Genomic DNA, 119,405 nt, shown 5'->3' with positions numbered 1-119,405 from the left:
AGGGAAATCCGAACGAAAGAAACAAGAATTTATATTGTAGTTTCCATAGGGACCATGGTCACAGTACCGAGCAGTGCAATAACCTCCGAGACGAAATAGAGGGGCTCATCCGTCGCGGATACTTAAGAAACTTTGTACAACACAACAATAATAGCAATAAAGCGGATCGGTCAGGCGAGCACGAAAAGGACGCCCCTGAAACTAGCAGCAGGCCTGTCGAACCGATGCAGCGACAGCCTCCGGCAGAGAGGCCAATTCGGGGAACCATCCATGTAATTGTGGGAGGTTCGGTGGTAGCGGGGTGTACATCGGCGGCAGCCCGGACTTCAGTTCGTGAAGCGGTCCTCGAGGAATGGAACCCTCCAAAAAGGCCAAAGACCGAGGAGCCAATCCTCTTCACAGAAGACGACGCGCGAGGAGTTCGCTACCCTCACGATGACGCGCTTGTCATTAAACTAAGGATCAACGACTTCAAGGTTAGGCGCGTACTTGTAGATTCGGGCAGCTCGGCGGACATCCTCTTCAAATCGGCGTTTGATCGGCTACAGCTGCCGAGGAGCGAACTAAGGCCCGCAAGCACTCCCCTGGTAGGCTTCAGCGGAGAGGAAGTCAGGCCCCTTGGAAAAATAACGGTGCCTGTGGAAGTCGGCACGTGGCCTTGTGCGGTTAGACTCAACCACGATTTCCTGGTGGTCGCGACCCACTCCCCATACAATGCCATAATAGGGCGGCCAATCACGCATATTCTGCGGGCGGTGGTCTCCACCTACCATTTGGCCATGAAGTTCCCTACGGACTTCGGTGTGGGGGTGGTGCGGGGCGACCAGCTCGAGTCCCGCAAGTGCTACGCTGCCGCCCTAAAGGGAAAGACCAAGGCGGCCAGCGACCTCGATCTGGAGCGGCCCGCGGAACAAGGCGAAGAACGAGCCTCGCCCACAGAAGAAACAGTCGCGATCCCAACCTCGCCTACGGACCCAGCTCGCGCACTCCAGATCGGTGCTTCCATCAAAGAACCCCTACGGACCGAACTGGTAAGTTTTTTACTCCAAAATTTAGATATTTTTGCATGGTCCGCGGCCGATATGCCCGGTATTGACCCTAGTCTTATAACTCACAAACTTAACATTGACCCTTTAGTCAGACCCATTAGACAAAAGAAACGGAACTTAGCCCAGAGCGCTGGAAAGCGGTCGACGAGGAAGTCGAGAAGCTCCTCGCGGCAGACTTCATAAGGGAAGTCCATTACCCGAGCTGGATGGCCAACCCTGTACTGGTGAAAAAGGCGAACGGCAAGTGGTGCATGTGCGTCGACTACACCAACCTGAACCGAGCTTGCCCGAAAGACTGCTTCCCCCTTCCTAGGATCGACCGCCTAGTGGACGCGACCTCGAGACATGAATTGCTAAGCTTTCTGGATGCCTACTCAGGCTACAACCAAATCCGGATGGACCAGTCCGACGAGGAAAAAACCAGCTTCATAACCGAGTTCGGTCTATACTGTTACAAGGTCATGCCCTTCGGGTTAAAAAATGCTAGGGCGACCTTCCAAAGACTTGTAAATAGGCTGTTTCGGCCCCTGATCGGCACAAAGATAGAGTGCTATGTAGACGACATGGTCGTCAAAACACGGTTTTCACGAGAAATAATAAAAGACTTGGACTCTGTATTCCAAATCCTACGTCAGTTTAGCATGAAGTTGAACCCCAACAAATGTGTCTTTGGCGTCACCTCGGGCAAATTCCTAGGCTACGTTGTCAATCGGCGCGGCATTGAGGCCAACCCAGACAAGATAAAAGCCATCCTAGATATGAGACCACCTCGGAAAGTAAAAGAAGTTCAGAGGCTAAACGGCCGCATAGCCGCTCTAAGTCGCTTCATGTCCAAGTCGGCAGATCGCTGCCTACCCTTCTTCAAAGCAATCAAAGGCAAAGGGTTCGAATGGACCCAAGACTGCCAGCTCGCGTTTGACGAGCTAAAAGGTTACCTCGCCAGTGTGTCAACCTTAGCTCGGCCCGAGGAAGGTGAAATCTTAGAACTGTACCTCTCGGCTAGCGACGAGGTGGTCAGTTCGGTACTAGTAAAGGAGACAGACCGGGTCCAACGACCCATATATTATGTTAGTAAAATCTTGTAGGGAGCAGAGACAAGGTACCCGCAGATAGAAAAGCTAGCGTACGCACTGGTGATAGCAGCACGGAAACTCCGCCCATACTTCCAAGCTCACACAGTCATCGTCCTGACCGACAAACCTCTGAAACAAGTACTACTCAAACCCGAGGTTTCTGGCTGACTGACGAAGTGGGCCATCGAACTCAGCGAGTACGATCTCCAGTACAAGCCAAGAACTGCCATCAAGGCCCAAGCCTTGGCAGATTTTACCGCAGAATGCACGTTTTGCCTCGAAGCCTGGAAGCCGGTCGAGCCCGAGATCCCCAGTTCGGGCGAACTCGGAGCTCCCAAACCAAACGAGTCCGAACCCCGTGAAGTTGCAGCCAGCGTATGCACTGGTGGTAGTAGCACGGAAACTCCGCCCGTACTTCCAGGCTCACACCGTCATCGTCCTGATCGACAAACCTCTGAGACAAGTTTTACACAAACCCGAGGTTTCCGGCCGGCTGACGAAGTGGACCATCGAACTCAGCGAGTACGACCTCCAGTACAAGCCAAGAACTGCCATCAAGGCCGAAGCCTTGGCATATTTTATCGCAGAATGCACGTTTAGCCTTGAAGCCCCTGAGCCGGTCAAGCCCGAGATCCCCAGTTCGGGCGAACTCGGAGCTCCCAAGCCAAACGAGTCCGAACCCCGTGAAGTAGCAGCCAGTGTGGCCTCCCTCCTAGTTAGACCAAGCGTGAACTGGGATGAGGAGCCCTGGATCCTTCACGTAGATGGCTCCTCGAACCAACAAGGCAGCGGGGCTGGAATAGTGCTACGCGGCCTGAGCGGAACAAAACTGGAATACGCACTACGCTTTGAGTTCGTGGCATCCAACAACGAGGTGGAGTACGAGGCGCTGATAGCCGGGCTAAACCTGGCGCACAAGGTTGGAGCAAAGCACATGGTTATCTGTAGTGATTCCCAGCTCGTAGTCAACCAAGTTATGGGCGAATACGAAGCGCACGAGCTCACAATGATTGCATATTTGGCAAAAGTAAAGGAGGCTCTGTTCAACTTCCAGTCACACTTCATCAAGCAAATCCCGAGGTCAGAGAATGCTGAGGCCGATGCCCTGTCCCGACTAGCTAGCACGAGCCACAACGCTAGGAGAACCGTGTACGTAGAGGACTTACCTCGGCCCAGCATTCTCGGTGGGGCAGAAGAGGTCTCTCCCGTCACTGAAGCAGAGCCGAGCTGGATCGACCCACTCGCGAGCTTCCTGCTAGACGGAACCCTCCCCGCGGACCGCAACGCAGCCAAGAGGGTGCAGCGCCAGGCAGCCAAATACGTCATGATAGACGAACGGTTGTACCGACGATCCTACACGCTCCCCTACCTGCGATGCTTGCGCCCAGCCGAAGCCGAGCTGGTACTCCGCGACACCCATGAAGGCTTGTGTGGCGGACACTTGGGGGGCAGAGCCCTCGCCCAAAAGGTACTTCGACAAGGATACTACTGGCCAACGATGAAGACAGAGGCAATCGAGCTCGTCAAAAAATGCGACAAGTGTCAGAAGCATGCCAGCATCCACCATCAGCCCTCTGCCGACCTCAAATACCTCACCAGCCCATGGCCCTTCGCCCAATGGGGCATCGACCTCCTGGGGCCATTCCCACCAGCGACAGGCGGGAGAAAATTCCTAGTGGTGGCAGTAGATTACTTCACAAAGTGGATAGAAGCTGAACCCCTGGCAATAGTTACAGCCCGAAACATACAGAACTTCTTTTGGAAGAACATCGTATGTCGCTTCGGGCTACCTCGGGTACGGATCTCCGACAACAGCAAACAGTTCGAAGATATCAAGTTCCAAGAATGGTGCCAAAGTATGGGAATTAGTCAGAACTTCACGTCGGTCGCACACCCGCAGGCAAACAGCCAAACAGAAGTAATGAACAGAGCCATCCTCCGCGGACTGAAAGCACGATTAGACCAAGCCAAAGGTTTGTGGGCAGACGAACTACCAAGTGTTCTATGGGCTCACCGAACCACGAAAAAAACCGCCACAGGAGAGACCCCCTTTAACCTCACCTATGGCACCGAGGCGGTGATCTCGGCAGAAATCGAAGTGCCTACGTTGCGACTAGAAGCGTACGACGAACAGACAAACGAGGACGAGTTACGCACCAACCTCGACCTATTGGATGAAGTGAGAGACCTCGCGCACATCCGAACTGCGGCCTACCAACAAAAGGTAGCTCGGTATTATAACGCGCGAGTAAAGAAGAGGAACTTCCGCGTCGGTGACCTGGTTCTCCGTAAGGTCATGGTGCCTGAACCCGGCGTAGGGAAACTTGGACCAAACTGGGAAGGACCCTACAGAGTAATGAAAGCACTCGGTGGGGGAGCATACGAGCTCGGAACCCTAGAAGGAAAACAAGTACCCCGAGCGTGGAACGTCGTCAACTTAAGAAGATACTACCTATAAACCACCAAGGCGAGCACCCCGAAGCCTAGGTAGAAAACGAACTAAAGGACCGAAATAGTCAGTTCGGCAAAAAACGCAGCTCGAAGACGACCAGAAAAACAGCTATTTCATTTGTGTCAGAAAGCGAACTGAAGGACCGAAATGGTTAGCTCGGCAAAGAACGCAGCTCGAAGACAACCAGCACTTAAACAAAAAGCCATTTCATTTTAGATAAAGGTGTACATTCAAAAAAAAAGCCATTTTACAAGCCAGGGGCTACTTCATCATTATCAGAAGTCACTTCGACTACACCCGAAGGACCTGCCTCCCCCTCGGAGTCCGGTTCGGCATCCGCAGCATTAGCCATCTCTTGAGTAATGCGCGAAGTGGATATGGCGCTGGTATCAAGGTCGGGGTACGTATTCCAGATCATCCACCGGCTTAGCTTGAAACCCCTCCTGTAGGAGTCCACCATCAGATCATCGAAATCCAGCGAAGCAATATAATCACTGACAGCTTTCTTCTTTGCGTCTTCGATGCCTTGAGAGAAGATCTGAGTCCTCTCCCTGATATCCTCCTGAAGATACTCGACCTGGTGCTCCAGGTCCAGCTTTAATTCCACCATGTGCTTCACCACCACCCCCATGGCCTCGGCATCTCTCTGAGACCTCGCCTGCCTAGACCACGCAAGGCGAGCAGCAGCCTCAGCAGCACGAGCATTCTCCTCGGCAGTTCGAGCAGCCTCCTCGGCAGCTCGCGCCTGCCTCGAGCATCTCTCCACCTGGTTCGCCAAGGTGTGAATGGAAGAGTTCACCTATCAAAGGAAAACGGGATCAAAGGAACGAATAGAAGAATAAAAGCCGAACTCTAAAGAAGGAAGCACTTACCACCATGGCATGAGTAACAGCACGGCAAGCCACTTGGTGCAGAGGGAGCTCGGTCCACGCCGCAACTTCCTCGGGAAACATCGCCTCCTTACTCCGTTGAAGAGCATGAACAGGCGACAGCACGCTCCTAAAGTCCCCCGGGGCCTCTGAGCCCGACGGCCCAGCTCGCGCATGGGCAGACTCGGAGTAAGCGGGAGCCCCTGTATGAGTGGTTTCGGCATAAGGAGCCCCCGCTGGCTCCTGCATAGGAAGAACCATCTCGGGCTCCTCCGCCGGATAGTCCGGCACCTCGGGCTCCGCACCCTGGGATGGTTCGGCGCGAGCTCGCTTAGCCACCCGTTTCCTCCTCTTCATGCCCTGGAACAAGTGCCCACCTCGGGTCCCCCGAGAGTCCATCGTACCTGCGAAAAGGAGTTCGGCATCAGTAAGACACGTAAAAGAAGAGCAAGACAGGATCACTAGGGAAAGAACCTACCCGAACTCAGGCCCGCAGCAATAAGCTTGGCCTCCGTCAGATACCATTGACAATCCAGCCCAAGCCGCGCCCATTGTCGGAGGCCCTTCGCTGTCTCCTTATCAAGTGTGACGCCGGAGTCGGTCTGAAACGGCCACCCCAGCCGGTCTGAAACGGCCACCCCAGCGCACTCCGCACCCCGAAATAGTCCCGCTTCCACGCCGAGACCTTATTAGGGAGTCCGTGTAAGAGCTTGAAGCCTGGGCGAGGGGACAGGTAGTATGCCCGCCTACGCCCAGTAAGGGGACCCGCTTGCTTTTTCAGCATTAAAATGGAGGAGAAAATCTCCAGATCCAAAGGAAAGTTCTCGTCACAAAACAAAGAGATCGTCCCCACTAAGTTCCTGATGGAGTTTGGGTGAAGCTGGCCGACCGTCACATCGAAGTGGTTTAGAACCTCGACAAGAAGAGGGTGAAAGGGCAGTCGCAGCCCCGCAGCAAGCTGTTCCCTGAAAATCACGATCTCGTCAGGACCGTGTTCCCAAGGGAAGCTACCCGTAGGGATGAAGTAGGCGTGCTCCCCGGGCAAGTCGTAATAGTCTATGAGGGATTGAAGTCCCTCAGGCATCATAGTCGAAGGACCGAACTGATCTAAAACCCGGCCGCGACGGGAGGTGGACGCCGACCTACCCGAAGCACCTCGGCCTGTAGGTTCAACCCATTCCTCAGGACCTACATCAGGCTCACTTGAACAACCAGGGGACGCAAATCGATTGGTAGAACCTACATCAGACCCGCTTGAACAGTCTGAACCCTCCGAACTAGACATCAGAAAATAGAGCGGGATTCCAAAAGCACTCACCCGGGAAGAAGACTGAAGAAGACCGCGAAAGCTCGAAAAGGCAAGGAACCTGGGACGCGAGCTGAAGAGCCTGGACGCGAGCTGGAACTTAGGCGCGAGCTCAAGAGGTAACAACAGTAGCAAGGACGCCCCCCCCCGTGCGCGCTATTTATATCCACCGCGGCCGGAAAGTGACGACCCAGATCGAAGCCAATCCAACGGCCCACAACCGCGCTAAACCGCACGTCTTCCGAAGCCAATCAGCGCACGTCTTTCCGAAACTGACGAGACGTCGCGCACGTCCTGTCAGAGGACAGGTGTCAGCACACGTCTTCCCGAAACTGACGGGGCGTCGGCGCACGTCTCCTCGCAATAAAAGCGTCTGCAGCGCAACTCTCGAACGACTGCCGTCACGTCTCCCAAACGCGCGCCTTTTTTTTGAAAATCAAATTAAAGCGAGCGCGCTCAGCACGGACCAAAACCCTCCTGCTACCTTACAAACTCCCCACGTCAAGACGGGACCCTTGTCGTAGGGAGTGGGGGGCAATTGATGAAGGGGAATTTGGCCCGACCTCGCAATTACCCGACACGTGGCAGAAACAAGCAACTCAGGACAGTAAAGCGCCCGAAGCAAACACCGAAAGCAAAGTCCAAGCTCATTACTAAGCCCGAACTCCAGACCACCCTACTAGGAGCCCGAGCTCCCCACCAAGGGCCCGAGCTCCCCACCAGGAGTCCAAGCTCCCTATTAAGAGCCCGAGCTCCCCACCAAGAGCCCGAGCTCCCCACCAAGAGCCCGAGCTCCCTACCAAGAGCCCGAGCTCCCTATTAGGAACTCGAGCTTCCTACTGAGAACCCGAGCTCCTTGCAAGGAGCACAAACTATATTGGGCCCCAAGCCTCGCAAAACTGTGACCCGAGCTGGCCCGTGGCGGCTCGGAACACTCCCCAAACCGAACTGAAGATATCTCGCTCACTCCGACACAGCCTCCAAAACACTAGGCTGATCAAACGTACCTGACGCCAAGGACGTCCGTATCCAAGGACGACGCACCTGACTAATTTGGGATCTGACGCCTGACAGCTGCACTTCAAACGGCCTCCTGCTACCGCCACCTGCCACCGTCGTTACTAGCCGTAGAGACGGCTCCGACAAAGGAACAGTGGCGGTTCTGGCCGGCCAAAGGAAATGACATCCGAACTGGCAGGGGTTCAGAAGTAATCATGCCCGATCTGACAGAAGCCTGGAAGTGAGTGCGCGAGGTGGTTATAAAAGGCTCCTACCCCCCAGAAACGAGGTAGGAAAACTTTGCGCTATCTGGTTTATCTTGCCTTTGAAGGATTCTAACTTGAGCTTCGGAGCCCTTACGCTGGGTTCTCCCCGGAGCTTCTCTTCTCCTTCCGTTTCAGGTCCCTGTTACTCAATTCAGAGGCAAGATCGTTGACAGCTAAGATCGGCCAGATTGTGCATCATCAGAAACCATTTTCCTATTTAAGTGGTGGGTCAATGGTTCAACCTTTTAGGTCAAATGGATCAACCCATGATATCATAAATAAATAATAAAAATTTAAAAAAAATAGATACACAAAAATTATTAAAAACATAAAAAAAATGTAAAAAAAAAAGCATTTGGGTGCATCTCTAATATTATGTATAGGTCATATTATATAATTAAAGCATGTTGTCATAATTATATAATAAAAACACAAAAGTTAGATAGAATTAAAAAATATAGAGAAGACAAAAAAATTGTCTATAATTTCTTTTCACATTTTTTATTTTATATATTTATTATATTAAACAAAAATAAATATGATAAACTATAAGTATTTTTTTATTAGCAATGAAAATGAAACATAAAATCTAAATCCACCATCACACCATGCTTTAATTACTTATCATTTTCAAGTGGTTCTAATAAGGATGTTGGAATTATTAATGTTATCTAAAATTGCCATATGCAATGTACATGCATATTTAATAGTATGAATGTATGTGTGTGTGTGTGCATGTGTGTATAAATTTTTATTTTCAATTTTATTTTATAAACAATTATATACATCAAAATTTATTTCGAATAAAAATTTAAGTTTTTCTCAATTATTGTCTATATTGTTAATTTATTTTAATTTTTACATTCTCATTTTCATTTTTCTAAAAAAATGGGCCACCTACGGCCCAACACAGCATGAGCCCACTTGCCACATATCTGTAGGGGTGTCAACGATGTTCGAAAATCCAATTTCCAATTCAAGATTCGATACAATCGGTCGAATTTGGATATCCTATTCTTACCGAATAGCTAATCATATTCAAATTCGGATATAACCTTATTTGATTCAATAAATATTCGAATTCAATTGGTTATATAATATATAAAAATTTTAAATGTTTTATATTATTTATATATAATAATTAAATTATATAAATAGTTTATATATTTATATACTTTATATAAATAAAATATTTATTTTATATATTTATTAATTACCTAAAATAATTAATTAGTCGAATTCGAATTGAATCGAATATTTAATCAAATTCGAATTCGAATATTAATTTTCAATATCCATCGGGTATCGCATCAAATTTGAAGATCAAACTTTTTAATCAAATTTGAATTCGGATATTACCTGATCCTATTTACACCCCTATATATCGGCTCAAACATTTGAAAAGATATTGAAGCGTAGAACTGAGCGAATTTGATAGCGACTACACACCTCGACCCGCAATCAAAGCCCAGTCCTTGGCTAACTTCATCACAGAGTGTACCTTCATTACACAGGACCCGACCCCAGAGCCGTAGATATGGACTCTCCATGTGGATGGTTCATCGAACAAACAAGGCAGCGGAGCCGGCCTCATCCTTGTTGGCCCAAACAACATAGTACTGGAGCATGCCCTCATATTTGAGTTTCAGGCTTCCAACAATGAAGTCGAGTATGAACCCCTCATCGATGGACTTCGACTTGCCCTAGACCACAGAGCCCGGAGAATAGAGGCGTTCAGCGACTCTCAATTGGTTGTCAATCAGATCCACGGCCAGTTCGAGACAAGGACACCTACAATGGAAAGCTACCTACAAAAGGTGCAGGAACTCATCCAAAGGCTCGAGTAGTTCAACATACAGTAGATCCCTCGAGCCAAAAACATCTGAGCCGACACACTATCAAAGCTAGCTAGTTCTCCGAAGATCGACCTAGATTCCAGGGTGCGGATTGACACTATGGCCCAATCGAGCATCACATCCATGGCCCTCCTCGTACTTCCAATACAGAATGGCCCATCCTAGATGGATCTGATCACTCAGTACCTCCGGGATGGCACACTCCCAGAAGATCGAACAGAAGCCAAGAAACTCTAGCACAGATCAGCTTTACCGATGCTCACATACTCCCCCATACCTGAAGTGTCTTCCCCCTTCCGAGGTTGACTATGTCCTCAGGGAAATACACAAAGGTATCTACGGAGACCACCCCGACGCTTGTACCCTAGCACACAAGGCACTTTGACAAGGATACTTCTGGCTAACCATGAAGCAGGATGCAGCCCATCTCGTGCGAAAGTGTGACAGTTGTCAGCGGCACTCCAACCTTCACCATAAACCAGTAGTTCCCTTGAAGCCGATCACCATCCCGTGGCCGTTTGCACAGTGGGGCATGGACATCCTCAGTCCCTTCCCTACCGCGGTGGCCCAAAAGAAGTTCCTCTTGGTGGTAGTGGACTACTTCACCAAATGGGTGGAAACCGAGGCACTAGCACGCATTATTGAGCACAATGCCCAAAACTTTTTTTGGCAAGGTATTGTTTGCCGGTTCGGTATTCCATAGGTCCTCATCACAGATAATGAGATGCAAATCACTGATTGAAAGTTTGAAGCCCTCTACACTGACCTGAAGATCGACCACTGCACCACCTCTATACACCAACCTCAGAGCAATGTGTAGACCGAAGTGACCAACCGAACCTTATTGCACGGCCTAAAAACCAGAGTTGACCAGGCAAGGGGAAGGTGGGTCAAGAAGTTGTCGAGCATACACTGGGCATACAAGACTACTCCGCGGACGGCGACTGGAGAGACACCCGTCAGCCTGACCTATGGGGCCGAAGCCATGGTACTCGTGGAGATAAGCTCACCAACTCTCCAGACTGAACTTTACAACGAAGAGCAAAACGATGATGACCTCCACGCAGAGTTAGACCTAGTGGAAGAAGTGCGGGACCAAGCACATATCAGGATGACAGCACAGCAACAGAGGATGGCCAAATACTACGACTCAAAAGTTTGAAGACGGGAGTTCAAAACTGGTGACCTCGTCCTCCACAAAGTCATAGTGCCCACGCCAAGAGAAGGCAAGCTTGGACTGAACTAGGAAGGGCTATACAGAATCACTGGAGTGCACTCATCGGCCGCTCGAAGCTCAACCAACTGGGCCTTCATCTTCAGGTACTCGACGTGCTCTTTCTCATACATACTCCGTAGCTGCCAAAGATGGTCAAGCAAAGCGATCGCCAAGCATGCAATCTATGAACAAGGAGAGACACATCAACACGAAGAAACTCGACTTAGTCAAACAACAGAAGCAAGCCCGAACTTACCTTTGCTGCGACCCGGATGAGGGAACATTTCAAAGTGCCACTCCTAGTTTGCCCAGAACCCCCTCTGTCTCGAGCCCGTCTTCACAGCGGACCATCCACCGCGGCATGTGGATAGTCGATCTTCTACCTCTGGCTTCCATCCACGGAGAAGGGGGAACAACAGCCCAGTAAGCCTCCTCCGGGTCCACCACCACCATGTCCTCATCGTCCCCCCGCTGACAGGCCCTCTTCTGTTGTCAGGACGCCCTCTGCAAAGACCTTGGCAGCGGAACTACCTCCTGGCGCGACTGGAGCCGTGCACAAGCCCGGTTCCACCTCAACTGACTTTCCTTCATTCTACGGACAATCTCTTCTTCACTCGCCATCTCCATACATGCACCAAGGAATCGCGTCAGAACAAGCATAAGCTAAAAAATAAGATTAGACAAACAAACCAAAGAAACAAGACAGACCGGCCACCTTACGCATCAATCCGATAAGAATCAACATCTTGAAACATGTGTTCACCATCACATCGATCTCACCAATCATGTTCAGGGTTGATCTCTCCTCCCAGGTAAGCTTGTGCCACTTAGGCTGCGACACCTTTGTCCTCGGCTTCTGCAACACGGTTGGGAAAGGCAGGCCCCCGGGACAACGCACAAAGAAAAACCCTTCCTTCCAGTGCTTCAGTAAGGATGGAGCCTCAGCCAACACCTTGATATTCTTCCTGGCCGAGAAATAGTAGTAACCTTGCTAGTGATGCTTCAGTTGGAGAAGGTAATTTACCATACCTAGGGTCAGCTCGACATCATAGACGAAGTAGTATGAAATAAGGCCAAGCAAAGATCTAAAGGAGTTTGGCATCAGCTGTACTGGCAACACCCGATACCATTCGAATACCCTGGCTACCTCTTTGGGCAAAGGGAACCTCAACCCGACTTCCAAGCTTCTCTCATACACACACACCTCGCCTGGCCGAGCATCCGTTGGCCTCTCGCCGGCCTATAGACACCTCATCTAAAACTCCTTGGGAATGTCATACAGGGCTCGGATCCAAGCCATGTCCCCGAGAGTCAAGCTGCAAGGGGTGATCCCGAACCGATGACCAGCCCGCGTAGGAAGTTCTACCTCCATGCTCGAAGGACCAACCCTAGCCTCCTCAACCTCGGCGGGTCTTCCCGACTCTACCCCCTCAAATTCCCCGGCCTCAGACTCATAATTAGAACCACTAGAACTAGAAGAAGAACCAAAAGAAGAAGAAGAAGAAGAAGAAGAATGGGAAGATGTGGAAGACATCTTACCGAACTTGAAGCCATGGAATTAGAGTAGAAACTGAGCAATGCCAACAACCCCTCGCCGAGCTCCCTAAGTAGTCTCTCTCCCAAATGACATAGGATAAATGCCCTTCCTCCTATTTTTATAACCTCCAAAGGCACAAATTGAAGCCAGATCAATGACGGAGATCAAGCGCTGCTCTGACGAAGCCTGGGAAGACTAATCGGCGCGACTGTCACCGCACGTGTGAATCCTCGGGAATCGAAGCGACATTCTTGACAAGCAACGATACAAGCATTAACTACACCGGTTTGCCCTGAAGCACCGGTCCAACCAAATCTACAAACATCCTCGGTCTGCCCAAGGGCACCGGTCCAACCAAGCCCTTTGACCTCCTCGACGAACCCGACGTCGAACTTGATACACCTCGGTCTCCGACCAAAGATCCCGCGCTGCACCCCGACCAGGCACTCCTCCCTTCAACTTCGGAATTGGAGGAGTGGTGTTCGGATTCCAATTTCGAGTTTAAGTTTCTCAGTTGAAGAACGAAGAGCCCTTCCACAATGTAGCACAGCCAAGCATCAGAGAAGCCTGGACTCCGAAGACCAACTAAAAGCTCCTCGGCGCCTAACCGAAGTAAACAACCACACAGTGCCTCAGCCGAGCACTCCTCTCCTCGACTCCAGTACTGGGGGAGTGGTTTGGATTCCAAAATTATAATTCTTGTAGTTCCATAGCCGTCGATCAAAAAACTCCTTAGCCGCATCCCGCATTACACGGACACCAAGCTCTAACAAGCACCGAGGAATACTAAGTGGACCAAACGCTCAACCAAGACTTCAACTTTGAGTTCCTCAGCCAAGAAATAAAGCGCCCTGCCGCACTACACCTCGGATGAGCACTTCATTCCTCAACTTCAGAACTAGGGGAGTGGTGTTCGGGTCATAGTTGAGCTGGCCTTAAATGCCACATGGCCACCCATTCATCACCAAGTCAGCATGGCCACGTCGGCATCGCCCGACCAGCTCCATGGCATACACCGACTCTGCAGCCATGACTGCGCTACGCCATCTTTGTAGCCCCCCACCTTATCCTCTCAGCCACGCCAGACCCCTGTCACACGGATAAGCACGACCAAGGACAGGAGGCGGGATGAGGACAACTCCCTTGGGGATTAGGACTCTATCCCAAAAACCTAGGCGATTAACCTCATCCCAGCAACCCCGAAAGTCTAATCCGACCAGGACATGGACCTTTGGATATAAAAGGGTATCTCCCGCTCAAGGTAAGGGATTTCGACTTCTAGCACCCATATTGTCACTTTGCTCAGACCAGCATCCTCATTTCTCGGCCCGACTATCCACTACCTTCTACTAACTTGAGCATCAGAGCATCTACCCAGGGATAACTCCTCGGGCCTCTGACATCCTTTTCTTGATCACAGGTCTTGAGGCGCGGTTCTGTCCTTCCACCTCGGCTCCACCCTATTGGCAAGGACTATCTGACTACAACCTCGGTTTGTACACCACCTCGGATCGAACAACATCAGAAATCAAAGAAGTGAAGGTGGGCAGAATGGATGCCTCCTCAAGTCACACCACCTCGATGGAGACCGCTTTCACTAAATAAATCACCTAAGAGTTTCTCATTTCGAACTTCAAGGCTCCTTACCTAGAGACATATGATGGCATGACTGACCTAAAGAACCACTTAAAAGCTTTCGAGCTATGATGCTATTGCATGGGTTTTTATGATGCCCTGTTATGCCAAGCTTTCCAGGCCACATGGTTATCCAAATTGCCCCCTCTCGCTTCATTAGTTCATGGGATCAATTTGTAAACCTCTGCCTTTATCACATTGTCAATTGATGATGTTGCCAAAAGATGTCAACAATCATGATGTTGACCAAACAAAAGTTGGATGAGCCACTCTAGGATTACATTTAGAGCTTCAATGTCAATGCCTTTGAAGCCAAGGAGTTTGATAAAGCCATGGCAGTAGTGACAGTCACCAACAGTTTGAATTCTTCCTTTAGTTTTTCCTTAGCTAAGGAACCACCTCGTACCATGGTTGAGCTCTTGTCTTACGCTAAAAAGTATATAAATGTTGAAGAGGCCCAAGCTAGCAAGCAAGTTGTGGAGGAAGGTAGGAAGAAGAAGTAGGGAGTGCAAATGGATCGAATCATATCCAATCTTATTTTGGTAATTATCCCCCTTTTTGGATTTCTAGATTGGATTGGATAAATACTATCCAATTAAAAAGTATATCAAATTCGGTTTACTCCTCTTGATTTGAAAGAATCTAATGGATTTCTAGATCGGATTGGATAAATATGACCCAATTAAAAAGCATATCGAATTCGGATCACCCCTATTGATATGAAAGAATCTAATTCGGATTCGGATATACCTTCATACGTATTCAATTTGTTCTGTTTGCATCCCTAACTTAGAGGAAGGACAGGATGAGTTAAGGCTTGGAAACTCACAATCCAAGATAAATCATCCAAGTAGGTACCACCCTCGTATGAAGCCTACACTCTATTGAACACCTCCCGAAGCCACATCTTTATGCAGTTTGGGAAGCAAAACTTTGTACAATGGCCTACAAAAAATGAAGAAAAACCCAACGAAGGGAAACTACGACAAGTATTGTAAATACCACCAAGGTATCAGCCATGACATGAATGAGTGCCAAGAACATAAAAATAAGATAGAAGCTCTAATAAAAAAAGGTACTTGAAAGACTTCGTTTGGAAGGATAAAAAATCCGGATTGACCTCAAAGCAACCTGACCTCATAACCAATAGGCTCCTAGTTGAGGTCATTAATGTAATATCTAGTGGCCTACTAATAAGCAGAGAAAGCTCTTTGTAGGGGTGTTCATGGTTCGGTTAACCAAATCATGGGCCTTTTTTGTAACCGACCTGGTACTACTGGCTTTTGGAAAACCAATAATTGAAACCAAACAAAAACCAATTGGTTAACTAGTTGATTGGTTCGGTTAACCATCGATTCAGTTCGTTAGTTTTTTATTTTTTAATTTTTTTAATATATATTATAAATATATATATATATATATATATATATGTAATAAAAATTTATAAATATATATTGATGAGGGCAGATTTTCCCTCCATTGACATCATGACACATGGCATATCAAAACAGTTGGACTACATCCCAACATCACCTAGGCAACACACTTGCCTTAGCCAAAATGGGGTCCCAACTGGTGACTAGGGTTGTTCATAAGAAGATCCAACCCGACCAACCCGGATTGACCCAACCCAAGTCGGCTGGATTTTTTTCAGCACCGGATGGTTTTAGGTTATAAAAAATCATAAACCGATGATTCGGTTCGGTTTCGATTTTCATGTGTGAAAATTGAAACCAACCCGAACCGAACGACTTAGTAGTTAGTTCCTAGTTAGTAGTTACAACCTACTTAGTTACACTATATATCTCTCATCTCTATAGTGTAAGTGGACACCAGTTGGCAAATAGTACTCTCAAACTCAACTCCCTCCACAACTGGATCCATGGATGGGTCACAAAACATTAAGGAAATGTTGGTTTCCTTTGAGAATGTAGAGCCAGAAAGGAACACTTGAACAACAACTAAGTCACCACTAAGTAGAGCCGAAACTGACCCAAACCGACTCAAACCAATCAGGTCGGTTTTGCTTAACACAGGGTCGATTTTGGTTTCAATTTCAGGTAACCTGACCAGGTCAGGTCGGTTGGAAAAACATCAGTAAACCGACCCAAGCCGACCCATGAACAGCCCTACTGGTGACCTGCCTCTGCCGCTGACCTGGCGACCTACCTCTGCTGCCGACCTGGCGACCTACCTCTGCCATTGTAGGCCTTATCCTCATCCCGCTCGAATCGGAGGGAAATAGTAAGCCTTATTAACTAGCACATTATCCTCATTCCAAAGCAGAACGGACCCCTACGTCGTGGGTCGAGGATTCCGGGAGTGTTTCGTGAGACCCACAACAACCCAGCTATATAAGGGCATCAGCCCTTGAGACCGAGGTAGATGTGCAATTTAGTTCTTGCAGCTCTCCAGATCTCTCACATTTAGCTATCTTAAAAATCTCTAATTCGCTAACTTAAGTATCAGAGTGCCCTCCCCAGGTAAAGCAACCGGGCACTATGACACTGTTTCCTCGCAGGTCGCATCAGAGCCACCTCTCCAGCTTGTCACTATTCAATTAGGCATCAGAGCCATCTCTCTAGCTTGTCACCACTCAGTTAGGCATTAGAATCACCTCTCTAGCTCGTCATCATTCATCTAGGCATTAGAGCCACCTCTCTAACTCGTCACCATTCAACTAGGCATCAGAGCCACTTCTTCACCTCTCCAGCTCGTCACCATTCAACTAGGCGTCTAAACCACTTTCTAGGTAGGAACCATTCAGCTAGGCATCCAAGCCACATTCTAAGTAGGGATTATTCAGCTAGGCATCTGAGTCACTAGCCAGTCGGGAACTGCCAAACACGCATCATCATATATAAAATATTATATTTTAAATAATAAATAATATGTATACCTATCGGTTCGGTTAACTACCGGTTTTCTATATTGGTTAATCGAAACTGAACTAGTACCTTTGATTTTTTAAAAACACCGAACCGACCAATTTGGTTAACCAATTTTTTGGTTTGGTTTCAATTAGTTCAATTTTTCGGTTTTTTTTGCTCACCCCGCGAGAAAGGCAAAGAGTTCACTCTTAAGAATGTCGGATCAACCTCAGCCTCTCATTTTGAACTGGGTTGCCAATGCCTATTCAATGGCAGAGTTCACTCTTATGAAAAAAAAATGTCGGATTCAGAGTGAATCTCAAAGATACGTCATCGAAAAGTACAAAACTTTTGAAAAACAAGGTATCATTGATTGTGAATTGATTGGACCATTCATAACAGGAGCAATTTTCAATTGGACGATCCAACAACCCATTGGCATTGGGAACATCTCCCCAAATTGCACGGAGGGGACGGGGCGTCGGGCGCGCTCTGTGATAATTGATAAAGCCCATCCAAACTCGAACTCGGGGGGCGCGGGGGGATGGGATGCCCCACCTTGCAGTTGCAGTTGGCATCAGTGGACTAGTGGAGGAGGAACGTGATTGTGATACAATGCAAAGCAGGTGTACTGTATTATAGGGATTTTGATAAAAAAAAAAGGAAATCATAAAACGTTTTAAAGGTGAGTCAAAGTGAGACTTTTCTTCGTAACAATGGGAAGAGCGTCACATTCACTTTTTCTATCACATATGTACGACGTGTTTCCCATTTTAGCTAACATTTGCCTTCATCCCCCTTCTTTTTCTTGCTGTCTTTGTGAAATCATTTCACTCAACCCTTTAACAAATTGTATCGTTTACATCACACGTGTTACATTTTTAGATTTTACTAAAAAGAGAAAAAAAACAGCACACGTGTCACCCAATTTCTATTTTCCAAAAGGATAAAAAAGTACCCATTTCTATTCAAGTCACGGCTCTAGTAGTCAAAAGCCACCAACTGCTGGCGGCCTTTTTTGACTCTAGACCTCATTCTTAACCCGACCCGGACTCCAAAACTGAAAACCCTAGTCCAATGGTTCATTCCCTCGCTGCAAAAGTCAATAACTTTTAATCAAATAAATAAATAATACATACCTCCACTTCCTTAAATATAACCACAAATTTGAACTGTAATCACCAATTCACCCCTTCCCCAATCCATTGAAATTGGTGAAGAAAAAGAGTTTTGGCCTTGTGGAAACTCACCAGGATTCAGCAATGGTGACTGGTGAGGAAGCAGCAATCCATCTGTGCTGTGCTCAGTCGTCGGTCCACAGACAATCAAAGTGGCAATTTAGTAATTTAACTAAAAACAACCAAGAAAAAAACAGAGTTCTTGAGACTCAGCTCTGGCCTCTGGATTCAGTAGTGGGAAGAAATCAGCAATCCATCTGTATTCTGTCATTCTGTGCTCTGTTTGGTCTACAAACAAGCATAGTGGCAATTTGGTAATTTAACTCAAATTAACCACGGAAGCTCAGGCTCTAACATATATTTTCCAAATCTGTGATATCTCTCTCTCTCTCTCTCTCTCTCTCTCTGTCTATGCTTTGTTCTCTGCTTGTAACTTGCCCCAAGAGCACTGGTACGCGAAATCTCTATACTTTCAGGTATTTTCCGATTCATGATTTCCTTTCTTTTCTTTCTGTGCTAATAATTTTGAATTTTTAGTATTGAAATAGAGCTTTGATGATCCAATTATTAGGCCAAGGAGCTCGAAGAAACTAGCAATGGCGCCTCCGATCCTGTCCTTAGCTCTGCCATCCGAGACGGGTCGAGTTCTCAGCATTCAATCTCATACTGTTCAGGTATATTTCTTTTGTAATGTTTCTGATTTCGTTATCCACTTATCCTCTCTCTCTCTCTCTTATCGTTGTTTTCTTTGTGTATTATGGCCTTTCTGGGCCAGTTGAAAGGATTTCAACACAAAGATTTGAATATTGCTCTTATTCCATCAAGTTAATGTGCTCTATAATCGCAAGTAGTTTGACAAATCTTTGCTGGATGTTTCGCCATATTCAAGATGGGGTCTGGAAGGTGGTAAAGATAGCGTTGCTTGATAATTACAAATGAAGCATAAATGATTACTTGAATCATTCTTAAACTCCACCTGTTGGACATATTTCAGTAATGGCTATATTATAGTCCATGCGAGAAAATTCAAAATTGCAGTGACCAAAAGTTGTAAAATTCTGACCTTATCCAGTTTTCACCGTGGTTTTGATGAGGAATGAACGAGCTGTTGTTCCTCGATGAATGTGTTATTTATGTTGACCATTTTTGTATCAAATAATGTTATACGGTTTATTAATGCCTGATATTTTTCTGCTTTTTCTTAGGGATATGTTGGAAACAAAGCAGCTGTCTTTCCTCTTCAACTGCTGGGATATGACGTGGACCCAATTAACTCAGTGCAGTTCTCTAATCACACAGGCAAGCTGCTTTATATACGGTGCGAGCTTATCTGTCAATCTGTATAAGTTCATGGCTGCATGCAATTGTAGTCTGGATGTAAGGCAGGAAATTTTCTTAACAAATATGGGATTGTGCAGGATACCCGACGTTTAAAGGCCAGGTTTTAAATGGACAGCAACTGTGGGATTTAATAGAAGGTCTTGAAGCAAATGATTTATTATACTATACTCATCTACTTACAGGTATGAATGGCTTTATGTGTTGCTTGCATTAATGGTAATTCATGGCTTTGAGTATTTTGTTTTCCTTCTTATTTTTGGGATAGTAAATTCTTTTGAAACATCAGAAGCGGAAGGTTTGTCAAATTCTTCAAAATAGTGAATTATGCTTGTGGTAAACCAGGGAGGGGTTATTCATCAAAAAAAAAAAAAAAACCAGGGAGGGGTTGCCAAAACCAAGAGCTCGTACTTGTGCACAGGACTTACATACAAAGTTAGGCCCTATAACCCAAAAGCTTAAGCTATTAGGTTGTGGGTCAATCTTGTGTTTCTTGCCTCTCTTATCCCTTTCCAATGTGGAACACCATCCACTAACACATGAATCCCAACAATCTCCCTCTTTTTTTTTTGAGAGAAGTTAACTGATTTCATTAAAAGAAAGAGGGGTACACAAGAAGGTGTACAAATACAAAACAGGGGCCAGACCCTTGAGAATTACACAAGGAAAATTATCACAATACAAGGTCTCCAGAATGACACCTATTTTTGCCAAACCATCTATGATGGCATTTAGCTCCCTTGGAATCCAGTATAGAGAAACATTCGTATGAACCAATAGGTCCCTTGCCTCTGTTAAAAAGTGACTTAAGCCTCCATGGTCCAGCCTCCTATTGTCCTAACCATTTTATAGTATTTGCTGAGTCACCTTCAATGGAGAACTTCTGAATACCTAGTTTGCTGATTAGGCGAATCCCTGTAAGAGCTGCTAACACTTCTGCCTTTGTGGAGTCATCTATCCAAATCGGACCATTGTATACCCAAGTGCTTCCATCAAAGCCTAGAGCCCAAGTTCCTTCCCTTCTTAATGAGGGAACACTGGGGGGAGTGGGGGGCGAATTGGAATAGAAGGGGAGGGGATCAGAAAGTTATGCACATTCCTATTAAGGTCGTTGACATTGATTCCTATGAACTCCTCTGAGCTGGAAGTCCACAAATTGCAGTGATAAGTGATGTGGTTGATCAGCTCACCCTTAGATTTTACCTTATTTTCAAGCAGTCGATTGTTCCTTTCCTCCCAAATTCCCCAGAGCATAGCATGAAGTACTATCAGCCAGTAAGCCTTACCTCTCTTGCTCAGACCTCTTCCCAACTATAGCCAACTAGCTGTAGGAAGAAGTTCCAGATGTTGCTGGTTACCTGGCAGTGTATGAAGAGGTGGTCAGTTGTCTCTCCCTCACGGAGGCAGAGGATACATACGTGAGGGGAGATAAAAAGAATTCCAAGGTTTTTCTTCTATAGTATCTCACAAGTGTTTACTCGATGCAGACAAGCCTCCCAAACAAAGAAACTCAATCTTGAGGGGACAAACTTGCACCAGATCTTCTTGAAAGGGAAGTCACAGTCTCTGTTTCCTGCAACCAGAGCTTCGAAGAAGGACTTGGACGAGAACTCACCTCTGGGGTGGAGTTTCCAGACTCGGGAGTCTTGGGAGTTTGGAGAAATGTAGACTTCTCTAAGAGAGAGGATGAGGTCAGTTATCTCACTGATCTCTGGTTCCCTTAAGGCTCTTATGAGGCTCAAGTTTATGTTGCTTCCATTGGGAGAATTGGGGAGGCACTGAGAGATGGTTGCATCTTTGTTTTGGGTAAGGTTGTAGAACCTAGGATAAGAATCTGCTAATGTGGAATTACTCCACCACAGATCCGTCCAGAACTTTATTCTCGTTCCATTACCCACCCTAAATCTTATGAAAGAAAGAAAGAGGTTGTGAATGGAAGTGATGCCTTTCCAGGGATTTGAGGAAGCTGATCGGTTTGAGCGAAAATTGCAGTTCCAACCGTTTGCATTTAACCCATACTTATTGGTGATGATGGCTACCCAAAGGGAGTTAGATTCAATGGGGAATCTCCAAAGGGAGTTAGATTCTTCTCTTTTAGGTGTCCAATTCCCAGTCCTCTAGCCTCTTTTGGTTTGCAGACTTGATTCCAATTTACTAGATGCCTTTTTCTAACACCTCCACCTTCCCATAGGAAATCTCTTTGAAGTTTCTCGATCTGTGATCTGATTTTGGCAGGAATCTGAAACACTGAAAGGAAATAGACGTGCATGTTTGCAAGGGAAGCCTTAATGAGGGTAAGTCTACCCCCTTTTGAGAGATAACAACTTTTCCAAGTAGCTAACTTCTTTTCACATTTTTCCATCATTGGCTCCCAAAAATTTGGATTTTTTGGATTCCTGCCTAGGGGCATGCCCAAATAAGATAAGGGGAGATTTTCCACTCGACAACTCAGAGTTTCCTTGAAATTTTCTAGGAGGGAATCTTCAATTTGGTTTATAGCTGCTAGGCTACTCTTTGAGTAATTTACCTTCAACCCAGAGACTAAATCAAAACATTGAAGCACTTTTCACATTTAAAATATTCTCCAAATTGGCTTCCAAGAACAGGATGGCATCATCTGCAAATAGGAGATGGGAGACCTTTATGGCATCTTTTCCTACCTCAAAACCTTTGATTAAGTTAAGGTTTTTGGCTTTCTCCATGAGCTGGCTAAAGACACCCATTACCAAAGTGAAGAGGAAAGGGGAGAGAGGACAGCCCTGCCGGAGACCCCTACTAGCTTTAAAGTAGCTTTTGGGCTCTCCATTGATCATGATCGAGAACCAGGTTGAACTTATACATCCTTTCATCCAGTGCAGCCATTTCGTTCCAAAATGCCTCAACTGAAGAGCTTGGAGAAGGCAGTCCCAATCTACTTTGTCGTAAGATTTTTCAAGATCTAGTTTCACAAGGAGTCCCGTCCTTCCACTCTTCTTTCTATCTTCGATAACTTCGTTTGCAATTAGGATGCTGTCTACAATCTGCCTTCCTTTCACGAATGCAAACTGATTTTGAGAAACCATCTCTTTTAGGACTTCTCTAAGTCTTTTTGCCAACACCTTTGCCAGAATTTTGTACACACTCCCTATAAGGCTTATTAGTCTGTAGTGTTTCACTTCCAAAACACCATTTTTCTTAGGGATGAGGCAAATAAAAGTAGAATTAATTCCTTTGTTTACAACCGCCGTGGAGCAGAAGTCCTTAAAGACCTCTAGAAGATCCATTCTTACAACTTTCCAATAGATCTAAAAGAAGAAGATTGGGAAACCATTAGGCCCAGGGTCTCTATCTCCATCCATATCGAAGATTGCTTTTCTTATTTCTTGCTCCTCAAATTCCCTTTCAGCCAAATTTTCTTATCTTCTGCTAGAATTGGCCCTTCCCAACTTCTTAAATTAGTCTTCCTAAGATTTTCCTTTGAATAAAGATTTTTGAAGTGGTTTAGAAATGCCTCTGTGATTTCTTCTGCATCTTCCACCTCCCTCTGATCCACCTTAATTTTTGAGATGAGATTTTTTCTGCGCCTACCCGATGCATAGCTGTGGAAGAATTTTGAGTTGTTATCTCCTTCCTTTAGTTATCTGATCCTTGACCTCTGCCTCCAAAAGATTTGTTCTTTTTTTATTACCTTTTCCAAAGAACTCCTTAGACCATCTCTCCTACTTCTTCTTTCTCCGTCCAGAACTCCTAATTGCTCCTTTTTATCTAAATCTTCCAGCTCCAGAAGGATGGCATTTTTTTCCTTTGCAAACGATTTGAACTCTTCTCTCCCCAAGGATCTCAACTTTCTTTTCAGGAATATCAGCTTTTGCAACAGTCTGTACCCAGCCCAGCCTTTGACTCTACACTGCTTCCACCAGGAAGCTACATTTTTGTGGAAATCTTTATGAAGAGTCCACATTTTCTCCAGTCTAAATGGGGGTTTACCTTTCAAGACCAGGTTTGTTCTTAGGACTAAAGGCCAGTGGTCTGAAGTGCAACGAGGTCTAATTTCTTGGAGAAGATTTGGGAACTTTTTTGCCCAATCTGAAGTTACCAGAAACCTGTCTAGTCTGTAGCTTGTTGGGTTCTCTTGTAGATTTGACCAAGTGAATTGGCCATTATGGAGAGGAAGGTCACACAGATTGTGTCTTGAGATAAATTTGGAGAATTCCCTCATGCTTCTAGTTGCTGTTCTTCTGTTGGAGTTTTCTTGAGAGAACCTTGTTACATTAAAGTCGCCTCCTAATACCCAAGGGATTTCATCAAACTCATGTAGAGCGTCCAATTCTTCCTAGAGTCTTTGCCTATTTGAAGGAGTATTTGGTCCATATACTCCAGTCAAAATCCAGCTGAAACCATCATTCTTATTGGTAAAAAGTACAGAGATTGAGAACTCTCCTCTATCAATTTCAATACCCGAAACCTCATCTTCATTCCAAGCTAGGATAATTCCCCTTGAGGAGCCTAAAGAAGGAAGAATAGCCCATTTCTTTCCATGGATTCCCCAAATTGCTCTCAGAAGCTTCCTGTCTACTTCTTATTTTTATGTTCCTTGGAGGATGACTATATCTAGTTTTTCTCTTCTCAATGTGCCTTTTACCAAACTTCTTTTTATTTGGCCTCCCAACCCTCTAACATTCCAACTCAATAGTTTCATTAAGCTCTGATCACTAATTTTCCCTTGTCCACCCTAGGCCCTGTTGTTTTTTGATCTGTCAATCCCCATTAAAGTCTCTTTAGCTCCCTTTTAGAGTTCTTCTTGCCACTTTTCACAAACTCAATGTTTTGGGTTCCTTATTTCCCCTTTTTTGGAGCCTGATTGTGTGAAGTTCCCTTTTCTTCACTTATCCCCAATTTTCAAGCCGTCTCAAAGACTCCTCTTTCCAGATTAATATCCCTTCTGCCTGTCCGAACTATGTTGCCCTTTGTCAGACCTTTCTTGGTAGCTTTGGCTAATGCTCGGTTGGGATAGATCTCCATTCAAACCTGGAAGACAGAGAGGGGAAGTAGGGTGAGATCCAAGATTAGAAGAAGAAAAAGAAAAGTTTACAGGCAAAGGAGAGGAGGGAGAAGGGGAAACTCTGGTGTAGGAGTGTGAGTCTCGTCCTCGATCTCTTTCTAGGCTTGCTGGCTCACAGTCTATTCCATACTCAGGGTTTACAAGAAGTGTCTATTCGATTATTTCTACACTTCCCCAAGCTTCCTTTCCAGAGAAAAGATCTTTTGCCCTTGAGAACACCACCTCCTTGGGGTCTGGTTCGATCTCTGTCGCATAAGAGCTTGAATCTTCAGCTGTGTTGGTGTCGTCTGCCTTGAAGAGAGAGGAGGAGCTTAAACTGTCTGGTGATGGAGGCCTGTAAATTTTTCTGTTGTGTCTTCTCGAGCTAGGGGCTCGGTTAAGGAGTTTGGGGTCTCAAGTGGACTTGGGCCGTAGGGGACTTCTTTCAAGTCTGTCGGATGGGCTTTTGAGAAATTTCGGTCCAAGTCTTTAAACTGTTTTGGGTCCCTTAACTTGAGAGAACTGTTGGGAGGGTGGCCCACTTTTTGATGAAAATTTGAAAATTGAACGGGGTTGCCGAGGGCGGCTTGGCCCGCCTTGCTTTTTCAGCTCCTCTTTTTAATGGGCCTAAAAGTATTTCTTTTGGGAAAAAGTCTAGGCTTCTCCAAAGGGCCTGCCTTTGACGATTTCCTTCCTTCGGATTTATGAAAGATTGCAGAAATGGCTCTTGAACCTGCCAGGAGCTTCAGGTCCTATTACGTGTGAGTCCCTTGTCAACTATTCCCCCCCCCCAAACCACAGTTGCTAACTCGTAACTAAGTTTCACATGCACCATACCAATAGCCTTTTTGCTCATGACTATAGAAATCCCACTCAACTGCTAACTACTAACAGAGAGTTATCACCATCAACCATGGGTGGATCAGGTGATGGGAATCACCGACCACTCACCTATCTGAGCACACTCAACCATGGGGAATGGGGAAGCCATGGGAGTCACCAACCGTTCTTGAAAACCACTCACCAACTGCTCTCACCAATCGTTTAACCATGGGGAATTGGCAAAGCCATGTGAGTCACTTCATGCATCCATCAAAACATGCACCCAATTGAACTGTTAGATTTGATACACTTCTTGGGGGAATTAGGGAAGAGTTTCCAAAACCAGGAGCTCGGGCTTGGATAGATGCGTTGGACACCACCTTATCCACGGGAGTCATCCACCATTCTAGAAAACACTCACCAAGTGCTTGACCATGGGGAACCAATAGAGCCATGGGAGTCATCGCATGCATTTGTCAAAGTTTGCACCCAAGTGAACCCTTAGCTTTGAGACCACTTGTTGGGGGAACTAGGGAGGAGTTGCCAAAAGTGATAGCTTGTAGACGTGTGTTGGACTTACAAGAGTTGGACACCACCTCTAACCCAAAAGCTTAAGCTATTAGGTTGCAAGCCAATCTTGTATGTAAGTCCCTTGCCTCTCTTATCCCTTTCCAATATGTGACACTATCTACTAATATGTGATTCCCAAAAAAAATAAACATAATATACATGTGACCCATCACAGAAATGCATGCTTATGTTATATATTGATAGAAGTAATGAAATTGACTTAAATCAGAGTGGCTAATTGGGTTACAATTTGGAGATCTTCAAAGGCAACCCATTTAATTTCATTATTAATAATTGTAATATTATATTGTGATCTAAACTCCACCAGGAAGATCTGTTTATTGGTTTTCCATCCCTGTAAGAATGCTATTAGGCATAACTTCCACCATGCGCATTATGAAATTCTGGTCTCAAAAGGTTGTAGGTGCATTCAAGCTTGGTTAAAGTTTGAGATTTAATACCCTGGTTATAATATTCTGGTAGTAGAGGGTGATTGATGATTCATATTTGGTGACTTGTTCGTCGAGTGAAAAATCTGGTGGTCCATTGAGGCTGAGCTATTATTTTTTAGGAGTTCCATGCCAAAGCCTCTACCTTGAAATCTGCCTTAGCCTCTACCTTGAACATCTGGTTCTGTTTGGTGCCTAGGTCAGTTTGATTGCTGATGTCTAGTGTATTGTATAATCTCATTGCCAGCTTAGTGTTTATGTTGTTTGGTAGTTTGGCTTGTGTTGTTGTGGGCCATAGAATCATGTGCTGCCCTCTCCTTCAGGCAAGGTCCTTTATTCCCTTTGTATTCCTTGTCCTCTTCTGTAATAGGCTTTTGTTTTTTTGTATGAAAGGATATGTATGTTATATTATATGATGCAAGTTTACATGTGTTTCGAATGCTGCTACAGTAACCCGAACCAGGAAGTGAAGGAAGAAGAAGAGGAAGAAGAAGAGGAAGAAGAAGAAGGAAATAAGGGTCTGTAGAAATCTGATGGACTCCCATCCAGTCGACCCCCTTAATCTTTATTAGAGTCTAATAATCTTTTACAAAGACTAAATTGCCCATACTTAAGTGTGGGGCAGAGTACTCTAATAAAACTGCCACATAAGCAAACTACTTAACACACATAAGATGACTAAACTACCCCTATTCGGCTCACTTTAACACTCCCTCTCAAGCTGGAGAATATATGTCATATAGTCCCAGCTTGTTACATAGGTAGTTCACTTTCCCTGAGCTTAGAGCTTTTGTAAACAAATTTGCCCACTGATCATTCGAGCCCACATGTTCTGTACTTATCTCTCCAGCAAGAACCTTCTCCCTCACAAAGTGGCAATCAACCTCTATGTGCTTTGTTCTCTCATGAAAGACAGGGTTGGATGAGATATGGAGTGCAGCTTGATTGTCACGGTACAATCTCATAGGTTTATCCATGTGAAACCCAATTTCTTCTAGGAGATTCCTCAACCACACTAATTCACAGGTAGTGTGAGCCATGGCCCTATACTCGGCTTCAGCACTGCTTCTGGCCACAACCGTCTGCTTTTTACTCTTCCATATCACAAGATTTCCTCCAAGAAATGTGCAATAGCCTGTAGTAGATCTTCTGTCATTCACTGAGCCTACCCAGTCTGCATCTGTATACCCGACTACTTCAAGTTTTCCTCCTGGTTTATACAATAGCCCACGGCCTGGAGCTCCTTTCAAATACCTTACAATTCTAAGAACTGCATCCCAGTGAGGTATATGAGGGTTCTGCATGAATTGGCTCACCACACTGACTGCAAAGGAGATGTTAGGTCTCGTAATAGTCAGGTAGTTTAGCTTTTCCACTAGTCGTCTATATCTTCCAGGATCTTTAAATACTTCTCCTGTATCACTGCTCAACTTAACATTTGGTTCCATAGGATTCTCAGCCGGTTTTGCACCTAACAGTCCCGTTTCTTCCAATAGATCAAGAACATATTTCCTTTGGCACAGATTTACTCCTTGTTTTGACCTGGCAACTTCTATTCCCAAGAAATATTTTAATGTTCCAAGGTCTTTTGTTTGAAAATGATTTTGCAGAAATACCTTTAGTTTGTCAATCCCCAATTTATCACTGCCAGTGATGACAATATCATCCACATAGACCACCAATAAGATCTTCCCAGCTTCTGAGTCATAGCTGAACACAGAGTGATCAACCTGGCATTGCTTCATTCCAAAACTCTTCACCACTTCGCTGAACTTCCCGAACCAAGCACGTGGTGATTGCTTCAACCCATAAATTGCCTTCTTCAGTCTGCACACCTTACCATCCTCCCCCTGAGCAACAAACCCAGGTGGTTGCTCCATATATACCTCCTCCACCAGATCACCATGGAGGAAGGCATTTTTTATGTCAAGCTGAAACAGAGGCCAATCATACATAACTGCCAGGGAAATTAGTACACGAACAGAACCAATCTTAGCCACCGGAGAGAATGTCTCCATGTAGTCCACTCCATACAACTGTGAGTAACCTTTAGCAACAAGTCTGGCCTTCAGACGCTCTACACTACCATCTGGCAAGTGTTTCACAGTATACACCCATTTACAGCCCACAACATGCTTACCAGGTGGGAGAGTAGTAAGTTCCCACGTTTGAGTATGTTGAAGAGCAGAAAGTTCCTCCTCCATTGCCCGCCGCCACCCAGGTGAACTAAGAGCTTCTTGAACATTGTTAGGTATGGAAATAGAGGACAAAAGTGAAACAAAGTGGCGATGTGAGGTAGAAAGACGAGATAAAGAAACAAAATTGGAAATGGGATGGAGGGTAGAACTGCGTTTACCTTTCCGTAAGGCAATTGGTAGGTCAAGGTCTGAAGGTTCAGCAATAGGAGCCATGAGAGGATCCGCAGATGAGGTAGAAGCTGGAGGAGGGGCCGGTGTCGTTCGACGTGTATACACTTGTCGGATCGGTGGTCGTCCGGTGGTGATCGGCACTGGATGAAGTGATGAGTCGGCTCCAACAATAGCATCTGGAATAGGATCACTGACAGGAAGAGGAATAGGAAGTAAGGGTGGAGACAAGGGAGCTTCAAGACTCGAGAAGAAGGGTACAAACTCAAAAAAGGTGACATCAGGGCAGACATAGCATTTTTGGGTAATGGGATTATAACATTTGTACCCTTTTTGAGTCCGAGAGTAGCCAAGGAAGACACATTTAATTGAGCGTGCATCTAGCTTGTCTATTCCATGACATAGATTGTGGACAAAGCACACACAACCAAAGACACGAGGAGTTAATGGAAATGGAGATAAAGTGGGAAACAAGATAGAGAAGGGGGACCGACCATGAAGAATGAAGGAGGGCATCCGATTAATGAGAAAACATGCAGTGAGTACAACATCACTCCAAAACCGTTTAAGAACATTCATGCGGTGAAGAATAGACCGAGCAGTTTCAAGGAGCTGACGGTTCTTCCGTTCAGCTACCCCATTTTGTTGAGGGGTGAATGCACATGAGGTCTGATGAATAATGCCATGCTGTTCTAAATACTGTTGAAATGAAGTAAGAAAGTATTCACGACCATTATCTGAACGGAGAACTTTGATTGGAACACCAAATTGTGTGCGTATTTCAGCATGAAATTTTTGAAAAATGGAAAATAATTCACTTCTTTCTTTCATTAAGTAAATCCATGTCATTCTTGAACAATCATCAATAAAGGAGACAAAATACTTGTACCCATTATAAGACTCTATTTTGATTGGACCCCAAACATCTGAATGAACCAAAGAAAAAGGACTCAACATACGACTCTCAACTCTTGGACTGAAGGACACACGACGATATTTCCCAAACTGACATGACTCACATTGCAAAACTGACAAATGACTCAATGACGGAACCAATATCTTGAGAGCCTTGAGAGATGGATGTCCCAGTCGGCAATGCCATTGTAGAGGAGTAAGTGAAGTCTGAAGAGCAATTGAAGATCCACCACCGTCAAGATAATACAATCCACCAGCTTCATGCCCCCCACCAATCTTCTTCCCCGTCTTGAGATCCTGAAAAACACAAGTGGAAGGAAAGAAGGTAACAAAACAATTAAGAGCTTTGGTTATTTTACTAACAGACATAAGATTGAATGGAAACTTAGGTACATATAAAACAGATGATAAGGGCACAGAAGCCATGTCAATATTACCAACACCACAGATGGGAGATGAGGACCCATTGGCAAGAGTAACAGTTTGTGATGTGGAGGTTTCAGAAAGAGAAGAGAACACACCTGGAGACCCGGTCATATGATTTGAGGCTCCAGAGTCAATAATCCAGGGAGAGGTTTTAGATGACATGCAAGCAATAACTGAGTGGGCAAGTGTGGCAGTGGTATGCTGTGAAGTAGTTTGAAGGAACCGTTCTACTCATCACGCGGTACACTCACCATCTCCCTCCCAGAAGTAGATGTAGATGTAGAAGGAGTTCGGTCTGCCTGTTTACTGTCACTGATGTCAACTTCACCTGCTACAGCATGATTAGCCCATTTGGAGGGAGGGCCATGTAGGTCATAACAGAAATTCACTGTGTGTCCTTCCCTACCACAATGAGTACACTTCCTTGCAGAGTTATTCTTCCCTCTGCCCCGGCCTCCCTCTGAGTCACGACCTGAAGGGATGAGAGATCCATCGTATGGACGCCCAGATCTTGCGGAATAAGGGGGCGAATTTCAAAAATTTCTCTCCCTTCAACTTATTCCCTATTTAGAAAAACATATTTTTCAAGGATCAATCTTGAACCATGAACCAAACCAGATCTAAACCAAAAGGAGTAGGAGGGAGGATGTACTTGATACGGAGAAACAGTATCTCCCAATGGAGGTGTTCACTCCCAAGGAAGGATCCAAAATCTGCTCCCACTGAAGATGGCGCAGTGCAGGATGGAGCAGAATCAGCAATGTTCTTCTAAAAGAACTTGACCCTTTGCAAGAATCAACTTGATGGCTTGTGAGTACAGCTCCAATCAATCTTTTCCCAAAAGATTGGTATCAAGATCAGATCTTGATTTCTCTCAAGAACTGGAGATCGAACTGAAGGTAATGGCGGCGGCAGTAAGGAGGCGGCAAGAGAGTATTCGCAGGGTGCAGAATTCTCTCTTCTTGTGATTTCAGCACTCAAGAGGATCTGAATGTGTGTCTTCTAAAGGCTGCCGCTCTCTTCCTTCTTTTGTTAACCTAAAGGATCAACTCCTAATCACATTAGGAGCTACTTATCCAAATCATATTTGGATCAGCCTTCTCTTCAGGTGATAAGGATAAACTCTTATCTTATCTGCAGATTATATTAGCTTTCTCCTAATCTCATTAGGAGTTTTCTAGATCTGAATCACATTCAGATCTGGACTCTTTGAGTGGATAGGATCAAGACCCTATCCTATCTGCTAATCTATCTCAGAATTCGCCCCATAATTAACTACTTAAATAGCTCAGTTCGAAATGGGCTTTAGGCCCATTAAGCTTATGTACTCACTTAACCTTCCTAACTGCTGCCCAGTTGGGCTTCCTTGTATGGCGTGGGACCCAAACATTGATCTGCACATCAGCCACATGGGTTCAACCCAGCCTTTGTTACAAGGCCTGGCCGAATACACTGTTATGGACAGTGCACCCCCTGAAACCCATCTTATGGGCTCTATGGGCCTAACACTTACCCTAAGTGGTCCCTGGGCCAAGCCACCTTGTAACACCCAGGGACTATGGGTAGATGCAAGATTAGCCCATCATGTATTATCCCCAATGGTCTTACACTTAACCTCTCAGCCCATAATGATCATACATTGCTCGACAAGAGAGGACCTCTCCCTCGGCTGCAAGGAACAGTGTTGCACTCTCTACTTATATGGATCCCGGGAATTAAAACCTTCTTGCAAACATTTTAGAAACCATAATATATATACTTTTATATCTCATATAAAATATATTTTGCAAAACAAATCTCAACGGTTGAAATTGGCTGCCGGCAGTCTTGGTTTCCATCAGTGAGAGTGCATCCCCGATCATTACCTTTGTCTGACAAAGGGGCTGATCCTGTCACTATGATCACCTACTCAGACGAATTCTCGGACTGTCCCAACATACCCAGGTTTTGATCCCCGCTAAGGATCTCACTGATTGGTACATCAAAGACAACCCAATCCGACACCTAGTGCAGTATCATAATCGAGTCTAGGGGTCGGGTGTAACTTTCCAGTTTTGCCCATCAATCTCCAAGGTCCAAGGCAATACTGGAAATCTGGTCCAGTTCATAGATTCAATTAATCCTACACTGCATGTGCCTAGGGTCTCACCCTGGCAGCTGAGACAGGCCACCCCAACCGACTTGGTGGCACCACAGTGTTAGCCTTGTCAGGATAGGTCTCCCCAGACCGACCCACTGGCTGTGAACATTCTAAACTAACACGAGTCTCATTAAGTGTCCAGTTTAAGGGTATTACACATAAACATACCAAGGGAACATGAATCAAATATGCACTTTTATTCATTTACAATAAACTCATAAAGTACATCATTCTTATTGAAGCTAAGGGCATACAAAACTGTCTAATAGCGACCACCCCGACCAATAATGGAACTGCCACGGCCACCCCGGGAGGCATGTCCTCCCCCTCTTGTACTGTGTCCACCTCCTCTAGCTGTCACAAGTGCTGATCTATCAGACTGTGTGGGATTCTCTGTCTGTCCCAAAGAGATTCTACGAAGTCGTGAGAAAACTTTCTCAAGTGTAGGACGGGTGGAGCTCCCTAATATTTGGGCTCTAACTGGTTCATACTCCGGTTTCAGCCCAACCAAAAATCTTGTAACATCTAGTAGTTCCCTTTGTTGTTGCTGAACTTTAATATTTGGAGTGAGGGGATGATAGACATTGAGCTCATTCCTTATATTCTTCATGCTGGCATAGTACTCTTCTAGTGTTTTGTTTCCTTGTTGCAAATCAAAGTACTCTTGATAAAGTTGATATACTCTCGTTGTATTATCTTGTCCAGAATACAATTTCTTAGCATGTTCCCATATATCCTTAGTTGTATCAAGAAACATGAAGTTGGCACTAATTTTTGGTTCCATACCGTTCCATAGCCAAATCATGATTTGAGCATCTTCTTGTTCCCAATTATCAAACCCTGGGGAGTCAGCCGATGGTTTCTCATCTTTTATGTGCTTCACTTTCCTCTTTGCCTTGAGGAAAACTTCACAGATTTAGCCCATGGAACATAGTTCTCCCCATTCAGTTTAATTGAAGTCATCTGTACACTTAAGTAGTCAGGGGAAACCATCACACTAGGTTTCTGATCATTACAGCCATCTCCTATTGCTGCCATGGTACCTTTCATAGTTGCCTCTAACCTGAATTCTCAGCAACAAGCTGACTGCTGTTATCCAGAAATTGATGTTCCAGCACTTATAGCAACCCCTAAATACAACTGTGGATACACATGCCTTGTTCTTACTCACACTACTGCTGATTTCACAACACCATGAACCACATAAGAATCAATTTAACACTTCAGTAATCACATGTAAGCCCTCTTACAACCACTCAATAAGGATTGTGCCACACAACCACCACAGCATAGTCAAACCTGTTACACCCAGTTCAGACTAGTTTAACACTTTTAAGAGGGCACAACACAGCCACAAAAGTTCGGCTAGGTCACAGCATTACACCTTACACCACTCGGCCACTTACAGCAGCCCTAACACCACTAAACAACTTACAACAGCCCCTACACCATTCGGCTACTGTACACACAGCCCGTTCTAGGGCAACAGTGAACCTAGTTCTCTAGGTTCTGATAAGTACTAACAGCCTTTTGAAGGGTTTCTACCCAGAAATACCAGCAACACAAGAAGAAGAGATAACCAACCTTCCTTTGAGAGTCTCAACCAACCATTCACTGCTGAAGTCACTTTTCTTGATGAAGAGGAATATGCGCAGCAGAGAGAGACAAGCTGTGAGATTTCAGACCTAGGGCGAACTAGTTTTCTCCATTGACTGACCAGAAACGCAGGGATGGAGAGCCACGAACACTACTGAGGTGCTTTACCAACTGAAGTAGGTCAGGAACATGGCTCTGATACCATGTTTCGAATGCTGCTACAGTAACCCGAACCAGGAAGTGAAGGAAGAAGAAGAGGAAGAAGAAGAAGGAAATAAGGGTCTGTCGAAATCTGATGGACCCCCATCCAGTCGACCCCCTTAATCTTTATTAGAGTCTAGTAATCTTTTACAAAGACTAAATTGCCCATACCTAAGTGTGGGGCAGAGTACTCTAATAAAACTGCCACATAAGCAAACTACTTAACACACATAAGATGACTAAACTACCCCTATTCGGCTCACTTTAACAACATGTAATAGATTAGCATTTATTCATATATGTTGAGGGCCCGAGAATAGGATCTCGTCACAGGTCGGTCCACGGGGAAAACCTCTTGTTTTCCTTTGTTCCTTCCTGCTCTTGATGAACCTATCTTGGCGCCTTGGTGATTTGTTCAAGAGATCACCAACTCTCCTAACTCACTTCTTTAAATGAATATTTGATATCTTCATTCAATAATGGTGTCTCCTTAAATAGGAGATTACAAGAGTCCTAATCTTAGGGAATCCCCTTGCTGAATAGGGAGACTTCCAGTTCTATCTTGCTAAGGATAAGATAAGTTAATCCTAATCTGATAATCCACTAATAAGATAAGAGCAATAGAATAAGATAAGAACGATAAGATAAGAACAAGCAAGATGATCTAATCTAATCTGGATGAGACTGCTGTTGCCGAACTAGGTAGGATGAGAATCATTGAATCACTGTTGCTGCTGGCGGTGGGTCAGGTTCCTGCTGCTGCTGGCGGTGATGATACTTCTTCCCGAGGAATGCACCCATAACATTACTCCCCTCCTGGACTAAGAGCTTGTCCTCAAGCTCGAACTCCGGATACGTGGCTTGGAACTCTGCCAATGGGATCCAGGTGGCTTCGGCTGATGGTAAGCTACCCCATTCCACCAAGACTTCAAGAATTCCTCGATTGAAACGAGAGCGGGTGAGAGCCGTAGGCTGGGGAACAAGTTTGCCATCTTTCAAGGGTGGCAGGGAGGGGACTTGGTCCGGAGGAACACCCGTAAATGGTTTCAGCAAGGAGATGTGGAAAACATCATGAATCTGGCTGTTCTCCGGCAATTCCAGCTGGTAGGCCACATTGCCAATCCGCCGTAGAACCTTGAAGGGCCCATAGAACTTGGGGGCCAGTTTTGGGGCAGCCTTGTGGCGCAAGGAGCGTTGCCGGTAGGGCTGGAGTTTTAACCAAACAAATTGTCCTGGTTTGAACGACAGTGCTCGGTGGTGCTTGTCATAGTTGAGCTTCATGCGGAGCTGGGCCTGCTGTAAGCGAAGGTGGACATCGGCTAGGAGGGCATCGCGTTCTTGTAAGGAGTGATCAATTTCTTCCAAACGAGTAGAACTAGGCTCATAGGACAGCAAGCGAGGAGGGTCCTGACCATAAACGATGCGAAAGGGAGTCATGCCGAGGGAAGAATGGTAGGCCGTGTTGTAACAGTATTCGGCCCAAGGAAGCCAATCCACCCACCGTCGCGGTTGATCCCCTACGAAGCAACGGAGATACATCTCGATTGTGCGGTTGACCACCTCCGGCTGACCGTCGGTCTGTCGATGATAAGCTGAGGAGAAGGCCAGGGTGGTGCCGTGCAGCCGAAATAACTCATTCCAGAAGGCACTAGTGTAAAGAAGGCGAGGGCAATTGAAGTGGCACTGTACGGATGTGATAGAGGAATGAAGTGGGCATATTTAGAGAAGCGATCTACTACCACGAAGAGGACCGATTTGCCACCTACCTTGGGTAGACCCTCAATGAAGTCCATTGAGATGTCAGCCCAGATCTGTGTCGGGATCGAAAGGGGCTGAAGGAGGCCTGCCGGGTGTAGGTTTTCCCATTTATGCTATTGGCACGTGGAGCAATTCTAGACAAAATCCCGAATAGAAGTCTTCATACCTCGCCAATGAAAATTAGCTCGGATGCGGTATAGCGTTTTCTGAACGCCTTCATGGGTGGAGTTATGGATGCTGGTGAAAATCAACGGGGAGTCTGGCGGGAGATGTACCCGGCCTTTATATAGTACCAACCCGTCCTTAAACGACCAATTGGAGTCGGCAGTGCCAGACTGGATCTTCTGGACTAGGAGCGACCATTCTGGAGACTGTGGCGTTGCCTTCTTAATGTTGTCTAACAAAGAGATCCGGGGTTGGGAAATTCCCCACAGAGCCATCGCGTCTTCATCTCGCCTAGACAAGTTATCAGCTACGCGATTTGAGGATCCTGCCTTGTATTCCACCCGGAAATCGAACCCGAGCAGTTTGCTAACCCAATGTTGCTGAGGGGAAGTGGTGAGGCGTTGCTCCAACAGGTACTTGAGGCTGTAATGATCAGTTTTGACGACGAACGACCGCCCCCACAAATACGGCCTCCAGTGATGGACAGCTCGGGCTAGGCCGATTAGTTCGCGCTCATAGGCTGGAAGCTTCAGTTGCCGATCGGCCAGTCTGCGGCTGAAGAAAGCAATCGGGTGCCCTTGCTGCTGTAACACGGCCCTGATACCCAGTCCAGAGGCATCGCGCTCGACTATAAATTCGAGAGGGAAATTTGGTAATTGCAGGACTGGGGTGGAAGACAGGGCGTTTCTCAGTGTTAGAAAAGCTGTATTGGCTGCATCGTCCCACCGGAAGGAATTTTTCTTTAACAAGTTGGTTAACAGGGCAGCCAATAGTCCATAATTCTGTACAAATTTGCGGTAGTAACCCGTTAATCCGAGGAACCCGCGTAAGGCCTTGGTTGATTGAAGCTTGGGCCATTCCTTGATAACCTGAATTTTGGAACTGTCAACCGTCACACCTTGCCCATGGATGACGTGGCCGAGATAAGAACCTGTCGCTCCCCGAAGGAGCACTTGGACCGTTTGCGGAAGAGTTTGTGTTGGTGTAGGAGCTCGAAAACGGTCCGTAGGTGGTGCATATGCTCTACCCATGATTTGCTATAGACGAGGATGTCATCAAAGAATACTAAAACAAATTTGCGCAGATGGGGCTGAAATACCTTGTTCATCAATGACTGGAATGTGGATGGGGTGTTGGAGAGACCGAATGGCATGACTAAAAATTCGAAGTGGCCATGGTGGGTTTGACAGGCAGTCTTCTTCACGTCACCGAGAGCCATGCGAACCTGGAAATACCCGGACTTGAGGTCCAACTTAGAGAAGTATTGAGCACCATGCAGCTCGTCCAGCAGTTCGTCCACAACGGGCATAGGGAACTTATCCTTGATCGTCCGGCCGTTGAGCTCTCTGTAGTCAACACAGAACCTCCAAGTTCCATCCTGCTTCGCCACCAACAGAACCGACGAAGAGAAAGGGGAGTGACTCTTGCGTATGATCCCTTGTTTCAGCATCTCTGTACATTGTTTTTCTATCTCGTCCTTCTGTAGGTGAGGGTAGCGATAAGGACGGACAACGACTGGTTCTGAACCCGCCACCAAAGGAATTCGATGGTCGCATGCTCAGGGAGGAGGGAGTCCCTTGGGTTCCTGGAATATATCTGAAAACTCGGCGAGGAGTCTTTCCATGGCCGCCGGTTCTGTCTGAAGTGCATGGACCTGTGGTGTCTTCTCTTTAACCCTGCAACCATGCCACGCAACTTGCTTCCCATTTAGGTGGAATGTCATTGTGAGTGCGCTGAAGTTCCATAAAATTGGGCCTAGGGTAATTAACCATTTGACCCCAAGAACAATATCGAACCCATCCAAGGAGAGTACAAATAAATCAGCAAAAAATAGTTCAGAATTGACCTGTATCGGGACATTCTTACAAATTCCCGGACTGTGAACTCTTTCACCGTTTGCGACGGCTACCTGTAGTCGTGGCCGGAGTTCCATTGGTAGTTTTAACTGAAGGGCGGCATGTTCACTTATGAAGTTGTGTGTGCACCCTGAATCGACGAGAATGCACACCGGTGATCGCACGGAGAGAGATCTCCGGCTCGAATACGACGGGTTCTTCTTCATCCTCCTCTTGCTCATCGACTAGGAGGCAAAAAAGCCTCTTGCACCTATGTCCTGCCGAGTAGAGGTCATCGCAGTTGAAATATTGGCCTCTCGCTCGGCGTTCTGCCATTTTTGCCCTGGTCAAACACTTAATGGGTGGAGCGGCCATGTTGCTACCTGCACTTGTCACCGATCTAGAGGTGGTGGTTGTCTGAGATCTTAGTTCCCGGCTGGTTGCAGAAGAGGGGTTCGTTGTCGCTGATTTTGGGGGTGCCCATGAGTTCGGTGGACGACCCACATTGTAGGTCCCGTGGCTGAGCTGCAGCTTGCGCTCGAATGTGCGGGCTAAGTTCATGGCTGTAACCAAATTTGGGGGATTCTGCATTTCGACATCCACCCGCAGGGGTTCTGCTAACCCTGCCGTGAACATGTCCACCTGCTAGTCTGGTTGCACTGAGGATGCCCTCGCGAGGAGGGTTTGGAACTGGCGCTGGTATTCTGCTACCGTGCCAGTCTGTTTAAGGTTAATCAACTCGCCTAGGGGGTTGCTGGTCAGTGGGGGTCCAAACCTAAGAAGGCAATAGGACTTAAACTGGGGCCAACCGAGCCCAGGTTCTTCTTGTTCTAACCGATAGAACCAAAGTTGTGCTTCCTCTGTTAAGTGAAAGGCGGCTAGACTTACCTTATCCCGGTCGTCTGTCCGTTGATTCCGAAAAAACTGCTCGCACCGACTGGAATTCTAACCTGCTGTACTTGGGGATGATTGCGGCTCCTTGGCTAACGGACTGCTGTTCGCCATAAGACTCTGGCAGATCTGGTCGGCGGCCGCTAGTGGCTGTCCCCCCTTCAGTGTTCCTTTCCTTGCTAGAAAGGAATAACTCCATCAGACGCCGCAGCTCCCTTATTTCGTCTTTGATCTCACGTACTTCGGAACTGGTCTGCACGAGTTGGTGCACGAGGTCGTGGACCCTGGATGGCAGCTGCTCCAGATCTCCCATGACGCCTTGCTCTGATACCAAGTTGTTGAGGGCCCGAGAATAGGATCTCGTCACGGGTCGGTCCACGGGGAAAACCTCCTGTTTTCCCTTGTTCCTTCCTGCTCTTGATGAACCTATCTTGGCGCCTTGGTGATTTGTTCAAGAGATCACCAACTCTCCTAACTCACTTCTTTAACTGAATATTCGATATCCTCATTCAATAATGGTGTCTCCTTAAATAGGAGATTACAGGAGTCCTAATCTTAGGGAGTCTCCTTGCTGAATAGGGAGACTTCCAGTTCTATCTTGCTAAGGATAAGATAAGTTAATCCTAATATGATAATCCACTAATAAGATAAGATAAGAGCAATAGAATAAGATAAGAACAAGCAAGATGATCTAATCTAATCTGGATGAGACTGCTGTTGCCGAACTGGGTAGGATGAGAATCATTGAATCACTGCTGCTGCTGGCGGTGGGTCAGGTTCCTGCTGCTGCCGGCGGCGATGATACTTCTTCCCGAGGAATGCGTCCATAACAATATATTATTTTTTCTGCAATGGACAATGCATTCTGCTAGAATGGACTCAATTAATTCTATTATTTTAATTATATCCAATTTATAAATTCTAATAAAATATATTTTAAAATTTTCATAATAATCAACTATTTGCTATATATTTTTGAAAGATAATAAACCAATTACAATATGATAACCACAGTTTTAAGGATCTAAAATATATTAAAACCTGTAAAGAGGTGGACCTATGCTCCTCCTTTTTCTTCTATACATATGTAGCAATAAAATTTCTCACTTATCAAAGAGAGGATCTAATAAGCTTGTAATATAGTATATCCAGTACTAGAAGATTACTTTATTTTGCTATTTTATACCTTCTGTGATTAACAAGGAGAAAGACCTATCATAGTAGAAAATGCATATCCAGTGCATTGTTGTCTCTAAGTCATCAAGTAATCAAGAACAAAGTGATGATGACAAGTAAGGTATTAGTATGCCTTTTCTTGTATGAAGAAATAATATCTAATTCTGGAATTGTATCCCTATTTTATTTGGGTGTTTCAACCCTGAATCCCTGATGTGTGTATTTGCAGGTTATATTGGTTCTGTTTCCTTTCTGGACACTATATTGAAGGTTATTGATAAGCTACGATCAGTTAACCCTAAACTTGTATATGGTAAGTAAAATTCTACCTTTCAGTGCAAACTGCCTTTGAGCCTTATCTTCAACCCTAATGTTGGAATTTAGTTATCATTTTGAGTTTTGTTTATGGATTTTGTTTTATTGAGCTCATCTTTTAGTGGAACTTTTAAGTAGTTTGTCAGCTCCTTAATGGCTGAATGGCATGTTAAGTTGTTCATTGTACCCTAAATATTTTATCATATGACTATTTTATCCCCTAAAAGAGAAATCAATATGTTATTAGTTAAGCCACTACAGCCTTAATTAAAGGGCTCCCCCTAAACCATAAGTTTTTCTTCTTTTTTTTTTTGTGTGTGTGGGGGGGTCTGATTTGATTTGTTGAATGTACAGTAAAGATAAAAGGCATCTGGTGAATCTCCTACACTGAAAGAAATTGGGAATGTAATATTATCTTTAGCTGACTAATATTCCTATATGTAGAGACTGGTAATGTTGTTTTGTATAAAAGATGATCGATCCTATTTTGATTTGGATTCTAATTTCATTTTCTTTGCATTCTTTTCTTTTGTTATCAACTACTATTTTGGAAGTTTCTCTTCTTATTGATTAGAAAAGCAAACCAACTAAATATTTTTAATATTGTATTTATTTTTGTGCTTGTATTGAATTTAAGAAATATAATTGGCTGTCAGCTGCTTGTCTTGTCATCTTGTTCCTTAATAACAACACTGGAAAGCAAATAAGCACCTAACTATGTAGTTCTTTCATCTATTGGTTAGTGATAGAAGTAACTTGTTTTCTAATGATTAAAAAAAATCTTTTCTAATGATCTTGCTATAAGTTAATCTAGCACTGTGTTGGTGGTTGTATTTTTTATTAATTTGGAATCTTTGTGTCTAGTTTGTGATCCTGTGATGGGCGATGAAGGAAAGCTTTATGTTCCTCCAGACATGGTATCTGTATATCGGGAGAAGGTGAGCTCCTCCTCCCTTCTTAATTTCTTTGTTTGGATAGTAAGAGCATGAGCAGTTTAGTTGATAGGAGTATTTTTAACGGGTAAAATTTGTATTTCTGAACATTGACTTGAACGAACTAATCTTCATGTTCATAAAGAACTTGTTTTCACAAATCAGAATATCTGTACTCTCACAAATCAGAAAAACCATATACTCTGCATATGGTGATTTTTCTTCCCTATCTTCAGTTCTTTACAATGATTTATGGATTATGTAGTAGGAATTGGGAAACCATGGGACTTTTTCTCTTCTTGTGATGGTATTGCAAAGGATATGATAAATTGGAACTTGATTTTAACCTCTAAAAGATGTTGGATACCTATGGATATGCTGAAAATGATCAAAGTGTTCATGTCCACATACATACAAATATATGAAGAACCCTTGCAATAGAATCATACTTGAGCAGCTACTTTAGATATCTATATGAGAGAATAATCCACAATGTAGAAATATCATCTAGCAGGATCTATACAGCCATTACAATCATTGTTGAAGTACTATCTTTGAGACTTAAGAGTGTAACCCCTTCCATTTCCACGCAACTTTAAGGTGGCTTCATTCAAGATAGGCAAATTGTTGATCAAATTTTGGTTGCCAACAAATGCATCGAGGAAGAAAAAAGGAGATCTGGTGACAGAGGAGTTGTGTGTAAGTTGGATGTCGAGAAAGTCTATGATTTTGTGGCCAGGTCTTCTTTAATAGAGGTAATGAGGAAATGTGGATTTAGGGAGAAATGGTGCAAATGGATTGTTGGTTGTTTACAAACTTGTCATTTTTTGGTCTTGGCCAATGGTGTTGTATGGGAATTTTTCTCCACTTACAAAGGTCTTAGATGAGGGGACCCACTATCTCCTTTCCTTTTCACTCTAATAGTGGATGCGCTTAGTGGGTTGATTTCTAAAGTTAATAGGGACGCATTGTTCAGGGGTTGGGTAGTTGGGAGGAACAATATTGTGGTTACTTATCTCCAATTTGCCATCAATATAATGATCTTTTGTGATGGGAGTAATTTATGTCATACGAGGAGGTTGAGATTGCTGCTAAAGTTGTTTGAATCTTTGTCAAATTTGAGTATAAACTTCGAAAAGAGTTGTGTAGCTGGGGTAAATTTGGAGGACAGTGAATTAGGTGCAATAACGAAGACGCTAGGGTGTTCTACTAGTGTTTGGCCTATGAAATACCTAGTTCTTCGGTCTTCCTTTGGGATGCAATCCAAGGAGTGGTGATTTTTGGACCCTTGTCTTAGAAAAGTACAAGAAAAGGTTAGCAGCTTGGAAACATAACTATATTTCCTTGGGTGGAAGGATAACTTTGATCAAGTCCACTTTGACCAACCTTCCATTGTATTACCTCAGTTTTTGGGATGCTGAAAACAGTGACTAGAAAATTGGAGAAGTTAATGATGGATTTCTTGTGGGAGCTAGGGGAAGAAAAGAAAGATTATCTAGTGAATTGGGAAATGTTTTTGTAGGAGCAAGGAACAGGGTGGTTTGGGACTAGGAAGTGTTACATGTAAGAAATTAGCTTCGCTAGGCAAATTGTTGTGGAGGTTGTCCTTAGAGAATGAAAAGCTATGGCAGTGTGGTAACAAGCATACATGGTCCTTCACATATTTTCTATATATTATATAAACATATGAATATATACATATATTATATTTATAATAATCTATTTATAAATATATGATATATATTATATATTTTTATAATATTTATACTATATTATATATCATTTATTATTATAATATAATATCATACATATATTTATAATATATATTATAAATATAAAAAACCAAAAAACCGAAGAACCGAACCAGTCAAAAACCAAAACCAGTCAACCAGTTAACCAGTTGTACCGGTTCGGTTTCGGTTCGAAGAAATCAAAAAACCAGTAGGACTGGTTCAGTTTGAAAAAAATGGCCATGGTTCGGTTAACCGAACTGTGGACACCCCTAGTGGTGAGGTGCCTCTTAAAGATGCTTTTCCTTCTCTTTTTGTTTATCCATTATAAAGAAGAGCCAATCTCTAAGTTTTACTCCTTGTCTAATTGATAGCCCAGGATTTGGGCTTTAGAAGAGGTTTGAGGGAGGTTAATTATTTTCTTATTGGTGAGTTATTGCTTCTCCTAAAGTTAATTATGGTTGATTCCTCCAAGTCTGATGGAAGGATTTGCACTCCTAATTCAAAAGGTCTCTTCTCTTGTGCTTCTTTTTTTAAGAGTCTTGTGTCCCCAAATACTTTTCCATCTTTCGTGGTATGTGAATTCTGGTGTAAACTTGTTCCCCTAAAGATTGAGGCTTTTTGATGGGAGGGATTTCATGGAAAATTTAGTACTTTGGGTGCGCTGCAAAAAATTGGAAACAACCTCTCTATCCCTTCCTAGACCCCCATGTTGGCGGGAGCCTCGTACACTAGGCTGCCCTTATGTGTTGCAAAAAAGAAAAAAAAAATGTTTGTTTATCCTCATATTGGTGCATTCTCTACAAGGCAAATGGTGAAACTGGTTACCACCTACTAATCTCTTGTCCATTTGTTACTTTTATTTGGGAATGGTTCTTTTCTCTCTTTGGGTGTAGGTGGACTCTACTTACAAGCTTGACTAGTTTGTTTGAGGCTGTAATCTTCAGTTGACCAAGAAGAAGAAGAAGATTGATGTGGAGATGTACCAGGGTCGCTATGTTGTGGATAGTATGAGAGGAGAGGAATGCAAGAATCTTCAAGGAAGAAGGGAGAAGCATGGAAACAATTTTAGAGTGTATCACAACAAGGGTGATTCACTGTAAAATCTTTGGACTTGTTCTGATCTTATTCCTTTGATAACCTGAGGGGAATTGGAGGGAAAGATAAGTGGTTGCCACTTCAACAAGGAAGCAAACTTCAAAAAGATTGGGAACCACCTTAAGAAAATTTTATAAAACTAAAATTTGATGGAAACAGCTTTGGCAACCCAGGCCCCTCGGGAATTGGAGGGGTTTTTCAGGGACAGGGATGGTAGTATAATATTCTTGTACTTGGGTCCTGTTGACATGGGGGATTCAACAAGAGCTGAATTGCTTGCTATACTATTTGGAGTTAAAAAAGGAAAGAGAGATGAACCTTGGGAGGGTGGTCATTGAAGGGGACTCTCAAGTGGTGGTTGGTTGGTTGAAGGATGAGAAAGACTGCTTGGACTCATAGAGATACTATTACAAAGATCAAATGGATAATGTAGGAGATGGCAATAAAAACTCAATGGGTACCAAGGGCGGCTAATGGTTTGGCTGATGCATTAGCCAAGCAAGGGGCAAATAGGGGTGATTCATATTGGGCACAAGTGTAATCATTGTATTTCATATATCTCTGTTCCGGATCCTCTAGATCCTCATAGTGCATATTTTTCTGTTTATATAATGAAATGAAATCTTGGAGACACATGCAGGAATAGGTGATGGATAGATTTACCCTTGTATTTCTGAGGGGCAATGCTGCCCTGTCCCAACATGGCTAGGTGTAGTTTTCTAATTTTATTTTTCTTTTACCAATAAAACTTAAGATGGCCACCTTTGAAAAACCTTTCTCTTTCTCTCTCTCTCTCTCACACACACACAACTGTTATGTCATTGAAATTGAACTAAAATATGCCAGGATCTTAAGTTCAGGAACCAATATTGAAGGCTCTGCGCTTGTTTATTTATTTATTTTTGATTCTGTAACTCTTTCATTTGACATGTAAGAAAATTTGGTGTTATGATTTCACAAAAATTTTGATTCTGAACATATTTTTTTGTATAGGTTGTCCCTGTTGCTTCAATGTTGACCCCTAACCAATTTGAGGCAGAGCAGTTGACAGGACTCAGGTACTATTTATAGTTTTTTTCTCCCTTTTGAAGCATTTTGATGATGCATAACTTGTGAAAGCTGAACCACTGTAGTCGAAGTAGCAGAGAAGAGGAGAAGAAGAAGAGATGCTGAAAATGTCGAACTGTACTAGCCAGTCGACCAGTTCTTTATTTATAGATGAATATAGTACAAGGTACAAGAAATTACTGGGATGCCCCTGATTAGTGATGGGACACCCAGATGACTTAAATCATTAAACAGGATTAGGCCCATTAACACAAGCCCAGTTACAAGATAAGTTAAACATAAGAATGGGCTAATAAGAACTCTTATCAGCCGAACATCACTCTAACATTCTAACAACTTGATGTCTTGCTTTTTTCCCTAATATTTTCTTCTTTTAATTTCTCATTTTATCCTAAAAGTCTTATTGAATTCTTGTCTTATTGATACAAGTATTGAAGGATTTGAAATATAAGATTTTTTTTTATTCTTTTTGATCAATAGTCAAGTGTTTTTTATGTACAAAGATATGCATAAGAGGGGTATATATCTATTGATATTTGGCTTGGATTTGATGGATGGAAACAAAATAGATTTGATCAAAGCCCCACTGGTCTGTAAGCCTTGATTTGCAATTTTGGGTCTTCTCTACAGCTTTCAGTCTTTTCTCTATCATCTTCTTTTGATGTGTGAAACATGGTTCAACTGATTTATATCATTTATGACTGGTTTTAGATGTTTTTGTTGTGTTGGTCTGTGTTAATATGTATTTACAAGATTTTGTAAATAACCAAAACTTAATGCATTTAAAGTATGAAGTTACTGTAGATGTTGACCAACAATGATATACTAAGTCTTCCATTCAGGATCTACAGAACATTAAATTTGATGCCTACCAACATCTGTCAAGATTTTAAACCAATGAATCTTGATCTGATCATGTATCTATGTTTTTTTTTTTTTTTTTTTCCGGTTGAGTAGTTTCCTGTATATAATCATTTCACTTCTTTGTGTTTTTATCTATTTGGAATTGTTCTTATTCCTTGTCAATTATGGCTACCTATTATGTTCTCAGTCCTGGTGTTCTCCGTTGCCTTGCAATGCTTTTCATAATTCTATCTAGAGTGATGCTCTGGAATTCAAGAAATATTCTAATATCATATGATTATCTTGGTTCTTTATTATTCCATCAACTGATTTGCTGCTCTAGTTATCACTTGCTAAAGGGATCATGTATATCTACAGAATTACTTCTGAAAGAGATGGCTTGGAAGCTTGTAACATTCTTCATGCTGCTGGACCTTCAAAGGTTTTTCTACTTCCATCAATCTACTTAAGATGAAACTTGTTAGAGTTTGAGTAACTTGGATTTTTTATTGCTTACTTAAGTCATGATTTTCATTTACTAACAAAAAGGGCTATCAAATCTTATTTCTTATGGGCATTATAATTAATTATGGATGGATACATGCTACAGTACAAATTACATTTCCATTCAACCAAGTACTTCACTGTGCTAGTGAATGGCTGTTTTCAGAGTTTCATTTCCTGGTTGAAATTTTGTTGTCTAATTTCTTATGATATTCTGACTGATATTTAGGTTAGAAAAAGAGAGGTTGGATTTTCTTTTAGAAAAATTAATAAATTTATCCAACTTGACAAGGTATTGGGTCTATGAGATAAACTGATGATTTTAAGGATTTAGTTGACTCCTTTCATTTTCGGAGACAGACTTATTTGAAAACTACTACTATATGGGAAATCAGTTTTTGTGACATGCTTCATGTGCTTATTAGCAAGTTGCATTGCCACAACATTATTTTTTTATTTTTTTGTGTTTGACTTTAAGGAAACCCAAGGGTGGTGTGTCGTGTTGATGTCTGTACCCTCTACATTATTTATTTAGTTGTTAAATAGGTTTTCTTGTGGATTTCATGCTTAATGTGTTTGTAAGGAAGCTGCATTACCACAATATATTTTGTATTTGACTTAAGGAAACCCAGGGGTGGTGATTTTTCTACTTTCTACCTTATTTATTTAATTGTTAAATAGGTTTTCTTGTGGACAATCTTTTCAAAATAGGTACACAAAAGTTTATTTTTTAAGTAACCATTTCTTTACTTTTATTTTCCTTTTCATATTGCTGTCAAACAGCCAAAAGCCTTGGTGCTCCCCCTCTCTCTCTGTTGTGGGAAATAGTTAATTTCATTCCTTGTTCTGTCATCAAGGATTTCACATCTCTGTGGACTTTGGTTCTTTTTTCTCATACATAATTTAAAGAACGTATGCACCATAACGATGAATAACTTAGTCTATGAGCTGCATGTTTTGTGTAAAGAGCATTTTCGTCCAGCGAGTTAGATACTTTATTTTTTGTTATTTGTAGCAATTGCTGAATTGGGTTCATGTTTCAGGTTGTGATAACCAGTGTACATATAGAGGATAATCTTCTCCTTATTGGAAGTCATCAAAAAGCAAAGGTAGAACTTTTTGTTGAAAAAGTAACACGTACATCAAATTTTCACTTATCTTGGAAAGCCAGTTCAGAGGTGCGACATGAATATGTAGTGATAGAAGTATTTTAAACAGTTGTTCTTTTTTAGTTATCAATTGTGGGGGACTGTAATTTGATAAGGCTTTATTTTTTAGTGGTCGTGGTCACATGCAATGTGCAAATGCATCTCCCTTGATCCGTGGTGTCTGATGTCAATAACCTATAACATGGGAAGGAAGGAAATAGTGTTTTCTTATTCCCTCTTTCCAGTTCACCCTAGGGTTTGATGCTCTCTTCTGGTCTAAACTGTCAAACTTAATTTTCACTGATATTCCTTTTGGCAACCATGGTGTGGGGAACTGGGAATTTCCTCATGGTTTGCTTTGGAAGAATTGAAATGCAATACTTTGTCCTATGGACAGGTGGATTCAGAATATAGAAAAGGTTCCAGCCCTTCCATTGTCTATGTTTGCTAAAAGGACAACCAATTAAAGCCTTTATTCTGCCATTCTAGGAAAAGGAAAATGTAGTCTATACTCTTACTGAACAAGGAGTTTATTCCATCCATATGGAAAGCTACACCAAATTTTGTGGTAGTTAAACTGTTAAGTATACATCCCTTAATGGAATTAATGAAGGAATTAGTGAAGTGGAACTTAGGTTTTCGATAAGACATTCATCTCCAATTATGAGCTTTTATTTGAAAGTAAACTATAATTATCATTTGTTTAGGATACTCACTAGTCACCCATGTGGAGAATTGCTTTATCCTTGGAGCCAGGATGTGATTGCTTACCATTTTTTTTATCTTTGTTTAGGCCTTGTATTGATGTTCAATTATAATTTCCAAATCTTAAATTATGTTTTGAAAAAATTGTGTTTCAATAACCTCTAAAATTGATCCATGTTCTCTACCATGTGATTTTCTTTTATGTTAGAACATACATCCTGATATCAAAATCAGGTCAGGTTTTTATAGTTACCATAATACTATTTTAAGTTTTAACTAGGTCCATGATAATTGCAGGATCAGCCGCCTCAGCAATTCAAGATTGTGATACCCAAGATTCCTGCATATTTTACGGTATGCTATTTTTTCCTGATAAGTTATTCATTAAAGAGAAAAAGAAGAACCCAACATACAAAAGCAACAAGGTCACATAAAACACAATGATATACAAGACAACCATAAAAGGAGTCCAAAAGTTTCCAATACATCTAAAATTTTATGATCCTTCACCAATTAAGATGTTCAATACAGGACTACAGCCCAAATATCATCTGAAGTGGTAAAGAGGTAATCCCATATCCTGCACCAAAGGTCTGGACAAACCTCTGACAAAGTAGGAACTTAGAAATCCCACTAAAGGGGGTGACCAGAAGTCACCCTAGAGAAGAATAAAAATTGCGTTACATTCAACCACCAGCCAAACCAAACCATCAACTTCCAGCAAAAGACGCACTCTAACAAACTAACTCTCCTATCCAGAAAATAGGTCACAAATCCAACAAACCCAGACAACACCCACTCGGTTGAAATTTAACTTTACCAAGAAACCCAGAAAACACCCACTCGATCAAAATCAAGGTTCAAAATTTCACAATGTATTGGCTCATATAAACCAGTATGTATCGTTCCGTTAAGGGCCTGATACATGGAATGCATAGAAATCAATTGTTTTGTTTCTTTTCACCTGTATTGGGCCGATACAGGACCATATTGGACCGTTTTGGGTTTGTGTCGGCCAATACGAACCCTATATGAGCTGATACTTTAATGTATGGACAGATATGTTACAAATTAATTACTCTCCCTCTCATTAATCTTTTTCTTATTGCTAATCCTTCTAATTAATTTCTCTCCCTCTCATTAATTAGTATAATTACATTAATTACTCCCTCTCTCTCTCTCTCTCTTTAATCTTTAAGGCAAGTTCAAATTTGAATCTCAAAATTGGACTAACACCTAAGGCACATAATTTTGGGCGTAAAATCTAAAGTAGGCCATAAGAAGATTTGAACTTTGGTCACATGATTACAATGACCATGAATCTACCACTACGTCCATATCTATTTTGTTGTTCAAATTTTATCCATTTTTATCCTTAAATAAACTTATTCTTTTTAGTGGATGTTTATTGGGGTTGGGGTGATTATGGGTCAAGTCAGGCCTAAGTCTTTTATGTATAAATTATAAAAGACTTATGGTTTAGCTAATTGACCAACTCTACCCTTACTGTTTACATATTGTCTTAAAGTACCCCTAAGTTTCTTAACAATTGACTAATTACTCCCCTGACGTTAGGGTTCCGTCACAATCCGCTCACATGTCACACCACGTGACTGTTATATTTTGACAAAATGACACTAATACCCTTTCTGTTACTGGAGTTTTTATTTTTCCTTTGTTCAGAAGGATCTCGAGATGCAGAGTCCAAGAGAGGGAGGAGCACAACACCAAAGAAGAAAGTAGGACTACGGAGAGAAAAGAGCAAAATAAATAGAAAGGGTGACATCTGAACTGGAGTTTTCATGGATTTTCAAGGGCATGTGAGATGGAAAGTTCCATTTAAGCTCAGAAGTCAGAAGATAAAACACAAGAAATTTCTTCATCATATAAGAGACCACTGACAGCTCTGCCCTAAACTCCTAAAGTAATTTGCTCCAACCAAATTTAGAGGAATCTCAGATGCGAAGAAATCAGAGGAAAGTCTTTTTCTTTGATCTTTGCCTGAGAGTCTTCATTCTGTGCAGTCATGTCTGCAGAGGTGGGTGCTGCTTGCTGAAGAAAATAATATCAGGGGAATACTCACTTATGGAGGTTGATATATTCAGTACAATGTCTATGGGAATCTTTTTGAGGTCCCTACTAAGTATGTTCCGCCGATATGGCCTGTTGGAAGAGGTGCTTATGGCATTGTCTGGTATGTTATCTCCGTTCTTGTTTCATCTGTTATGCCCCTGATTGCAGAGGCTTATCTCTCTCTCCGTTTCGGCGCAACTCTCTCAGTCTCTCCCTCTCTCACTCTCAGAGGCTTCTTCTGTTGGCTTTATGGTTCAGCTCGGTTCTGTCAAGCACATCTATGGTTCAGCTGGGTTACTGGAAAATTCCCATTTCTCTCTTTCCAAAATCTGAGTTTCAGTCGGGTGCATAAAATATCATCTTAGCAAAAGATCAACAAGGGATACAAAGGGCTTTGGGAAATCAGAAATTTTTTTCTACACTTGGAGCTTAAAAGCAAAATAATTCAGATACATCTCTTCCATATGTCGCTCATTCCTTGGTGATACCTCCTATTCCTAATCTTCTCACTACTCCAACTCCAAACCCAAGAAAAACACATAAACCATGAAACTAAACCTCCCTAATTTTTCTCATCACTGTCTTGGGTAATTTATGATCATGATCAGAACCAAAGGACAATCTCATCTGAGTAAAAACAAGGGTAGAATAACCCAAAAAGAAAATAAAAAAATAAAAAAATGAACACAGATTGCAAACCCTGAAATCTGATGTCTATTCATTTGGTATTCTCTTGCTGGAGCTTCTCAGCGGCAAATCCTCATGCCCAACGATCTTCTTAATTGGGTCAAATCCTCATGCCCAACTGTTGGATGCAACTTCCGGTAGTTGTCTGATGAGTGTAGAACAAATTACAGTTTTAGAAAATTTCATCGGTTGTGTTTTATTTTGAAAATTTGAGGAATAGTGAAGGGCAAATTTGACATTTCATTTTTTCCATTAGTACTTAACGACGATGTCAATTGTCAGAAAACTTAGGGGTACTTTAAGACAATATGTAAACAGTAAGGATAGAGTTAGTCAATTAGCTAAACCATAAGGGTAGTTTAAGAAATTTGCCCTATTTTATATTAAATAACATATAATATGCATATAATGTTTTTTGATACATTATATATTTATATAATATATATAAACTTTGATCAAAATTCAACTTTACAACTCACAAAGATACCTCCAAACCCTCCTAAGACTTCTAAACCAAATCCTCTACATAGTACATACAACTGAGACCCCCTTGACATCTTAACCCTAAACTCCCAATTAAACTCAAAGACAAGACTCCCAATTACTCAGCTTCACCAGTGGTTTGAGCATGAACCTCTTTGTTTCTCTTGCAAACTTCCTTGTTTTCTTCACTTTTTTGTTGGAACAACCCAAAATAAGCCCCCTTCTGTCTAGCCAAAATTTTTGACACCTGAACTCTTCAATTGATTCTTTTTCCATCTGAGTTTTCTTATTGCATTAGGACCCAGTCTTACAATCCTTCATATTTTCATAGCATGCATTGATCCTTTTTAAATCCAGAACCATATTCTTCTCAAAAACCTGTCTTGGAGCCACCTCTCAGTCCTCATTATCACCTTCCTCCATCACTCTGGATGCTCTTAAACTAGCTTGAGCCTCCTCTATTTCTAAATTGAATTCAGTTGTATCCATCTCCTTATCTTCCTCCTGCTCCATTTCCTCCAATTCTCTAAACACTGCTCTTGCAAATTCTTCACCCCAAGAAAAAAAAAAAACAGATGCAACATTTTACTTCCAGTTCTTTATTCACTACTTTCTCAATCTCAATCTTCCTTTATTATTAATGTGTTTCATCAATTATCAGTGTTCCGAAAATTCATCTCCAACTTCATGCTCTTTCCCTTCAATCTCATTTTCATTCTCTTCATCATTCTACTGTACACTTTTATCCCAATCTCCTTGCTATCACCATCCTCAAACCCTTCTTTACCCACTGTGGTATCCAACCCTAGTCCCTTCTTTCTTTTCATCTCTACCTCATTCCCCTTCACTTTTCTAAACAGCTTTCAATTGAGCTTTTGTGGTCTTTTACCCCACTTCTAAAGCCCTGCCACTTTTTGAAACCCTACCACTTCCATCACCCTTTGAACCTCAATGTCCTTTCTTGCTTCTAAATTTTCACTTCCATTCTCCTCCATTATCCCCTCTAATCTTTCACTTTCATTCATGCTTTCCCCCCTTACCTACTTTTCTTGTTTACCACTGCCCCTGTCGTGCTAATCACTTGATAAGCACTTCTTCGGATCTTTATTTCACCAATACCTACCTTGTTGCCAACATTTTCAAGCTTCTGGCAACTTACAGGACTTAAACCTCCTGCTTTTCTGTCAATATCGCTTGATGAGATTGATCAAAAATATCGCTTGATGCATCCTCACTCTTCCGTCAATCTGGGTTATTGAATAGACCTTGTTACCATTGTTTAAAGACTCTTTTCCTATTATTTGTTACTGAAAAGTTCTGCATGCCACACTAATGTGCATATTTTGGATATTACATGTATTTCTATATTGCTAAGAGTGTTGTATGTCCATGCTCACCTTTGTCCCTAATACAAGAGATCTACAGGGCTCTTGTCTAAAGTACCTCACACATAGAGGCAATATTTTGTGTTTTTGTGACCACATCCAAAATGGTCAAATTTTATAGACCGATTTACATTTATTATATATTTCTTGGCTAAATGGTGTAGAAATTACTAAGTTAGGGGTCATTTTCTCATGTTTTACTCGTTTCTACAAGAGGAGTGCTAATCATACTCTCATGAGTGAGAGATGTATTTTAAGGTGGTATAAATACAAAACCATTCCCATGTGAAAAGACAAACAGCTTCAACATGGACAGTGTAAAAGCCTTTGAAAAATGACAACATACATTATACATCTTTCTTACCACTGCACATGCCTGGATATTCTTGTAGGGCACCGGAGATCTGACAACTGCCTTATTACTGGGATGGAGTAATGTAAGACCTCGTAGATTTTTATATTAGATTAATCTTGTCACTGAGCATCATTATCTATTCTGAGTTCATTTCTTGCTGGACTTATTTCCATTGCTTTTTGTCCTGTATAGAAATATCCTGACGACCTTGATAGAGCATCAGAGCTTGCAGTGTCAAGCTTGCAGGTATGCTTTGTGACATTGCTACTGTTGTTTTATTTTGTTAGGTTTTATCAGTTTTTTTGCTTAGACATCATCAAGAGTAGGCAGTTGACCAGCTAAGTGATCTTATATAATATGACTAATTTATATAATAAAACTTATATAATAACTTGTATGCCCCTTTTTAACATATGAAAAGGCCATTACCCATTGTTGGGAGTTGGGACCAACAGTGGATATGTCCTTTATATATTAAAATGAATTATATGGGTACGCATTTTAGTTTTAGTATGGTACGCTAGGTTAAATTTGTAATATATTCTATTTATGTTCACCTAAGTCATCTAGTTGGTCAGGCTCTTGCTTTGGAAGCCATTCTGCTCTGGCTTAAGTGAGCCCAGGTGTTTTGATAACACTGCAATCTTTATTGAGTCTCAACACCAAATATGGTTATATAACCCATGATATTTTTATATTTATTGATTGTTATGTTCATTCTTGCAGAAGCATATTCTACTTTTATGTTGTCTCGTCAGTCCATAAGTCAATACTTGATCACTAATCAATATAAACCATCAAATGTTAGCATCCTCTTTGGTGCTTATTCCTACTAGTCTACTTTCAAAGAGAGTTGTTAACAGTTAGTCAGTGACTACTTTCTATTTGCAGCCTAAGCATTATTAGTGTGTGCAGGCACTTCTACACAGAACAGTCAATGACTACAAAAGCGTGGGCTTTGATCCCCAATCAAGTAGTTTAGAGATCAGATTGATTCAGAGCAAGGATGACATTTGCAATCCACAGGTTAATTACAAGGCAGAGAAATATCATTGAATGATTGATATTTGGAGGGAAACCTATGACTGGCGATTTGTACTGCTTATGTCTAGGATCCAGATTGTGTTTCCAGTACCGACTCTGTAGTCCTTTTCTTCTTTTGACAGGATGATTGCTATTCTTGTTATTCACTCTTTTTTAATAGCCTCCATTTACAGTTGCAAGAAAACATGAGCAAAAAGTGGTTGTTAAATTCATCTATAAAACAATGTTACTAATCATCTATTTATTTTCTCCAGGCACAAGGGGAAACTTGCACTTGTAGTGTGTTATCAATGTAATAATATGAAAAACAGAAAACAACTAAATAATTAACTAATTAAAAATGAAGTTGATGATCTGGCTAATCTCCACCTTATCTAGTTCTGACAATTATCAATTTTACCATTTTCTGTTTTTTTTTTTTTTTGAACCAGATATTTATTTTTGGTTATTTGCTTTTATAGCTTGCTCTAGATTTATACCCATGTGATGATCCAGGTTTGTTAGAAGAGGATCACCCCTTCGAATGAGCATAGACAACTATGGTCGTTCAGAAGAATCATAGCAGGTTACTTCTATACTGCTCTACTTACCATGCACCTTGTAGATGTGCCAAGGATCTTCTCAGACCTCTTCTGTTTTCTGGGCCAGGATATACAAGCTAAATGCACCATTGTAATGATGCTCATACCTAGTAACTTTGCTTGTACTGCCCAACCAGAGAAATGGGCAGCTTATAGAGAATTCGCAAAAAATTGCATTTATAATCTGCATTGAGTAAATTAAGCTCAGTACGGTAGATATTTCTATTTGCACTCTTCCCAATATTTTGAGTGTACTCATAGTATGGAACCGGATGAGCTTTCTGCATTCACAATTTTGATTTACATTCTTTAAATTCCAACTTCTGATTTACCATGTGAAATTTCAGCAATTTCTTGGGTCTGGGGCTCGGGCCCATAAAAGGTACAGGATCCTAATAATCCTTGTAAAATTCATAGATCGTATATCTTCCATCCCGTTTGAGTTGAAGGAATAGGGGTCTGGAATTGGAATTGGAATGGGCCATTCTAGTTCCAACTGTTGGATTGGGCAGAATTTTTTTTTTTTTTTGATCAATAACATCAACTTCATTAAATTAAGAGAAGAGAGGGAAAAGAATACAAGGGGAGATAAAATAATTTAGCTCCCCAAAAACAGAAAAGGCAGGGAATGCAAAGAAAATTAAAAACTAGCCCAAAAAACAACCTCCCTCTTCACTCCTTGCTTGGCCAACCCATCCGCAAATGAGTTGGCACTCCTCTTCACCCAGCTGTACTGAATCTCAATGTCCCTACCCAGCCATAAGAACTATTTTTTCTCATTGTTAAAGTTCCACAAACCATTGTCATCTGTCTTCAACCAATTAACCACCACCTTCGAGTCACATTCCAAAATCAAACAACTAATATTTAGATCTTTTGCTCTTCGAATTCCTTCAAGCGCTGCAAGGATCTCAGCCCTAAGAGAGTCACTTTCTCCAATAGGGCCAGAGAATAAAGTAGTAACAATCCCTTCCTCATTCCTGAAGACTCCTCCAATCCCAGAGGGCCCTGGATTCCTTACACTACTACCATCAAAATTCAGCTTTATAAAGCTCGAGGAGGGAGGGGACCAGAACGGACAAAGAGTCCTCTTGCATCTAGCAGTGAAAGCAATCTCTTTCCAGTTTCTTAGCAAGTCATCCATAGGACAATCTGAAAACAACTCCAAAGATTTTAGCCAGTGGACCGCTCTTATGAGGATTCGATCTAACAAATCTTCCCGAGTTTTTTCCTTGTCAGAAAAGATGCGTGAGCTTCTTTCTTCCCACAAAGACTAGCAAACCGCTGCTCTAATACACCTCCACATAGTCTTCCCTCGCTTCTTAGGCCAACTGAAAAAAGAAGGAGAAAACAAACCTTGGACAGTCTCCGGAGGATACCAAGAACGCCCAAAACGGGAGAAAACCCACTCCCAAACAGATTTAGCAACCTTACAAGAGACCATGAGGTGGTAGCCAACTTCCCCATCAGCTTTACAAAGAGCACATCTATTAGGAAGTAGACAATAGTTGGGTCTCTTTCTTTGGAGTAAGTCTAAAGTGTTGATTCTTTCTAGGAAAATTTCTCAACAAAAAAACCCCACCCGAGGAGGAATAGGTCTGCTCCAAATTTCCTTAACTGGAAAGGACAACCCTAGGGGGGTAGGAGGCTAAGTTAAGGTTTCAAAGAAAGAAGCACAAGAAAAGGTACCAGAGCTAGAAAGGGTCCAAAATCTGGTGTCTTCCTTAGCAGGGTTTAGGAAGACACCCTCAAGGGAGGCTAGCAGAGCTACCAGGCTATCCAAGTCCGTATCCCTAATTGCCCTATGCAGGCCAAGGTTCCAACCAAAGCCTGAAGTGGAAGCTGAAGGGATTAAGAAAGAAGAAATGGGTTCATTTTTCAAGTCTGAAAGAGCATACAAGGAAGGAAACTTGTCTTTCAGAGGAGAATCCCCGACCCAAAGATGTTCCTAGAAATTTATTCGGTTACTAGAGTTTAGACCATACCTATCCAAGGGGAGAAAACTGGAAGCAGATTGTGGATGGATTTCCAAGGGGAAGCAGCTGAAGCCCTTGCCAAGATTCCTGGATCCCAGCCATTGTCTTCCAGCCCATGAATGCTAGCCACAATCTTAGTCCACAATTTATCCCTTTCCAAAGAGAACCTCCACAACCACTTCCCCAGAAGAGCCATGTTCCTTTTCTTGAAATTACCAATCCCAAAACCTCCTAGTGTTTTACACCTAGAGACTACCTCCCAACTCACCCTATGATATCTCTTCTCCTCTCTAGGCTCCCAGAGAAAGTTCCTTAATAATTTTTCCAAAAGATTTGAAACCTTTGAGGGGATCTTAAACACTGACAGAAAGTAAACATGAAGGTTAGCTAGGGTAGATCTAATGAGAGAGACTCTTCCACCTAAAGAAAGATAACTCCTCTTCCAGGCCGCTAGCCTCTTCTCAAACCTCTCTACTACCGGAGCCCAAAAGCTAACACTCTTACGATTATCTCTTAAAGGGAGGCCCAAATAAGTCAGGGGCCAATCCGTAATAGCACAACCTAGCTCATCTGTAGATTCCCTTAGGTCTCTTTCGTTCACATTCACTCCCGCCACACAACTCTTGTCAAAGGTTACCTTGAGGTTAGATATCTGCTCAAAAAGTTATATTGTCAACTTTAGATTCCGGATCCAACCGAGGTTCCTTCCTTCACAAAAAATGATAGTATCATCTGCAAACTGTAGAAGAGTTAAGGGAACCTCCTCCCTTCCTACTCTCCACCCTCTTATTAGATTTCTCGAGTCTGCTCTATGGATCAATCGCCCAAACACATCAACAATAAGGATGAAAAGAAAAGGGGAAAGAGGATCTCCTTGTCTTAGACCTCTCAACGCCGGAAAGAAGTCAACCACAGTCTCGTTCACCAGGATAAAATAATGCAAGTCCTAACACAGCTCCAGATCCACTTGCACCACCTGTCACCAAAACCAAAACTCCTCAACACCTCCATTAAGAAAGACCAATCAACCAAGTCGAAAGCCTTCTCCAAATCCAATTTGCAAATCACTCCCTTCTTTGACTTTCTAAAGCTCTCTAAGCTCTCATTTGCAATGAGGATCTGATCGGTGATCTCTCTTCCTTCCACAAAAGCACTTTGGTTGGGTGCAATAATAGAACGAAGCACCTTCTTTATCCTGAGAGACAACACCTTTGCAATGATTTTGTACAAGCTAGTCACCAGACTAGTAGGTCTAAAATCTTTTGGTTGAGAAGCATCTTTTTTCTTTGGGACTAAAGCAATGAAAGTTGAGTTCAAGCCCAGGTTTATTACACCCCTCCTGTGGAACTCCTCAAAAACCGATGTAAGATCATTCTCCAAAATATCCCAGTAATCCCGGTAAAAGGCATTGTGAACCCATCTGGACCCGGAGCTTTTGTCCTATCCATAGAGAATACTGTTTCCTTTACCTCCTCCATATTGAACATTTTTTCTAGCCACTCTCTCTTCTCTACACTCTCTCATTCAAAGGCCTTCTAAAAATAGATTTGAAGTGGTTTACTAGGGCCTCTGCAATTTCAGCCAGGTGAGACAAAACTACTCCATCAACTTCCAAGTTAGAGATGTAATTATTCTTTCCCCTTCCATTTGCCACTGAATGGAAAAACCTTGTGTTTCTGTCTCCCTCCTTTAGCCACTTACACCTAGATTTTTGCCTCCAACTGATTTCCTCCTTAATCAGGATGTCCTCCATCTGCCTCCTTAAAACCCATCTTAACTTCCTTTCTTCCTCTCCAAAGGGGCCTCTCTCTTCCTTTAGGTCCAAATCATCGATTTGCTCCACCAGAACTTGATTTCTCTCTTCTAATCTTCCAAACTCCAGCCTATTCCACTCCTTTAATTGAGATTTTAGGTATTGGAGTTTCTTGTGGAACCTCATTCCCTCCCAATCAACTACCGGATTAGCTTTCTCCCACCACTCTCTGATTTTCTCAATGAAACCCGGATGAGTCAACCACATATTTTCAAACTTGAAAGGGGTAGGCCCTACTCCTCTTAATTCCTCATTGACCAAAACTATTTGCTAGTGGTCTGAAGTAAGTCTAGGGAGAGCCCTAGAAGTAATATTGCCCCAATGTTCCTCCCAATCTGTTGAAAACAAAAATCTGTCCAACTTAGAGCAAATTGGCCGTGATTGGAGGTTGGACCAAGTGAAGTTATTATTTAGGAAAGGAAGTTCTTTGAGATTAAAAGAGTCCACAAATTGGTTGAACTTCCTCATACTTGTTGTCATTCTCTATTTGGGATTGTTGGTTTCCTCCATAAATCTCACTACATTAAAGTCCCCTCCCACACACCAGGGTCCATCCCAGAGGCCTCTAATGTCACTCAATTCTTCCCATAATTTCTCCCTTTGCCTATAGTCATTGGGGCCATACACATTTGTTAGTACCCATTCATATCCATCGGCCACCTGTTTGAACTTCAGGGAGACAAAGTGATCTCCAATTAGCTCCTCCATACCTAAGAGTATCTCTTCTTTCCACAGGGTCACAATCCCTCCCGAGGAACCCCACGAAGGAGCAGCCACCCACTTAATACCTCTAGAACTCCACACACTCCTTGCCCATCTGAATCAAAATCCATTCTTTTGGACTCCTGAAGCATAACCACATCCGGATTAAACTTCTTAATTACCTCTTTGATTGTTGCTCTCTTCCTAATGCTGCCCAACCCCCTCACATTCCAACTTAGGATTCTCATTGTGAACTATAAGCCTTAACCCTAACTCCTCCAAGAACTATTTAGACCATTTTCTTCTAATCCCTTTCACTTCAAACTTCTTGTCTCCCTCAGTATCTTTTTTTAATATCTCCACTTCACTCAGCCTTCTAAACTTCATCTTACTATCATCTTTATTTTTCATGTAGGCTTTTAGATCATTCGGGTTCTTCAGCTTGCACCCCAACTTTTTCACAAACTCTGCAACTGACTTTTCCCCATTAGTTTCCTCTTTCTCTAAAGAAGCACTCTCCTCACTCCTCCGAAGCTTCTTGTTCCTTCTCACATTATCTCCAACCACAACCCTGTCTATCCCCTCCAGGCTCCCTCTCTGCAAATCCTTCCTTTCCACTTCACCCAAGAGTCTAAGATTTCCCAAATTATTGTCTCTCTGCAAGTTTCCTCACCCACTTCCCCCCCTTGTAGACTTCATGTGGCTTTCAGACCAAGGGCTTCCGACTCTTGGTTGGGAAGAGAATCTGGTACAAGAGATACAGAGCGCTCATCAGTATCCAAAACTGAATTGACAGAGTTGAGGGATTTACCTGAGGTAGAGAAGTGAGGAGAGAGCAAAGGCGAAGGAGAGGTAGTCACTTTCTTTTTTGAGAAATTAGAGCACTCTGTCTCCCAGAGATGGGGGAGGAAAATCCCTGTCGCTGTGTCAACACAAAGACCCCTTTCTGTACCCAAATATGTACCTCCCTGTAAAGTACCCTTGTTCCGCTCTGAGAAGACCCGAGCTACCTCCTTTTCGGCCTCTTGCAAAGCACTAGAACTAGGGGAGGGGGGGGGGGGGCTCAACCAGTATTGGGTTAAAATCAAACACCCGCTCCTCGCCCCCTCCTCCTTTCCTTCCCCCACCGAATCCCCTAAGAACAAACAGTCCAGGCTAAAAGAATCCCTGTTCTGACCTTTAGATAGAGCTTCAACTGCCGCATTGCCTAAACTCCCACATACTTCTGAACTTTCATCATGATCAAAATCTGAACCGCAGCTCAACCAACCTTGATCAACCTCTTCTTTCTCTTCTGGTCTGCCTCTCGAATAGCGCAGGTTTGGGCGATCAGAAATGCTAAGATTTTGCGCGTTGCTGGCTGCCCGTCGGACCTAGCACAGAGGCCGGCGTCCTTCAACCTTGTTCGCTGACTTCGCCCCTCCACAATCGAGAGAGCGAGACTTAGACGATGATAGATGAAAGTTGTCATCTATCATCGCCCCATGCTTGCCCCGCCCCACGTGATGACTTAAGTTGTCACGTGGGCTTTTAAAACCGAAAGTAGGCTCACCCACTGACCCAACTGGCTCGACATTCCTTAAAGCCGGTCCGGAGAGAGACTTAGAGCACAAACGACTCTTACCCAACTTAGCCACGTCAGCATAGGACGGGCCACCCTCTTTAAACAACCCCTCTTCAAAAAAATTTGAAAAAGAAGCCTTAATAGGAAGGCTTCGAGATTAGAATCCCATTCTCATTTGTGGTGGAATGGCATTACCTCATTTGAAGGAATGGCCATTTCCCCATCCCCTCCCTTTGAAATAAAATCTAATTCCAGTTGATTCCAATTTTCATTCCCATTCCTGTTTGAATTAGACTATGAGAATAAGCCATTCCAATTTTGACCGTGAACCAAATAGATACTAAGGGGGTCAAAGTTGAATTGAGCCTATCAACGCCATCTGTGAACAGAATTTTCAAAGCATGAAGCATGGTAGACATGGCGTATAATGAGCATTCCAGACCCTACCCATCAGCAAGTCCTGTAATTCCAGATTAAAGAAGACAGTTTCGACCTATTATCTCTTACTAGTTACTAATAAGGGTTCCTGAAAATATTTACTAAATTCGTCCAATTATGGTTGAGGATGAAATGTGCTAATTAATAGTTGAGGAATTCCTTGTTGGCTAATGAATAACCAGGCTGCATTGGACAAATGGCTCCGGTTCTGTTAAATAGAGAGGGGACTTGTATTCATGTATCGGTAACCATGGGTTTCATGGTAAATGGATTTTTTCATGGGTGTGATACCTATTTCTCATGTGGATGTGGATAAGGATAAAATTCAACACAAACATTCCTTCCGTCACTGACCAGAGGAAAAACGTTTGGCCGATGCATTATTTTTTTCAAAATACCTATTTTACCCTAAGAAACAAAATTCTTTCATTTGAAAAGTCTTTCACATCATTCTTCGCCAAGTGAAATTCCTTGTTGACTTTTAAACATTGAATCTAAAGGACAAATGTGCCCTTCACTGTTGGTTAAATTTTCAAAACATGGTGAAAAATTTCAATGACCATCTATTTCTTCTTTTCTTGGTAGAAGCAAGTTTCTCATTTTCCCTTGTTTTCTGCAACCGAACTAGTGTACCATTGCTCCTTTTGTTTTTCTTCTCTTCCTCCGCTTTTTTACCCCACCCTCATTTCTTCTTTCTCCTGCTCCAATGGTGATGCAAGTATGCAACCAATATACTAGCTTACATCTTCAGAGAGACCTTATGTTGGTTGAGAGTGGAAAAAGGAATTAGATAAGTAAAATCCTGAACTCTTTTAAATGGCAATGGGTCGTAGGGACTTAAACACTCTCTGAACTTGCGGTGAGGTGGGGAAAGAAACGGGTAGCTTGCCTACTCTAGAAGAGCCCCCAGAACTGTAGCAGTCGAAGGTCTCAGATACTTTAATTTCCCTTATTCCGACAAAGGCCCTTTGAACTATCACCTGGGTTCTTCTCATGGCTATGCTGAGCCTCCCGTAAAAATTCAGAACAAACCAACTAGGTCCAAAAAAGTTGAGTACCTGTAACAAGATCGAGTAGAGCTTGCGAGAAAGTTGGATGAGTTGAAAGATCAACTTAGTAGATCCACCCAAAACCTTATGGTGGACTGGATGCGCACGTGATCCATGGTTTCCAAAGGGATTGGCTGGATCAAGTAGTAGGTCTTCTGTACAGATTTTATTACAATCTGATGCTCCTCCTCATCGATGAGCATTGGCGAGGACGGTTTTGGTGGCATTGTGTTTCTTCATCCAGAACCTTGACCAAGAGAGTCATTGCCTGCCGGAGAATGATCCAGAAGAACCCCAACTTGTGCGAAGTCCGAAGCAAGCAGTAGTCAAGCACCCATTGCCCACCGTCTGCCAACTACCAAAGTTCAATTTTGAGTCATTCATGAATATCAAAATCAAGGGCTTCCTGAGCGTTTCATTGAAGATCACATAATGTTTTCTGTGAGGAGGAGCATCGACGGGCATGGCTTTGGTGGCGTTGGGTTTCTCCATCCGGAACCTGTGAAATGGTAAAAGGGTAAAACGAGTATTTAAAAAAATAATGAATCAATTAAACGTTTTCCGTTTGAAACAGTAATCAAAGGGAGGTTTGTGTTGAATTTTCCAAAAGTTTAAGGGAGGTTTTTATTAAAGTAAAATTTGAGGGGAGACTTTTATTATTGTTAGAAACCTCAGGGGAGGGGAGGTTTTTATATTTTACCCTTTTTAGAAATGAAATTTATATGTATAAAAATGTCAATTGTTTAAATTAGTCGAACATAGATTAAATGCACGTACCGGAATAAGTGTTTACTTTTTTTTTTTTATGCCAGAAATGTCAGCTTCGATCATTCTCAACTCAAATGAGTATATAGTCATTGGTGATTGCATAATGCAAGAAATTAGGAACAGTGGACGAGGTACAAGGAAAAAGAGCCTTCTTAGCCAACAAATTGCACCACCCGGTTTCCAAATCTTTTATTGAACTGTAGTGAAGAATGAGGAATTCCAATTAGGAGAGTAGTACAGCAGTCAGCTGTTTGATACGCCAAGGAGAACTACCATAAGATCACAATTTATTTTAATATAGGGGCTGGGTGGGCCGCAACCAATGCTTAGATATGAGAGCTACTGTCACTCGTTATTAGAAGAATCACCCATGGTTTCAAACTGACAATTAAGCACCTTGTTGGCTAGCTATGGCGTGAATGTATAAAGATATATTATTGAAGATTGCATTACATCAAGCTTTACAGATTTCCCAAAAAATCGCCCATCACCTAGCAAATTTGATGGAGGCTTTCTCTTTCCTCCTAGAATCTTCAATCTCACTCCAATATATTAACCAGTCCAATTAAGCCCAGCTAGGTTTGGATTCCACTCTTAGGTTCAGAGGTGAAAGAAACCAAAGCCTTTTAACCAATGGACATTGAATGAAAAGGTAATCAATCTATGGAATAAATGTTTACATGGGTAATGACTTCACCGAAAAAATGAATGAGGGTATAGGCAAAGGAAGTTCATAGTTATTTCATCTGTATCAAATTGCATGTAAACCGGGGCGCCTTCTGATTCTTTTTATTTTTATTTTTTTCCGCTAGCTCTATTAATCTCTGTCAAGTTGCCTAGGATACTCAGAGGCCAGCGGGGAATCTGACCTACTCCCCACCATGTCTATCTGAAACAAACTTCATCAGAGATATGGGCTTATGGGATACAAGAAATATGAAATTCTCAGTTAGATTGCATTTAGGGCCCCTTCTTTTTCTGGATTTTGAGAGGGGAAAGGTTGGTAAATATGATTTTGATTTCTTTTGACCAAAAACCCTATGTTCTCTTTTCAGATTTATGTGGGGAATAGGAAAATTTTATTTTTCTGGGTAAGTGATACCCATCTCCTAGGTGGGTAAATAACATGGTATTTGGAAGTGTGGGTGCTTTTTGGGACCAATTTTCAAGAAAAAACGCTCATGCTTCCAAGACCCGTTTTTTACAAAAAAATGCTTCTGCCATGTAGGCATTGAGAAACACTATGCTGTTTGGTAAAGTGATTTTCATCACCGTTTTTCACGTATGTGCTGATAGGTAAGCACCACATAGGATACACATTAGTCAACCATTGGGGAAAACGGTTCACCGATGCATGAAACGCCAAATTTTCGAGGTATGCCCGAATTTTAATAATTGGCTGAACCAAACAATGAGATACATGGGTGTTTGTTGAAACACCTATGTGGATCTGACATGACACCATTTTTTTGAAAAACGGTCATGGTTCCAAACATCCCCTAACTTTTTTACCTTGGAGCAAAGTTGCCAACACTTGAAAGGGACAAAAATACCCCTTGTAATAATGGATTTTTATGGATAAAATGGTCATTACCTTATTTACATGAAAAATAAAAGAACATGAATAAATGCAATTACTCGAGTAAGTCTTACATGAAAAACAATTACCTGAAAAAATGTATTTACCCAAATAAATAATTTACCACAATGTGAAGAGGGCGTTAGTGGGTTCGGGGCAAATAAGGATTTTGCACAAGGTCAATCATAAGCAACTTGACATGCAATTTTTAGGTTGAATACATGCGATTCATTTAATCTTCATTATATGTTTACAATATTAACTTTTTGTTCCTTTTGTTAATTTGTAGAGATCCACATGCATATCTCGTATATTCTCTATTCCAAAATCCAAACTATGCTATCTTCAAATTCCGGTACAATTCTTAATCACAAATTATGATTAAAAATTGATTAGTGCCATCATTCATGCACTCATTACAATAAGTACCATTGAAGAGAGAGATTACAATCCCAAAAAAGAATACATAAGATTCTCATCTTAAAAAAGAATAAAGAAAATATTATGAACCCAAACAGAAGCAATTAAAGAAGAAATAACACCAGACTCTTCTCTAATTGTTGATCAAATCATGGTACCACCACCAATATGGTCGGATCATTAACGCATTGTCTTCGTGGTCCAGAATCTGCATAAAAATCATGAGAAATTAATGGAATTTAATATATATATAACCAACCCGGGATTAGAATCAAGTCAGAAATCAAGCAGAAATTTGGCAAGAATTAATATGAAATGATGTGATGGTTAAGTGGAGGAATGAATGAGAGCTTACACGACAATGGTAGACATATCCTGGTGCCAAGCTGGGGTCGAATGGATATGGAGAATTGGTCTCTACCGGGTTAAATTTGACGACCACCGTTGTCATGGTTCCGGGGGCCAAATTCACCGTAGTCTTCCATGTTCTCTCATTCGCCGGTATGTCAAGCACTTGGCCGGAGAGGTTGGACTCCACGTTGCAGGCAACAGCATCGTACTGTTGTGTCAAGCAGCCGGTGAATTGGTCCACATTCGTGAGTGGCTGCACCCTGGTTTCTAGGTACGTAGCCAAGTGTATGTGCAGTGGGTGGTTATCGCCCGTCAAGTTGATCACATCCCATATCTCTGTAGTGCCGGATTTCGGCGTCTCTATTACGGGGTCCTCAACTCTTTTTCCATTTATATAAAGTGGTGGGTGTGGGTGATCCTGATGGGTCTGTGTACTCGTGCAACGCAAGGTATCTTCTCGTGGACCCCTGGTAGTTCACTAGACTCTCCGGGATGGTGGATTTGTCTGGTACAATTAATGGGATTTCCGGGTGCAATGATAAGCTTCATGACCTTTGAGTTGAGGTTATCCACCGGGTCTCCGTTGGGGTAAGGGTAGGGAGTGTCGTTGCTCATTAGAATCACGGTGGCGGTGGCAGTTCAGAAGTCGATGATGACGTCGGCTGTCTCGGCGGGGCCTAAGAGGATAGTCTGAAGCTGAAGGGGTGCGGGGAGGTAGGAGGCGTCGGCTCCTATTTGGGTGAAGTAGACGCCGTTGCTCAGCGAGAGGTGGAAGTATACCTTCGTCTCTGGACGTTCATGAATGGCCAGGCCTTCCCGGGCACAGTTGCTTCAGCTGCTGACGTCCCATAAGCGAACACTGCCCGTTGGAGGTAAATCACGATGATCCAGTCATTCCACCGTTTGTCTCGGTTGGACCGATAGTTTGGTTTTAAACCGTGGTGGTGGTGCAATTCCAAACAAAACAGGGCAAGTATGTTGGATTTTAATATCATAAGAGATTAAATCCAATGAGTTTGATTGGTCAATTGCATGAGAAATTGCACTTGCACACTTGATTAAAAAATCAGTTTTTCTCTTACAAAATTCAGTTTTGAACTTGTCCCACATCGAAAAATTATAAGTTTTGTTTTCAGTATTTCAATAGGAGCTGATTACACTCCTTAGAATTAGTAGAGGAGAGTATGGGGATTTGATACCGTGCAACGCGTGTGCACGTGTGTGCGCAGCACAATGAGGTGCACTTTGTTCGCGTGTGTGCGGCAGCGCAATGAGGCACTTTAGAGGCGCACTTTGCTCGTTGCTCGCACTTTGCGCGCACCTGCGTGGGTCGTGATGGGCGACTTTGGTTTTGGTGCGTTGCTGACCGTTGATCACCGTTGATGAGATCAACGGTCACGATTCAATCGGGTGTGATCAAGAGGCACAATTCAAAGTTAATTACTTTTTAAACTGTGACTGTTCAAGGTGCCTTCTCTAAACCAGCACCTACCTTTTCTTCATACCTCTTCACAAATTATTTAAGGAGCATGAATCAGACTCCAAAACACACATTTTTGAAATTCACTCACTCTCTCTCTCTCTCTCAGTCCGGTCTGTTACAGTCTCACAGAAGGTTTCTTTGGAGATTCTTCAACTTTGTTGGTTACAGATTCTCGCCCAAGGCTCTGTTGTATCCTGGGAACGAATTTGCCTGTAACCCAACAGCAAAATCAGTAAAATTGAGTGGGGGCAAATAATGTTCTAAAGATAGTGTCTTCAAACGCACCTCAGAGCTTCTCCTCCAAAATTACAGTGACCCCATTTTCTCCAACAAAGTATATACCCATTTCTTCTGATACATGCCAATGGTGTGACTACTAGGCTGAGGCGAGGTGGCAGCAGTGCCAGAATAGCTCAAGACTGTGGGCATCTGTAGGAGAGAATCAACGAACATTTGCAAAGAACTGGCCATTTTAGTCAATGTTGTGTTAGTTACTGGAAGTGGCGGTGGTGGTGGAGTTGCGCCGCTACAAAAGTTTGATGATGGATATCATGTTTTATCTTCTCGATCGTTGTCTACTTGTTTGTAAGGAAGAAAGAAGATATTCTAATTAAGAAAGTGATTAGTACAGAATCAAATGAAATACATATAGAAATAAAAAGAAAAGAATATATGCTAGGTAGAAGCTAGGGCGATTTTGTTAACAAATGCAACTGCGAGAGTGCAGCGGCCAGTATCATCATCAGCACGAGTGGTAAGATTTAAAACAAGTTCAGCCAAGGTATGAAGCAACTGAAGGTATTAGAAATATAATGGACGTGGATGAGAGAGAATAAAGCGCATCCTTACTTGCAAGACATACCTTTAACGCACTCGTGATTTCCTATTCACTTTTCCTACCCACTCTCTATCCGCCGTGAACAGAGTAGGTAGAAAAAGTTTGTAGGAAATCTGGGCTGCCTTAAGGGGGTATTTTTTTTTTTTTGGATTTTGAGAAGGAGAAAGTTGGTCAACTCATGTTCTTTTTTCAAATTTATGTGGGGATTAGAGAAAGTTTATTTTTTTAGGTATCACTTATTCAGATAAATATACCCATCTCCTAAGTGGATAAATAATTTTTCCACCTAAAGGAAAAATTGTCAACACTTGAATGGGATAAAAATGTCCCTTTTAATAATGAATTTTTATGGCTAAAATGGTCATTATCTTATTTACATGAGAAATAAAAAAACATAAGTAAATGCACTTACCCGGATAAGTATTTCTCAATAAAAACTTACTCAAATAACTATATTTACATAAATAAATAACTTACCGAAAAACAAATGGGGCCTAAAAGAGAAAGAAAACCTACAAATTACAAAAAGAGGGAGGGAAGAGAGAAAGCGTGTGCTCAGGCTCGGCACGCTATATATGCACAATTCAAGTATATATATGACTTGAGTTCAAACAGCATAAATGAAATATAAGAATTCTCCACTGAAGAAAAAAGAAATTGATGAGAGGAATTACGTTAGCAAGAAGGTACTGAAAGAAGTTGAATGATTGGTTGGGTGGCTGCAAATTCCCACACTGGCATACCATATTTTACGAGGGCCGGGTTTTTATTGTTCAGCTCACCCCATATGTTTACGTACAATTTGTACAGTTAAAACAGTGAGTGACAAATGGGCAAGGGAATATATTGAATCAGAGGTGAAGGTGGTGTTGATAAATACAGCCAAAAAATTAATAAAAGTTACTGAGGTGGATTGAATTCTAAATTTCCCTTTTATGAATGCATATGGTGTGTATTATATAATAATAATAATAATAATAATAAATCAAGAGTTGACCCAAGCGATCAAAATGAGTATTCATGATGAAGGCATTTTCCAACCGTACTTAGGGGAGCAATGTGGGCGGACCTAAGTTTGGGCTTACTCAACTCAATTTTATATGGAATGGATTTGGATTTTCGGTTTTTGGGTTAGGCTTGGGCCCAAAAGTAAAGGTTTTTTGATCTGGACCCATGCCTTAAGTAATATGTTTCTAGCCCAAGTTTATTTTCATTATATATATCACCATCATTTATGCCTTATCTTAACTATATGGAGCCAACTACATCAATATTATTTGGTCAATTTATTTTATTTAAACTCATATCTATTGTTAAATTCCTAGTGCTTAAATCATTTCTTACTACTTCTATCTATATCGTTTTTAGTCTACTCTAAGCTCTTTTATCCCTTTGCACCTGTAACAAATCACTTTTTTTTCAAACTAGACCTGTTGGTTGTATTCTATGCAAACGATCAAATCATCATAGTCTATTCTCTTTCATTTTATCACTTATTAGAGTTACTCTCACTTTTTCAAACTAGAGCGGTTGGTTGTCTTTTATGCAAACGACCAAACCATCATAATCTATTTTCTTTATAGTTTTTCCACTCATCCATCTTTGTTTTAGTTCTACTTATTTTAAAACCTCTTGTTTTTAGGGTATTTGTCTATAAGTTTAATTTTGCATTTAATCCTTCATTAGTTTAATCAATTAAAACAATGTCATTCATAAACATGTACCATGGAACATTTTTCTAAATATGTTTTGTCAATTCATTTATAATTAGTGCAAATAGATAAGGGTTCAGTTCAAAAGCTTGCAAGTTCAAGCTCAATTCAACTCGAGCTTGACTACAAGCCAAGCTTTTTCTAAAAAATAAAAATTATACATATAAAATTATTATATATAAAATATATTATTATATATAATAAAAATTATTTATTTATTATACTAAGTTTGATTAAGCTTGTGAGCCTCATGAGTCAAGTTTCACTGGACTTGAATTCGGCTCGATTAACAAACGAGCCTATATATCGGATTTGAACTCGATTCGAAACTCAAAACTTGGTTTAAACCGAGCCAAACCAAACTCAAATAGCTTGTGAGAAGTTCAACTCATGGTCACCCCTACCCAATTTCAATTCTTGCTATATGCTACAGATGTTAATATTACGGAAAAGTACGAATAGGTCCAATCCAAATTTCTGAACTCCACTGCAGAGCTATAAACATTCAAAATATCAAAATCCCCCATTCTATACCAATACCTGCCTGTAAATTGACATCAATTGACTTAGCAACTACCTCAATTGTACTTTGGGTCTACACATTTTAACCCTGGGCTGAATCGTCATTCTACCTTATCATCTTTTCAAAATTGAAGAAGTTTACGATTTCAGGTGTTATCTGAAATTTCTACTATGGCAAGTGAAAGGATTTTTAGAAAATTTGATCTGACACCACACTATAATGTGTCGGCAATACATAAAATATTTTTCTAAGAACAATAGAAGCAATTGATTGATGCAAGGATAAAATCTGAGATGGACAATGTATGAATAATCTGTGGCAGTTGGCCTTATGACAATGAACCTAAGTGATATATATATATATATAATCACAAATTATCATTTTGTAATTAAGAGGGGAACAGCATTGATTGACTGATCAAAGAAGATAATGAGGTTATCGCCAACATAATCTTCAGCAACCGTTGACACCACCATTTAATTTCTTTGATGGAATCCGTGGGAAACTTGCCAAACAAGAAAATTCATGCCAACAGGAGTTCCTGCCAATACACAACGGAGTATGGTTTTAAGAACAAATCAATCGGTTTTATTACTTATATCAGTTTAATTTTCCGTCCCCCATCTTCCCCCAATATATCACCTCTTCTGCCATGTATCTTGTTTGTTGTTTGAACTTTGAATGAATTGTGGAGTAGGGACTCAATGGCAGCGGCAGCCGGAAAGGGTTGAGGAGGGATTCTTCAAATAGAGCTAATTAATGAGGCCAAACCACCAAGGTCTAAATTAACATAACATCTATGGATGTTGATGTCTACTGACAATTGACTACTTACCAAATTTCTATCAATAAACAGTTCCATGATTTTCAATTCTTTATCAATTTACAGTTTAAAATAGGATAAATCCATAGTTGACTTGACAAGTATTAATAAATTAAATAATAATTTAGTATTCTTTTGCTCACTACAAAAGTTAATATGACAAGGAATAATAATGGTTAACAACGATTCCTATCTTGCTATCATTGTTTATAACAGTATAGTATAACTAGCTTTGCACAACTTGGCTTAGACCTTGGTTTATCAAATTTACATATTTTAGGCTTCAGCACACACAATAATGAATGAACTTCAACTCAACACTCAGCAGTCAAGGGTAAAAATGAAAATTAAAAGCGCCCAAAGATACAGGCTAAAATGTCCATTGACTAATCAACGAGATCGGCTTCAGTCAGGGCAAGCCCGTACTTACACTGTCCCAACAGCCTCTTGCAATCTTGTATCAGAAATATCTTTTTATGAAATAAAACACATAAATACGGAGATATTTTCAATGCAAAACTGTAAAGACTATTCGAATGGGCGTTATCCTAACAGTTAGAAGCCGAACTCTTAATCAATCTGTATCGACATTTAATTGCTCAATAGTTGCCTCAAGAATAATAGAAGCATTTCTCTTAATGATCCCATGTCCTATCCAGAACCTAAAATTCATCACTTACTCCTTATCTTTTTATCTCAGGTATGATCCGACCTAAGGAAAGTTGACACACTAGCTTCGATATGTTCAAGTCCAGACGTGCTCAACACATGTAATTTGATTATGTTGGGGCTCGATCAAAATCCCTAGCCCTTGCTAATATTATTAGACATGGTTGACTATCTATACAATGAAAACCAAAGGAGATGAAACTGAATATTAACATAGTCAGACTCCCAGTAGTTTGAACGATTTTAACCATTAGGCCCAAGCCCCATCTGGGTTTGACCACATTGGTTAGTATTATTGTTTCGAATTAAATATATCCAGAGTCAAGAAAAGCCCCTACGCATATTAATTTCTTCCTCATCAACCTGTTTATTAAGTTGTATATAGCTAGTAGGGAGCCAAGGTCCATGCCAATAGAGGATGGAGTAAGGTGTTAGGTGGATTCCAACACGACGATTGAACGCTGCACTGAATATTTCTTCGTTAAGCCGGAGAAACCGATCCATACACGAAAAGGAATGGGATAGGTTGTCGACGAGAACAAGAACAACAACGTCCAAAGAACCCAATTAAATAATTTCATTGGCGATATATAATTAATTCCTTTGTATATATGGCTAGCCAAAGAGGTACTGTATATATATAGTCGAAATCAAGGAGACGAGAACATGGTTATTGCAAGTATGATCGATACAAGTACCAAACAGTACCTCAGGAATATTTCATGTACGTGGATCAAATAAATATCAAATACAATTATTATTTAAAGCAACTGGACATCTTGACCTTCCTCTGATAGATAGATACCTCTTACTTGCTCTTTAAAAAATTGAAGCTAAGATTTCAATGTCTGCTGGAGTGTAAAGGAGCAGAGGATGTGTGGTTGGTTTGGTATGGAGTTAACGTGAGTGAAGAGTGCACGTTATTAATTAACCCATTGGCCACTGATTATTCTTTTTGTGGGTTCAAAATTCACTCTCAGAATTACTTCTTTGAAGTAAAAAAGTAATTACCTTTAAAAAGTATATTTATCATTTTTTTTTTATTCAGAATTCATTTTTCAAGCAGCTAGTGGGTTTGGTATGTAGTTAACGTGAGTGAAGAGTGCACGTTATTAATTAACCCATTGGCCACTGATTATTCTTTTTGTGGGTTCAAAATTCACTCTCAGAATTACTTCTTTGAAGTAAAAAAGTAATTACCTTTAAAAAGTATATTTATCATTTTTTTTTTATTCAGAATTCATTTTTCAAGCAGCTAGTGGGTTTGGTATGTAGTTAACGTGAGTGAAGAGTGCACGTTATTAATTAACCCATTGGCCACTGATTATTCTTTTTGTGGGTTCAAAATTCACTCTCAGAATTACTTCTTTGAAGTAAAAAAGTAATTACCTTTAAAAAGTATATTTATCATTTTTATTTTATTCAGAATTCATTTTTCAAGCAGCTAGTGGGTTTGGTATGTAGTTAACGTGAGTGAAGAGTGCACGTTATTAATTAACCCATTGGCCACTGATTATTCTTTTTGTGGGTTCAAAATTCACTCTCAGAATTACTTCTTTGAAGTAAAAAAGTAATTACCTTTAAAAAGTATATTTATCATTTTTTTTTATTCAGAATTCATTTTTCAAGCAGCTAGTGATTATATGAAGCAGAAATTTAACCAATAAACATAGACTTCTGAGCTTTTCTATGAACAGAAAAAAGTAAGAAATGAGATGGGACCTTTTACCTAGATTAGAAGGTTGTCCCTATGGTGGAGGACATGAAAAGTTAAAAGTTAGTTAGGTTTTGACAAAGAGAAAAGATTAAATAGAGAAGAATCCAAAAAGTTCTTTTCAAATGTCTCTTTGTATATAACTATATATTTCTCTATTGCCATGAAACAAGACGTGACTTGTAGTGCAAGTATCCTCGTTCCACTCGGAAATCCATCTTAATTAATTAATATTGTTGGCAACGACTTAAATTCGTATGTCAGCTTCTTCTTATTTGGCAACACTCTTGTAACATCGCATGAGACTGGGACCGCTATGTATATGATGCGTGGTGTTAGATCATATTTGAAGGATGATGGAATGTATTTTGTTGGAGATCCGATTACTCCATATGTATATTTTAGTGTGCATTGGGAATACTTTTCATATTAATTATAATGGTTTTCAAAACCGGATTGGACCGGACGGTCGGATTGGAAAATCGAAAACCAGTTTGGTGATTGGTTTTGGTTTTCTTCAAAACTGGAAATTTGCTCAAAACTGTTGATTTTGGTCAGTAAACCATTGATTTTGGTCAGCAAATCGTTGCTTCGGGTGGTTAATCATTTGAACCGTTCGAATGGTTTTGACCATTTTTTATTTTTTTGTCAAAACAGGCTGACCATTCGACCCGATAACCGGACCCCTGACTGGTTTAATCTCCGTATCATTTTTAAAAACCATACTTATCATAAAGAGATGTTCCCAACAATAGGTGAGAGGTGTTTTGGGGCACCTTCTGTATAGCGTCAATCTAATCTCATTTTGTTGGTATGGCTTAGTTTGTACTCCTTCCAAACTAAGCCTAAGAGATCCAAACTTGTAGAAAGAATAGGCATCCTCTTATCTTACCATAAAAGGTATTGAATCTTCTCTGACTAGTCTTAGTAAGAAGAAACTTATATAAAGCAAAACAAGGTGGTATATATAACAGTAACCAATTAATGGTCAATTTAAAAGCATCTCTTCCTTTATTGATTAAGTTGCTTCAGGAATGAATATTTTTAATTATAAAATTTTATTAGTAAAAGGGATATTTTTGTCTCATCCAGTTAATTTTCTTCCAGGTGGAAAAATTATTTATCCATTTGGGAGATAAATATATCAAAGAAAATAAATTTTTCCTAGTTCCTAATTTCCTACATAAATATGAAAAAAAAAAAAAGAATTTTCCAATCAATGAAATTGTGTTAATTTTCCCCCTCTCAAAATTCAAAAAATAAACTCTCCCTAAAAATAATTAAATAAGCCCGTCAATTTTGATGGCATTGAATTGGGTCCAAATGTTCTCTATCTTTCATCAGAAAATCACGAAATTATTTATCTATATACAAGTAAAAATAATTAATTTGGATATGAGTGGACTGGGATTAAAATTGGCGTGAACCTCCCTAGCCAAGCCAGATCAATATGGAAAATTCTTTTGCACCTTCTTAAAAAAGAAATGGTCCTAATCGACGTGGATGGTGCTTCCATGTTTATGAAAATTTTTGTTGTTTCAGCAGATACGAATATACGATGCCTTTAACGTCCACCGTTAATTAGACCCAAAAGTCAACACACAAAATGGATGGAGGTGATCTAAGAAAAAAACATGGACATTAATCCATGTATATATTTTCAATATGATGAACTTAGGAGAGGATGAACAGCCCGATTTGTCTCTAATTCGATCGAATCCAGTGGAATTACTTTACTTCTGGAAGTCACATTTGGTGTCAGCACTCCCATGAAACCCTAATCAAATACGTACGTACACACCAATGGTTGTAATAAAAATTAAAAAAATCATTTCACATAATATCTTGAATCTATTTCAAATTCTAGCATATTCATGTTTCATTAGATTGGACTGGATTTGGTCCAATCCAATCCAGGACATGGTTCAATTTAACCTGACAAATATTTTGGATCATTTTGGACCGGTCCAATTCAATGTTTAAATCGTTCAATTTATTAAATTAGTTTTAATTTAGATTGGTTTCAATCCAAACCTACTTCATTGATGCTTGTATCTTATCTTTTATCAATAGACTAGATATTGATTCAATCTAACCCAATCGAATATAAATTTATTATAGATGGACCATGTCCAATTCAATCAAATAATTTTTTTTTTGGACCATTAAGTTGACTCGTCCAATTCAATATGTCTTATTGATCTGTGCAATTCTTCTAAATTAATTTTGATTTGAACGGGTTTCAACCCAAAACCATTCATTAACATCCCTATCCACAAGACATCAGATGCTCAGGAATACATGCAGCCCTGGAAAAATGGAGTCTGATCGAATTAATAACTTCTCAGAAATTTCACTTAGCTATCAATACATCAGGAATAAAAGGACATTAATTACCAAATGTAAGGCCTAGAAAAAGAAGTAGCATGTTTCACTGGCTGGTGTTCTGTTAACATAAGGACATTGAGAAATGGGATATCTTCGTCACTGATTCTTTGCAGTCAGTAAATTAGGATAGTGCTGATCTGCCAAGGAGAAAAAGAGTTTATAAATTTTTTTGATAGATAAAAAATGATGTATAATTTAAATTTAAGACTATTGCATCTCCCTCCATGAGGATATATATAATTTAAATTTAAAGCATTCAAACAAAACAAGATTTCTATGCTCCATTTGAAAAGAATGCAAATACAAATTTGTTCAGTGCAAAATTTTTACATGATGGTTATATTTTTAGGGTCTGTCTATTAATGATAAAGTCATATCAGCTATTATTACTGGAGATACACTTCCACGTGTATTTCTTATCACTTTAGAATTCTATTTTGTTAACTCTTATTATCCTTAGAATAACAATTACCCTTGATCCTTAGATAATTGTTATCCTAACTTGTTGTAATCTTCTTAGTTTCTTATATCTGTAAAACTCCATTTTCGATGGACTTCTTAATGTTGTACAACTCCTCATTATAATTAGATTAAGGCCTATGCATTCATCATCGAGCCTCAACATTCTGTTCAATCTTTTACTCTTATCTGCCATCAACTGCACATATCCCACCTCTCTTTTCTTTTCTTTTCTTTTTTTTATAAGACCAAAAAGGTTCTACACTAAACGGGGTAGTATGACCCCATAAATCACTCTTAAAGAAGATCAAAAGACACAGGAAAATTACATATACCAACTTTAAGAAAGCCAGTGTTTGAATGAGCTTGATCTGCAATCCAAGCAACTGCTTGATTCGCATGAGATGATCAGCTTAGAATCTCCTTCGATGATAATCTTTGGTCCTCTGAACTTTGCCGCCATGTTGTGAGCTTCCCAAGCCACCCAAGCTTTAATTTGCTGTTGATTGAGGAGATGCCCAGAGAGTATCATTTGCAGTGAAAAACTTGACTAATGTTATTCCTCACCACAGCTACAATTGAACACATACCATTGTTCCTTTAGGAAAAATTAATTTTAATAGACTCTTCCTCAGGTGGAGTCCAGCAAACATTGTGCCGGATTTTGATCTTTGGATTTGGCTTTGAATCATTAGATACATTCTGGAATTCTGAGAATTGAAGTCCCTTGAGGCTTTATCAATAATTATTTGGGGGGATTCGAGGTATTCGAAAAGTTTTTATTATTTCTATTTTTCCATATGTGCCAAAGCAAATAGTCACATCTTTCTTTTATTTTTGAGTTATTTTTACAATCTTCCTCATGGATTTTGATCCACCACTCCTTCAAATTATTCATGAAATTTGTGAGACTTAATATTGTTCCTCCCATCACCACTTAGAGGTGTCAACTGGACGAATTTGATCCAATCCGATCCAGTCCAATGTAAATCCACTTACAAATAGACTGAACCCAGTTCAATCCAAATCCAATACAAATCAAATCCAATCCAATTCATTAAAATGTAAATGGATTGGATTGGATACAATTCAATCAAAAACTATATAAAAACACTTTTATAAAAATACTTTAATAAAAATACTTTTACAAAAGCACTTTATTAAATAGTAGAAGGAGAAAACTTTGATATCCCACACTAGGGATTTCCAGTTGAATTCCTCATCAACTGGCCATACTCTATTATAAACAGCCTCTAATACAGCCATCATCAAGTGCAAATACTCTGGATTAAATTCGGGAGAAGTAAACTTTTCATCAAAACAATTTTGGAGTCACATAATTCAGTGCAGCAGTGCAGCACTGTGTGATAGAAGAGGACTTTTTCTGTAGCACTCCAATGCAATAAATGAGTCACGTCATTGCAAACACAGAACCAAGTTGCACCACCAACCTCCGAAGACTTTTCTTCCTCTTCTTCGTTGTATTCTTCTCCATGTTTACACATTTCTACTCAATTGTTCTTCTCTTTTTCCATAAGTTGGGAATACCAACCATCGAGAGAAGAAGAGTTACCTTTCACTGGCACTGGCTTGTCACAGCACTTCTTTTTGTGTACTCTTTAAATTAAACCGACCCCTCTCCCACCAAAATATATAAAAAAGGGGAAAATTTTTGAGAATATTTTGGTTCGAGTGACAATCTGGTCACTAATTTTAAAATGCGATAATCTAGTATTGAAACTTTTAATTTATGACAATTCAATACCTGGTGTTAATCCATCATCAGTCAGTGCGTAAAAAGATGTAAATACCCATCTCAACATATTTCTATGTCATATTAATGAAAAAAAGCAATAAAGCATATAGAGTTCACGTTGGATAGTGATCTGTTAGGCCAAAGCTCCCATCTTCCATGTAAACACAGCAATGGAAGGATAAAGAAGTGATCTGGTGAGCATAAAATGGGGGTCCGGATGTAATATGCACATTAGGTAAGCACAATAAGTGAATACGTAATAGCAGTGTGACACATGTCTGCCTTTCATCTAAATGTTTTTATTCTCTTAAATAAAAATTATCTATTATTTTGTTATTTTTGTCAAAATAATTAAAAATAAAAAACAATGAAAAATAAAAATGTAAATGAATCCCAACTCCCAATGCCTTTAAGTTTTCTCTTTTTATTGTTTTTATTTTTAATTATTTTGATAAAAATAACAAAATAATAAATAAATTCTGTGTAATGGAACAAAAACATTTGGCTGCACATGTATCACACAATTATTACGTATTCATTTATTGTGATGATCCCAACACGTCATAGTCACGGTAGCTGGTTCCTGCAACCAGAATGCATCGAAACACAGAACTCTGAGATTAACAGACCCCACCCCATCTCGATCAAGAGGGTTGTTGATTTGGGGGGTCTTGAATGAGGTAGTTGGAGAGGAATTACTCGTCATCATTTTCTCCATCGTTTTAGATGATTTTTTTTTTTTACGAATCATATGCACGGGCTAACTTCTCTCTATTTTCTACTCTCGCTTCCTTTCCTGTCCTCCCTTCAGCACCAGAAGTTCAGAGCTCAACAGTTCGTTGAATGAACAACCAGTGGTCCAGTCCAGTACCCTCTTTAGTTAGGGGAAAGAAGAAAAACTTTCTCTGCGCGTGCTCGGAATGACAGTCGTTCTTAAGCTTACTACATTCTTGGAGTGAAAAACAGTCGCTCCTTCAACCTTCGTCGTTTCTTCAACCTCCGTCATTCCTTCAACCCAGTTTCATGAGAAAGGGAAGGAATGGGGTAAATTTATCAATAAAAGGTTGGAGTACTTTCTTATCACCTGCACGTGCTCGAAATAAAGAATGGTCAGTCAGTTAATACCACCTCCCTTCTGTCCCTTCAACCCAAATTGAAGATAAAGGGGAATAGAGTAAAAAGAAAGAAAAAGGATAAAATGGTCTGAATATTATGAAAAAGATTAATTTTGGTATTATGAAATATTTAAACTGTACCTAATCTCACGTGATGACTCTGACTGATGATGAATTAGTGTAAGATATTGGATTGTCACAAGTTAAAAGTTGGATTATGGCATTTTAATCGAACCAAAGTACAGGATACTGATTAGAAATTTTTTCAAAAAAAACAAAAGAAAAAGGAGAATAACTGATGAATCCAGCTCAGAAATCTTAACCTCACCATACAGTGGGTGAATTCTAACTGTGGATTGATGCCAAATTCACCAACAAAATACGATTTATAAGGGGATACTAATAGACTATGAGAGACTGTAATTAATTTCAAAATTCTGCATTGAGCTAGTGTGCTTCTCCCAAAAACCCCACCTACTTGGCCCTAATTAACGGCGGTCTTGTTGTTTCAAAGGGGTTACTGGCGGCTACCTACTGGGTGCTCTTCAGACCGGAATCATTTTGTTCAAAGAAAAGAAATCGGATCGTTGGTGTAATACTGTAATCCGTCATTATGAGGGTTTCAATAATGCAACCAGCTTTTTCAATAATTTTATTTTTATGATTTAACATTTGATTTTATAAGATATTATACAAGGAAAATGAAGGAAACTGGATCATGATAAATGGTTTTTTCTTGCTTAAAAGAAACGTGCAAGGCATTTCATTGCATAGTTCGGTCGGCTTGTCCTCACTCCTCACAAAGTTGCCGGTGGGAAACAATCATGATAATAAGCTTAATTATGGGTCATTAGCTGATTAGATTAGCTCCTCTCCCGTTTGATGAGTTCACTTTCACTGCTTCCATGAGCATGCATTAAAGGTTGTGTAAAGCTTGAATTCTCTCTTCTGGGCTGACGCAGCTCAGTCCCACTGCCGACATTCCATCACAAAAAGATGGACTGTATTCAAGTGAGTCAAGAAGGTTTTACTATTAGCTGGCTAATTGCTAAATCTTCACTACTTGTAATGACCGATGATGACCACCAAACGCTTTTGAGTTTTGACTATTACCATCCATTGAATAAATTAATAAGGTTGCCTTCCCCCATTAGAACACTTCTTTTCAGATTGCCAATTTTCTATTTCATGAAATCTGGGTCCACAATTGGATTTTAGAATCTAGTTAACTTATCAAATTGAAATCATATCAAGATAATATTATATTTTGTTCTTTAATTAGCTTTGGTTGACCAATTCTTTTGCTTTTTAACCAAACATCGGCGAAGCAGACCCATAAAGAAGGAAATCGATTGATTTCTTCAATTCCATAATCAAAGGAATATTTATATTCTAGAAATTCAGAAACCAAGTTCGAGAAATTAGATTTTAATTTGAAGATTTCCATTTTCTGAAATGGCACAAATCCGAATCAACCATATTAGCAAATAACCCTCAGAATAATTGAGCTCAAGCCTGGGTCATACAATAAAATATCAAAATTAATATGAATATCTGCGAAGCTTACCTTAGTTTTCAACTGATTAAATTCATTCAACCATACCAGACTATAAATTAAAGGGCGGTCTTTTTAACCATAAATTAATCTTAGGGGCTGCCTAATGACAAAGCTAGCTCAACGAGTCAGCGGTCAGCTCAGAGCAGACTGCTTAACTGATAAACCACTTGAAATAAGCGTTAACTGTTTAAGTATGCCATTAATGGAAAAAATAGTGGATTAGCAGTTTTCAGCCAACCCAAAACTATGGGTACATCTTAAGCTTCCAGTTCCAGGAATTGTCTTTCTAACTTCTAAATGGGTGGTTAGGTGCTCAGATCGAAGAAACTCTTAATTGTATTAGTGCAAATTAACTATGGAAAACGTCAAACATAAAAAAGAATACAAGCATGGATCAATGATGACTTTTTGATTTAGCAAATAAGAAATGGGATTTCTGCTGGTTGAGTCATGAGTGGATTCACAGTCAAAAGACTCAAAACCGATCGATTTGGCCTCAAGTAATAAGCGAGGATATCGAAATTGAAAATCAAACACAGACTAACGAAATTGATTGCGAAAAGACCTTCCCCCTTGGGCCCTTATATAATTCGAAAAATGAAGACTGAAGAGAAAGATCGATATGATGGAAAAGTGACAGTGAGGTCGTCGGTGCTTCTTTTGTTCTGTTCGTCTCTTCCGCATCTAAACAAATCACTACGGTATCGTCACTAATAAAGGAAGGTACCACCAAGGCACCAAACCCATGAAATCATGCTCCACGACAAGGAGAGTAGGAGATTAACTTTATTCACAGTCTGGTCATATATAAAACCCCAGTAAGCATCTTTTAAGAACATATCCAGATTTTTTATCTATCTTATTTAATTTATCTCGTTCTTGGCCTTTCTTTTTAAATACTTTTATCGTGTAAATTTGATTTTTGGGGAGGGAAGACTGTAACCAGTAACCAAATCAATCTTTTCAAATTTCAACCCATAGTACAAAGGCTGATCAAACTTGACTAACCAAAGATTCAATCAGGATTTCTATGTCCGTTTAGCCCCTGAACTATTTGCTTGTAAAACGTGAAAAGGTTTCCTGCGACCGTTGTCACATGCAACCCCAATGAAATTTGATGAATACGCCAGTGTTTTAAATCAAACATCAGTTGATGTGATACTTTGGTTTTTCATTCAAACACTGAGCTAACTACATACACGAACCGTTTGACATGGTCAGAGGGTAACGAGTTAACACTAATTCTCTTTCTTTTATCTTTTTTTTTTTGTTGTATTTTTACCCATTCCATAATAATAATAATAAATCACATTTATCACAGATATTTCTTTCTAATAAGATAAAATGTATTTCTATCAAAAACGGCTAAATTTTTCCTACAAAATTTCACTTTCTGCAACATATATTCACAGGGCTATTTGGTTTCTTGGTGCCAAACCCAACCACACCCAAAAAAAGTGAAAGGGAAAATGGTAATGGTGAAAGGATGAAGAAGAGCTCGTACGTTAAACAGGAGAGGTAATTGAGGTTGGTGATGTAATTCTAAAGTCAAAAACTCTTTCTCAACATTTACAATATTAATACCAATAATTCAAGAAAAGACAATATATTAATTAATGTGGGATGAGTAGTAATGCACTAATTAATTAAGTAAAGGTGATAATCACAAAAAGCAAAAAGTTAACCAGCCATTTTAAAAGAAGATGACAGTTACCAACATCTTCTTCAATTTCTGCCACATTGCTAGCCTGTTCTTCTGTTTGGTGGTGGTGGGGTACGTATTCTTATTTGAATTATTTTGATTGACCTATGTTTGTATGCATTCCATTGCCATGCATAATTAAGGAATCAAATCATCTGGGGTAGTTGCTTACCTCCAGATACTAGCTAGTTACTAAGAAGATATTACCAGTTTTGATTACTAATTCCCGCTTAAAATATAACAGAAGTGCGTCGCTGCTTTGTTATTTACTTATCTTGGACAACACCACGTTGGGTTTGCGTCACCCGCGTCGCCTCTCTGTGCTCAATACAAGGAAGACGCATGTCCCCATACGTAGCCATCCCTTGTGTCTATTTATAGTATACTGGCTCGGACTCCAATTCATCATCAAGTTTGTGTGCTTGGCACACGCCTCTTGTCTTCTCTCTCCCCTCCTCCCTAGCTTTCACCTTCTCCTTAATTTGGTATAATTCCTTTCTCTCTCTCTCTCTCTGTAGGTGTGTCCTGTCACTTAACCTCTCCTCTCGTAGTTATATATAGAGGATGATGGTGTTGGTGAAGATGATAATCAATGATGTGAAGACAGAGGTTAGAAGTACATAGGTCTTTGCTTCAAGGTATGGAACTAGGCTTTTGAGAGCCTTCCTTTGATCCAATTGAGGTTCAAGATTTATCGACGACGGCTAAGACCACTTCTGCCGCACCACCGCCACCACCATCTTCCTTTATATCTTCACTTTACTCATAGTCCTGCAGTCCACCCTGTTCTGGTCTTGGATTATTATATATACCTTAATTAGCTTAAGGGTGGCTAGCTATAGGGTTAAGTCATTGAAAGCTTTTTAGTTTCAATGACTTATAATAGCGCAACTCATAAAGCATAGTCTTTATTGAATCGTCTATCTATCATTTGATTGCATACTAATGGATTTCTGAAAGTTTCCTTTTCTGCAGACAAGCTGATTCGAGAAGAAAAAAGATGGCGACCAACCTTTTGTTAGCTCTCACATCTTTAATACTCATCACGGTGTGTAACGGAGCTACCCCAGCACCTCCGCCTCCAATAACAGACGCGGTACTTACTAAAGTGGCCGGTTCTCTGAAAATGTTCGTGGATGAGCTGCCGCAGATGCCCAAGCTCTTGGGTTACTCCTACGAAGAAGACTCTTATAAGCCTTGCAGTCTCACCATCGGCATGTATGAGAAAAAATGGGTATAGCCTCGTCCTTTTTTTCTTGTCTCACACACATGATCAACTCAACACTCCCTATTTCATTACGTTGCACTATGGTTTAATTTAGAGCTCAGAACCGTCGGCCTATATAATTGGGATGATCGGTGAGTTCACCGGAGTGAGTGACCTGTTTGACTGATCATATGTTCCGGCCGACCGGTACAGTTGCAAAACATTGAGCTTTTGACCTAACAACTGTCCGAAATTTGTTCTCTCCTTTTCTTTCTCAAGAAAAGTCAAGAATAAACTGGTGATGAAAGGATTGCTTCACCTGCTTTCAAAGTTTCAATCTCACAAGTGTTGAACCCTCAACGGGCAATTTCTATGGTATCTTATACCTAAAGCATTTTAACCAATCAAAATTCCATTGAAAATAAACACACATATCGTTTTATTTATTCACCATACACGTGGCATCCATACTGTGTGATATCCACGTCAATGATTGCCTTATTATCGTTTTGCAGAAATTCCACCGTGATTTGCCTCCAACGACGGTCTTCGCATTTGGGACATCTCAAGCTACGGCAACTGTACCGGGTCCCACAATTGAGGCCATCAAGGGGGTCCCAACGTATGTGACGTGGCAAAATTACCTCCCTCAAAGCCACATACTACCCTGGGATCCGACCATCCCCACCGCCATCCCCAAGAATGGTGGGGTCCCAACCGTAGTCCATCTCCACGGTGGGGTCCATCCCTCGGGAGATGACGGACACGCCCTTGCCTGGTTCACCTCTGGTTTCCGAGAGACCGGATCCACCTGGTCCAAAGCCACATACACCTACCCAAACGTCCAACATTCTGGAAATCTATGGTACCATGATCACACGGTGGGTTTAACACGTGTCAATTTGCTGGCGGGACTGATCGCCGCTTACAATATCCGGGATCCCACCTTAGATGCATCCTTGAACCTCCCATCAGGACCAAAATTTGACCGAAACTTGATGATCTTTGATCGGAGCTTCAGCACGGACGGTTCCCTCTACATGAATTATACGGGAATTGTCCCGTCCATTCACCCTCAGTGGCAACCGGAATATTTCGGCCACGCAATCGTCGTCAACGGTAAGGCCTGGCCCTTCATCCGGGTCCAGAGACGCAAGTACCGGTTCCGGATTATCAACGCTGCGAACGCACGTTACTTCAATCTCTTCCTAAGCAATGGCCTCTCATTTACCCAAATCGGATCTGATGCTTCGTACCTACCCGCACCCGTTCAGACACAAAGCATCCTCCTGGCACCATCCGAGATTGCTGATGTCATCATTGACTTTTCAACCTCCAAAGCCACTAATATAATTTTGAAAAATAACGCGAACTACCCGTACCCGAATGGTAGCAGTGTGGATAACCTCAACTCAAATGTCATGAAGTTTGTCATTACACCAGGAAACCCGACTGTACCCGATACCTCCACGATCCCAGCGAGCCTAGTGACCTACAAGGCATCGACAACAGATGCCGCAGTGGCAACAAGGTACATTGTATTGTACGAGTACACCGACTCATCCGGGTCGAGCACACACCTCTATATAAATGGGAAGAGATTTGAGGATCCGGTAACGGAGACACCCAAGTCCGGCAGTACCGAGATATGGCAGGTGATCAACTTGACAGCAGACGATCATCCATTACACATACACTTGGCTACGTTCCAAGCAATCAAGATTCAGAAACTTACAAATGTCACCCAATTCACCAACTGCATGACCCAGAACAACGATGCCATCGCGTGCAATGTGGGTTCCCACCTAACCGGGTCATTGATGGACGTACCCGCTACAGAGAAGACATGGAAGAACGCAGTGAAGATATCGCCGGGAACCCAAACATCCGTCGTCGTCAAATTTAATCTGGTCGACACCAATTCACCATACCCGTTTGATGCCACGACTCAACCGGGATATGTTTACCATTGTCATGTGAGTCCTAAATTATTACTATATATTTTGTTCGTTTCGGAGCGGGTTTTATTTCGGGTTTTACACTAAATCCTATTTTTTAATTTCTTGTGCGCAGATTCTGGACCACGAAGATAATGCAATGATACGGCCATTTCAATTGGTCTGAATTGATGGGAAAAAAGGCGAAGAGACAAGTTTGATGCTATAATACTATATTGCTTAAGTGATAATAAGTACCTAATGGTGGCACAAATCAATTCTTGATCAATTGTATCTTAAGTTTGAAGATAATGTAATTTATTTCTCTCTCTCTCATTGAAAACCAACAAGGAAAAATGATGTTGAACCTCTGTGGATTTGATTAGAATGAGCAAACAGTCACCTGAGGCTGCACTTGGTTCAGATTCTCATTCCGTTATTTCTTCCCATTTTAATCCGAAAAATATAAATTCTATTTATGGTTGTAAACTTGTGGGACTAGGAAGGAAATGCAAAATAGCATTCAGTCCATTTTGTCAAACATGTTTGGTTTGAGAAATATTAAATTTGCTATAATTAAATATAATATAATGCTGTATTTATTATAACATATTTAATTAGTCAGTACCATGTTGAGTGAAATTGAAACAAAAAGAGCCATATGACATCTAAATTGAGGCAACCCTGAAATTTCTATTTTCAGTTAAAGATTTTTTTTATGATATATTTAATGTAATTATAATTTCCACAATGAATCATTTCTTGCTGCATTTGGACAAGAAACAAGCCTTGTTTCTTACCCATTAATCCAAAATAGAAATGGACCATAAGGCCCAACTAAGCACCATTCCAGCCATTTTGCTCTCGATCCACAAGAAACCGCCAGAAATGGGCTTCTTACAATGAACCAAGATAGTGCTAAACGGTTAATTCCATAGCTAAACAACATGATAACTGGTACCCAGAATTCATCCATAAAATTAGATATTAGATTTTGTTTTTAATATTTGGTTTCAACACGGATATGGCTGGATTAGTTCCGAATCTGACCCAATTAAACTTTTAGATGTATCTAGGTTCCGGGTCAGGTCAGGTTCAGAAATGGCCATCTCAGCAACCTTAGCGAGTAAATAAATAGGTCTGGATCTACTACCCATAAATTCTTTTCACATCTCTACCCACAGGACCCTACCACCGTGGTGTATTGGAATAATATCGTGGAGATCAAATCAGCCCCCCACAACACCCTACAGTATATCTCCGCCTAAATTCCCAATAATGACATCATTATTTCTGTTATTATCATTGGCAGAAGTTTTCAAAACATGGCAGAGATGTATTGTGAGATGTTGGGGGCAATCTTATGGGGGCTGATTTGAACTCCTTATCGTGAGGGTAGGGCTATTCCTTAATAAGAAATGTTCCAAATTTCTTATTACATGGCGGCAGTGTCATGTGGGTAGGGATGCATAAAGAGTTTAGGGGCAAGAGATCCGATTTCTTATAGAATGGGTTCTTATTAAAAGAGGGGAAAAAAACCTTAAAAATTTCCACAAACGCCATGTGACTTGTCAATCCACACATTTGAGGGTGTTTGGTTCGATTTACATTTACGGGTGGCTGTTTATTTGTGTTTTTTCACTTTAAACGTTTATTTGTGTTTTTTCCTGTTTTTGTTATTTGATTGGGATTTACTTTAAACGCTTTTTATTCTCTACTTCAGATTAATACCCATTAAAGTGTGACACATCAACATTTGATTTCACGAAATGCTAGGGTGTTGGGGGAAACAAAAATTTGGCATTTCCCCAAATGCCCCATGCACAAAAATCAAAATGTTTCAGTTTTTTATCATTTATTTGATAAACGGTGAAACCAAACAATTGTTTCATTTTGCTTCATATGCAATAAACGCCAACGCCTATGTCGCGTTGATGTTGTGGTGTTTTTTCAATAAATGCCAATAGAACCAAACACATACGTACAACAGGCTGACTTCCAGAATCTAGAGCTTAACGTGGTTTGAAGGAAATGTCATGATCCATGCATTTGTCCAATTTCAAGATCTGTTTGCATCACAATTTTGCTTTAGAATTTACTTTACTCTCATTCAGGTCCATTTCATCGGTGTTTTTCAACCGTCATTTACCCAGACAGTTGGACCATTTGGCCTGGGAATTAATCATCTAGGCAACCGGTTCTGACTCATCTTTAATTTGGTCCTAGGTGAAAATTTATTGATTTGGCCAGCGATCCACTGGTCCAAGCGGTCAAACCGTCAATCCATTTGACCCGTCAATGATTTTGATTGCTTTTTTATTTTTTTATTTTATTATTGTTTAAATTGGAATGGGATGTTCGTTCAAACTGGATGATCAAACCGCTGACCCAGAAATTGGTGGCTAGAATGGTTCTGATTCCAAGTCGGTTTTCAAAACCTTGCAATTCATCCACAAACCATTCAATAATAAAAACAGTTGACTTGTTAGTGATCCCAAAACCTGGCAGATTGAACCATTTAACACATGGTTATCAAACCGTTATTGACCTAGGTGGTCAGAATGTTCAGCCTAGAAATCCTCTAGGCAATCAGTTCCATTTCACCATTAACCTGTTCCTTGGCCAAAAACGTTGATTTGGTCAATGATCCACTGATCCGAATGGTCAAACCATCAACTTGTTCAATCTAGAGAACGGTTTTTTATCTTTTAATTTAATTATTTTTATATTTTAATTTAAACAACTGTCCATTTAAACTAAATGGTCGAACCGCTGACCCAGAAACTAGTGGCCACAATGGTTTTGGTTCTGGGTCAGTTTTTAAAACATTGGTTTAACAGTTTCATCCAATCAATGATTTAAATCTATTTTTTTTTATTTCTTATTTGATGATCCATTTAACTAGGATGGTTAAGAAATTGATTTATTACCAACGTGGGCTGGATTTGAACTGAGCCAAGCTGAATATCTAGCTATTCGAGCTCGGCTCTCTAATAGCCTATTAGGCTCAAGCTCGATTTGAGTTAGATATTTGAGCTCGAATTTGACTTAAGTGAAAAGCTTAGAAGTTTGAACCCACCTCGAATCGCTGTGAATTAAATATTTTATAAAAATAATATATAAAAACTCAATTAGTCTCATGAGCTGAGCTTTATTAAACTCGAACTAGGCTCGATTAACAAACGATCTTATATATTAAGCTTGAATTCATCTGAAAGCTCAATTTAAACTGAATCGGACCGAACATTTCACAAGCTATGCCGAACTCGAACAGATAACGAAAAACTCAACTCGTGACCAGTGGCCACCCCTACAAACAATCCCAGAAATGATTTTGATTTAGTTCACGGAAGCATCACAAATAATATAATAATCGCAGTACCGAGATCTATAAATTGTACAACGTTCATGTGAAAACGGGATCAAACTTCACCGAGTCAAGAGACAATTGCGACCACCAAACTGACCATTTAAGCGAGAACTAAAATGAAAAAAAAAAAAAAAAAAAGAGAACTTTGATTGTAATCAATACCGTATTGCCAATTAGCGCAATTCCACGTTTAATTGTTCTCTCTTTGCTGGGAAACTCAGGATTGATTTATGTGTTTGACTTATCATTGCCCCGCATAAGTTAAACTATAAGCAATCACATTATCTTGCTGTGATTCTCACCGGTCATCAAGGACTAAAGTCTGATACAGATTTCCGGTTTAGGTGACTTGAAAAATGACAGACGTTCATCTGTGGATCTTCATTTGAACACGTGTCGATCAGGGAAGACACCTTCGCATCTCTTGTATAAGAGGTAGTCCTCATCATTGTAGCGCTACTCCTAATTAAGATTTATCAAAACATTATTACACAATATATAATTTCAACTTGACCACATTATAATTACTTTGCCAGAAGACTTGGATCACATGGCGTTTGGGTTGTTTATTCTAGTTATTGCTGGATACAAGGAAGCACATGTTGCCAACTGGAGCCTAAGTCATCCCTCCCCTATTTATAGGGTGACTTTGGACGTCCAATTCATCATCAAGCTTGTGCCCTCCACACTCCCCTCATCCTTAATTTCCATACTTCTGTCTGTTTCTTTAAGCTCAGGTATGCTAAGCATTCCTTCATCTCTCTTATGTTCGCATTGCCATATCATCATATGGGGTTTTATACATGGGATCATGATCATCATTCATTATTTCCTTATGTTCAATATCATATTCATGGTTAAACCATGGACATCTTGATCTGTTCATACAAGTTGGACCCTTTTCTTTATCTGCATCCAGCCTTTCTAGCCCTTTCAACATACATCATATCTTCTTATGGGTGGTATAGATGGTTTTATGCACATTAAAAAACCATGCTAGTCTACTTTCTCTCATTGTATCACCTATTAATTGAACCCATTTGTACACATCTAAATCAACCCATTATTTCCCATTATATATGGTGGTGAAAGTCACCTTCAAAACCTTGACCATTGCTTAATTTGTCTTAAGGTTAGCTCTGCCATCAGCAAAACCATCACCATCAATATCAACGTGACTGCATCCATCCTCAATTCATCTATCATTGGTGACTAGTTCTGTAGTAGATGACCATGTATTTGTAGAATTGCCTTGGATAAATATCTTCTTGATCAGATCACATCTCCGGTTGCTTCATGTCTCACGGGCAGAAAGCGATAGACGCTAAACTTAATGTAGTGTTCAGTACTTGGTTGTTTATCAATTGATGATTACATACTGACCACATTTCCAAAACGAGTTGTTGCAGATAAGTCGCTAGCTATCTAGCCAGAAGAGAAAAGATGATGGCTAAGTTCTTGTTACTTATCATGTCGTCGCTACTGATCGTCTCGTTTTGTAGCGGCGCCAACTCACCACCTCCGCCTCCTGTAACTGATGCGACCCTAATTCAAGTGGCCGGTTCTCTGCAAATGTTTGTCGATCCACTCCCACAGATGCCCACCATCTATGGATACAACAATTCATCTGGCACGCCTCAGCCCACCAGCATCACCATCGGCATGTATCAGAAACAATGGGTACGTACAACTTCTTCATTCCGCTATATTTGCCACTATTTTACGAGCTCGGAGAGTTGCTAACACCTAGTCAGTTCCAAACTGGAACAATCGGCGAATTCCCTGCAACAAATTTCATGGCAATATCATTTGCCATGCTTAACCCGGGTTTTATGCTTTTTCCGGCGACTCAAAATCTTCATTGACGTGCTTTACGTGCACGTAGCATGTAAATGTTGGCTTGTGATAAACTTACTCACGTAGAGGAACCGCTTCTTTTAATGCAGAAATTCCATCGTGATTTACCTCCAACGACTGTATTCGCTTATGGGACGTCAGCAGCTGACGCAACTGTACCCGGTCCCACAATTGAAGCTCTGAAAGGGGTCCCAGTTTCCGTGACGTGGCAAAATTTCCTCCCTCAAAACCACATACTTCCCTGGGATCCTACCATCCCCACCGCTATCCCTATGAGCGGTGGGGTCCCAACGGTTGTCCACCTTCACGGTGGGGTCCATGATCCAACAAATGACGGAAGCGCCTTTGCCTGGTTTACCGCCAATTTCTCCGAGATTGGTCCGGCCTGGACCAAACCTACCTACACCTACCCCAACGTCCAGCATGCCGGGAACATGTGGTACCACGACCATGCACTGGGGTTGACACGTGAAAACCTCCTTGCAGGTCTCATCGGTGCTTACATCGTCCGTGAACCGGCCGTGGAACTTCCCTTGGACCTCCCATTCGGAGCGGAGTTCGACCGAAGATTTATGATCTTCGACCGGAGCTTCAACACGGATGGTTCCCTTTACATAAACAACACAGGCATCATCCCGTCGGTTCACCCACAGTGGCAACCGGAGTACTTCGGCCACGCCATCATCGTCAACGGGAAGGCCTGGCCATTCATGAACGTCCAGAGACGCAAGTACAGGTTCAGGATGACCAACGCTGCAAATGCGCGTTACTTCCACCTCTCGCTGAGCAACGGCGTCTACTTCACCCAAATAGGAGCCGACGCCTCCTACCTCCCCGCACCCCTTCAGCTTCAGACTATCCTCTTAGGCCCCGCCGAGACAGCCGATGTCATCATCGACTTCTCAACTGCCACCGCCACCGAGATTCTAATGAACAACGACGCTCCCTACCCTTACCCCAACGGAGATCCAGTGGATAACCTCAACTCAAAGGTCATGAAGTTCGTCATCGCGACCGGAAACCCTTCTGTACCGGACATCTCCACCATCCCGACGAGTCTAGTGAGCTACCAGGGCTCCACGACAGATCCCATAGCTACGACAAGATACCTTGCGCTGTACGAGTACACAGACCCTTCAGGGTCACCCACACACCTTTATATAAATGGAAAAAGAGTTGAGGATCCCGTAACAGAGACACCGAAATCCGGCACTACAGAGATATGGGAGGTGATCAACCTGACGGGCGATAACCACCCACTGCACATACACTTGGCTACGTATCAAGCAACCAGGGTACAGCCACTCACAAATGTGGACCAATTCACCAGCTGCATGACACAACAGTACGATGCCCTCGCCTGCAACGTAACGTCCTACCTCTCCGGCCAGGTGCTTGACATACCGGCAAACGAGAAGACATGGAAGACGACCGTGAAGTTGGCCCCCGGAACTATGACAACGGTGGTCGTCAAATTTAACCTGGTGGAGACCAATTCTCCATATCCATTCGACCCTACCTTGGCACCAGGATATGCATACCATTGTCACGTAAGTTCTCACTCATTAATCCTTCAAGTAACTGTCACATCAGTTCATTCATGGCCATTTTAAGCTTGATTAATATCTGACTTGATTCTAAATTTCTAATCCTGGGTTGGTTGTATTAAATTCCATTTTTCATTTATATCCAGATTCTGGACCACGAAGACAATGCAATGATCCGTCCATTGGTGGTGTTACCATGATTAATTTGATGGATGTCAAAGAGAGCAGAAAAGAAAAGAAACTCGCTGATCATTGTGCTTATCGTTGTAGTCCTCTGCGTTGATTTGTTGCTGAAATGTGGTGATCCATCGATAATAAATATTTTGTGTGTAGAATTTGATTAATTAATTAATTAATGTAGGTGGTAAAATAAGTACTGCATATGATATGGCAGGGGTTAGTTTTAATTTAGTCCTAAGCTTAAGTTTGCTGTCAACAATTGTACTCGTAATATTGGATAATATATTTTGGCAATCGGAATTGCAAAATTGCATGTGGCTGTAATAAGAACGAGGACAACGTCAAATCGGATTAAAGACGGATGGGGGCTCTCCTTCGGAGGGATTGGAATTGAATTGTAATATCGTTACTTGAAGATTAAAAAAGAAAATGGTTTTTTAATAAAAAACTTGTAATTGTAAGTAATTAAATCTTGAAACTCGTGTAAAGATTTAAAAGAAATTATCACCTGTTCCTTTTTTAAATATTACTTCATCAAAGCATCTCATATAAAACAATACGATCATACAGTGATAGTTCTAAGTTCTACTTCATATCTGTCTTGTTTTACATCGATAATTCTCAGTTGATTCCGGACAGTAAGATTATTTGGCCCGAGAAACGTCTAAGCAACCAGTTCCGTTTTACCCCAAACCCGATCCCTGGCTAAAAATCGTTGAATCAGTCAACGACCCGTTGATCCGGGCGGTTGACCCATTCAACGGTTTTTTACCATTTTTATTTTTTTTTTAATTTTTTAACTTTTGTTGTTAGAACGGGCCATCCATTTGAAGCAGACGGTCGAACCGTCGACCTAGAAACCGGTGGCCATTAAGGTTCCATTTCGAGCTATCTTTTCTAGACGTCAATAATTAGACGAAATAACTTTGTAGTCATAGTCATGGGAAGGGTGGACATTGCAATGGATTCCAACACCTTGAAAGATAAATCTAAGTTGACCTTAAACACAGAAAAAAATTGGCGGTAAATCCACCAAACCGGAAAAACCAAGGAAAAAAATTAGAAAATCGAGTCCAAAGTTCTGCTTTGAGATGGAGCAAAACATACATTCAATCAAAGAAAGACCAAACACACAAAAGGGAAGAAGAAGACCCTAGACCGGTTTAGAAATAAAATTGTGGTAAACCCTAGACCGTTTTGGAGGATCTTGAAGAAAAGATCAAACATACAAAAAAATAAAATAAGAAAATGAAAAAAAATGAACATTACCGCACACGCTCGAATAAAGGCAATAGTAGAAGAAACCTTTGAATAGTGAAAATACAAAAGCACAAAAGAACCATGGTTTTCGAATCACCGTTGACACAGATGGACGAACATTTCGGCCTGGGAAACGTTCAGGCAACCGGTTCCATTTTACCCTAATCCCGGTCCCTGGCCAAGAATCGTTGAATCGATCAAGACCCATTAACCTGGGCGGTTGAATTGTCGACCCGTTGACCCGTTCAATGGTTTTGACCATTTTTTATTTATTTTTTAACTGGGAACCGTCCAGGTAGCCGGTTCCGTTTTATCCCAATCCCGGCCCTTGGCCAAAAATCGTTTAATCGATCAACGACCCATTGACCCAGTGGTCAAACCGCCGACCCGTTCAATATTTTCTTGCCATTTTTTTTAATTTCTGTTGTCATAATGGGCCATCCTTTTGAACCAAACGGTCGAACCATCGACCTGAAAACCAGTAACCAGAACGGTTCTGTTTTCGGGTTGCATGAGTCACATGCTCAAATTCCATAATACGTATGATACTGCTCAATAGACCACACACACTCAATTTTTTGCCTGTAATTTTTGTCTGAATGAATCGTCCATTCGAACCGAACAGTCAAACTACTATTTTTTTATTTTTTTTAATTGGGAACCGTCCAAGCAACCGATTCCATTTTACCCTAATTTCGGTCCCTGGCCAAAAACCGTTGAAACAGTCAAGGACCCATTGACCCAAACGGTCAAACCGTCAACCCGTTGACTTGCTCAGTGGTTTTTGGCCGTTTTTTATTTCTTTAATTTTTGTTGTCAAAATGGATCGTCCATTCGAAACAGATAGTCGAACCATCAACAAAAAAAATGGTGGCCAAAACAGTTTCGTTTTCGGATGATATGAGTCACCCATTCGAATGGTATAACATATATGATGTAACCGTTTCTGGTCACGTACCAATTTTTGTGATGTATCAATTTTTTTGGCTAAGTGCCTCGTCATTTGACCTGGTGGTGAAGTGCCTTGGTGATGAGCTACTTGGTGGTGAACTCCCTGGTGGAGAACTGCCTGGTGGCGAGCTCCCTGGTGGCGAACTCTCTGGTGGAGAGCTGCTTGGTGGCGAACTCCCTAGTGGCGAGCTACCTAGTGGTAAGCTGCCTGGTGGCGAGCTCCCTAGTGGAGAACTGCCTGGTGGCGAACTCCCTGGTGGAAAACTGCCTGGTGGCGAACTGCTTAGTAGCAAGCTACCTAGTGGCAAGCTGCCTGGTGGCAAGCTCCCTAGCGGCGAGCTCCCTACTCCTAGGCGGCCTGTGACTCAGAGAATGGTGGAGCTCCTTGGTGCAGTGCAACCCGACTCCCCTCTGCATGAGGTGATCTTTCCTTTGTAGGCAATGGGAGCTGAGGGACCTGCGAGAACTGAATCAGAGGACCCGGGGGTGTTTACCCGGCGGGGACTCTCCGATACCTAAGTTAGCATTCTGATTATAGAGAGCTTGGAGAGAAATGAGAAAGCTAGAGAGCAGGGGTTACCATCCTTTTTCCATCCTCCCCCCTGTCTTTGGGGGTCGGAGCCCTTATATAGTGGTGTCCTATCAAATCAGGCGTAACAGCCTCTGTCAAGTCAGGCGTAACCGCCTCTGTCTCTCTATCGCAACCGTTACTGTCAGAGCTGAGGTGGCGGGTGCAGGCGGCTACTACAGAGTACGGCTCTGCCAATCAAGAGACAACTCTTAGGACTGGCAGGCATGGTGCCGCCAAGTCAGAGACGTGGGCGCAGGTCCCCGGATCTGTTAGGTACAGTCGTTAGGCAGATCTTCTTGCGATACGCCGAGCTGCCTGTAAGTGCCGAGCTGCCCCTAAGTGGCAAGCTCTTCGTAAGACGCCAGACTACCTGTGGAGTGGCCAACTACCTGTGGCGAGCTGCCTATGCCGAGCTACCTGTAAGTGCCGAGCTGCCCCTAAGCGGCAAGCTCTTCGTAAGATGCCAGGCTGACTGCGGAGTGGCCAGCTGCCTATGTCGAGCTGCCCAGTCAAGAGGCTGCACTTGGTTTGCGTGAGGTGCCAGGTGTCAATTTCACTGGAGGGCCAAATCCGCCCTTATCAATATATATATTAAATTCATATATATATATATATATATTGAAGGGCTGCCATTTGGCAAAAGGGGAGACCACCCCTACCTATCCCTTTAATAGATATATAAGATACCGTGCTTCAAAAAGTAATTAACTTGATCCAGATCAGCTACTAATTAATTAAAATGGATATTGATCATTTGGTGTCATTGACATCGTGCAAATTCCATTTTTGCCGCAACCTAAATAACGCGTTTGCCTCAATCCATTCTGATCACATATAATTATAGATAGTCTATACCCTCTTTATGCGCGGTGAATGTTTAGACAAAAGGGTATAAAATGTTCAATGAAAATTCTAGAAAGAAGAGGCATTTACTCTTTTATAGATAGTATAGATATGGACCCCTGATGAGGGGTAATTTGGTCTTCTCAATCATATAGCGACAAGTGGCCTTCAGACGATACCTCGGTGTTGAGTCAGCAAAACAGCTCAGGAAATTAGCTTGAAGCACCTTGCCTAGGCCGACCTCCACCTCGGCAAGATTGAACCGGTAGACCTTGTAAGATTAAGGCGACCTGTCCTAGGAGCCGGTCAAGCTGTAGAGATTCAAGACGACCTTCGAGGAAGAGCTCGCTAACCACCCCAAGCAGTGCACCCCCAAAAGCGCTGATGTCTCGGCTGTTAGAACGGCCTATTGTATTGCATGCCTCAACCTTACTCAGGCAGACTGTAACCTCCGCGGGGATCTTGCAACTGACGCATTAGCGTGCCAGATAAAATGGAAACAGCTCCGCGAGGAGTTCAGGCCCGTTACCAAGGGGACTCTGAGCATTGAGGGAGCATACTTCAGACTCTTCTCTTTGCAGCATACATCCACTCGGTCATACTTCAGCTTGACCCCATACAACTCAGCCCAGCCAAGTAGACGTCCAAGTCAGAGTCCGAGTCACCAGACATGAGGGAGCTTCCAGATTGCGCGACATCAGACCCCAGGTGTACAATCCCTAGCATGTTCACCATTACTAACGTGGTAGGTTGGCTATGCTTGTTTGTAATACAAATCTGAACTATATGCCATCTGTTTGTTTCTAATTAACTATGACGTGGTAGGTTGGCTAGCATGTTATCTGATATGCAAAGATGTTCTATGATATCCAAAAAATATTCTGATCAATTTAGAATCATAAACTTGATAGCCAATCAAGTGTTATTTATCAAAATTCGTGCATGGGTTTTGATTGGTCAAAATCTTTCAATACCATATCTTTCTTACATTGTAGATTTTCCCAAGATTTAAAGATATATTGAGTTTTTTTTTTAAATTGATTTAAAGGTACCATGAGTTTTAAAAAAGACTTAAAAATACCTCATGACTCTTTTGTCCTTTATTTTCTTTCACATTTTCAATATCTACCATAAAAATTTCAAATTCATGTAATGGTGGGTTCTCTACCTTTCTCTCTCTCATATATCAACAGTTGAGGATATAAAACGATTGACAAAGGGAAGGGAGTTCTTGCCAAATAAGTGTGAATGCAAATATGTAGAGTGTAAAATGGTCAATATAAATTGCAATGTTGGGTTAGTTTTAAACCGACAAATTTATCTTCTTATCAAATAAACTTTTAGGTTGCATTTGGAAACAATGCAAATATGTAGAGTGTAAAACAATTCATATAAATTGCAAAATTGGGTTAGTTTTGCATTGACAAATTACCTTCTTACCAAATGGACTTTTAGGTGTAATGGATGCAAACATGAATTCAAATAAACCATATGCATTTTTTTATCAAAAGTCCACTTGAATGCAAATTTACTTCTTTTTTATTAATGTAGTTTTACATCTTATTATCAATGTAAATATGTATTGATCTGACATTTGTCAATGCATAAATGTAATGTTGCCAAACACAGGCAAAAGTGACTTGCCACCGAGTTCTTGAAAAATGCACAAAAATACATTATTGCTGAAGAGGCCAAGGCCAATGAGCCCCTCCATGAATTTGAGGCCAATCCCAACCGAGGGGCCTCCAAGAAATAGAAGAAGGAAAGAGACAGCCATGGCTACGACCACAAAAACAAAGATAATGACAAGAAGTCGTCGATCGTTTCCTTCAATAAGTACACTCCACTAAACTCCACCCGAACGCATATACTTATGCAAGTAGGGAAGGGGGAGTACTTGAAGTGGTCAGCCATGTTGAAGAGGAATCCCAAGATGTCGTGGCACCGGCCACGACACCATGGGATGCTCTGAACTCTATGATGAGTTGGATTCCTCATCTATCGCGGGTACCTGAAAGATTATGTTGGGGGCAACGTTGCCACCTTGCCTTTTCAACAATGACTTACTGGGCCCTAGGCTCATCACCCTCTAGTCGGAGTAATTGATGTCATCGTTGAGGGCTTGTCCACGGGTAGAGCATCGACCTCGACTCGGAAGGCATATGCTAGACAGTTCAATATCCAAAGCCCAACACCTCAAAAACTGAGGCCGGAAGACACCATCACCTTCACTAATGATGACTTGCACAGGGCCTCACAGTCCCATAACGACGCATTAGTAATATATGTCACCAGTTTCAACTACGTGGTAAAGAGAGTTCTCGTAGACAGCGGCTCCTCAGCCAACATCTTATTCTACGACACCTATGAGAAGATGTAGTTGACATCGGATCAGCTCCAACCTACAGACATGACACTAGTCGGATTCTCTGAGGCAGTCACCAAGCGCAAAGGGAAGAGAACCCTACCCGTCACTGTAGGGACAGAGCCTCGGCAAATCACCAAAAAGATCGAGCTCTTAGTCATGAAGAAAGACTCCTCATATAATGCAATCATATTGTGGCTGACCCTTGATGCACTCAAGGCGGCCATCTCATCCTACCACCTCATCATGAATTTCCCCCCTGAGCATGGCATTGGAATAGTTAGGGGAAACCAACAAGTTGCTAGGCAGTGCTATGCCACAATAGTAGGGAGCAAGAACTGAAAAACCTTACTGCATACTTGCTGCTCGAAGACATCTACAACCACATTGTCAGCCAGGCCCCAGAGGAGATGATAAGACTCAGCCCTCCTACATACATTTTCGTTAAAGCTTCCTTTTTCCTTTGCACTTTACAAGACTTTGGCCTCCAACGGGGGAGGACTCGAATGGGTAGGGTCAAGCACCCCTCTCCGAGATCCAATAGGTGGGGCCCACATGGGGTTCCGTTCAAGTATGATCATGAACAAATAGTAACACACTAACAAGCCAAACAATACGAGAATAAACTAACATGAGAACTAACTATTAGCTAAACAAATAACTAAGAGTAAACATTGATGACCTAAACCACGATAAGATCAATCACTAACTAGACAAATAGCAGAACGAATTAAGATCATTATCAAACATAGCAAAAATGGTGATCAACTGATTAGAATGAATAGACGAACTGAGATCCAAAGTCTTAGGGCTTTTTATTCACAGTGAGATCAATTCCAAAGTAGATGCAAACGGACAATGTGAAGCGATCATTATATGGAACAACCATTTATGCATAATTAAAAAGAGAACACAAGAAAATCATGGCCCGACTGAGTCGATACTGAGAACTTACAAGAGCCGGTTTGGGAAACCAGCTTTGTCGGTTCCTTCTCTTCCAAATTCCAAGCGCAGCAAAGAAAACAAAAAACTACAAACTAACTATAATGTGAAGTATAACCGGACTTACTTGAAGATATATCGGCCAGAACGTTGATGCTGTAACAAGGGGATTGGATCACTTCAGGAGGAGATTGAATTCGATGATGTTGAATGGTTGAATGGTTGTGTATTTACAAAGAAAAAAAAAAAAAAAAAAGAAGAAGAAGAAAAAAAAGAAACGATTCTAAGGAGATTTTGTATTGGATAAATCAGTCTTGCCATGTCGCCTTCGTGCTGAAGTTGGAGTCGGTAATGATGGAGATGTTACCAATGTCGAATCATTGTTGGACGAATTTGGGGTTCTACCTCTGGCAATAGGGAACCGGGGAATGCCAAGCTCGTGCCAGCGGAGATTTCAGTGAGAATGAAGGCCTCACTTGGATTCGGTAACATAAGCTATTGTATGCGAGAAATGACCACTGTCGCGTTTCACCGGGAATAACGAATAGGTGAGGAGTCTGTGGAGAACAGGGTCGCCGCAAAATGTTGAATTGGTGGTTGGACATGGAAAAATGGAGTGAAAAAAAAAAAAAAAACAGGGAAAGAGGAGAATGATAGAGAAGAGATTGTGCAGAAGAGGGAGATGGGAGATAAAACGCCACCTGGTTCAGATCCGCCACTACAACTTGCAGCAGCGGTGTCGAAATGGAAAGGAGAGAGGGAAGACGAAGGGACGAGAATGAGCAGAAGAAAAGGAAGAAGGGAAGAAGAGAGAGAAAGAGAGAAAGAGAAAGATAGTGGGAGAGGGAGGCTAGAGATAGGTTGGTTGAGGCCGCCGCTTGTACGGGTTTTTTTTCTGTTTTTTTGAAGGTGCTTCTACGGCTTCGGTTTGAATGAAATCGAGAGTGTATTATTCGGAATCAAAAACTTTAGGTTTAATTTATAGGTAGGTGGAAGGGCATTTCCGTAATTTTGGGGAAGTATAGGGGCATTTGGAAAAAGGGTCAAATCGGGTCTAAGGGGTCAAACTGGGGTCTTGGTTCAATGATGGGTGGTTCCGAATAAAAAAAATTGGTGGGTTGAGATGGGTCTCACCACAGAGTGGGTTAGTGTGTGAGGGTCAGTGAAATTGACCATAATGGAATCTTTTTAGATAAAAGGGTAAATGAGGATATTTTTAGTTGAAAGTTTACAAGGTAGGATTTTTGGAAATTCTGAGTTGATTGGTGGGGTCAAATTGCCCAACTGGGGGTAGGATTAGACAAATCTGGAAAGGGCTCGATTCGATTAATTTGGGGCGTGAAAATAGAATATATGTGATCGAAGGGCAAACAATGTCTGTTTTGGATGAAATTTCACAAGATAGGATTTTTTTGGTACTCTGAGGTGATTACTAAGGTTAGATTGAGCCAACTAGGTCCAAATTGGGCAAATTTGTAATCTAGTCAATCTGGGACCATGAAATGGAATGTTGGTGTGGTTGATGGGTAAGCATAGGTATTTTGGGCTTAGATTTCACAGGTAAGTATTTGGGGGTGTCTGAGATCTGAAGATGTGGTCTGATTAGTCTTAGAAGGTTAAGATCATAGGAATTTGGATCAACAAGATGTTTCAAAATAAAATCATGGTATGATAGAAGGATAAGTGGGAGAATCTGGGGGTGAAATTTTATGAGCAGGTGTTATGGTATGTATGGATTCTAAAGGTGTGGTCTGATCGATTCTGATGTGTCAAGATCAAAGTAATCTAGGTTTTGAGTGTTTAGGGTAATAAGAGAGGTCGAAATGGAATCTTCGCTTGATGAACGGGTAAATGGAGGAATCTTGATATGAAATTTTAAGGATATGTATTTTTGGTTGGCTGGGGTTTAGGGCCCCCGACTACTGAGAGCCCCTAGTAACACCCTCGGCTTGGCGGTCCCTCACCGCCTGTCTCTTCCTCCTCGAAGCTTAAGGGCATTTAACAGGTCTCTTGGGCATATGTGCCCTCCTCATCTCAGCCTCGGTAGGGGCCTTCGCCCGAGGCAATTCCTTTGGGGCAGACCCCTTCGATGGCCCCTCACTTGGGCCCCTCTCGGTGGACTTTGCCATTTGCATGAGGCGTTCCTCAATGCCACTGTCCATCTCTACAACACACAAAGAAACGAGTTAGAACAAGGGCAAAGTATAGCAGGAAGACGATGTAGATAGCCGACAACAAGAATGCCCATACCGAGGTGAGCGGGGCTGAGACCAGCCCACACCAAGGATTCCTCTGCTACCAAGGGATCGGCCCGAATCGTTCCCGCCAACCAAATCTGGGCCATCACGGTTGACTCCTCGTCATTATTATACAGCCTTATATTCTCGTCCATAGTATCTAGCCTCTCCAAGTCAAATCTAATGGACCATCCCTCCGGATAGGATACGAAAATATATTTCTTCTTCTAATTATGGACGGACGATGGGTTTTCCACTAGCCTACCCCGTCGGCCTTGGAAGTACCACAAGTCGGATACAGTTGGACGCTTCCTCAAGGTGAACAAACCTCAGAAGATGTTCATGGTAATGTACGTTCCTCGGAAATGGGCCATCACTAGCACGACTATAATGGTCCTAATTGCATTCGAAGCTAATTGACTGAGGGAGATGTTATAATAATTAAGGATCTCTGGAATGAGCAGGGGAATAGGGAATCGGAGGCCGAAGTGGAGGTAGTGCTCGTGCACACACACCTCCCATTCAGCTGGCTGCCATGGCTTGTTGTCGACGCTGGCGACTCTAACCTTATTGCCCCAGGAATATGGTACATCTCGGTAAGAGCCTTCACTTGCTCCATCTTGAGCTCACTGACTAGGACAGAGTGCAGATAACGCATCAATGTCACACCTCGGCCTCGGATAGCTCCTCAGGAGTAGGGCCCTCTGCTTCCTCTGGCTCCACCACTTCAGGATGCGCTAAGGCATTCCACGTGGCATCACTCCTCAGCCTCGTAAAGCCGATATTTTCATTAGGAGATTCCCTGCCCCACTAGTCACACTTGGCACCTCCAAGGACCGCCCTCTCCCTTAGTAGCTGGACTCTAAGCGCCCGAGGGGGGCTCTCGGATTCATAGCCAATACTCGCAATGTTGGACGAGGTGGAAGGACTGTTCTTATTTGTGGCCCGTGGGCGGCCTGTGCAAAGTGCAGGTTATGTCGTGCTGGCCCACAAGCTGTCACGGGCCGTGTCGTCCTCCATGGTGAAAAATTTGGGGGTCGGCCTAGCATGGTCCACAGCCCAGGCCCGGGCCCGAGCTGGCCTGTGGGCCGAGCCTTGGGTCAGGTCGGGCTATGCATTGGGTCAAAGCTTTTTATTTAAAAAAATTTACAAAACTTAAAATTTTATTTTTATATGAATTTCGTGTACAAAATTGCTTATATATGCAATAATTAAATAAATTAGTATAATAAAATTAAAAAAATATTTATTTTATTAAATATATTATGTACTATATATTATTATACAATTATAATTTATATAATATTATATAACTATATATAAAATATATATGAGTCGTGTTGGGCCAGGCTGCGGGTTGGACCATGCCAGCCTGTGAACCTAAATATAGAAAAGAAATATATGTAAATGAAAACTGATTTGGATGTGTATTTTCTAATTGTATTCCAGCTAGTCCGAAACTCTTGTAATTGTTTTTTTAGGGTGATGGTAGGTCGAGTCCTCCTGTGCAGAAATGTTCCCCCTGAACCCCATTAAGGAAAATCAATTTTAGACCGGTTTAAAGGCCTACTTGACCTGAACCTGGATTTGAAGTTTGAACTGGGTTCTAATAAATCTTGTTAATTTAGTAAAAAAAAACAAATAAAAATATAATAATCCATTGATCAGATATATCTAAAGAGAATCTTTCTCTACCAAAGATAAAAATGAAAATATGTTAAATTTATTCATTTATTTTAGAAATTATATATTAAAAATATTACTTTTATTGATATTAGGGCCCAAAAGTTGCCCTTATCAGCAATAATCCCTTCATTCTTTGAGGAAATTCTACCTACAATACTGTTGCCATATATCTTTACTTTTGGAAAAGCACTTTTATATTAAAGCACTCTTACAAAAGCACTTTTGCAAAAGTACTTTTGTAAAAGCACTTTTACAAAAGTACTTTCACAAAAGCACATTTATAGAAGCACTTTTGCGAATGTACTTTTATAAAAACACTTTTGCTAAAGCACTTTTATAAAATCACTTTTACAAAAGCACTTTTGTGGGCATTTTTTACGAAAGCAATTTTATAGAATTACTTTTATGAAAGCACTTTTATAAAAGTACTTTTTACGAAAATACATTTGTGAAAGCACTTTTAGAAAAGTACTTTTATGAAAACACTTTTATAAAAGGATTTCTATGAAAGTAATTTTACAAAAGCACTTTATGGAAGTACTTTTACGAAAGCTCTTTTATAGAAGCACTTTTGTGAAGCACTTTTACAAAAGCACTTTTAGGAAAATACTTTTATAAAAGAACATTTACAAAAGTACTTTTACAAAACATCTATGCCAATTGGTTAACATTGACTATTGGAGACCTAGGCTAGGGTTTGCGAATACTAGCGCAATTTTTTCTTTTTTTTTTTGAAGAATGAAAATGAGCAACATAAGACATTTGTCAGTCTGAAAAGAAATCATTTTTAGGAAAAAAAGTGTTTGGTTCATAACAATATTTTCTCATTTTGCCTATTTTTATCCATTCTTGCCCATTTTAAAATTTCATCTTGATTAAAAATGAGAAAGAATGAGAATTGAACCAAGCATGGCCTAAATTAACTAAGCCAAGTCCCTAGATATACATAGGCAACGTTTAGTATGGTTTGTTAAGGAACTAAGGTCCCATTTGTTTTCACTTTTTGAATCTGATTTATTTCACTTATATTTCTTCATATCTTTCATGGAACAAATGGATCCTTATGTAACCAAAAACGACAAGCATGCAATGCTTAATTAACTCATTCTTCCTAATGTTCTTACCCAATGTTTTCAAAACCGACATGGACCAGAAAAATTGGGAATCAAACACTTGACTAGTTCCGTTTCAACCCAAAACCACTTTTTTGGCTAAAAACTGTTAATTTGGTCAGCAAATAGTTAACTTGGGTGGTCAAACCGTCAACCTGAATAACGGTTTTTTGCTTTTTTTAATTTTATTATTATTTTTTATTTTTTTGTTAGAATAGGCCATTCATTCTGTTTGAAGGATCGAACCATTCAACCTAGGAACCGGACCAGAATGGTTCCATGTTTGGTTCAGTTTTAAAACCTTGTTCCTAACTTCATAGAGGAGATGAATACCTGATCCATCTTAGCTGCATTTTATGTAATTGGGCTGGGCTAAATCCAAACCCAATCCCTCGGAGCTCGAGTATTTTCAACTATAATATTTTCCTATGTTAAAATATTGAAGCTTTATTTTTTTTTGGGTAAAAGACTTGAACCTCTCATTTTTTTTTTTTGTATTGGACTTAATTAAGCCTCCCCCCTCTAAGATCCATAAACCGTTTTCTCTAATAGTAGATGATGGAGTGCGATCCAGAAGCTCCTAGCTAGGGAACTACTAGGACGTACTCGTGTGGTGAGCTGGATCAATCTACAAAACAATGCTCAAAAGGACCAGGGTGGAAGACCTGGTGAGGTTGCTCCGATGTTTAAGTCAGTATACTGTGTGTTTGCGAACTAAGTAAGAATGCTAGAGAGCTTGAATGTGAGTAATCGCACATACTCGCCTTTCTCTTGTGTCATTGGGGTTGGTGCCTTTATATAGGCATTGATTGGTTTGGGTCTCATGCATCGTGATGGAGCGCAATTTGGAAGCTCCTAGCTGGGGAACTACCTGGACGTACTCGCGTGGTGAGCTGGATCAATCTACGCAACAATGCTCAGAGGGACCGGGGTGGAAGACCCGGTGAGGTTTCTCCGATGCTTAAGTCAGTATATTGTGTGTTTGCGAGGTAAGTAAGAATGCTAGAGAGCATGAATGTGAGTAATCACACATACTCACCTCTCTCTTCTGTCATTGGGGTTGGTGCCTTTATATAAGCATTGTTTGGTTTGGGCCTCATGCACCGCATCTGAGATTTCCGAGAGGTCATGCCTAATCGGTCTGAGATCCTCGAAGGTAACCGCCATGCACGTTGACCATCCTCCGGAACATTCGATACGTGGGCCAACTTCTAAGAAACTTGGGAGTGTCGGGATATGCATGTCGAATTTGTTAGTGAGCACATCTCGTAGGTTACCGCCTAGTCCCTAGTTAGGTCGGCAAGACCTCGAGGGATGTTGCTCCTCGCGTCGAGGTCACTTCGGTCGGTGACGATGTGCTACAGGATAACCTTGGACAAGGTGCTATAAGCCCACCTAAGTTGTGGTCGAGGTCGCTAGGTCGACATAAAGGCAGGTCGCCAGGTCGATGTGAAGGCAGGTCGCCAAGTCGGGGTAAAGACGAGCCACAATCTGGGACTCCAAATCATCACTTAGGTGGTGTCTAGGTGTCATCTAGCTATTCTGAGATGCCATGTGTCACAATGTCATTGGAGGGCCAAATCCGCCCTCATCAATTGCCCCCCACTCCCGAGCTGAAAGTTGCTCGACAAAGGGAGTAGATCGCTCCTTTTGGTCTGGAATGACTGATTCGATAAGCTCGTAGTCGTAAGCGTCGATCCAATTTGCTTCTCAAGTCGGAAGAGTCCAAGTGTTTGAAGCCTTATGTAGGACCTCGTCATCTTGATTATCAGGGCACGAGAGCAAATTCATCTGCTTGAGGATAGGTGGAGCAGGTACCCCGAGGACATCTACCTTATTTGGGATGTGACCATTAAGGAGTTCTACAGTCCAACTAAGTACCTCAAGAGCGAAGCTCATCATGTCGTCCTCAAGAAGGGGTGCTATGTGGTTGTTTTATCAGGTCACTCCACCTAGGTAGACTTCGACGTGGTGTTTCTCAAGCTGGTTCTCAAAAGAGTCGCCTGCGAGTTCGATGCGGAGCTAGGAACCAAGGTGGAGGTCAACCGTGATGAGATCGGCCAAGTTTGCGTCTGTCATGATGCTGAAAGCGAATTAGTCTTTCCTTTGTTTTTCTTTCTTGTGCCGAATTAATCTTCCTTCCATCATTTCTTTTTGTCTCTTTCTTTTTCACCAAAAAATTTTTTAAGTGTAGATTCACTCGAGGTGCCGAACTGTTGGGCTGGGCATAGTTAGGAATAATCTGAGGTTGATGTAAGTCGAGGGGCGAACATTGTAGGGAATGTATCCGACATGTTTGCACACCGATGAACGTGAACTGCTTTTTTATTTCGCCCATGCCGGAGAGGCGACTAGGGTTTAGGTTACCCTATTGAAGCAACTAGGGTTTAGGTTGCCCATGCCGAAGTGACTAGGTCTAGTGTGGTGCCAAGTTCTTCTGTCAGCTTGCCACCATAACCCTTAGGCCTAGGGAGTGACTCGTAGTCCACTCTCCTTATTCTTGACTTTGCCCATCCCGAAGGGGCGATTGGGTCTCAGGTTGTGTCGAGGTCTTTATCAGCTCGGCACCTTAGCTCTTAGGCTCTGGGAGCGAATTCGTAGTCCACTCTCCTTAATATTATTTGGCCGATGTGCAGCCTAACCTTTCTGCCTACGTGGGTGGTCATTCTGTAGTAGCTTCTCATATGGCTGCTTCTACGTCATCTTGTGGGATTATCTTCCTGGGTGAGTGCTTGCAAGACCATGACGTACATGTTCTGCCCCCCCCTGCGAGGGCATAATGTTGTTGTCAGTGTGAGTCGGCAATTCAGGGCCACGGCTGCATTGCATCAGCCTCGTAATGACACTGGTCGTCCACTCCTACAAGAAGCCATAGGGAGCTCAACTTGCGGGAGCAGCTCTACTAACTGTAGATTGTCGACTTGCTCAAGAGCCTTGAGGGGCTCGATCCGCAAGGGCATTCACATAGTTCATAGGCCGCTAACTCCCGCGGGAGCCGCGAAGGGTTCAATTTGTAGGGGAGACCTCGCGAAGAGGACTGATGAGGCTTATCTGTGCTAAAATAAAGTCGGCAGAGCTGCTTAGTCTGTTGGCCATCAACTTCTTGCGGGAACCATGGGTGGCTCGACCTACGGGGACAGCCTTACTCCGAGGTGCTTGTCGCCAGACTGCTGGTTGTTAAGGTCATTCTTCTGCTACCTATTCTGCATCGACATGAATACGTTGAGCTGCTCTCATGCTCACATCAGGAAAATCATGCTTCATCTCCTGGAACTGTCGCGCTTCGATCCGGCGGGAACTGCTGATGGCTCTATCGGGGGGAGAGGGTCGTTCACATGTGGTAGCAAAGTGCCTCTGAGTTCATAAAAAATGGAAATTAGAAAGTGAGAACTTTAATTTCTAAAAGGTGAGATCTTAGTTTTCTAGAAGATAATGACTTAGCTTTTTAGAGGTGAGAACTTAGCTTCTTGTAGCGTTTCCCACAGACGACGCCAATTGATGGAACGCGATCTGGAAGCTCCTAGCTGGGGAACTACCTGGACGTACTGGTGTGGTGAGCTGGATCAATCTACAGAACAATACTCAAAAGGACCGGGGTGGAAGACCCGGTGAGGTCGCTTCGATGCTTAAGTCAGTATATTGTGTGTTTTGCGAGCTAAGTAAGAATGCTAGAGAGCTTGAATGTGAGTAATCGCTCATACTTGCCTCTCTCTTGTGCCATTGGGGTTGGTGTCTTTATATTGGCACTGTTTGGTTTGGGCCTCATGCACCGCATTCGAGATTTCTGAGAGGTCGTGCCTAATCGGTCTGAGATCCTCGGAGGTAACTGCCATGCACGTTGACCATCCTCTGGAACATTCGATATGTGGGCCAACTTCTGAGAAACTTGGAAGCGTCGGGATATGCATGCCGAATTTGTCGGTGAGCACATCTCACAGGTCACCGCTTGGTCCCTAGTTAGGTCGGCAAGCCCTCGAGGGATGTCACTCTTCGCATCGAGGTCACTTCGGCCAGTGACGATGTGCTACAGGATAACCCTGGACGAGGTGCTGCAAGCCGACCTATGTTGTGGTCGAGGTCGCTAGGTCGGCGTGAAGGCAAGTCGCCAGGTCAGGGTAAAGACGAGCCACGATCTGAGACACCAAATCATCACTTAGGTGGTATGTAGGTGTCACCTAACTATTCTGAGATTCCATGTGTCATAATATCATTGGAGGGCCAAATCTACCTGTATTAAATTTGGGATTTAATGCGTCTAATTAATTTAGAGAAAAAAAACCACCACCTTCAACATTGGAATGGTGAAAACTTGACCGACTGTTATATTACTGCTGGGTTTCTTTAACGAAAGATAATGGATTCATTATCATTTCTTTTATAAGGAACTCATACGGAGAAATCAGAATCTGTTTTGATTTTTCTTTGCGCTCTTGGATTCATATTATAAGGAAATGATATGGAGAAATCAGAATTTATTGGGTTTTCTACAAAAAAAAAAAAAAAAAAAAAAAACAGTTCTTTATCAACAGGGAAATTAGAATATGTTCTGGTTTTAATTACATTTTGATTGTTTTTGTAAATTTGCCAATTAACTGCACATCCATCTTCATTTTTTTAATAAATTTCAACTCCCTTTTAAGTAGAAAGAAGAAAAAGGTGAGAAAACTCGTAAAATCTCTAATAAACAGTCATTTTATGGAAACTAAGCTCTGAGTGATAGAATGAGTCGGATATTTTACAATATAGCGCTAAATAGTGTTCCTATCAGCTATCGCATTTGCATTTAGATCCAACACTATGTTTCTTCCACTGTTTGCTGTCCCTCCTCTCTTTCGCCTTCATCTCTTTAAAATAATTTTACGGCATTGTGTATTTGTCGGAGAATAGTGAAGCTTCACTCTCCATCACTGTTTGCTTCCCTCCTCCATTATTATATATTCTTTGCTCTGGTTCAACTTGTATTCCTGCTGCCTTATCTTATTTGATTCCATTTTCCTTTTTTATTTTTTCTTCCATTGTTCGCAGAGAGTTAATCAGCCTGGTCATCAATGATGGCAATTGACATCTTTGGTATAACATAAGTATGTTGAATGAGTACTTGATAAATGTTTTGATAATTGTCAAAAATGATTTTTAATCTTTTTTAAAGGTGGGCTGAGCGCATTTAAAGGGACAGGAGTCAAAAAAAATTTTCAAGTGCTCGTTGAACATGCTTACAATGTTGTGCCTATCTCACCAAACTGAAAGGAAAGGAGAGGTTTTTGTCCACATCACACATAAGTCAAAAAAATTTTCAAGTGCTAACAGAAATGAATGGAGAACCAACGAATGGGAAGCTTTTGTCAGTGTTTTCAAAACCGGACAGAAAAAACTGAAAATCGGACCGTTTTACGTAAAACTGCTTTTTAGGATGACCCGAGCGGTTGAACCGTCAAACTGTAAAAACCTTAGTTTTTGTCCACTAAAATCACTGATACAGGAGGACTTGGTCCAATTTAGAAAGGAGATGTTTGAGTATTGAAATGAAACTTTAGGGGACGTTTAAGTCTTTTACCTTTTTCTTTGTACGAAAGCTATTGAGGTTTTAGTTAACAATAAGCGAAAATGAGTTAGTGTAGCCCCTAAAATGAGTTAGTGTAGCCCCTACGATTTTTTATTTAGGAAACAAATGCTCTATCTACTGAACTACAAGCGCTTTACAATTAAATTTTGATTTAACATGCCACAAAAATGGACCAGAACGGTCCATACTAGTCCAACTTTGCCTTGAGCTCCTTTATTTGCTTTCATGCAAATGACAGTGAAAAAAAGTTGTTTGCAAAGTAAAAGTGAAGAAAATGAAACTAACAAAAAATTCAACATGAAAAAACTTTCCATCTTGTTCCCTTTGAAAGAAACAGAGTGCAGATCTAGTATGTGATGTATCTGTAATTTATAAATACAATAAATTTGCATATAAAAAAGGGTTTCTAGCAAACCCTACTATTTTAGCCAATGCAGAGAAAAATGATGAGGTGTAACCGTGTATGACACATCTAACTTATGGGCAATGTAGGGGATTAAATTATTAATTTGTTGTTGGGACCAATATGGATATGCATCTCATTCATGGGCATCAGGCCCAACACACTGATTTTTTTTTTTTTTTTATTCCCTCTTCCTCCAATCCCTTTGCGGGATCCAGCCCACTATTCAAGAGATGAATTTCAAAGGCCGCATCATCACATTATCTTCAAGATCCAAGATGGTGATTAAAAGACTTGAAAATAGATCAAAATAATCAGAGAACATCTTTAGAATTGGGCTATTTCTAGAACCAAAGATTGAAACTTCGCAGTGTATATTGGAGGATATTGACTGATACATATCGTATCAGTGACCCATTAATAAGCGGCCAAAGATAGATGCCGATATGTCACATCGATATGTAGAACCTTGTCTACGAACATGCATTACCATATATAATATCACATAACTTAATATACTTGAGAAATTGCTTTTTTAAGTTTAAGTGGTTTAACGGATTCCTCTTTGTTATCTAGGCTGTGTTTGGTTTGAAGGAAAAAACAGGAAAAGAAAGGGAAATATAGAAAAATCTTTACAAATCTGTATAAGTTTCTCTACCTTTCCCTTCCTTTCCTTACTTTTTCCTTCAAACCAAATATAGCCTTATTTTTCTTCTCGAATTAGTTATTTTAGTAGGTTATGGTGGTCAAGAACTAAGTTTTTACTCTCTATCCTCTTTACTTGTGTATTATTACATGGATTATGGGCTAGAGCACCTGACAGATAAGAAAGAGAGGAACTTTTCTCGGCAGCTTTCAAGCAAAGTAACAAAAAGTACGGTTGAAGCTTTCCTTTCTTGTCTTCTAATTACGGAGCAGCCGACCTTAACATAAGGTTCTCTGTATTGGTTGTGTTTAGGGGTGGATTTGAGCTACGCTGAGTGAATATCTAGCTATTTGAGTTCATCTTGTTACTTAACTATCAGGCTCGCTTTGAGCTAGAGAGCTGAGTTCGAGTTTGGCTTGAGTCAAAAGCGTATAAATTCTAACTCGTTTCAACTAAAAGTTTGATTAGGCTCGCAAGTCTCACAGGCCAAATTTTATTAGGCTTGAACTCGATTTGGTTAGCAAACAAGACTATACATTATGCTTGAGTTCGGCACGAAGCTCGGTTTAGACCGAGCCAAACTTTTCACAAGCGGAACTTGGCTGCCTCTGTTTGTAGGTCTCCCTTAACTGCTGAGGTGACACCCTATGTACCCTATGTAAAAGCTCGATTAGGCTTGTGAGCCTCAGGAGCTAAGCTTTACTAGGCTTGAGCTCAGCTTGACTAGCAAAGGAACTTATATATTAGGCTTGAGTTCAGCTCAAACCTTAGTTTGTTGTTTTCCCTAGGTTTGTTGTTTTCCCTGGACCTAGTTAGAAACCATTCAGACCGTTGACCTAGTTCAAATAGTGGAATTATTTAAACAGTCACCTAACCAAGCCTCATATTCGAATTTGAATCCTAATATATTTGAATCATATTTGGATTTAATTGAATTCGTTTTTATTTTTTTAAAATACAAAAAATATTAAAATGTTAATTACATTTTAACTTCTATATATAATAAATTAATGTAAATTTGATCCAATTATTAATCAGATATAAATTATAAAATCCAAAACTGACCCAATTTCATGAACACATCATCTGAATCCGAGATAATCGGATCGGGCCTCCAATTTTTGGGTATCATTGACCAATCTGGATTTCCTACTAACTTCCCTATACTCCCCTGTATACTAACCCAATAAAATGATTCCACTTGTCCCTTAGTCCTATCTAGTGTAACGATCGACCAACGCCTTAATCCCTCCATTAGATACTCTTTTAAAGTAAAACCTATTTTTATGCATTAATTAAATATTTCTAAAAATAAAAGAGGAATGTAGAAAGAGTATCTTGTGGAGGGATGTAAAAAATACGTACAGCATGCAGGCTTGACTTTCCAGAATCTAGAGCTTAACGTGGTTTGAAGGAAATGCCATGATCCACGCATCCGTCCAATTCAACCGTCATTTGCCCGGACAGTTGGATCATTTGGCCTGGGAATTAATCATCAGGCAACCGGTTTTGATTCATCTTTAATCCGGTCCTTGGTGAAAAATTATCAATTTGGCCAGCGTTCCGCTGGTCCAGGCGGTCAAACCATCAATCCATTTGACCCATCAATGGTTTTGGCTGGTTTTCATTTTAAATATGTATTTTATTTTATTTTATTTTTTATGTTGGAATGGGAAGTTCGTTCAAACTGTTGACCCAGAAATGAGTGGCTAAAATGGTTATGATTCCAGATCGGATCGAGTTGGACTGTGAATTAAATGTTTTATAAAAATAAAAAAATATATATATATATATAAATTATTTTTTATTTAATATATAAAAAATAATTATTATTATATATAAAAATTAAAATTTTATGTCTATACATATATGTATGTATGTATATTTATATATGTAAAAGCTCAATTAAGTTCATAAACCTCGTGAACTGAGTTTTATTAGGCTCAAGTTAGATTCAATCAGCAATCAAGTCTATATATTAAGCTTAAATTTATCCCAAAACTTAATTTAAACTGAATCCAGCCGAACTCGAACAGCTCATGAAAAACTCAACATGTGACCAATGGTGGACATCACAATTCACGTCTGAAAACTCAAATTGATTTAGTTGACGGAAGCATCACAATTCACAAATCATATAATAATCGCAGTACCGAGATCTATAAATCGTACAACGTTCATGTGAAAACTGGATCAAACTTCACCGAGTGAAGGGACAACTACAACCACCAAACCGCCCATTTAAGCGAGAATTAAAATGAAAAAAAAAAAAGAGAGAAAATTTTGATTGTAATCAATACCTTATTGCCAATTAGCGTAATTCCACGTTTAATTGTCCTCTCTTTGCTGGGAAACTCAGGATTGATTTATGTGTTTGACTTAACATTGCCACACATTAATTAAACTATAAGCAATCACATTATCTTGCTGTGATTCTCACCGGTCATCAAGGACTAAAGTCTGATACAACGAGGAGCCCAGAGGGTGACATATATCCTTCATCACCATCAGACAGTTGTATAGATTTCCGGTTAAGGTGACTTGAAAAATGAGACACGTTCATCTGTGGGTCCAAGATCTTCATCTGGACACGTGTCAATCAAGGGAAGACACCTTCACATCTCTTGTATAAGAGGTAGTCCTCATCATTGTAGCGCTACTTCTAATTAAGATTTATCAAAACATTATTATACAATATATAATTTCAACTTGACCACATTATAATTACTTTGCCAGATGACTTGGATCACATGGCGTTTGGGTTGTTTATTCTAGTTATTGCTGGATGCAAGGAAGCACATGTTGCCAATTGGTGGAGTCTAAGTCATCCCTCCCCTATTTATAGGGTGACTTTGGACGTCCAATTCATCATCAAGCTTGTGCCCTCCACACTCCCCTCATCCTTAATTTCCATACTTGTGTCTGTCTCTTTAAGCTCAGGTGTGCTAAGCATTCCTTCATCTCTCTTATGTTCGCATTGTCATATCATCATATGGGGTTTTTCATCATCATCTAAGTCTTATAGCAATTATATGGGATTGGATACATGAATCTTGTTTAGTCATTCATTATTTTCTTATGTTCAATATCATATTCATGGTTAAACCATGGACATTTTAATCTGTTCATACAAGTCGGACCCTTTTCTTTATCTGCTTCCAGCCCTTCTAGCCCTTTCAGCATACATCAAATCTTCTTATGGGTGGTATAGATGGTTCTATGCACATTAAGAAACCATGTTAGTATACTTTCTCTCATTGTATCACCTATTAAATGAACCCACTAGTCCACATCTAAATCAACCCATTATTTCCCATTATATATGGGGGTGACAAGTCAAAACTGTTATAGCTAAATGCTTTGTCATAGTAAGCAACTCACCTTCGAAACCTTGATCATTGATTAATTTGTCTTAAGATTAGCTCTGCCATCAGCAAAACCATCACCATCAATATCTACGTGACTGCATCCATCCTCAATTCATCTATCATTGGTGACTAGTTCTGTAGTAGATGACCATGTATTTGTAGAATTGCCTTGGATAAATATCTTCTTGATCAGATCACATCTCCGGTTGCTTCCTGTCTCACGGGCAGAAAGGGATAGACGCTAAACTTAATGTAGTGTTCAGTACTTGGTTGTTTATCAATTGATGATTACATACTGACCACATTTCCAAAACGAGTTGTTGCAGATAAGTCGCTAGCTATCTAGCCAGAAGAGAAAAGATGATGGCTAAGTTCTTGTTACTTATCATGTCGTCGCTACTGATCGTCTCGTTTTGTAGCGGCGCCAACTCACCACCTCCGCCTCCTGTAACTGATGCGACCCTAATTCAAGTGGCCGGTTCTCTGCAAATGTTTGTCGATCCACTCCCACAGATGCCCACCATCTATGGATACAACAATTCATCTGGCACGCCTCAGCCCACCAGCATCACCATCGGCATGTACCAGAAACAATGGGTACGTACAACTTCTTCATTCCGCTATATTTGCCACTATTTTACGAGCTCGGAGAGTTGCTAACACCTAGTCAGTTCCAAACTGGAACAATCGGCGAATTCCCTGCAACAAATTTCATGGCAATATCATTTGCCATGCTTAACCCGGGTTTTATGCTTTTTCCGGCGACTCAAAATCTTCATTGACGTGCTTTACGTGCACGTAGCATGTAAATGTTGGCTTGTGATAAACTTACTCACGTAGAGGAACCGCTTCTTTTAATGCAGAAATTCCATCGTGATTTACCTCCAACGACTGTATTCGCTTATGGGACGTCAGCAGCTGACGCAACTGTACCCGGTCCCACAATTGAAGCTCTGAAAGGGGTCCCAGTTTCCGTGACGTGGCAAAATTTCCTCCCTCAAAACCACATACTTCCCTGGGATCCTACCATCCCCACCGCTATCCCTATGAGCGGTGGGGTCCCAACGGTTGTCCACCTTCACGGTGGGGTCCATGATCCAACAAATGACGGAAGCGCCTTTGCCTGGTTTACCGCCAATTTCTCCGAGATTGGTCCGGCCTGGACCAAACCTACCTACACCTACCCCAACGTCCAGCATGCCGGGAACATGTGGTACCACGACCATGCACTGGGGTTGACACGTGAAAACCTCCTTGCAGGTCTCATCGGTGCTTACATCGTCCGTGAACCGGCCGTGGAACTTCCCTTGGACCTCCCATTCGGAGCGGAGTTCGACCGAAGATTTATGATCTTCGACCGGAGCTTCAACACGGATGGTTCCCTTTACATCAACAACACAGGCATCATCCCGTCGGTTCACCCACAGTGGCAACCGGAGTACTTCGGCCACGCCATCATCGTCAACGGGAAGGCCTGGCCATTCATGAACGTCCAGAGACGCAAGTACAGGTTCAGGATGACCAACGCTGCAAATGCGCGTTACTTCCACCTCTCGCTGAGCAACGGCGTCTACTTCACCCAAATAGGAGCCGACGCCTCCTACCTCCCCGCACCCCTTCAGCTTCAGACTATCCTCTTAGGCCCCGCCGAGACAGCCGATGTCATCATCGACTTCTCAACTGCCACCGCCACCGAGATTCTAATGAACAACGACGCTCCCTACCCTTACCCCAACGGAGATCCAGTGGATAACCTCAACTCAAAGGTCATGAAGTTCGTCATCGCGACCGGAAACCCTTCTGTACCGGACATCTCCACCATCCCGACGAGTCTAGTGAGCTACCAGGGCTCCACGACAGATCCCATAGCTACGACAAGATACCTTGCGCTGTACGAGTACACAGACCCTTCAGGGTCACCCACACACCTTTATATAAATGGAAAAAGAGTTGAGGATCCCGTAACAGAGACACCGAAATCCGGCACTACAGAGATATGGGAGGTGATCAACCTGACGGGCGATAACCACCCACTGCACATACACTTGGCTACGTATCAAGCAACCAGGGTACAGCCACTCACAAATGTGGACCAATTCACCAGCTGCATGACACAACAGTACGATGCCCTCGCCTGCAACGTAACGTCCTACCTCTCCGGCCAGGTGCTTGACATACCGGCAAACGAGAAGACATGGAAGACGACCGTGAAGTTGGCCCCCGGAACTATGACAACGGTGGTCGTCAAATTTAACCTGGTGGAGACCAATTCTCCATATCCATTCGACCCTACCTTGGCACCAGGATATGCATACCATTGTCACGTAAGTTCTCACTCATTAATCCTTCAAGTAACTGTCACATCAGTTCATTCATGGCCATTTTAAGCTTGATTAATATCTGACTTGATTCTAAATTTCTAATCCTGGGTTGGTTGTATTAAATTCCATTTTTCATTTATATCCAGATTCTGGACCACGAAGACAATGCAATGATCCGTCCATTGGTGGTGTTACCATGATTAATTTGATGGATGTCAAAGAGAGCAGAAAAGAAAAGAAGAAGAATAAAAGAAAAGAAACTCGCTGATCATTGTGCTTATCGTTGTAGTCCTCTGCGTTGATTTGTTGCTGAAATGTGGTGATCCATCGATAATAAATATTTTGTGTGTAGAATTTGATTAATTAATTAATTAATGTAGGTGGTGAAATAAGTACTGCATATGATATGGCAGGGGTTAGTTTTAATTTAGTCCTAAGCTTAAGTTTGCTGTCAACAATTGTACTCGTAATATTGGATAATATATTTTGGCAATCGGAATTGCAAAATTGCATGTGGCTGTAATAAGAACGAGGACAACGTCAAATCGGATTAAAAATACTACTAGCGGATGGGGGCTCTCCTTCGGAGGGATTGGAATTGAATTGTAATATCTTTACTTGAAGATTAAAAAAGATAATGGTTTTTTAATAAAAAACTTGTAATTGTAAGTAATTAAATCTTGAAACTCGTGTAAAGATTTAAAAGAAATTATCATCTGTTCTTTTTTAAATATTACTTCATTAAAGCATCTCATATAAAAGAATATGATCATACAGTGATAGTTCTAAGTTCTACTCTCAGTTGATTCCGGACAGTAAGATTATTTGGCCCGAGAAACGTCTAAGCAACCAGTTCCGTTTTACCCCAAACCCGATCCCTAGCTAAAAATCGTTGAATCAGTCAACGACCCGTTGATCCGGGCGGTTGACCCATTCAACGGTTTTTTACCATTTTTTTTTTTAATTTTTTAACTTTTGTTGTTAGAACGGGCCATCCATTTGAAGCAGACGGTCGAACCGTCGACCTAGAAACCAGTGGCCATTAAGGTTCCGTTTCGAGCTATCTTTTCTAGACGTCAATAATTAGACGAAATAACTTTGTAGTCATAGTCATGGGAAGGGTGGACATTGCAATGGATTCCAACACCTTGAAAGATAAATCTAAGTTGACCTTAAACACAAAAAAAAATTGGCGGTAAATCCACCAAACCGGAAAAACCAAGGAAAAAAATTAGAAAATCGAGTCCAAAGTTCTGCTTTGAGATGGAGCAAAACATACATTCAATCAAAGAAAGACCAAACACACAAAAGGGAAGAAGAAGACCCTAGACCGGTTTGGAAATAAAATTGTGGTAAACCCTAGACCGTTTTGGAGGATCTTGAAGAAAAGATCAAACATACAAAAAAAATAAAATAAGAAAATGAAAAAAAATGAACATTACCGCACACGCTCGAATAAAGGCAATAGTAGAAGAAACCTTTGAATAGCGAAAATACAAAAGCACAAAAGAACCATGGTTTTCAAATCACCGTTGACACAGATGGACGAACATTTCGGCCTGGGAAACGTTCTGGCAATAGGGAACCGGGGAATGCCAAGCTCGTGCCAGCGGAGATTTCAGTGAGAATGAAGGCCTCACTTGGATTCAGTAACATAAGCTATTGTATGCGAGAAATGACCACTGTCGCGTTTCACCGAGAATAACGAATAGGTGAGGAGTGTGTGGAGAACAGGGTCGCCGCAAAATGTTGAATTGGTGGTTGGACATGGAAGAATGGAGTGAAAAAAAAAAAAAAACAGGGAAAGAGGAGAATGAGAGAGAAGAGATTGTGCAGAAGAGGGAGTTGGGAGATCAAAACGCCACCTGGTTCAGATCCGCCACTACAACTTGCAGCAGCGGTGTCGAAATGGAAAGGAGAGAGGGAAGACGAAGGGACGAGAATGAGCAGAAGAAAAGGAAGAAGGGAAGAAGAGAGAGAAAGAGAGAAAGAGAAAGATAGTGGGAGAGGGAGGCTAGAGATAGGTTGGTTGAGGCCGCCGCTTGTACGGGTTTTTTTTCTGTTTTTTTGAAGGTGCTTCTACGGCTTCGGTTTGAATGAAATCGGGAGTGTATTATTCTGAATCAAAAACTTTAGGTTTAATTTATAGGTAGGTGAAAGGGCATTTCCGTAATTTTGGGGAAGTATAGGGGCATTTGGAAAAAGGGTCAAATCGGGTCTAAGGGGTCAAACTGGGGTCTTGGTTCAATGATGGGTGGTTCCGATAAAAAAAATTGGTGGGTTGAGATGGGTCTGACCACAGAATGGGTTAATGTGTGAGGGTTAGTGAAATTGACCATAATGGAATCTTTTTAGATAAAAGGGTAAATGAGGGTATTTTTAGTTGAAAGTTTACAGGGTAGGATTTTTGGAAATTCTGAGTTGATTGGTGGGGTCAAATTGCCCAACTGGGTAGGATTAGACAAATCTGGAAAGGACTCGATTCGGTTAATTTGGGGCGTGAAAACAGAATATGTGTGATCGAAGGGCAAACAAAGTCTGTTTTGGATGAAATTTCACAAGATAGGATTTTTTTGGTACTCTGAGGTGATTACTAAGGTTAGATTGAGCCAAGTAGGTCCAAATCGGGCAAATTTGTAATCTAGTCAATCTGGGACCATGAAATGGAATGTTGGTGTGGTTGATGGGTAAGCATAGGTATTTTGGGCTTAGAT

General features: G+C 41.4%; 4 protein-coding genes across 6 annotated transcripts; all 4 read left to right on the top strand.

Moving 5' to 3' along the window:
* Nucleotides 1-18,313: 18,313 nt before the first annotated feature.
* On the top strand, nt 18,314-54,687 carry SOS4 (pfkB-like carbohydrate kinase family protein). Its single transcript, XM_088903997.1, has 13 exons — nt 18,314-18,782; nt 18,878-18,980; nt 19,512-19,605; nt 19,725-19,829; nt 40,204-40,287; nt 41,154-41,227; nt 45,043-45,107; nt 46,339-46,402; nt 47,508-47,573; nt 48,615-48,671; nt 53,338-53,382; nt 53,493-53,546; nt 54,216-54,687. Exons 1-13 carry the CDS (start codon nt 18,718-18,720, stop codon nt 54,354-54,356), a joined length of 1,017 nt encoding a protein of 338 aa, XP_088760123.1. The 5' UTR covers nt 18,314-18,717; the 3' UTR covers nt 54,357-54,687.
* Nucleotides 54,688-82,672: 27,985 nt separating this feature from the next.
* On the top strand, nt 82,673-85,892 carry LOC104587789 (multicopper oxidase LPR1 homolog 1-like). 3 transcript variants are annotated; one of them, XM_010245513.3, is made up of 4 exons: nt 82,673-82,810; nt 83,301-83,559; nt 84,048-85,508; nt 85,606-85,892. In XM_010245513.3, the coding sequence occupies exons 2-4, from the start codon at nt 83,326-83,328 to the stop codon at nt 85,654-85,656; spliced, it is 1,746 nt and encodes a 581-aa protein (XP_010243815.1). In that variant the 5' UTR covers nt 82,673-82,810; nt 83,301-83,325; the 3' UTR covers nt 85,657-85,892. The 3 variants fall into 3 exon arrangements, with proteins under 3 accessions (XP_010243815.1, XP_010243814.1, XP_088758993.1); XM_010245512.3 differs by having other exon boundaries at nt 82,682-82,963; XM_088902867.1 differs by having other exon boundaries at nt 82,736-82,843.
* A 4,390-nt stretch (nt 85,893-90,282) lies between these two features.
* On the top strand, nt 90,283-92,825 carry LOC148792126 (multicopper oxidase LPR1 homolog 1-like). Its single transcript, XM_088902866.1, has 3 exons — nt 90,283-90,519; nt 90,786-92,246; nt 92,390-92,825. Exons 1-3 carry the CDS (start codon nt 90,283-90,285, stop codon nt 92,441-92,443), a joined length of 1,752 nt encoding a protein of 583 aa, XP_088758992.1. The 3' UTR covers nt 92,444-92,825.
* A 21,905-nt stretch (nt 92,826-114,730) lies between these two features.
* On the top strand, nt 114,731-117,171 carry LOC104587788 (multicopper oxidase LPR1 homolog 1-like). Its single transcript, XM_019196061.2, has 3 exons — nt 114,731-114,967; nt 115,234-116,694; nt 116,838-117,171. Exons 1-3 carry the CDS (start codon nt 114,731-114,733, stop codon nt 116,889-116,891), a joined length of 1,752 nt encoding a protein of 583 aa, XP_019051606.1. The 3' UTR covers nt 116,892-117,171.
* Nucleotides 117,172-119,405: the final 2,234 nt, after the last annotated feature.

This window comes from Nelumbo nucifera, chromosome 4, assembly GCF_055504915.1.
Source record: "Nelumbo nucifera cultivar China Antique chromosome 4, China Antique-T2T, whole genome shotgun sequence".
Taxonomy (NCBI): Eukaryota; Viridiplantae; Streptophyta; class Magnoliopsida; order Proteales; family Nelumbonaceae; genus Nelumbo; species Nelumbo nucifera.
The sequence above is the reverse complement of the archived record's forward strand: the minus strand, read 5'-3'. Positions and strand labels throughout refer to the sequence as shown.

Bases quoted from the DNA above. Each gene is read 5' to 3' on its own strand.
- SOS4 (XM_088903997.1), top strand. From the start codon at position 18,718: ATGCTTTGTTCTCTGCTTGTAACTTGCCCCAAGAGCACTGGTACGCGA. The intron at 19,606-19,724 runs GCAAGCTGCTTT...GGGATTGTGCAG, and splicing joins GCAGTTCTCTAATCACACAG to GATACCCGACGTTTAAAGGC. The intron at 53,383-53,492 runs GTAAGACCTCGT...TGTCCTGTATAG, and splicing joins TATTACTGGGATGGAGTAAT to AAATATCCTGACGACCTTGA.
- LOC104587789 (XM_010245513.3), top strand. From the start codon at position 83,326: ATGGCGACCAACCTTTTGTTAGCTCTCACATCTTTAATACTCATCACG. The intron at 83,560-84,047 runs GTATAGCCTCGT...ATCGTTTTGCAG, and splicing joins GCATGTATGAGAAAAAATGG to AAATTCCACCGTGATTTGCC. The intron at 85,509-85,605 runs GTGAGTCCTAAA...TCTTGTGCGCAG, and splicing joins GATATGTTTACCATTGTCAT to ATTCTGGACCACGAAGATAA.
- LOC148792126 (XM_088902866.1), top strand. From the start codon at position 90,283: ATGATGGCTAAGTTCTTGTTACTTATCATGTCGTCGCTACTGATCGTC. The intron at 90,520-90,785 runs GTACGTACAACT...CTTTTAATGCAG, and splicing joins GCATGTATCAGAAACAATGG to AAATTCCATCGTGATTTACC. The intron at 92,247-92,389 runs GTAAGTTCTCAC...ATTTATATCCAG, and splicing joins GATATGCATACCATTGTCAC to ATTCTGGACCACGAAGACAA.
- LOC104587788 (XM_019196061.2), top strand. From the start codon at position 114,731: ATGATGGCTAAGTTCTTGTTACTTATCATGTCGTCGCTACTGATCGTC. The intron at 114,968-115,233 runs GTACGTACAACT...CTTTTAATGCAG, and splicing joins GCATGTACCAGAAACAATGG to AAATTCCATCGTGATTTACC. The intron at 116,695-116,837 runs GTAAGTTCTCAC...ATTTATATCCAG, and splicing joins GATATGCATACCATTGTCAC to ATTCTGGACCACGAAGACAA.